The sequence below is a fragment of the Rhamphochromis longiceps genome, linkage group LG3 (genome assembly GCF_057381845.1).
Source record: "Rhamphochromis longiceps isolate RC_006_pf linkage group LG3, R_longiceps_female_GT1.1, whole genome shotgun sequence".
In the NCBI taxonomy this organism is placed as follows: Eukaryota; Metazoa; Chordata; class Actinopteri; order Cichliformes; family Cichlidae; genus Rhamphochromis; species Rhamphochromis longiceps.
The window spans coordinates 15,551,677-15,695,855 of NC_140559.1; the positions used below are offsets into that span (position 1 = coordinate 15,551,677).

The 144,179-nt window shown below is 42.6% G+C and overlaps 6 protein-coding genes and 1 long non-coding RNA gene across 9 annotated transcripts; 5 read left to right on the forward strand and 2 right to left on the reverse strand.

Annotated features, from left to right (window-relative positions):
* Nucleotides 1-11,233: 11,233 nt before the first annotated feature.
* LOC146673104 (NACHT, LRR and PYD domains-containing protein 12-like) lies at nt 11,234-37,007 on the reverse strand. 3 transcript variants are annotated; one of them, XM_085389741.1, is made up of 10 exons: nt 36,932-37,007; nt 35,380-35,616; nt 31,180-31,311; nt 30,822-30,923; nt 26,664-26,899; nt 24,571-26,554; nt 23,464-23,637; nt 15,037-15,210; nt 13,701-13,874; nt 11,234-12,868 (listed from the first exon to the last, which is right to left on the reverse strand). In XM_085389741.1, exons 2-10 carry the CDS (start codon nt 35,487-35,489, stop codon nt 12,859-12,861), a joined length of 3,096 nt encoding a protein of 1,031 aa, XP_085245867.1. In that variant the 5' UTR covers nt 35,490-35,616; nt 36,932-37,007; the 3' UTR covers nt 11,234-12,858. The 3 variants fall into 3 exon arrangements, with proteins under 3 accessions (XP_085245867.1, XP_085245858.1, XP_085245875.1); XM_085389732.1 differs by having other exon boundaries at nt 24,571-26,557; XM_085389749.1 differs by having other exon boundaries at nt 24,571-26,557; nt 35,297-35,616.
* Nucleotides 37,008-39,782: 2,775 nt separating this feature from the next.
* LOC146673105 (uncharacterized) lies at nt 39,783-47,368 on the forward strand. The gene is made up of 2 exons (XR_014908548.1): nt 39,783-46,326; nt 46,371-47,368. It is a non-coding gene; the product is annotated as an uncharacterized LOC146673105 (long non-coding RNA).
* Nucleotides 47,369-62,653: 15,285 nt separating this feature from the next.
* On the forward strand, nt 62,654-90,244 carry LOC146673106 (uncharacterized). Its single transcript, XM_085400928.1, has 5 exons — nt 62,654-62,747; nt 78,480-78,525; nt 83,777-85,257; nt 85,978-86,066; nt 86,718-90,244. Exons 2-5 carry the CDS (start codon nt 78,515-78,517, stop codon nt 88,620-88,622), a joined length of 3,486 nt encoding a protein of 1,161 aa, XP_085257054.1. The 5' UTR covers nt 62,654-62,747; nt 78,480-78,514; the 3' UTR covers nt 88,623-90,244.
* A 15,670-nt stretch (nt 90,245-105,914) lies between these two features.
* Nucleotides 105,915-107,305, forward strand: LOC146673107 (nuclear factor 7, ovary-like). Its single transcript, XM_085402248.1, has one exon. It carries the CDS (start codon nt 105,920-105,922, stop codon nt 107,303-107,305), a length of 1,386 nt encoding a protein of 461 aa, XP_085258374.1. The 5' UTR covers nt 105,915-105,919.
* Nucleotides 107,306-118,640: 11,335 nt separating this feature from the next.
* LOC146673108 (uncharacterized) lies at nt 118,641-119,624 on the reverse strand. The gene has a single exon (XM_085402249.1). The coding sequence runs from the start codon at nt 119,622-119,624 to the stop codon at nt 118,641-118,643; it is 984 nt and encodes a 327-aa protein (XP_085258375.1).
* An 8,608-nt stretch (nt 119,625-128,232) lies between these two features.
* On the forward strand, nt 128,233-130,300 carry LOC146673109 (nuclear factor 7, ovary-like). Its single transcript, XM_085402250.1, has one exon. It carries the CDS (start codon nt 128,233-128,235, stop codon nt 129,610-129,612), a length of 1,380 nt encoding a protein of 459 aa, XP_085258376.1. The 3' UTR covers nt 129,613-130,300.
* Nucleotides 130,301-138,962: 8,662 nt separating this feature from the next.
* LOC146673110 (nuclear factor 7, ovary-like) lies at nt 138,963-140,436 on the forward strand. The gene has a single exon (XM_085402251.1). The coding sequence runs from the start codon at nt 138,966-138,968 to the stop codon at nt 140,352-140,354; it is 1,389 nt and encodes a 462-aa protein (XP_085258377.1). The 5' UTR covers nt 138,963-138,965; the 3' UTR covers nt 140,355-140,436.
* The last annotated feature ends 3,743 nt before the right edge of the window (nt 140,437-144,179 follow it).

A 144,179-nucleotide genomic window follows, 5' to 3' on the forward strand; every position in this document is an offset into this window, starting at 1 on the left:
AAAAACGCTACAAAGAACCAAGGATAGAGGAGGATTAGATCTGCCTAATTTTCACCAATACTTCTTAGCCAACAGGCTTCAGTTCATCTCAGAATGGTTAAAACATACCTTCTTAGTTGAGCCCTGGCTAGATGTTGAACAGGCACTATGCAAGGATCTAGAGATTTCAGACCTACCATTTATTAGCTCAAACATCAAAAGACATGAATGCTTTAAAAGTATCAACATCAGCTTTTCTCTAACAGCATGGTGGGAGTTTCTAAAAATAACGGAGTCTTCATTAATCCCATGCAAACGTACACCTATCTGGAATAACCCTGACATATTACAAAACAATAATATGATTAATTTCCCAGAATGGAGTTGTAAAGGAATTAAATACTTAGAACATATATTAGAGGGAACAGAATTTATTCCATTTGACAGACTAGTTGCACAATATGGGATCAACAAGACAAGGTTTTTAGAATATCAACAAATTAAATCCATAGTAAAAAAGAAATTTAACCTCAGTCAAGTTGAATTACAAACACCACTAAGTGCGGCACATTTTCTTACTCTTAAATCCCCCAAATTATTATCTAAAATATACAGAACACTTTCTAAATTAGATGAATCAATATCCCTTCCTACTGCAAAGTGGGAAGCAGATTTATCAGTCAACCTAGACCAAAACTTCTGGTCTCAGATTTGCTTAAAAACTTTTAAATTAATTAAAAATCCCAGTCTGCAATTAATACAATACAAAATACTTCATAGAGTGCACTATACAGGTCATCGGATGTTCAAGATGGGCTTTACATCTTCCAACAACTGCTCACACTGTCAAGGCAATACACCAGACAATTACATCCACGCTCTTTGGTTCTGTCCACCAGTGCAAAAGTTTTGGCGCGAGATATGTGAAGACTTATCAAAATGTCTGAAATGTAACATTCCAACCTCCCCCTTAGTGTGTTTGTTGGGCAGCTTAGATAATGTCACTTCAGAAAAGAATATAGCCCATATGATCTTCACTGCCCTATGCATAGCCAAGAAAACAGTCCTCATGAACTGGAAAAATAAAAATAATCTTAATTCTAACCAATATAGAAATTATCTATTAGATTACATTAGTCTCGACACAGCCTCTGCCACCACATCAGATCAATTGCTCTGGGCCCCTTTTATCAGCTCCATCACCTAGTGGGGGTGGGGGGTCATAGTTTGGTCCCGCCTTCACTGTTGTGATTGGTGAGGGGGTAGGGACAGGCTTAGGGCGTCGGGGGGTTCCCCGGAGGCATCTTCCTTGGGGGGCTCAACCCGGGGTAGCGGTCACGTCCGGTTGAGGGCTCTGTTGGCTCTCAGGTGACTGTTTCCTCGCGGCTGCGTGCAGCGGGGCTAGGGGAGGGTCTGTGCTGACGGACGTGGGTTACTGACCTGGCAACCTGGCTGCCCCTGGGTGGGTCCGGGATGGGCGTGAGGTTCTGGGGGTGCTCCGTCTCTGGGCGGGGGCCCGGGCCGGGCCTCGGGGGCTCGGGTCCTGGTTGGTGTGTTGCCGGGGTTGTGGGCGGGTGGGTGCATGGGGGCCCGGCCCTGGAGCAGGGTGCAGCCGGTGCATCGAGCCGCCTGGGGGGCTCTTCAACTGGTGGGGGGGATGGTCACATCTGGCAGGAGCTTTCTTCTCTCAGGAACTCTCTGCAGGAGGGGGAGATACAGGAGAGGTGGAGGAAGATCTCAGCCTGGGCGTTTACCGTCTTATGTAGTCTGGAAGATGTGTGGTTGGTGGGGTGGGTGCAGTTTTCTCTGTGGTGGGGTTGGGTGGACTGTCCAGGGCTCTGTGGAGCCGGGGGGCGCTACTGCACTGGGCCCCGGTCTGATGGGCCTGGGCCCCCCTTCCCTGGCGGGTCGCGGAGGGTGGGAGTGCCTACTGGGGTCAGCGGGGGAGCTGGCCCCAGGGAGGGGTTACCTGCCCCTCCCTTCCTTCCCTCCCCATCTCCAGCTGCCTCCCTCTTCCCGCTCCTCCACAACCACCCACACATGCAGGGCCTTGGAGTGGGGGTATGTCACCAGGGTGCAGAGGAGGCTACCCCCCCCCCCTGTCCCCTTCTGGCTGCCTCTGCCTCAATTTTATCCCACAACTTAGACATTCACATTATTCACACTCTCATTACACATACATATAGGATCTTGGGGGTGGGCACAATCACGGAGTCCAAATCACCATCAGGGTGTAAACCTCACCCCTGACGTCGTTGCCCACCTCTCAATTTTAAATACACTTAGTCATTGAGGGTTAGCAGGAGGGACTATGCGCTTACCTGCTGCTCCTTGGCAGGTAGCTCCATGCCCTCCTGGGTTTTAATTGCACCTTAGAACACATATGCATCAACACTACAATGAGCGGGTGGAGGGAGGTTTGGAGTCTTCTCTGGGTGCAATTCCCCCCTCCAGGGGCAAGGGTACCTAGACCCGGTTTGTAGAGTACGCTTGGGGAGTGTGATTGTGTGTACAGCGTCTCTTTATGTCTGTCTCCACGTTGGTTGAGTGTGGAGTGAGTGCATATGAGAGCATGAGGGTGGGAATGGATGTTTGTGTCTGTGTGTGCCTGTATGTCTGTGTCTATATGTCAGGTTGGGTATCAGACGCCACCTCTCTGGGGACACCTCAGGCCCTCCAAGGTTTGGAGGCCTATCTCCACCCACCACCACTTCCCCTGCCGGTGGCGGACTCCCTCAGGTGTCGGTGTGTTGGTGGTTCTTTGTGTCTGGGGGTGGGCGTCCGGGTACACACCGGCTCACTCCTTGGCGGCCGCTTGTCGGGGCCTGGGGCCTGGGGCTCGCTCGGGCCCCTTTGGAGGTGGGGTGCCCCCGGCCTCTCGGCCTAGGGCTCGGTCACTCAGGCGCAGCTGGGGGCCGGCGGAGCTCACGGGCGCGTCACTGCAACCCCCCCTGGCTTCTGCTCCGCGGCTGCTGAGTGAGCCCTCATCTGGGACTCTCCTCAGCTCTTACTGGAACAGTGGCGCGGCTGCCCCTCTGTTGGTCTTCCATGGTCTCTTGTGTTCTGGGGGCCTCTGGATGTCTGGAGTTTTGATCTCCTCCATACCCGCTTCACACCCTGGAGGACGGGGCTGTGGCCCCCCCACACTCCCTAGCAGATCATTACATGGAGAAACCTTTGGAATGCAAGCATGCTGATCCACACAGGTATGCACACATGGGTATTCACAGACGCGGACTAAAGCTTTCTTGGCTGCTGCCTCAAAGCACACTGTGCGCTGTCTATCTTGCGTGCTGCACAATATCGTTTATTACTTAGTAAATACTGATATCTATGACTAGCTAGTTTATTGTGATGGTGCTTTGTTTTCTCTATTATTATGTTGCTCTTTGTTGTTTGCTGTCTCCTCTGTTTGTTTGTTTGTTTTGTTTTTTTTTTCTCCATACAGGTGACCCAGGAGTTTTTTTTTTTTTTTTTTTTTTTTTTTTTTTTTTTTGTCTCTCTTCCCCCCCCTTCTCACCGTCTCTTCTCCCCTTGGGTTTTCTTTCTTTCTCTCCCCCTCTCTCTCTCATTCATTCCCCCTGTCCTATTTATTAAAAAAAAAAAAAAAAAAAAAAATGACAAAGGATGAACTGAAGCTCTGCCATCACGTAATGTCGCATACTGCTGTTTCTGATGTCATTTAAAAAAAAAAAAAAAAAGAAAAAAAAAAAAAAAGAAAAAATTAACTTTGATTTATTTTCCTCCTGACCTCCACAACCAGAATTTGTCATAAAATGTCACAGGAAAGACCGAATAAAAAAAAACCTAAAAAAACTATAAGTGGGAATAAGAAAAGTAAACAAAAGTACAAACACAGAATAAGAAAATTAATTTAGCTGTAAAATATCAGGGAACAGAGAAAGAAAGGTTCAAGAAAGAAATAAGATAAGGATAAGGGAATTGTGGAAAAGAGATATTTTATTTTGTATTCCTATGATGACATTTTATAATCATAACCATCATTGATTAATCATTTATCATTGTTGAATCTGATGACAGCATAATCTCTGAAGTATATCTATGTTAATCTGAGTGAATATTGTTGTATGCCTATCATCATCTTCTAATCAGTCTCAACTGGACTACACAGCATAGTATCACCATCTGAGCGGAGGATCCTGTTGGACCTTGGACGTCTACATTCAGTTTTGCACGTACTCAGGCCCAAAACTAACATGCACAAGGCCTTACGTAAGACGCACGTTCACATACACACTTATTGATAAGAGGAGGTCGTGTCAGGACATCCTCTCTAGAAGGACACATAGCCTCACAAGATACACACCAATAATACACATAACACACTTGTTTTTCTCTAAAAGTCTCATCCTGATGTCTATATAAGGTAATCTTGTTCAGTGTGAAGAGCTGATATCATTTCCAGTAAGATCTAACTGTGTGACGTCATCAGGGTAATATAAAGGGAAAAAGGAGCCTCCGCCCGAAGAAGATTGTTTGCTGTATGTCTCTCTTCCCATGCTCCTGTTTTTAGAAGTATGTAATAAAGATCACTATTCTTGACACCTTTACCTGGACTCAGGCCTTGCTTTCTTCTCTGACTCAAAACCGAACCACAACAGAATGAATGAATTTACCTCTAAAATAAAAGGGAAGGGAAAAAAGGTTTAAGAAAGAAACAGGAAAAAGGGTTAAGGTTGGAAGGAAATAAGAAAAGATAAATACAAAAAGGTGGAGAAAGGGAAATGGCTGAGTTTAGAGAATAGTAAAGGAGAGTACTTGTTTAAAACTGTCATCTAAATTATTTAAAGGCACAGGATTCAATTTATTGCGTACCAGCATATCCTTTAGATTTCTACTTCTTCTATAAGCTGTAATCTTTTTCAATTGCTGTAAAGGAGGAAGGGCTTGTTGGGTCATCAATAAAGAAGTATTAAGAGCTCGATTCAAGACTCCGATGTGTCTAAAAAAAGGTGACTGCAAACAGAATCAAATGACTCTGATTATTGTTCCTGACTGATGGCTGATCCTTATTAAAGCGTGTTCTCACTTCACTTTTAATATGTGGTAAGAAGCAGGCTGAGTAACCTCAAGGTCTTAAAGCCTTAAACAACACTGAAGTAGCTTCTTCCATACGCTCCTTAAAGAGACAGATATGATGTACTCTAATCGACTGAGATTTAATAATGCCCCTGAAAACATGGTAGGATCAATGTTCCCTCTAATTTTTCATGTGTCTGAGCGAACACACAAACTCCCTGAGTGGACACTTGAACCGCTGTGAGCGACAGCAGACGTGTGCACTGTGGTCACGCCAGGATCTAATCCATCCAAGTTACATGGTTTCATTAAAATAATCTAATTACAGCGTTTACATTTATGTTAGACTACTTTTAATTAACTGCTTTAGCCCACTTACAATGAAAATTTAAAAAAAAATCTAGTTCATGACCTGTGTAGCATGTTAACACTATTGGAAGTAAAAATAACTTGAACTCCAATTTTGAAAACACAACTTTTTTCTTCTTCTTCTTCTTTTTTTTTTTATTTTTATTTTTTAATAAAGCTCTGACTTGAATTATGAGTCTGAGTCTGTGGTCTGGGAGAGAGTCTGTAACTCTCTGTCTGCAAATACCATATATAAAGACCAATGTTGGGCAATTAATTATATAGTTACTTCTTCAAAAAAGTTACTGAGTTATGCAAACAGCAAAGTTTTTGTAGCTGTTTACATAAAAATGCAGCCAAGTTTTTTTTAAATAAACATTTCAAACTATTTACAGAACAATCAGCTGTTCTGCATCAAATTTGATGCCACACAAATTATTTGTGCCACTCCAAAAAAATAATTTCTGTCCACTATGAGATAAAGGAGAACAACAGCCTGATACCTGCAGGCCTGAGAGCAGCAGGTGTATCACTGCTGTAACTCCTGTAACATTCAGCAGTCGCCTCATTGTTCTGACACACATAACAAAACTATTGACTACACTACACACTAACTACACAAGATTTGCGCTAAACGTCGCAAATCTGTCACATCACACGCTGTCACTCCTAAAACTTCTTGACTAGTCGACATGGTACATTTTTCCACCAATAGGAAAGGCTGGGGGCAGGGGTTTGCACAGGTGGAGAGTGCTTTCGAGCGTTTTCCTCAGCGTTTTGAGCGTTGTGACCCAGCCTCTAGTGGAGGAGATCCAACAGTCCCTGATATCAGGAAGTCTCTCCACAGATAAACTGTCTCCTGCTCAGTGGTCAGCTCTGGTCTTCATCTTACTGTTGTTAAGAAATAAATATATATTCTTAATGCTTATTTGCTGATTAGATTGTTTTATGAGAGGCCCAGACTTGACTAGGTCACAGGCTGACAGGAAACTGCATGTTTTTGCAGCATATGAGGAGTAGACAGAGAGTGAAACTAAGTTCAGACGAAGGGTGACAGGTTGCACTGCACAACAAACCTCAGAAAAGGGAAGTTATTGCAAGCTGCATAGTAAGTAAGACACAAAGAAAAGAGGAACGGAGTAAAAGGAGTTGTTTGTATCGAAACTATGTGACGTGTGAAGTACCAAAATAACACCTATATGAGACTCATGTTGACTTCTAATGTTAGAGATTCTGCAACTGGCTTTGGGCTGTGCAGGGCTCTCTCTTCCGGAAGATGATTGAATAAAAATATATAAATGTTTTGACCACTCTGAGTCAGGTTTTCTCTGTTCTATCATGGGGATCAAAGAATCTGGTTTAATATTTGGTGTTTTCCGCCCGGTTCCTTTGTAACAGAGAGAACAAATGTGGCTGAAGGTACGATATGATATGAGGCGGACAACATATCATATATTAAAAAAGATTTAAAGGTAAGCACAAGCCTGTTCAAAATTTGTGCATATTGGATGAATTCTAATTTATTTGTCTGTTGAGTTAATGATCGTGACCGTTAAATTGGCTCAGTGGTGGTGAAATTAAACTAAATTATAAAATCTGTTAAATAGATTTCAGGTGACATGTCCATGATAATTTTGGGTAATTTGGGATAAATAAAAGTAAAGTTTGGGGACATTTGACAAAATTTATTGTGATTAATCCTGGGGTGAATTTTAAGTTGATGTGTTATGTTGGTTGAGTGTGACGTCATCTAAGAAAAGAGATATTAGTTTAGGATATTTGGTTAAGGGAGCTTTTCCTGTATTGATCAGCGGAGTTAGCCTCGGGCACCAGATAATTTAGCTGTGGAATCCCCACAGTGGTGCTTTTAAATGTATTTAAATTAATCCAGGATAGGAGTTAGACTCCGAGGAGCGTGGTTGCTCAGCGTGTGAGGCTTTTAAATTAGTCCTTGGTGATTGCCTTTTCCTTTGCGCAATTGGATGGACATGCTGTTTGTAGCCATGTGTGTTTCTGTTACAAACTGTGCAAAGAATAGGTAGCTTTTCCTGTGCTATATCTGGTGGTTGCATACAGGTGTCTAGAACAAGACCAGGTTGAAGTTCCTCCTTTTCTTTCTCCATATCTTGTAATGGCTCTCCATTTTACTGTTCAGGCTCCATTAGTTCATTTACATCATGACATGACTCAAGCAGTCCAGCTGTTGTATCTTCAGTGGTTCTTCTTTCTGGTACAATTTGGTGGTCGAAGTTTCTGGGCAGTGCATCTTGAATATCTGCATCAGCAGTGTCATGTTCCGTCTCGATTATCTGATTATTTGTGGGATCAGCAAAAGTAGCTTCATCATCAATAGATACATCTTTGTATTCTAAATGCATCTCTTTTAGCTTTGATAATCCTGTTAACACATTCTTCATGTTCACAGTGTAGAAGTGTTGGTATCCTTTGAATCTGATGTGTCTTTTCAGTTGTACCTGCAGGAGCTGGGCTTCATTGCTAGGTCTGGGAAGACAGTTTACTGTGGTTTCCACATCTGATGGTACACAAACAACAGCCCCATGTATGGCTCTTTGATGTCCTTTTGGTAATGCAATAATTTTGGCAAACGGGAGAATTTTAGCAGTCAGTTGTCGTTCTAGTACATTTAATTCACTCAGTTCAATTGGAATGGGTGCTAGTGCTAAATTGTTTGCCACTGCGATGGATGGCATCTTTCCTCGTTGTAGGTCGCCGTCACAGTTGTAGCAAATCCACTCTTGCATTCTTTGTTTTGGAAAGGTACAATTAGCTGAGCATTCACTATTACAAACATGGACAAATTTTCCTGTCAAGCAAGTGGCAACAATGCAACTATTTTTAACATAATTTGATCTTTTGCAGTGTTTAACTTGATTAGGAAACAGAGTTCTGTGGCACACTGTACAGACATGGGTGGGTCCTAATTGAATTCTTTCACGGAAAGCTAATGTGGCTGCTTGCATGACACTGTTCGCTACAAGCTGGGGCTGTACTTCAGACTGTGGACCTTGCAGGAATTGTGTTACAAGTCGTCTGTATTTCTTCTTTATTCTCTGCCCACACAACTTTTTATAAAGGGTGAAATATGCATTGGTAGCCATTTTGTGTCTCTGGTACTGGGCACACCGCTGTATATGGTGCAGTCTGAATTGTGAGTCATTATGATATCTGGCATGAATTGATTTTTGTTGTTTGTGCCTGTAGTTTGGATCAGATGCATATTTTGTTCTTATGTATGCCCTCTTCCTTTGTCTGACATCATCCTCTCTGTATTTCTGGGCCATGTATTTTTTCTGTCTGCTTCGAAAGTCAGTATCTGTGTTGTATCTTCGGAACACATATTGTTTCTTTCTGGTTCGAAAGCTGACATCCGTAATTTACTTCTGAACCACATATTTTTTCTGTCTGATTTGAAAGTCAGGATCTGTGGTATATCTTCTGATAATGTAGTCTCTCTTTTTTTGTTGAAAATGAGGATCATTTTGGTATCTCTTCACATTGTGGGCTTTTATCTTCTCTTGAATATGAGGATTTGCATAATAATCTTTGGCTGATAACAGTTTTTGTTTATGGTGATGATAGTTTTCAGCATATTGAGTTTTCACAGTCTGTAATTTTTTAATTCGAAATTCATGACAGCAGGCATATTGTTCCTTTTTGTGTCTTTTTTTTATCTTCTTTGCCACTTCTTCAGATGAAGATTTTTCTTTATCTTTTACATGCTGCTTGTGACTTTTTTGAGCTTGACGAATAGCTTTCCCACGTTGTCGTTTATTTAATTTGCACACATTTCTTGCTTTTGGGGGGTTTTATCTATGACTTTATCTCTTTCATTATTGAATTCAAGATTTTCTTGTTGTTCTGTCCAGATGTTGCTTGTTAGATCAACAGATGTTTCAAATTGATGTTCACAAATTTGATTTGAAGCCATTTTGTCTTGTGGTGAGTTTAAAGCATTTTCTAACATTGTCATGTAGGTTTGGGCTGATTCTGGTTGAGGCACTTGCACAGTGACATTTGTGATTTGTGGTTCATCATTTTGTGGTGATGATGTAGCTGTTGCTCCTGGTGTTGCCCAAGTTGACTGTGCAGGCTGTTCATTGTGAGTGCTGACTCTTTGGAAAGAAACAGGCACAAACTCATATCTTGCATACTTGTCTTGATTTTGAAAAAGGTTATGCAGGTGGGTGATCAGGTCATTCACATGAGTGAAAGTGAGCATGACTGCTGTTCCATTTGGCTGGGGTAAACCTCCTGCACTTCTTGAATGTGAATCAAATAATCCATACCTCCCAGGTGAGACCATGAGCAAAGCATAGTTCACATCTGTTGACAGACATACAAGGCGACTAGCAAGAGGCAACCACCCCTTTTTTTTTTTGAGGACTGTTCTCTGCTACTTCCAGGTATCCATAACTTATGTCATCCATTTTCACACTGTAGACATTTATGTCAGTATGAAGTTCTTTGGGTAGGTCCTCCATGGTCAGATGATCCTGTGTATAATGCCTCTCCTGCAGAAGAATTGTTTTAATCCAACAGTATAGAAATATAACGTCATTTGGTTTGTTACATTTGCCTGAGTTTTGTTTTGTTTCTTTGAGCTCAACATTTATTACTTTTGTAAATCTAATTTTTGGGGGTTAAATAAATGAAAAACTATTTTTCTAATAATTCCTGGGACTCCTCCTGTTTTTTAACTTGGTCCATCACAATGGTCATATAAAGAGAACTTTACATTTTTCTATGAACAGAAAGTATCTGTTAATGAGACAGAAAATCTACTGTGAATAAATGCAAACATGTTTGTGATTTATATTGAATAGAAACTTGATGACTGATGTGAGATCATATTTAAATGGTTTGAGTGATGAACCAACATGTAACTGAGTCTGAGTCCCAGTTTAAAACCAGGGAAACCTGTTCCACCATAAACAGTCTGATAGAGCAGAGCTAACAGTTCATAATAGTGTGAAACAAAGTCACACATGTTTCATCTACTTTGGAACTCCATGTATGAAAACCGAGAAAATCCCTCATGTTCCTCTCTCTATCTCCAACTGTTTACATGAACATAAAGAACCAGTTAACTTTCTCTCCCAGCTCAAGACACACAGCTGATGCTAGCCAGGAAAACATTACACACTGACTTTAATACAAACACACACAGTGTGTTGTGTGAAGAAATCCAACATGAGCTGAACAAACAGTGAAGTTCCTAAAGACAAACTGTTAAAGGAGGAAACAAAGCAAACTTACAGTTTCTTCACACAGAGACACCAACAACAAGCTCCACTCCACAGCTGTGGACTTTTTTAAACACCATCCTGTCTTGACTTATGTTATTCTGCCTTTAAACGCTCTTTGCTGTGTTTCTTTCTCCTCCAATGAGAAATCAAATCAAACAAATGTTTGCAGGATTAAAATGGTACAATATCATATTTGTCATTTCCCAAACTGCACACGCTTGATTCGTCCCCTCAACAGCAGGATTCAACAAAATAAGACGTCCTTCAGACTTTAAAGTGCTGTCAATGAAATATCATAAACAGTTTGATTTCACCATAACTATTCCTTACTGATGATGTCACAGCTAACTGTTCATGACACTTTCATTAAATGGACAAAGTGGCCTCAGTAAAGGGCAGAAATGTTCATCATCCTAAATATCTGAAGCAAGTTGCATCATTTTGATGACTTAATTTCATAAACTGTCACTGTTTTTAAATCAATGCTGAATTCTTTCCAGCAGAGTTTCTTCAGTGGTTTGGATTTGAACTTTGAGTGGATCCCTGAGCAGGAGAAAATGACACAGATGATTTCATTGAATAAGTTAGATGGAGGAGCATCATCAGAGCAGTCCAGATTCCAGGACTGATCCCTGAATCCAAACGCTCAGTCATTACTGAATCCTTTCCTTCTGCTTCTGCTGGAACTCACTGATATAGTGACAACTTCACAGATCAGTGGAAGAAGATTTAAAATTTACAATTTACACTTTCATTACAGGAAACTTTATTAAAACAGTTTAGCAAAATCAAATGATAATAATCAGATGACTTAAACTCTACTGATGTAACTAAGCTACTCTGAGTTTGTTCTTCTCTTTAGTGAGGAGAGGTCAGCCAGGCCTAAAGATGCTCTTATCCCCGAGTTCTGTGTTCATGATAATCCCCCAGCAGGAGAGCAGCTGGGCCTCCAGTGGAAGTGTGATGTCATCCAAATCCTACTGAATGAACCATCTAACACAGCAACAATGAGCAGATGAAGCCAAAAATCACACAATCAGTTGACAGGTTCACAGGTTGGACTGAGGTTCCCCCTCTAGTGTCTCTGCTGGAGTCTTCAACATGAACCTTAGATCCAACCTGCTGACCTGCTCCTCTCACAAAGGACTCATTTATCTTTGATTAACAATAAAAATTCTTTATTATTAGGAAACAGAGAAAAGTTCTGTTTCAGCACTCTGATCATATTTAATCACATAAAGCTGGACATTAAGACCTTTGAACCTCTGAGCTGTGATGTAGACGCAGTCAGGGAGGACTTCTATATCTTTCTCCCCCAGGTCACATGACACTCCTACATTTGATTGTGCTATAAAATGATTGTAGGCCCATTTATTGACTAGTAATTATGAATAAAGCAGAGCTGTGTCTCTCTGTACTCACACAAATACCTGAGGAAGTCTCTGAATGAGGGATGTGAGGATCCACTGTTCTGAACCTCGGCTGACTCGACTCAGACTGAAGGTTGATTTAGACTTCTGTGAGTAATCTGAGTAACTTACGCCGTAACCTTCCACGTGACCTGACGTGCACCTCCTGACAAACGTAACTATGCGTTGGGTGGACACATGGTGACTTGAATGGCGTGGAAGGTTGCAGTGTCAATTCAAGTTAATCAATTCGACAATTTTGTTAGGTGCGCTTACCTGAAGTAAACTGCTATCTATGCTAAGAAAGAAATTTTCTCACCTACTGGTGGTTGAGGTGAGAAAACAGCACCCCAGGTGCATACCCAGTGGGGCTAAAATAGATAAGCACAAAAGAGTGCAGAGAAAAGAGGTCCCATACTTTAGCATTGGCAAGTTGAATTAACCCCATGTTTGGGCTAGTCACTGCTGGCCTTAAGACATTGTTTCAAACAGTATTGATCAACATGTGTTCACAAAGCAAATGGCATAAAGTTTTATTAATATAATTGTAGATAATATTTGACCTTTGGGTCAAATATTATTGTACTAGGACTTCCATATTTGACCTTTGGGTCTTGTGATTTCAGCATGTAGGTTAAATGCTCAGTGATTCCATCATATAAAACACTCAGGTGTATGTATATGTATGGTGTATACAAGTATATATGATTACATAGTATATATGAGAGTATATGTCATATATTTCATTAAAAAATACAAATAAAAAATCAAATCGGGACACAGCTCATCCTCTCTCACCGTCCTGTTTACCATCATCAGCTCCACCTGCAGAGAGAAGAAGGAAGAGCAGAGGAGATAAACGAGTGTTTTTAGAGACTCTTCATCAGCTGTCAGTCAGTGATGCAGCACATCCAGTATAAAGAGCAGCAGGGACTTCAGTGCTGGGACTGTACTAGGACTCATTGTTGCTTCACTTTTTCTAATCTTTGGATTTATATTGAAGTTAATGAAAATTTTTCTCACTTCTATGTTTTTTGGACTTTCATTCATTAGAATAAGATAAGACAAGATAAGATAAGATAACCTTTACTAGTCCTACAAGTTGAAAATTAATTTTGTTACAATAGAAAGTGGACAGTGCAAAATTATATAGCAAAAATTAGAGAACACTGGAATAGAATAAGAATAAGATAATGTACACAAATTTACATAATACAATAAAATAAAATACTATATACAATAAAACAAAATAAAATATTATATACAATAGGATAAAATAGAATACAAATGCTGTATGAAACATTTGTATTCTATGTTTTGTATAGCAGTCTGACCAAGGTTATTGTAAAAACACAATAACCTTGGTCTTTCAACTCTGAGCTCTTAAGGAACCCCAACAATCCAGATGGACGGTTCCAGCTGTTAACTGGAGGAATTCCATCCAAACATCTGCTCTCACTAAATTCTTCCTCACCTACAGACTGTGTTCTTCACTGCTTTAAACTTGGAAATGAATGCAGCCATTGGTCTGTGTGCGGCTTTTTTCAGAGAGCTGATTAGCTGTTGACAGTGTTTGATCAGAGTGTGTCAGCCGTTACTATAGTGACCATTAAGGCAGAAACAGGAAGTGTTTGTTTCCAATCAATAAGCTACTGACCTCAGAGTCTCCAGTCTGTAGTCTGGACTCTGCTGAAGGTCAGACAGCTGCTTCACATCTGGATCCTGCAGCTTGTTTAACCACAGGTTTAGCTCTCTCAGATGGGAGGGGTTGGACTTCAGCGCTGCTGCCAGATAATCACAGCTGATCTTCGACAAACCACAGCTTCTCAATCTGTACAAAGATTGAAAGATGTAAGTTTATTAGACAAAGTATGTGCTTGAAATCATTCAGTGTTTCATCATCTGTTCAGAGCTGAAGAAGGTTCAGAGTGTAGAAGTTTAGAAAATGGAAACTCCAAACAGCTGAAGCCAACAGGAAGCAGCTTCAAACAGGAAACTGTGCAGACTTTTCAGACTATATGCCCCGATGCCGCCAGTTTGAGTTTGGAGATTTAAATCTCTGTTCTGTGACTAAGTCCTTGAATCATTTCTTCCAGTTGATCCAATAAGACAGACTAAGTATTGGACGTGTGTAGTTGCTCCATTAGGGGAGCTTCTAAATGTGATGTGATGGCCCCTCTGGGTCTGTCAGATCACAGGACTGAAGAGAGCTCAAACTGGGCACACAGTTGTTCCAGTCTGGACCAAAGACTCTATACTGGGACTGAGGGACTGCTTTGACTGCACCCACTGGGACTTTTTAAAGGCTCATGTTCTCACTTAGATCATTGATTTCTACTTACATTTCTTTCTGGGGAAAAATGGGGATTACTTTGAAAACAGGAAGTATTTTCCCAATAAGCAGCCATGGATTAGTAAATCACTCCAACATGTTCTCAGGCAGAAGAAGCTGTCTTGTTATGAGGGAGAGAAGAAAAAGATTGAGGCACATAAACTTGTTCAAAGAGAGATAAAGCAGCTAAAAGGGGGGCAGGGATAGCTCAGTAGACAAGGTTATTGCTCCATTGTCGGAAGGTTGGTTGTTTGAATCCATTGAATGGCTACCCTGAGGTACCCATGAGCAAGGTACCGTCCGTACTCACTGCTCCCGCTGTGCCTACTTAGTGGCTCCCCACTGCTTCATACATATTTCCCCACAGGGATCACTAAAATTCACAAAATTATTATTTAAAAGTAAAGCAGAGGATGAGCTGAATAAAGGACACTCAAGGCTGGCTTGGAAAGGAATGAAGTCCATGGTGGGGATGCAGAACAAGGACCAAAGATGAATGTGACACTGAATCAGCATAAGACATGGGAGGAAAATGATTGAAGTGTGCTGTGAACTGACTGGGAGATTTTCACACATTTTCCAGTCCTCCTTAGAACAACAGGAAGTTCCTAGCATATGGAAACACAGGTTAAGTGTACTACATACAAACATGGTGACTGACCTCACAATTTCAAGTCTACATCCTGGACTCTCCAGAAAACCACACAGCTGCTTCACTCCTGAATCCTGCAAGTTGTTGTTTCTAAGGTCCAGCTCTCTCAGATGGGAGGGGTTAGACTTCAGCGCTGCTGCCAGATAATCACAGCTGATCTTTGACAAACCACAGCTCCCCAGTCTGTATGAAGAATAAATGTAAGTTTATTAGACAAAGTATGTGCTTGGAATCATTCAGTGTTTCATCATCTGTTCAGAGCTGAAGAAGGTTCAAAATGTAGAAGTTTAGAAAGTGGAAACTCAAAAAAGCTGAAGCCAACAAGAAGCATCTTCAAACAAACACAACAAAAGATAAATCTCTGCATTTTCAAATTAAAGTCCTAAATTTATCACAAAAAACATGAAAAAGTCGTGTTTTTCATTCCAGGAACCACATGGCTTCACCTTTAAAAGTAAAGTTAGGAAGAAATGGACATATTTTAAGTCCCACACCTTTTTCCAGTCACATCATTAAAGTAGACAAACTACAAGCTCCTTTTCATTCCAACAAGTCATCTTCTGACCTGGACTAACAACACTGTAGACGGTCCCTGAGCACTGGTCTCACAGCCAGCTGCACATAGAGACTGTGGAGATTAGAGAAATATTTTCCTGCTATTGTTCATAATCATTATCATTACCCTTCCATTAATAATATAATCTACAGCATTGATATTGTATTCAGATGTTTAAACATATTGGCACCCAATTAGCCTTTATTACAGGTGCAGTTATAACCACTTTAAACTGTTGAGTTGAATCTATAATCTTAAATGCTTTTGAATGCTTTTCATAATCTTAAATGTTTATATGCAGATTATATTGCACTATAAAATAAAGGCCCAACTCTGAGTATAGTCTGGGCCTAAAAATCTTGACAGGAAACTGTAGGTTTGCAGAGCATGCTTTGCATCCAGGAAGTGAAACTACGTTAACCCTGATGAATCAAAAGCAATCTGAAGTGTCTTTTTGGGCGGAGATCTACAGCTGATGTTATGCAGTGTACATCTCACCACATGTGTTCATTAAAATCAATTGTTTGACGAAGCTCTTCTGGACCATGGTTGTTTATACTCTCGTCCTCAATATCGAACCCTTAACAAGACCAAAGTGCAACAGTGAAAGAACATCAGACACAAATTTGTTTCTATTGCTTTCACATAAACATCTACTGTCATTATTTTTACTCAACGCTGTGGAGTCCTTTATTGGAAATTCAAATGTGATTTTTTTCAATCTGTTAGCATCTCCCAAACTCAGCTATGTGACTTCCAAATGAATAAAAGCAGCAGAAGTGGCTTTACAAATGAAAGAGGAAGAAGAAGAGAAGAGGAGAGGGAGAGGAGAGGGAGGCCACCCTCACCATCACTCCAGCTGAAAACATCAAACTTCCATTAAAGTTGGTGAGAAAATGTTGAGCAGGATCAGCTGCTGGCTAATCTGGAGGCTGTAGCAGCTCACAATCACAATGAATTTCCACTCATGAAAAAGCTCAAACTGCTTTATTTCATTACCATATTCCAGTGATGCCTCCATAATGATTTCAGCTTTTCTGTAGACACACTGTGTGTCCTGTATGACTAATTATTGAAGAAGGAAAAGAAGCTGATCATTCAAACTCAGGTGGCGAGGGTCCATCACAAATCTCACTGACAGCCAATAGAAATAAAGAAAAATTCAGACCGACAGTCTTTATGGGGTTAGGCAGTGAACTGCTCACGCTGCATTCAAATGCATCTCAAACTATTGGAATTGGATTCAACTTTTTGAAGAAGATTTCTTCTCAGCTGCTGTTTGGAACATTTCTAATTGATCATGAACTGTATTAAACTCTGTAAATGAACTGAGAACTATTTCTACATTTGAAACTAGGGATTCATTTTCCATTCACTTCTGTACGTTAGTGTATAAATGAATGTTAGACTGGGCGCCATGGAAACACTGGTCTCGGCTGCCTTCTTTCTGTAGTCATTCCAACAGAGTCCTTTCTCTTCTCCAGCTTCTGTTTGAAATCGTTTCGCAGAGCCTGAATCCTGCTTTGTTGTCATGTTTGGGCCTGTGTTAGGCTGCACTGTGTTCCTCTGCTTTAACACACACCTAACCTGGGTTGTCTTAAGCAGCCATATCAGCTTCTGATACCATGAACATCATCACAGCTCCAAACTTCACCTTTGTTAGCTTTGACATTCATGTCTTTCTTTTCTCTCTCTCTGCTTCCACAGAAGCTCAAAGTCTCTGCAGCCGGTTTTTATCTGCTATCATCAGATCTTCAGCAGCCTCACTCTCATCACTCACACACTCTACAGCCTCATCAGTACTGACCTGATCTTCACTGACTGATGGAGCACAACATGAACCTGTGGAGGCTGAAAAACTGTCCTGTCAAACATCTCTCTATCACCACCCCGCTTCTGTCAGCCTTTAAATGAACCCTGATCAAGTATGTCACTTCTATTTGGAGCAAAAAGGAAAAACTGTTGTTCAGTTATTTGGAAAGACACAACATTTCTGAAAGGACTCAAACTTCTTCACATTTATCTTCAGACACATTATTAACCCTATTCTTTAATCGCCATGATAGAACAGAGAAAACCCTACTCATAGTGGTCAAAACATTTATAATTCCATCCATCCTCATCCGCTTTATCCGGGGCCGGATCGTGGGGGCAGCAGCCTAAGCAGAGATGCCCAGACCTTCCTCTCACCAGCCACCTCCTCCAGCTTATCCGGGCGAACACCAAGGCATTCCCAGGCCAGCCGAGAGGTATAATCTCTCCAGTGTGTCAGGGGTCTGCCCCGGGGCCTCCTCCCGGTGGGACATGCCTCACCTCACCAACACCTCACCTAGGAGGCGCCCAGGAGGCATCTTTGTCAGATGTCAACTGGCTCCTGTCGATGTGGAGGAGCAGCGGCTCTACTCTGAGCCTCTCCCGAATGGCAGAACTTCTCACCCTATCTCTAAGGGAGAGGCCAGCCACCCTTTGGAGGAAGCTCATTTCCGCCACTTGTACCTGCAATCTTGTTCTTTCGGTCACTACACACAGCTCCTGAACATCGCTTTTACACTCAGCTCCCTCTTCCCCATGACAGACCGGTGCAGCGTCCACATTACTGCAGCCGCAGCCCCAATCCGTCTGTCAATCTCTGGCTCCCTTCTCCCATCACTCACGGAAAAGACCCCGAGATACTTGAACTCCTCCACTTGGGGCAGGAACTCATCCCCGACCCGGAGTGGGCACTCCACCCTTTTTCGGCTGAGAACCATGGCCTCAGATTTGGAGGTGCTGATCCTCATTCCCGCTGCTTCACATTCGGCTGCGAACCGCTCCAGTGCGAGCTGGAGGCCTTCACTTGATGAAGCCAACATAACCAAATCATTCGCAAAAAGTAGAGATGAGATTCTGAAGCCACCAAAGTGAAAGCCCTCCACCTAGAAATCCTGTCCATAAAAATTATGAACAGAATCGGTGACAAAGGGCAGCCTTGGGGGAGCACATCACCCACCGGGAATGACTCCGACTTATTACCGGCAATGCAAACCAAGCTCTTGCAACGGTTGTATAGGGATCGAATGGCCTGTAGCAATGGGCCAGACACCCCATACTCCCACAGTACCTCCCACAGGACACCCCAAGAGACACGGCCGAATGCCTTCTCCAAGTCCACAAAACACATGTAGACTGGTTGGGCAAACTCCCATGCACCCTGCAATCGTGGCACACACTGCAAACAATTCGGGTCTCAGCGCAGCTGGGAATCAGTGCTATGTATGGCCTGTGATCTGGGAGAAAAAGGGAAGTGGCACAAACAATTAAACAAAAAAAACAAAAGGGAGGTTAGTCCGCCCTTACACAACTTACTCTCAATCAATAACCGCCTTTACGGCTGGACGGACTAACCAAAACAAAATTACAAATCAATCAAAAGAACGAAAAAAGGACAGCAGAGACAGCACAGCTGAAAAACAAACAACATTATCAATTAAAATATTACCCAATAAAATAGCAATTTTATAAAACCATTCAAAATCATGAAGCTAAAACAAACACTCAATATACCTACAATATTGATCAGTTTCCCTGCGCGCAGTCGATCTAGGGCTTGATCAATTCTTCTATTAAAATTCGTGGTCACACTAAAAAAGTCCAATGACACATTAAAAATAGGCACATGCAATAGCAAACGATCCAAACAAAAATGGCAAAAGTCTCTTACCGACAGTATACCCACTCGCACCTGAGTGAATTAATTGCCTCTGGTTTTTTCTACAGAAGAGCGCTCACTTCACCCCACACACCCACTACCTTTTCACAGCTCTTCAGCCAATCACCTGGCAGAAAGCAACAAACTGCCAGGTGACACTTGTTACACTACAAACCTATTGTTAAGAAATTTATTCTAAAACACTTCTTCAGTAAAGACTCAGAGAAGAGAAACACACAGAACTTCTTGCTAGCAAGGGCAGCCTCCAGAACTGAGACTCGTGCTGAGGAACTGCCCCGGCCTTTATTTATACTTCAGTGAGCGTTTGTTCTTTACATTAAAATGTGGAGGTGTACGTTTGTGTGTGTGTGTGTGTGTGTGTGTGTGTGTGTGTGTGTGTGTGTGTGTGTGTGTGTGTGTGGTGCTGCTGATCAAAGGGTCATATAACATAAAAGCACAAAAGGAAACATCCTTGGTCAGGAAGAGGGTAGTCTCCCCCTCACCCTAGATGGTTTACCCTGGATAACACAGTGAAGAAGTCCAGCAGTTCATCTAAACAAAAGGCAGTTAGACTAAAACAGACATAGCTACGTTAAAACAATAAAACAATAAAACAAGGTACGACCTCTCCCCATGCTCCCAGGATGTGGGGGTGGACGCTAAAACACCTTGAAGTGTTACAGCCCCCCGAGGATGAGACATTCTTTCACTATGCCACCAACTAAACACTAATGATTACATGCAGTATTCTACCATATACAAACTTATATAATTAAAAGATTATACTGACTTTTATGTACAATTTCCTATTGACACCTATCATCCAGTGTTCCGCGACCAGGACGAAAACCGCATTGTTGTTCCTGTATTCGAGGTTCGACTAGCGGACGAACTCCTCTTTCCAGCACCCTGGAATAGACTTTCCCAGGGAGGCTGAGGAGTGTGATCCCCCTGTAGTTGGAACACACCCTCCAGTCCCCCTTCTTAAAGATGGGGACCACCACGCCGGGGTGCCCAGGGGTACTGCCCTTGATCTCCATGCAACATTGTAGAGGCGTGTCAACCAGAACAGCCCTGCAACATCCAGAGCCTTCAGGAACTCGGGGCGGACCTCATCAACACCAGGGGCTCTGCCACCAAGGAGTTGTTTAACTGCCTCAGTGACCTCGCCTCTGGAAATTGGCGGGTCATTCCCCTCATCCCCTGACTCTTAATTTCACTGACATGTCTTCCAGCTCCCCTCAGGTTGGGTTTAATAAATGCCAGATCGGTGGCGAATAAGACCTTCATCCTGAAGGATTTCTTTTCTTCCCATGCATTGGATTTCCTCTGTTTGACTGAAACCTAGAGTTCACCCGGTGAGTTAAGCGTTTTTTCTGAACTGCTGCCCGCTGGCTGTGCTTATTTTAGTGCTCCAAGAGCTTCTGGTCATGGCGGGGGGTTAGCTGTTTTTTTAAATCACACTTTGAGTTTAAGCAACTATCCTCATGGACACATCACACCAGCTTTGAACTTTGCCTGTGTGAACTGGGCCACTCGCCTTCATTGCTGTGTGCAATAGTTTATCGGCCTCCTAAATATAACAAGGAGTTTTTATCTGAGTTTTCAGAGTTTCTCGCTGACTGTGATTTGGAGTTATCATATGGATTATCTGTCTGTATCTTACATGTGGCGCATGCTGTATTCTCTGACCATATGCCCATTCTATTTGACGTTGTTCCTCTTAGTCCTGTTGTTAAACCGGCTGCACCTATGCGATGCTATCGTGCCTTCGGCTCAGATACTGCTGAGGATTTTCCAACACTATTTGAACAACTTGTGTCCAGTCCCTCTGAGTCGTCCTCCGTAAATGGATTACTATCTCACCTGGACTCTGTTTGTAAATCTGCCCTTGATGTTGTTGCACCTCTAAGACTCAGGCAGTGTAAACCCAAGTCCAGCCCTTGGCTAACCGATTTTACTCGAGCCATTAGAAGAGAATGTAGGAGATGTTAAAGACGATGGAAAAAGGACATGCTCTACGTTTCTCTGGAAGCTCTTAAGACGAGCTGGAAAGCTTATCAGAGGGCAGTAAAGACTGCCAAAAACTCCTATTTTTCACAACTTATTGCTGTTAATTCACATAACCCTCGTGTTCTGTATAATACCATTAATTCTGTACTGAATGCACAGGATCATGTTCTTTTGCAATCTTCTGAGGTGTAATAACTTTATCTTCTGTTGGCCCGGCTGTGCATGTTCCCTGTTTAAATTTTCTTATTGCTTTCCAACCAATTGTTCTACCTGAACTAGAGAAGCTTGTGTTAACTGCTAAACCATGCGGTTCTCCGAATGATGTCGTTCATCCCCGTTTTCTGAAAGAGGTGTTTCCTACTGTTGGACCACATATTCTGAACATAATCAATACCAGCCTCTTGTCATGTCAAGTACCAAGTGAGTTTAAGCATGCAATTATTTATCCCTTAAGCCAGGCTCAGATATTTCAGTAATGTCAAATTTTAGACCCATCTCTAAACTTCCTTTTCTGAGTAAGATCTTGGGAAAGGTTGTTCACACTCAGCTGATGGATTATCTAAACAACTCTCAAATGTTTGAATTTTTTTAGTCCGGCTTTAGGCCATTTGATAGCACAGAGACAGCTCTCATAAAGGTTATAAACGATATCCTGGTAGCGACGGACTGTGGTAAACACGTAGTGCTTATACTACTAGATATGACTGCTGCATTTGACACAGTGGATCACGACCTTCTGATCTCTTGATTACAGCATTGTGTGGGCCTTTCTGGCTTGGCACTCCTGTGAATAAAATCATATCTCTCAAACAGGAGCTTCTGTGTTAAGTTGGGCTCGTCATCGTCCTCTGTGGCCCCTCTGTCATGGGGTGTACCACAGGGATCTATTCTTGGGCCATTACTGTTTTCATTATATCTCCTGCCACTGGGTGCGATCTTTCGTAAACACAAAGTTGCATTTCATCTATATGCTTAGTGATGTTAAGTCATGGATGGCTCAAAACTTTTTAAATTTTAATGAACGTAGAACGGAAGCAATTCTGTTTGGCCCGAATCGTTTCTCTGACATCCCTGATGTTGACCTTGCTGCTCTGACCCCTTACCTGAAGAGCTCGATTACCAATCTTCGGTTAAAAATCGACTCTGCACTTACCTTTGATCGCCATGTGAATGGAGTGGTGAAATCGTCATTCTACCAACTCAGGCGTCTGTCGAAGGTTAAACCTTTTCTTTCAAGGAGACTGTTATCCACGCTTTTATAACCTCACGCTTGGATTATGGTAACTCCCTTTTAATAAGGGTTGGACCGGAAACTCTGACACGCCTGCAACTAGTACAAAATGCTGCGGCACGGTTTTTATCTAGTAAAAGGAAATTTGAGCACATTACTCCGGTCCTGGCCTCCTTGCACTGGCTTCCAATTCAATTTAGGATTCATCTTAAAGTTCTTTTATTGGTTTTTAAATCTTTAATTGGTCTGGCACCTGTGTATCTGTCTGATTTGCTGAAGCCCTATGTCCCCACTCGTTCACTCCGGTCAGCTGAGCAGCTGTTGCTCTCAGTCCCCAAATCACGGCTGAAACTGAGAGGAAACCAAGCGTTCTCCATTGTGGCTCCTACGCTTTCGAATAATCTTCCTCTTCACATTAGGCAATCGACATCAGTGATGGTTTTTAAATCCAGATTGAAAACACATTTGTATTCACTGGCTTTTGACTCTGTGGTTGACTAACTTGTATTTTATTGTTTTTGCTATATTCATTATTTTATCGTATTTATTATTCTTATGGTAACTATTATGTTTCTATTGTTCAGTACTTTGGTCATCCTTGCGTGTTTTTAAAGTACTATATAAATAAACAATGATGATGATGATGATGATACAAACACTGCTTATATGGTACAAGTTCCTCTTTTTTGTCTGGCTTCCTGTATTTATTAATATGCTAGTATAGCTCTATACTAACTTCCTGTTTTTCAGTCTGGCTGAGCACTTAGTTTGTGAGTCACAAGTGGCCTTGCTTTACAACCCTTCATTATTAAAGTACATAAAACAATATAATCAGAAAACAAGCACTAAGAGTATATTAATTACATGACAACATCCTGAACATTTATGAACATCAATCAAAGATCTGAAATATAGAAAAACAAGAACATCTGCTGTCAGTGAACTCACCTCAGAGTCTTGAGTCGACAGTTGGGACTCTCCAGTCCAGCACAGAGAAGCTTCACTGCTGAAAACGTCAGGTCATTTAAACTCATGTCCAGTTGTGTCAGATGGGAGGGGTTGGATTTCAGAGCAGAGGCCACAACTTCACACTGAGTCTCTGAGAGTCGACACTGAGTCAGTCTGTGATTAGAAAATATAAAATGTGTTATTATAAAAGAGGAAATTCTGCATTATAAACAGACTGAATGTACATGAAGACAAAACGGAGTGACGTCACAATCTGATGAACGTCTGCTCTTTACATCTGTGCTTCAGCTCCTCTTACTGTGTTTGACATGACACAATGACTCAGTCTCTCTCAGACCTGCAGACTTTTAATGAGCATTTTTGTTTGGCTTTAATGTGCAGATGAAGGAGGGAAGATGGCATCACTTTAAGGCTTCCATAATGTTCACGGTCTGTCAGTCAGATCTGATCCAAAGTCAGACATTTGGACTGTTTCCTGTTTTGAATCTGACTCCAGAACATTTTGAATGAGTTCAGCTCAGTGAAGAGTTCCAGCCGGAGAAAGCTGATCTTTGTTTGCTACCTGCTGCTGTCAGGTACGACTGTTCAATTTGACATGCAGGAAAAATGTGGTAACTGTTACCAAACGGAGCAGAAATCTCATCACTGGACAATAATGACAACTGAACTCAGAGCTGCTGATATCATATCTGATTTCAAGTGAACTAAAAAAAGAAATGATTAGCTCATTTTATCTTTCTTTTTTTTCCCTCTGTCACGATTTTTAACATTATAGTTCATTTCACTACAAAGATTCTTATTTCTGTCTTCTCTATAACAGGAGCGTCTGAATGACCAACAACAGCAGCCGCAGATTTAAAATACTGCCCCCAAATGACACAACACATGAACTACATGTAGAAGTGAGTCTACAATACACAGCATATGACTACCAATGCAGGATAATGCACATACACATTTCCTGATAAACAGAAAATATAATTTTATCTGAGAAACTCCAACTAATGAGAGTTACTGTGTACATCTGAAGAACTAAACTACTAATCTACACTAATAAAGTGTGTTAATGATCACATCTGGACTCACCGAGCCTTTTGGCAGTTCCTCACAGCTGGAATCAGTCTCAGTTGTCCCTGCTCTGATATGTTGTACCTCCGAAGGTCAAACTCATCCAGAACCACATCTGACATCTGCAGCATGAAGGCCAGAGCTGAGCACTGGATCTCAGAGAGTTTCTTCTCTGATCTGTTCTCTGACTTCAGGAACTCTTGTATCTCCAGATGTACTGAGAGGTCGTTCATCTCCATCAGACAGTGGAAGATGTTGATGCTTCTATCAGGATACATGTTATCACTGTTCATCATCTTCAGGTTGTTGATGACTCTCTGGATGATTTCTGTACTGATCACTGTTTGACCCAGCAGACCTCCTAAGAGTCTCTGGTTGGACTCCAGAGAGAGGCCATGAAGGAAGCGAACAAACAGGTCCAGGTGGCCATTTTTACTCTGGAGGAATTTCTCCATGACTCTGTTCAGAAATGCATCGTATGATCGGAGATCCCTTCCAAAAAGCTTCTTGGTCATAGAAGTTATCTTTTGGAAGTAAATCATCTGCGTTCTCATCATAGTGCTCTGGTCCCAGACCTCTCTTGGATCCACGTAATCATTCACCAATCCTTCATCATCACTATAATTATCAGTATCACTATCATCATCTTCATACTCTTCCTCCTCATCCCAGATGAAGTTTCCCACCTGGGGACATAAGAAGTTCTCCACCACCTCTGTCTTCCTGTTGGTGAAACAGTGGAACATGTAGACTGCAGCCAGAAACTCCTGAATGCTTAGATGAACAAAGCAGTAGATTGGTTTGTGGAAGATCACACACTCTCGTTTGAAGATCTCTGTACAAACTCTTGAGTACACCGAGCCCTCTGTGACACCCAGACCACACTGTTCCAGGTCTTCTTGGTAGAACATATTTCCTTTCTCCAGATGTTCAAACGCCAGCCTCCCCAGCTTCAGAAGAACTTCCCTGTCAGCCTCCGTCAGCTCCTGTGGACTTGTCTCATGTCCCTCATCGTACTTGTTCTTCTTCCTCTTTGTCTGAACCAGCAGGAAGTGTGAGTACAAGTCAGTCACGGTCTTGGGCAGCTCTCCTCTCTCCTCTGTAGTCAACATGTGCTCCAGAACTGTAGCAGTGATCCAGCAGAACACTGGGATTCTACACATGATGTGGAGGCTCCTGGATGTCTTCATATGGGACATAATTCTGCTGGACAGCTCTTCATCACTGAATCTCCTCCTGAAGTACTCCTCCTTCTGGGCGTCAGTGAAGCCTCGTAGTTCTGTTATCCTGTCAACACATGTAGGAGGGATCTGATTGGCTGCTGCAGGTCGGGAAGTTATCCAGACGAGAGCCGAGGGAAGCAGATTCCCCTGGATGAGGTTTGTCAGCAGCTGGCTGACTGATGACTTCTGTGTAACATCAGACAGCAGCTTCCTGTTGGTGAAATCCAATGAAAGTCTGCTTTCATCCAGGCCGTCAAAGATGAACAAAAGCTGACAGACAGCCAGCTTCTCTGCTGTGACCTTCTGTAATGTTGGATGGAAAACATGGATCAGCTCCAGAAGACTGTACTGCTCATCTCTGATCAGGTTCAGCTCCCTAAATGAAAGCAGAACCACCACACTGACATGTTGGTTCTCCAAGCCCTCTGCCCAGTCCAGAGTGAACTTCTGCACTGAGAAGGTTTTTCCAACACCAGCCACGCCGTTAGTCAGAACCACTCTGATGGGGATGGGTCTCTGTTGGTCAGGTAAGGCTTTAAAGATGTCCTGGCACCTGATTGGAGTGCCATGGAGGGCGTCCATCTTGGAAGCTGTCTCCAGCTGCCTCACCTCATGTTGGGTATGAACCTCTTCACTCTGTCCCTCTGTGATGTGGAACTCAGTATAGATCCTGTTGAGGAGGGTTCTACTTCCTGTTTCATCACATCCTTCTGCCACACGTTCACATCTCCTCCTCAGACTGATCTTATGTTCATCTAAAAGCTCCTGCAGACCAACAACTGCTGAAAGAAAGAAAAACAGAAAGAAAACTCTTCAATGTGTGAACAACACAACAAAAAGTCCAGTTTTCAGAAACGAGTCCATCAGCAGACAGATGTTTAGTCTTACTTTGGACACAGCTGCTTTGACTGGCTGTCTGCAGTCCAGCTCTGGTTCTGGATCTTTCTCCACACTGGGGACAGGAGGAGTCTCCTGATGAAGCAGACTGGTCCCAGTATGAGGAGATGCACTGTCTGCAGAACCAGTGTCCACAGCTGGTACAGACTGGATCCTTCAGGACGTCCTGGCACAAAGCACAGCAGGGCAGCTGCTCCTCCTCACAAACGCCACTGTTCTTCTTCTCTCTGTGAACACATTTCTTTATCACTAAAATCATTTACTGACTTTTGCACAAAATATCCAAATTTAAAAGATGGTGCAGAAGTCCTGTGGGTCAGAGCATTCAATCTGGAAACAAAGTGATGATTCATTGATTTCATCAACACTATTGAACTCATTTTCTGTCTGCCTTTCTCATTAAACATTCAGCATTCTGCTTGCAGTTTGCTGTGACTGCACATTTCCCGCAAAGACTTCACAGTAAAAGCCTTCCTTTGGAGGGTGCTGTTTATATCCTTCATGTTTTCCAGTCAGTGTATACAGATTATCTTTGTTTAGTTAATAATTGTGATTACTTTACAGAAGTAACTGATTAGTTACAGAAACATATCCAAGGTGAGCAGGTACCCCTCCAGCATAAACTCTAAGCAGCTAAAACATGAATGAATGTAAAAGGTGTCCCAGCTGTCAGTCAGACTGTACTCGGTGCCACATTAGAGATGTGGTTTCTGACAGCTGCTCCAGCTGCAGGATCAAACAGAAGTCCAAACATCTTTGCCTTTGTTGCTTCTTATTATTGAACAACACAGCTGAGCATTGGTTGAGCATCTGCAGCTCAACGTGGCAAAGACCAAGGAACTGATCGTGGACTTCAGGAAGACCAGGAAACACTTGACCCCTGTTTCAATCCAGGGGGTCAGTGTTGACATTGTGGAGGACTATAAATACCTTGGAGTACACATTGACAATAAACTGGACTGGGCTAAAAACACCACAGCACTTTACAGGAAGGGCCAGAGTCGTCTCTATTTTTTGAGGCGACTGAGGTCCTTCAACATCTGTCAGAAAATGCTGAGGATTTTCTATGAGTCTGTTGTGGCCAGTGCGATCCTCTATGCTGTTGCATGCTGGGGGAGCAGGCTGAGGGTCGCAGATGCCAACAGACTTAATAAACTGATCCGTAAGGCCAGCAATGTTGTGGGGATGGAGCTGGACTCCCTCAAGGTGGTGTCGGAGAGGCGGATGCTGTCCAAGATAAAGACAATGTTGGATAACACCTCCCACCCACTCCATGACATGTTGGTCAGTCACAGGAGCTCGTTCAGTGAGAGACTGAGATTACCGAAAAGCACCACTGAACGACACAGGAAATCATTCCTGCCTGTGGCCATCTCCCTGTACAACGCATCCACTTAACACACTGTTTGCTGCTACAGCTACACATGTTTCTTTTCCAACTATTTATTTATAAGTGACTTATGTATCTATGTATGTATATATATGTATATATTGTACTATTCTTAGTTAGCGTATTGTCTGTCTTGTCTTAATGTTGGTTTAAAATGGAGCACTGTAACAAAAAATAATTTCCCCCAGGGATCAATAAAGTATTCTGATTCTGATTCTGATTCTGATAATGCAGCCTTTAACATTAGCATTGTTAGCATATATGCAACAGAAATGTGGTCAGAAACTGGTATTGAGGGGCTGGCATAGCGAGAGGAGACGATCGCTGTTCCCACTCTCAAGTATTACAACCAACCCACAGCTGACTCGGTAAGAGTCAGGGGGTCATGCAGTGGGCCAACCCTCTCCCACTCAGTCTGAGGGAAACCCACACTGCACACTGGTCCTAATGTCAAACCACACAACAATTCCAAGGAAGGAGGAGAAGAAAGAAAGACTGAGGAAAGGAAACAATCAAAGGGAACATTAACAGATCAGCTTCTGTAGCGTCTCCAGGTTCTCCTGGTGACCAGCCGCTGTGTCCACACTGGCTCCAGTAGCTTCTCTTAATCTATTTAATCATTTATTAGTTAGGTGTGTAATTCTCATATTCTTTTCCCCCAACCTCATTTTGATCAGGACAAGTTTTTCTCTGAGTTAAACTAATAAGACTAGACATCTCTGTTCAGCAGCTGTGAGATGAAGGCTCCAGGACATCTTCAAGGATACTAAATATTTCAGAATAAGCTTCACCACAATCATTTTCAGAGCTCTGGTCTCTGCTATCAAACTACAACTGTTAAACTAGAACTACAGATTTCAAAATTTTATTTTAGAAACTTATTCTCAAAGGACAACATGAAAGATTATATCATTTTTTTTCAAAATTTTTTTCATAATTTTTAAACATTATTACATATATTTTGAATGAGTTGTATCCATGAAGTAAAGAAAAAAAAACATGTTTTAGAAGATCAGTCATTGCAGTACGAAACATCTATGAGATCAAAGACATTTATGAAACATTGCTGACAGTATCTCCTGTGACAACTTTGTGCAGCAACTCTAAACATTTTTGTAACTGTTGATTGTTCATGTCAGTTTGAGTTTGTTTGGTGCTTCTAAAACATTTTCTTACGTTACTTTGACGACAATTACTTGTTTGCTTTGTGTCTGTCTTGCTTTCTCCTGACATTTACTTCATATACACAATATCCTTCTGAGAACCAGCCTATACATTAATGTGATCTGTAATGGACATTTGTTTTTTTTATCTATATCTTTTGAGTTATTCAAGCTGCCATACTAGTCAAAGGAGTTTGCAAAGAAAAGCGTCTGGACTTCTTTAAGTTACTTGAAGACGTTTCACGTTTCACCTCTCGAGGTGAAACGTCTTCAAGTAACTTAAAGAAGTCCAGACGCTTTTCTTTGCAAGCTCCTTTGACTACGATGACCTGGATGACTGAGAACCTTCACAGACAAGCTGCCATACTAAATCCTGATGTACTAGATAGAGGATATCCTGGGCTTTCCATTGATATCTCATATGTTTGGTCGCCTCTTTTAGCTCCAAATAGGCAGGAAATCACAAGAAATGTTCAATGGAGAGATTATTTTTTTTGGAGTCAGTGGATACTGAAGTGCAAAGTTTCTGCAGAGCCTATCACTACTTCATTTGGCCATCAGATTAGTTCAAGAACAAAGCTTCATGAAATAGGTTTCCATGACAACCAGCTGCATTCAATCCTGACATCACCAAGCACAATGGTCCAGTGGTGTAGAGCACATGGCCACTGGACTCTGGAGCTGCGGAGATGTGTTCTCCGGAGTGACCAATCACACTTCTCCATCTAGCAATCTGATTCACAAGTATAGATTTGATGGTTGCCAGAGCAAACCATCCAGAAAATTTGATTATTTTTTCACAGCTGAAAAACAACATTTATTCTCTATTGGAATCTGCATCGTCCAATCCAAAGGTTACAATCTGAAGGAAACATCTGGTTTTGTTTCCTGTGATTAAATCTGAGCATCAGTATCGTGGGATTTATCCACAACATCCACACCACTGTTGTTCAGTGTTGTCATGATGGCAGTCTCATTAACAGCAGCAATTATGATCCAGGCTTTAGCTGCTTTGGTTGTCACATTCAAAAATATAACTTTTTGTATTCGTATTTAAGTTTTTTGTCTGATTCTAGATTCAAAATGAAAACATAACTGTAAATTCAGACACATGAGGTTGTGCTGAAAAGAATGATACCAAACAAGCCAAATAAAAAGTTTTTAAAGGTGAAATATAGATAAATAAAAATAAATAAATAAATATAACCACTCAAAAGTCATTAAAAATGTCCAATTACACCCTGGACCCCAGAGGGTTAAACGTTTTTTTAAAGTAACGCTATAGTTACTTTTCAAGTAATTACTTTTAGAATCTTGTAACTCAGTTATTAACTAAGTTAATTTTTTGATGAAGTAACTTGTAACTGTAAGTAATTACTTTTTCAAAGTAACTTGCCCAACACTACTCAGTACGCACTTTCCCCACAGACATGAGCATCACTGTCCTCAAACAGCAAATAACCAAGTATAATATTTTGATCTTTTCTCTTTCATTGTTTTCTTTTTAATGAATCTTTGTAACAATCTAAGGATGTTTCAGGTCATATTTATCCAGGAAAAGACAAACATGTAAAGGAGTCATCACAGCTCTCTGACCTCGTTGGTCCAGGTTCACCACTGACGTTTGGATTTTCAGGTTTGGACCAGTCACTCCTCACAGACGGACAGCTGGACCCTGCAGACTGTGACCTCTGACCTCTGCAGACACAAACATGATTGAAGCAGCTGTGATCACACAGACTGCAGATAATGCAGCTGTTTCCTGTCAGTAACAGTCCTCTTAGATTAGAGTTCAACTTTTTACAGGAAAACTGGACAAAACTGAGTTTTGTTAGAAATTCATTTTCATTTCCTCTCAGCTGACAAACACAGTCAGAAATTCAACCAGAATCAACACTAATTATAATGTCAGTGCAGAATTATTTCTGTTACTCAGTGAGTTCAGCTCTCTGACCTCGTTGGTCCAGGTTCAGTACTGAAGTCTGGAGAATTAACTCTGGAGTCGTCACTTTCACAGCTGAATCCTGCAGACTCTGCTCTGTCCTCCTCTTTCTCCATCATCATCTTCTTGTGGACTTTAGTCAGTCTGAAATCACAAACACTCCGTGAGTTCACATTAACAGAAGTAACTGAGTTACAGTCGCTGACCTCTGACCTATCATGTAACCTAGAAAAAAGGTCACATGATCCAGAGCAGCGATCACAGAAACATGATCTCACCTGCTGACTTAGAAATTTAAGTCATTCCGAAACACAAAACGCAAGACAATGACTGAACATTACGAACAGCTCTGAGTGTGATACAGTCAGCTCACTGCAAACTCTGACCTCAGTATGAATTAAAGCTCTTTTATGGCCACTAAGACACTTTAGGATCACATGATGTCCACACATGATATCTGTGACTGTCGTAGTTTAACATGTGAACTTCATACATGTAACATTCATGTTGATGCAGATCTCAGTCCCACATCAGCTCTGCTGAATAATCTAAAGTTTCTCTCTGACATCAGGATTCATGTCATGTCATGAACACACCTCCATGTTTCTGTTTCTCAGACACACTGAATTCAAACAGTCTAAGGAAAAACGATGAATTTAACCCTTTAAGACCTACCATAGAACCAAGTCCGCCAGAGCTTATATTATATTTTTACATGTTGTAGATAGGGTTGCCAACCGTCCCTTAAAATACGGAATCATCCCGTATTTAGAAACAAAAGTACACGTCCCATATTGAGCTAATAAGGGACGCACTTTGTCCCGTAATACAGTGAGAATCAAAAGTAGTCTATAACTTTTAATGGAATTAACGCTTTGTTTGAAAACATAATTCCCTGCTTTGTGACCAATGAGCAGACAGCACACTTATGACAATTCGATTATGACAATTCAGATTACTGCTCATCTCATTGGTCGAGGAAAGGTCGCTTACGGAGAAAATACCGACAACTAGACAAGACAACAAATGACCACAACAAGAAGCATGGCCAACAGGGAAACAAACGCCGAGACTGCGGTGCAAGTCTCGGACGACAGTACACCTAAAGCTGGGCAAACACTGTGCGATTTTTTTCAGTCGCATTATTCAGCTCCGGCTCACAATGCATGATTGACTCGCAGGGGTTAGAAGTTGGTAGGTCACGATGCAGGTCTCACACTATACTGCCTGATGCTCTGATGCAACCTGAGAGCTCACACTGTGCGTCCATAAAATTAAGGTTATAACAGAAAATCTGTCGCTCTCTCTCCCTCTGTCTTTCACTCACACAGACACACCACCACCATAAACTTTGCTAAATCACTGATCGGGCAGCTAAGTGCATATGAGAGCATGAGGGTGGGAATGGATGTTTGTATCTGTGTGTGCCTGTATGTCTGTGTCTATATGTCAGGTTGGGTATCAGACGCCACCTCTATGGGGACATCTCAGGCCCTCCAAGATTAGAAGGCCTATCTCCCCCCACCACCACCACCACTTCCCCTACCAGTGGCGGACTCCCTCAGACATCGGTGCGTTGGTGGTTCTTTGTGTCCGGGGATGGGCGTCCAGGTACACACCGGCTCACTCCTTGGCGGCCGCTTATCGGGGCCTGGAGCCTGGGGCTCGCTCGGGCCACTTCGGAGGTGGGGTGCCCCCGACCTCTCGGCCTGGGGCTCGGTCACTCAGGCACAGCTGGCTGCCGGCGGAGCTCACGGGCGCGTCACTGCAACTCCCCCTGGCTTCTGCTCCGCGGCTGCTGAGTGAGCCCTCATCTGGGACTCTCCTCAGCTCTTTCTGGGACAGTGGCGCAGCTGCCCCTCTGTTGGTCTTCCTTGGTCTCTTGTGTTCTGGGGGCCTCTGGATGTCTGGAGTTTTGATCTCCTCCATACCTTCTTCATGCCCTGGAGGACGGGGCTGTGGCCCCCCCACACCCTCTAGCAGATCATTACATGAAGGAACCTTTTAAATACAAGCGCGTCCATGCTCACAGGTGTACACACGGGTGATCACACCCACAAACTACACCCTTTTTGGCTCCTACCTCAAAGCACACTGTGTTCTGTTGATCTTATGTGCTGCACAATAATGTTTAATATTTAGTATTTACTGTCATATTCCCATATATCATTGTGATGTTGTTTATTCTATTACTCTTGTTTTCTTCTGCTTGTTCTCTTTTTTCTTTCTCAACAGGTGATCCAGGTGATCGATATATGCATTTTTTTTTCTCTGCCCGTTCTGTTGGTTTTTGTTTTTTGCCCTTCTCCCCTGTCCCTCTTCTTAGCTGTTTCTCTTTCCCTCTTTCTTTCTCCCCTTCTTTCCCCCAGTCAAGTCTGTCCCGTATTCAGCAAGTGAAAATAAAATAAACAATAAAAGGTGAATCAAATGGACCATTACGGCAAGGCTGGGATGGTAAAAAAAATAAATAAATAAAATCACTGATCGGGCAGATGTGATTGAGCAGCAATGTAAATCCAACTATTTTCACGGTTGTTGTGGTCGTGATAATTTTGTGATGCCACATCGAAAAGGCTCGGATGAGCTTTCCAAAGTTCTACAAGTTGTGCCTCCATCGCTTGTGTCCAGATCACACGCTGCACAGTCGTGCTGCTCCGTCTTTTTCCCCGACGTTTACGTGTTTGCGCGTGAGCAGTGTGAGCGGCTGTGGTGACACCCTCACGAGCGATTGATGATCGGGAGCTGGTCGTGAGGTGTTAATCGCTTCTCGTTACCCCACGTATACTACACGACGCACGATAGAGGACAAAATTGGTCCGATCACCAAATCGGTCGCACGACTCAAAAGTCAGCTCAAAATGGGCCTAAAACCGCACAGTGTAAGCCCAGCATTAGAGCAGCAATGTTTGTTCCCCTCAGAAAAAGGGAAGAATGGGAAAAGGAAAACACCTGGCTGGAAAAAGTTAATATGGACATGTGCAGTGAATATCAGCGCTATGTGGCCAGAAGTGTGATAATATAACTTATTTTGTGTAATAAACAACTGCAAGGATAGATGATTACAACAAATAGATGACTAATACATAAAAGTAATACATAGATGAATAATGATGATGAGTTAAGATGCGTAATCATGGGAACAAGTGGGTTTACAAACAGGAGCAGCTGATTAGCATTAGAAAAGCTGAAATAATACCTCAACTGAAGCCAATTGTACTAAATGCACTAAATGTGCACTGTTACAAGAATGTTTTTCTTTCTATTATATTCTATTATTTTAAGTTAAGCAGGACAGAGTTCTTTTAAAGAAAGATTTACTTATATTCTCAAAAGTTAAGCATGACAGGCTTCTGTTTAAGAAGGAGACCTGTTTTACTGTGTTAATATTGTCATTTTGAGCTAAAAATAAATGGCTAAATGATCATTTGTTTCACATGTGTTCATATCACAAAGAATAGAATATGCATCTACTTAAATCAACTTCAAGTCAAATGGTTAAAAAAAAATTTCACACACAAAAAAAGAGCTAGAAAATTCACCACACTGGGAAGGGTGAAGACAACTGGGTTGCCCGGCCCTGGCCACGAGGTGTCCCTTATTTATTTTTCAGGGAGTTGGCAACCCTAGTTGTAGAGCCATTTTTGGGAGCATTTCAAGTTGCTATACATCAATACAACCATTACAGCCTAAATTTTAATAATATGCATGCATGAAGTGCATAGTAATTACATAAATTGCAAAAAAAAGCAATAAACTACAAAAAAATTGAAAATCGTTTTTGTTTTTTAACATATATTTCTAGTTAGAGAAATTTAAGAGGCTTATCCCTCAAAACTGTAACTACAAAAAAAGTTGCACAAAATAGTTTCCCACCACAGGAAATTTATTTTGAGTGTCTTCATAGTTTTATTTTTGAAATACACTGTCATGGTCCTGCGACCATGACTCAGTGACTTTATGTTTGTGTTCTTTATTGTTATTACTTTCATTATTATTCGTGGCTGTTTTGGGATGGTTTGTGTTTTGGGATTTTAGGTACTGGGTTCTGGGTTTGTGCTCCCTCTATTGGTCCCTGGTGTTAGTGTTCCCCTGTCTCGTCAGGTTAATCAGGTCCAGCTGTATCCCCCACCTGTGTGTGATTTCCCAGTGTCTCTCTGTGTACTTATAGTGTGTGTTTTCCTCTGCTCCTCGTCGCGTCGTCTGTGTTCATACCCGGTGAATTCCCCTGCGTGCTCTCCCTGCTGTTCTTCCTTCATGTTCAGGTTTGCCACTCCTTTGTGTAGTTTCTCCCAGTTTAGGTCGTCCTTAGTTCTGTTTGCCATCTCCTCTTTATGTTCAGTATTGTCAATAAATCACCCTTCACGTCTGAAATAGTGCTGCGTTTGAGTCCTCCTTCCACTCTTCACACGGCCGCTGACCCGGACCGTGACATACACCAATTTCTATACACTGCAGGAAAAACGAAAATAAATATTATAGTGCAAATTTGCAAAAAAGCAGCATATGCGTCAAAATAAAATATTTCCAGCAGTGCAATATGAGTCCTAAGCATCCCAGAAACGACACAGAAACTCATAAAGTCAAACATAACTTTTAAAAAGACCAGTATAGGCCCTGAAGCCCTGATGGTAAAAAAGACTACATTTCCGCGAAAATGACATCACTTCCGGTTTCGGGCAGGTAATGGCGGAAATGCAAAAGTTCGCGCTGACGTCTATTCCAACGTAGGAAGTGTTTTGAACAGCTGATCGGATCGGCACAGCGTGTTTCTGGAATATTATGTTTTTGTTCCTGCAAGCGCTTTTTATGCAGTTTTTACAAAGCTTTATGTGGAAGGAAACCGTGACCTAGGACAAGCTGATGGCATAAGATGTAAGTACAACTCCTTTGGTTTCATATGCAAAAAAATTTTTTGCGCTAGCTTAGGTGGTTGCAGTGCTACTGGGATTTAAAAATAGTTACGCAAAACAGAGCGTGTCCGCTCCGATCGGCTCTAAAGGGTTAAAGTGTTTTACATCTTTGCACCTGAACATTTCCAACAAACTGGCTTCACTGACTGTCTGATGTAGAAGGACTTTATAACAAATTATTCTTAGTTTATTATAAATATTATGCTATTGCTATTAATGGTTAAAAATTGACTGATTCGTGTTCTTTTGTGTATCTGACTGCGTGTTTTGTGGTGATCTTAAACTTTATATGAGTAACTCGAATAACATCAAGTAGCGTCATTCAGACTGAAAACTCACAAGGAACAAATTTTCAAAGTCCTAGACAAAACAGCCCAAAGACAAGAAACTAGAAACACAAGAGACACACACTGACCAACTATTAATGGTTCAAAGCTTCAAATGCTAAAAGAAAATTGAGATCCACTGATTAAAAACACAAAAGCTGCAGAGTCCAAACACTTTGCTTCATATTATGACTCAAGTCAAATCCTCCACAGGCAGATATATGAACGCTGACATTTTTTAGAACAAACTGAGTTTATGTAATTTTTCCAGTTAAAAGAAGCGCAATGATCTATCAGACCAATGATTAGTGTTTGATGGCTCAAAAGTTTCATACAGATCTATTTAAACTGTTCATCACAGTAACCAATGTTTCAGTGCTAAGTTACTGACTGATAATCAGTGTGGATTCAATCAATCAATAATCTATAATACCGTGGATTTGTCTTCAAACACATAAATTTTGTCCTGGAATGAGAGTTGAACATCAGGTCCAAACATTACAGAGTAGAAACAAAAAGCAAACTTACAGTTTCTTCACACAGAGACAGCAACAACGAGCTCCACTCCACTCCACTAAACAGGGACACACAGTTGAGCTGCTTCTTGGAGGAGGCGGGACTCCATGTGAAGCTCAGGCGGAGCTCAGCAGGAACAGTCGAGTTCATTTAACTGGACACTGGAACATTTCTCTGATTTCATTCTCTTTCATTTCCATTAAATTTGCATTTGATGTGCCTGTGTGTGTCTCTGTGTTCAGATGTGACTGACTTCTTTTTGAATTTTTTGCTGCATGTTCATCTCCATTACGGAGATGTGTTTGTCACAAGATTTTATCTTTACTGATTTGGCTTTTAGACCCCAGAAAATGTTTCACTGCTCTTAAAAAACTTACTTAAAAACAGGAAAGTTTGAACAGAAGTCACTTTCACTTCTTTACAAGCTGATCTTTAAAATATCAACCTTTGCATTAAACTATAATTCATAATCACTTTCTTTAACTACAGTGAGTTTTAATGAATGATTTAAATATGTTCCTTTGGAGAAGACAAATCAAATCAGTCCATTAATTTCATTGATGTTGATCATTGTAGAAACTTTACTGAATGTCTAATAAAATGTATTTGTGTTTTTTTATTCAATGTAGCCTTCAAACTGGTCAGACTGGTTTAGATTAAAGTTTTGATATGAAACCTTGATGTAGCTGCAGTGTGAACACACTGATACCTGATCAGCTCTGACACAGTCACACTGTTTGCAGTATAAATATTTACACTGCAAACATTCAGAGTGAGTTTCTGTTTCTAGTCTATGGATCCAGTCACACTTTCTACCTTTCCCAGTGAAGTAAAGCCTGAGAGCAGAGTTGAAACCAACAGTGAGCATCATCAGCACCTGCGCTTCATTCAAATGTGGTGACAGGGTTTGGTTATTTGTTCAGCTGCAGGGGAAATTTCCTTTAACAGATGCAATCATTTAAATGTGAGTTTCCTAATTCTCAGTAATGTACTGGGACTGAGAGTCTGCGGGATAAAGGAAAGTGGGCAGTGATGTAAAAACAGAGCAGTTCAAACTCTGTAGTACAGAAATAAAGAATCAATCTGTGTATTGTTAGTGTTTTTGTTAGTGATTTTCAGATGAACCTTCACGAGGCTTTGAACCTTCCAGCTAACTGGTTCACAGAGTTTAATTTCTCAAGGGTCAGAATAAGAAAGACTTTATTTATCCCCAAAGCGCAATTAAGATACAACAGAGCAGCATGACGTTGAAGATAAAGACAGGGCATAAACTGGCAATAAGAGTAAGACAATAAATACACACAGAACATACAGTATATACACAGTTTTAAAATTAAACTGACTGAAAGGTGAATAAATAACTGTAAGTGACTAAAAGTGAATAAAGTGTCGGCAGTATAAAAAGACTGCAGAGTAGTTTATGTTTCTGGGTGTGGGAAATGTTCTTATCGGCTGGAGTTAAAAAGCAGAGTGGCTTTGGGGACAAAGGTGGCGCTCCTCCTCTTAGTCCTGCAGGAAATGCAGCGGAGGTGTCGCCCAGAGGGGAGCCATTGAAATGTGGGGTGAAGAATATGAGAGGGGTCGTTGATGATTTTGGCTGCCTGTCTAAGGGCCTGTTGGCTGAAAACCTGTGCCAGAGTTCTGACAGGCAGGCCGATGATTTTGATGCAGTGTGCTGCAGTCTGTTCCTGTTCTGAAGGCTGAGGGAGTGGAACCAGCAGGTGATGGAGAAGGTCATGATGCTTTCCAGGAAGGCATAGTAAAAAGTCATCATGACTCCAAAGGAGTTGAGTTTCCTAAGGAGGTATAGCCGTTGGTGGCACCTCCTGAGAATCTCCTCTGTGCTGCGGAGAATTTCAGGAGGTTGTCAAAGATGGTTCCCAGGTATTTGTACTCCTCAACTACCTCCACTGGCTTCCGGTGGATGGTGGTGGTGACTGAAGCAGCCACGGGAAGGTCACCACCATCTCTTTGGTTTTGCTCACGTTCAGTTCAAACTCCTGCAGAGTGGGCCCTTGGTGTTGCGAGGGGCCTGACAGCAGTGACAGGACAACTGTGTCGTCAGCATATTTTACCATGTGACGGTTGGGCTGTGTGGGTCTGCAGTCATCAGTGTTATAATATGTATATGTATGTACTAGGGGTGCAACGATACACAAAATTCACGGTTCGGTTCGGTTCGATACTTTGGTGTCACGGTTCGATATTTTTTCGATACAAAAAAAATGTTCATGCATTTTTAATTTGTCATTTATTAAAATTATAAATATATATTTTAACTCAAAAGTACAGTTTTTAAATTTAACCCTGACCCTTGTGCGTGTTTTTTATTTTGACAGCGAATGCGCACCTGCGGACCACTTATGTGCAGCCCTGGTTATTTAGCTCATCATATTGCAGCCACAGAAATTCTTTTGTCCATGAAACCATAAAGCTGCACTTTCTTTTTGCCTTATAGTCTGATTTGTCATAACTTCTCCGTTTTGTGGTAAGCTTTTCTTTGGCTGTCACTTCTTCACCCTGACCTGTCTTATTTGGCTCAGCAGAACTAAAATAATATATATATCATATATCCTGCTGCTTTTACACACGCACTCACATAAGCTCAGCGATTCTCTGCGCGATCAACCTCTCACATGTTTAAGCTGCGGGAGATTTCACTTGTCATGTTTGCATAGTAAGCTAACGATTAATAAGACGATGTCAGAGGAATTGGTGCACAAATTATCATCACTCACAGATCAGTGCTGTCGCTCTCTATACACAGTTCGCACGATTGCAAAGTGAAAGCAAAAAAACAAGCGCAAATTCAAACGCGACTTCAATATGTCACATATTGACAGTGGCTCACCGATGCCAATGACATAATTACCCAGCTACATTTCTGAAAGAATGCAAAAGCATTGACATATATTTTTCGTACAATAGCCCGACGGGCAGGGAAGAGATAGATTTTGGTAGCCCGACTGAAAAAATCGCTAGCTCCGGGACGTCGGGCTAGCGATATTGCAAGCCCTGTATCTGATTGAGGAATCACTCATCTTTGGGAAAGAGAGTTTATTACAGAGAAATGTCTCTTTCCAAAATAAAAGCTATACTATCCGCTTCTTCTGGGCTATATTCTCAGCAGCATATTAAACATATATAAGGAGAATCATGTGCTAACAGCTGTCTAAATGACTCGGCTAAAGTTAGTAGCATGCTTGTTGTTTTTGTCTTTGCACTAGGATGATGTCGGCGTAAATGTGCAGTCATATTCGTTGTGTTCCCACTAGTGCTTTCAGGTTAATCTCGTTGAAATGACCTTAACGCCACAACACGGCAAATCTCCGTTAACGAGCTACCGCCGATCGCCCCGTGCATGGGGCTAGACGGCCAACACGTTAACGAGCTAACTGCGCTAACACACTAGTTCCCACCAATGTAATTGAGCATTGCATGGCACATCCAACATACTGTTTTACTTTAGTCCATGACTCGCTTACCTTCAGGGTCATACGTCACATGAAAACCAAAATAATTCCAAACGCCAGATCTGAATGAGGTTCAATTTGCTTGTTGCAAGCAGAGCTTAACTTCTGTCTCGCTAGCTTGCCCTGCGCTCTTCCTTCTGACGATGCTGTCTGTGTTGAGCGCTCAGTGGATCTGCGCTCGACAGTGCAGCCTAGGCGGAGTAGTCGAACACAGATTCACTGAGCGCTCAACACAGACAGCATCGTCAGAAGGAAAATTGATAAAATAAATTACAAATGTTGTATTGTTCGATACATATGCGTACCGAACCGAAAGCACTGTATCGAACGGTTCAATATCGATACGAATATCGTTGCACCCCTAGTATGTACGTAAATATGTTATGATAAAGAGCAGGGGGGAGAGCACACAGCCCTGGGGGGAGCCAGTGGAGGTGGAACGGAGACTGGAAAGAGAGTAGTTGACACGTTGGTCAAAAAAGTCCAATATCCACTGGATCAGCTGATCATCCAGGTGATATCGGGAGGAAAGTTTAGTGGCCAGGATATGAGGCAGCAGAGTGATGAATGCTGTTGAGAAGTCTGGCGGTTGAGTCAGGGAGCTCCAGATGTTTGGGGATGGAGTTCAAGATGAAGATTTTTGCATCATCGACACCGGCATGGTAAGGAAACTGGAGTCAATCCATCAGGGCTCAGTTGCTCTTATGATGTGCTGTTTTATGATCTTCTCCATGACCTTCATCACCAGGGAGGTGAGGGCCACAGGACGAAGATCATTCAGAGACTTTGGGTTGTTTCTTTTGGGGATGGGGATGACTGTGGAGTGTTTCCACAGCTGGGGGACGGTGTGACTGTCAGTGTTGAAATAGAGTCCGGAACACATTTCCTAGTTGCCCTACACAGTGCCTCAAAACCTGATTGCTGATGTTGTCAGGGCCATGTGAGCTCCTTGCCCTGGTCCTCCTGAGAGCTCTCACCACGTCCTCAGTGCAGAGTGCAGAGCTGCCAGGTTTGAGTGAGGATCTGGACTCCTCAAGCTGGGCCATGTTGTCCGTTTCAAACCTGGTGTAGAAAGCGTTGAGGTCGTCAGGGAGGGAGGAAGGGTTGCTGCCCTCCACCTGGATGGTTCTGGGGTGAAGATCGCAGTATTCACAGAGGCCATGATTTTGAGGCCCTGCCAGGCTGAGTGGAGGTCCCCTGTGGTCAATTTCTTTTCAACTGTGTTTTTATACTTCAGTTTAGCAGTTTTTATGGCCCTCTTCACCTCTTTTTTTATCCAGAGCAGAGCCGGTGAAGAAAATCCTCTTTTTTTTATCAAGGATTTCCTTGAGCTCCTTGGTGACCCAGGGTTTGTTGTTGGAGACTGTTTTTGAGAGGATAATGTTGTCAACACAGAAGGAGATGTATGATGTCACCGTGTCGACTTGTTCGTCAATGTCATCAGAGGGAGAAAGAAGGCTGTCCCAGTCAGTGGCTTCGAAACCTTCTTGTAAGGTGAGGATACTTTCCTCTGTCCACTGCTTGATACTTTTGGTGACCTTTTTAATCCTCTTGATGACTGGGGTGTAAGCAGGGGCCAGCAGGATGGTGTGGTAGTTGCTAAGCTGAGAGGGGGGAGGGGTAGGGCTTTAAATGCATCTGGTACATAGCCATAGCATTTATCCAGAGATTCATGTGCACAGAAACCTCCCTGCTTGTTAAAAATAGGCACAGTTATTACAGGTCATTTTAAGAACAGGATTTGTGATACAGACCTTCTTTAGATTTCAGACTATCATCATTTAAAGAAACTGCTGCAGCTTTTTGGACCTCACCTTTGTGTACTTTGTGTATTTGTGTAAACCAGACTTCAGGTTTATGAATTTAGTGACTTTTATATTTCACATTTGTATATCACCATGGAAACCTATGTTAAAGTCTGTGAATAATCTGGACTCCACCTGATGAAGTCACATCATGTGACTTTCCCCCTCACCCTGATGACCTTCAACTGTGCTGTGTAAACAAACAAAATGAAACGAGCTCTCAGTTTGTTTCTGCTCCAAGATCCGACTGTAAACACTGAAACCATGAGTACCAATATTTACCATGAGTACTTGACAGGCTCGAAGAGTGTGAGAGTCAAGAAAAGATAAAAAAAAAACACATCTGTTCCACTCGACTAACTGTTCAAAAAGGGCCCTATAGCATTTCATGTGCCGACAGAGAAACTTGATGTGTTTTTGGTTTAATTCTGGATGAGCTTCAAAAAATATGACTTTTAGACATGTCACAGATTCTTTTGAATGAGGCAAATTGTAAAAAGGTCTTTGAGTGCTCAGGTAGAGAAAGGTCCTTTATAACCAGTGTATTTACCATGACTAGTGGACAGGCTCAAAGAGCGTGAGAGTAAAGAAAAGACAAAACACTCAGCACTGTTCCACTCGACTGATTGTTCAAAATAGGAAGACAGCATTTCATCTGCCAGCAAAAAACATGATGTGCTTAATTCTGGATGAAGTTAAAAAACTTTTAGACATTTCTCAAATTATTTTCTTGCTAACACACATAAGAAAAGAATTCAAAAGAAGTCGTATGTAAGCCACATCATGATTAAGAAACAACAAACACTGCATTTAGTTATGACTTATATTCAGTTTCTCCAACTAAGATTAGTCATCCTTTAATAAGATTTATGGAAATTATAAACATGTGATGAAGGCAAATGGAATCAGTCCAACATGTTTAATGGATCCTGATCATGTGCAGACTTTACTCTGTAGAAACAGATCTTTGGTTTTATAATTTAATGTTAATCTGACTACAGCTTCTGAGCTTCATCAGTGTGTTTGACTTCAGGCTGGTTCACAGTAAAGTTCACTTGTTAACATGAAACCTTGTTGTATCTGCCAGCGTGAACAGACATCTAATACAGCCACACCCAGACTGCTGGCTTTATTTACTGAATAAATATTTATACTGCAAACACTGACAGTCAGTTTCTCTGTTTCCAGTCTACAGATCCAGTCATCCTTTCTGTCTTCACTGTACATTAATCTGCTAACTTTGAACGATTTTCATTAAATATCTGATCACTGGTCACTGAACTGATTTCAGATCATTTCATTCTGTTTTAATGAAAATTTTCCACAAATTGTTCAGATTTTCTGCACATGCAGGTGGAGGAGCAGGGAAAGGTGTGCTGTTGGACGAGGGGTCAGGTGACTGGAAACAGTAGGAACACACTGCGGCCACCTACAGGGCAGGTGGGGAACAGCAGGGATCTGAAACCATATGAGAAGTTAGTGTGTGAGAAGTTAGAACAAACGGACTTAAGATGCTCTAAGCGATCAAAGTTGATCTGAAACAGAAGATAAATCCACTGATTCTTTGTAAAGTTCATCTGCTGCTCACATAAATCCTGTGATGAAAACTTTATTTCACTGAATGTTTCTTCAAAGCTCATTTCAACCTGTTGAAGTCATGAGTGAAAGTGCAGACTGAGAGTGGATCACATGATGTTTAAGGTGTGTCATGTGACATGCTCAGTATTGTCACACATGTCTAGATTGTCCCTGATATCACAACTGCTCAAACACTGATGATTATATTTGAAGGATTCTTACTGATGGCAGCAAAGTTTGAATGGAGCTCTCTGTCTGTGCTGATTTGTCGCCCTCTGGAGGTCAAAACACAAACTGCATGATGTCACTGTTGATAGGTTTGTAGCTTGAACCTATTCGCTGGAACGTTGAAGACAATATAATTACACAGCAAAAGCATTGAACACCAAGTAGGCAAAGTTCTTCGTGTTACTCGTGTGTGTGTGTGTGTGTGTGTGTGTGTGTGTGTGTGTGTGTGTGTGTGTGTGTGTGTGTGTGTGTGTGTGTGTGTGTGTGTGTGTGGTCAGAGTGTGACCCCATAAATGACTTCCCTAAACCTGCTGGTCTGGAAGTCCAACAGTTCATCTAAACAAAAGGCACTTAACCTAAAACAGATACGGCCACGTTTATCCTGCCATAAAACAATAAAACAAGGTACGACCTCTTCCCATGCTCCCAGAATGTAGGTGTGCATTCCAGTGTGGAATACACACCAAGCCTTTGCAGCCAGTTTCAATGCAAACATTGTTATACACAGCATATGTCAATCACCCTAAATTACTGTAAAAATACACAGTTTGACAAATGTATTAGCAGTTATCCCATTCCTCATTGATCTCATCCAATGGCAAACTGCATCCTACGAGCAAACAAATGAATTGTTAATTTAATAGTGAAAATAAGAAAGTAACATTTTCAAAACATTCCAGCTTGGTGGTGCTTCCTCCGGGTGTGCAAATCACATGTCTCTCTGCAGAGTGGTTTGCGTTCTGCAGGGCGTCACAAATGTCTCTTCCAGTTGTTTCCATCACTGTTCATAGGACCACAGTCCAAATGTATGTAGAATAAACATTCAAACATACCAGTTGGTTTTGTTGTTTGTCAACATGGGTCTCAGCTATCTCCAAAGCTGCAGACCTCTTTTCAGCACTCTAGTTTTATGGCCTCTACCAACCCCCATCACCTCACTTCAGGCCTTCGTCTTGTGAGGGGGATACTTATGACTCCTCCATTGTCCACGCTCTGCAGAAAAACCCCTCTGTGAAAAGGGTGCAGGGTTCAGTTATCTTACTGCTGTTATGATCCCAGCAGTCTTCAATGTGCCAGCGTATGCACAGTATAGTGACACAGCATTAGGTGATGTTCATAGGAAACTGCTGTCATCACCACCATAGCTTCTGGTTCCTGTGCTTTCACAGGATCATGATGTCATCCTTAGACTCCCTCTGGGCTGTCAATGGAGCTTGGCACGCTCCCCTCATCCTTCAGGTGCCCGTCTGTTGTCCAGAATCTCCTCTGTTGGCCTCTGGAAATCCCCTTTGGCACAGCTCTCATTCCAACGCAGTTTCATGGTCCTTGCTGTGGCTCCAAAGTCTGATCTCATGATGGGCCCCAAACAGCTCGACCTTTGACCTCAACCACTGCCTGGGCTGTCAGCTATGCCTGGAATGGTTCTTGCTTCTCACTGGGCCTCTGAAGATTTCTCAGGAGATCCCTTTCAGCAGACTGCTGCACCTGTATTTCCTTGCTAGGAAGAAAAACTTCTATTTGGAGAGCATGTCAACAATCATCAAGCCACATTCTTTAGTTCAGTGAACTTCACTTATAGGCCATCAAAGCCTCATCTGAACATGGATGCACCACTTGCATAGGTTTAATACCTGTAAATAAACGGTTAATCACACAAATCACTGCAACAATCATAAAAAACATTATTTCATGTTAATCCTGGACCCCTCCTCTTGACGCATGGACACTCCCATGAGTCAACTCATCAAACCTGGATTCCTGTCTTAAAGAAAAAGGTTAGCGAGATCATGTCCCAGGCAACATCAGGGCATCTCCGCTGGAGTAGCTCCGTAACCCTGCAATAAAATATGTTAGTGTGTTTTGCATATTAAATTTGCTTAACACCTGGCTCTGCCAAGAGCCTGCATACACACCATCATGGCCTGGAAAGCAAAATCTGGAAGTAAAATCAAACTTCACACTTGTAAACAATTGTATCATAAGAGTAATAAGCATTCAACATCAACAAGACAAGTGTCATGTGCAGGTTTTCTCAAATCAGTAAACTACAACTATTACCATAATTTGCCTCAGACATGGATCATCCCATGTGCTCAGTTAACATTAATGTAATCGGTGACTTCCCTTAAGCAAAGTCACTCCACTCATATATTACTAGGAGCTCAAAAGTGGCCACCAAATGAGCTCCATATTAAACTATTCCATAAACACTGCATCTCTTATTTGTTTTTCTCATGTCACTTGTCCGCTTCTGCTGAATCTTCTACATGCATTCTCAGAAAAACAAACATTAGCAATACACATTGACCGTGGTCAGACGGTGGTCAGACGGTGGTCAGACGGTGGTCAGACGCAGGTCAGATGCAGGTCAGACGCAGGTCGACAGGTTCCAGAGGTGCCATAAAAACACCATAAAGTTAGCCATCCATAGCTGTGGAAAGAAGTGACACTAGTTTTCAACACAGGAAATTTCTCACATGTTATTCACATTATCAAAGTAACCTTCACATTTTCCCAAAAACACAGTGTAACAGCATCACCCACTCATAACCTATAAACACAGTTTCTTCACACATAAACCCAGAAATCCTGTAGTAGGAAAAAACATCAACCAGTTGTCCTGGTATAAATCGCATCATCAAATCACATGAAGAACTGTAATGCTGTAGAAAAGAAATGCAAATGTTAGCACTGCACAGGTGTGTACACACTTTCTCACAGTTTCCTCTGTGAGCAACACAGGATAGTGAATAACACCCCTGGTAGATGCACAGACACAGAAAGTGGCATTTAAAAGGTTAAATCGTCATGCAACCTCGAATGTTGCTGTCATCTTTCTGCTCCTGTAAAAGGAAACACACAAAGATTCATCTGCACCTTTGTCAGGTGGGGGTTAACTTCGCACAGTAGTGTTACATCAGTAAAGTCTATCTTGCTGATAGTGGAACCTATCGTCGCATTTAGTTTCCACTCTCAGCAAAATGACGTCATTTGAAAAAGAAAAAGAAGAACTTTAGATCGGATTACCTCGCTGAATCCTTTTTAGGCAGGGACTCTCATTTTCTAATTGTCCCAGATAAGTGGCTTTCTCCAGAACCCATTTTAATGTGGAGAAACTCACTTGCAACAATTTTCCCGACGACGTGTAGTACAGCGCTTTCTGTTCTAATCGTGCAGATCTGCTCAAACGACAGAGATTATCAAACAAAACTTTCAGTGCACTGTGAAAGTATTAAAATAAAAAGGCCTTGTTAAGTCATGACACAAGCTCCTCATCTCAGGAGGGTAAATCATACCATTAGCATGGTTCATCATACCATCATACTAATTGGCAGGCTCAACTTCACAACAAAAAAAAATCATCAGCTAAATTCACTCCAAACCAACCATCAGCTGCACAACACACAACATAACCCTAATGTCTTATTAGCTATGAGTTTAATCACCAGGTCTGTGCTCTTCACTCATTTAGGCCACAGATTTTATTCAGTTTTCCTTTTTTCCCTTCATCATAAAACATGTGACATGTTGTCATGCACTTCACAAAAGAAGTTTGTTCTTATGTATTCAAAGTTGTGTATCTAAATACAGGATTCACTCGCACATCAAAACAGGAAACTCAGTGTTTTAGAGTCTCCACTCAACACACAACAAACTCCAACACATCTCATTCACTCGTGCTAGAATTCAGTCACCTTTCATTAATCTAAGAACGATCAACTAATTTGCATATCAGCTATTAACCCACTAAGATGACAGGACAACAGAAAAGCATGTTCAAAATAATATCACAAAAATAGAATTTCCCTCATACAGTAAATTACTTGTGCTGCATCAATCAAGCAGGAAGCTTCACCCAATTTACTATATCAACGACTAAATTTATTGTCTGATCACTGGTTGGTCAAACCAGAATCTTTTTTCCCACGAAAGTTAAACTGTTGTCCTGCAACCTAGAGAGTCAATTTTTGCATTGGATAAATTCAGTATTTGATAACAAGTGTCTGTTAAATTGACACTATTTTAACACTGATGAAAGATAACAAGCTAATTTTCATTACATGGGTGTTTGTGTTATTAGACAGGTTTAATCAATGTCTGTGGAGCTGCATCTCCAGCAGGGCATGTTCTTAAAGCTGCCTTTCATTCACACTTCTCTGCTATTATTTAATCATTTCTTAACTAATGTGCTATGAGTCCACTGGTCTTTGCATCACACGAGGTGACTTGGACAAGATGATAAACAGACTCACATGCTTAAGATGTTGTCTAATCTTCATAAGCTCTCTTGTGTTTGTGTTAGTAGGGTTAATGCATGTTCTGCTTGTGTGTGTGATTTTGTATATGTTTCTTTTTTCGCAGTGTTTCAGACTCCTTCACAATTTTCCCACTTAAGCAGTCAGTTTTTTTTCCCCAGGTTTGCTAACCCAAATTTTGATTTCCCACATTAAATAACAAAATTCCTATGTGTTCTCACCACTCCTCTCACTCTGTTGTCCTCTCACTCTTCAACAGTCCAACAGCCGGCAGTTCTCCTTCAGCTTTGTCCTGTGTTCCACTGTCTCTTCTTGCCATTTTCTCCAAAGGTGGCAAATGTCAAACTCCAACAGTCTCCTCAGTTCTCCTCAAACGTTCTTGTCACATGCACAGTGAATTTGCAGCTTGTTGGAAACACAGTGCCATTCATCCAATCAGGCAGGATGATGGGTTTGCTCTTCTTCTCTGATGCTGTTTGTCCACACTGCTGCTGCTTGCTGGGACTCTTTGCTCAGGACTTTGCTGCTGTCTCTTTATCTGCCATGTTATTGCTCTTTGGAGCTGCATTGCTTGTCTTCAGGGAGGAGTGAGAGCTTGCTTGTGAGGTTGAGAGACACATGGTGCTGTAAATAAGTTAGCCAGAAACTTGGCCTGAATGTTTCCAATGATGTTAAACTATAACTTTCTTCCGACCGCTGCATGTGGAAAATTGATTCAGGTCTGCTTTTCACCTGAAAGTGACAAACTAAGACATGTTCATTATTATTATCACTGCTTAATCAACACACATCTCTCTCTCTCTGTTTTTGTGAACAGTCCTTTCTTAAAAGCAGAAAATTAGATTGTAGTTGTTCTTGGCTGATCAACACAAAACCTTTTTCCTATGATTTTTTTTTATCTACAATATAAATTCTTTCTCTTTTTCACTCTTTTTTTTTTTTACAATAGCTGGTGACCTGCAGAATCACCGCTCTCACAATCAGAGGCAATTACTTTTACACAGCGCACAAAAACACTGTGACATCAAACACATTCACACTCACTTTGTCATCTGCATAAATAAATCATATGGCTGATGATATGTGCCATGGTGATCCATATGTATGATCACAAGTTTATTTAATTATTTTTAACCCAACAAAACAAATAAACAGAAACATGATGCGGATGCTATGAACACTCTACACACGTGAGTCAAGATGCAGAAAAACTGCTCACGGAAACGCTGCACACTCCAGTTATCACAGTTATAGTTCTGTTTCCCTCTCTTCGAGGAGTTCTCAGACAGCTCTCGATCTGATAATGTGTAGCTTGCTCATCAGCTCAGAAAAAACCGCAACGCAACCTCACACAGTGGTTGCGTGCTTTTCCCACAGTGGCAAAGACTTACACTTTCATATTCAATTCAGCTTCTCCATCATGTACTTTTAGATGTTTCATACAGGGTTCAGCATATTAGTTGTTTTCACAGGTGTGCTCTATATCTCAACAATGGCTCATAATAAGACGACAGTCTTTCACACAGGTCAAGTGCCTCTATGCACTTCATTATTTTAAATATTTGCCTATTTTACTACATCTCATATGTCATTGTACTGAATTTGAGCAACCACAAGCTTAATGTAGATTACTTTTAGCAATTATCCACCTCAATTAAATCTATGGTCTGGAACACAGGCTGTTGTCGATCAGGGAAAGCTAAAGAATAAACATTTTGTGTCAGCAAGGGGGTGGGGGAAGCCATTCACCAGAGCATATCTTAAGTGCTACTGATGTGGGCTGGCCTTCTCCACATGCTCTTCAAGGCTGGTGTGTTTTCTGAAAACTTCTAACATTTGAATCTCTTTCATTTATAAGCCTGCGATTAACCGCACGGCTCAGGACCATGTGAAACCCGCGCGACCATGCTCACGTGAACCCGCGCAGCTAAGGAGCCGTTGCTCTCTTTTTTTTAAAAAATTTAAATACTTTGTGCTGCCAGGAGCAAAGTCCAGCATAAACGTCTGTTACCCTCCGACACACTCTTGGTTGCTTAGGAATCCATGATAACGACAACAGCTGGTGTCACGGACCACGTGTTCCGCTCTGCACGCACTCACACAACAACAACAACGAAAACAACAACGACAACAACACAAAATAGGCCTATCGTCCAGCACAGTCTGGACCCCGCGGAACTTCTCAACACCCCACAAAGTGGCGGAGAACTCACCTCTCGCTCCACAAAGTAGCGAGGAGCCTCTCACTCCACAAAGTAGCGAGGAAGCCAGATAACCGAATTTCCCAGAGGAACCCACCCGAGGGATTAATAAAGTTCTATCTTATCTGATCTCTTATCTTATCTCTCCACAAAGTAGCGAACTTCTCAACGCCTCACAAAGTGGCGGAGAACCCACCTCTCGCTCCACAAAGTAGCGAAGAACTCACTTATCGCTCCACAAAGTAGCGAACTTCTCAACGTCTCACAAAGTGGCGGAGACTGCACAACCACACGGTTATAGAGTCGGGCTCTAGGGACTTACTTGGTGTTGCTTAGTGTGTAATATCAGCCTCGGATCCCGCCGATTGTCATTCATCGAGGAGAAAAGACAGACAGTTAATCCACAGGAACTTCCTGGCTGACGTCAGTCTTTCAGCGTGTCTCTTCTCCCCTCGGTGAATGTCGACTCCAGGGCTCCAGCTCTCGAAGGACCAATTAATGATAGCTTTCTAGCTTGAACCTATTCGCTGGAACGTTGAAGACAATATAATTAAACAGCAAAGCAAGACACGAGTAGGCAAAGTTCTTCATGTTTCTCGTGCACGGGAGAGAACCGGACAAACGCCGTTCCTTCGCTTGACCCCAGTTGCTCTCGTCCGTTCTCCCGTAACACTGCTCTTTTATTGAGGTTACATGAATATGCATAGGTTCATTAACATATGACGTCTACATACACACAAAGAGTACCGTGTGTGTGTGTGTGTGTGTGTGGTACTGCTGATCAAAGGGTCCTATAACATGAAAGCACAAAAGCAAACATCCTTGGTCAGGAAGAGGGTAGTCTCCCCCTCACCCTAAATGGTTCACCCTAGATAACACGGTGAGGAAGTCCAGCAGTTCATCAAACCAAAAGCACTTAGACTAGAACAGACGTAGCTACGTTAATCCTACCGTAAAACAATAAGACAAGGTACGACCTCTCTCATGCTCCCAAAGTGCTCTCTAATGCACACAAAGTTTGCAGACTATCAAGGATCAAAACCTCTACCAATCTACAACTAATTACAAAACTCTAAGCATATATAAGTAGATATTGCTAAGCATAAATGGAAATCAACAATACAAAACCTAACACCTGCTCCATGGTTTTTCACAACATTTTGCACATCACTATTTAATACAGGAAGTAGGTGAACTAAAACAAGTCATCGTTCTTTGTGAGAGGACCATATTAATGAAACAAACCTCAATGACATCATAGGGATCCCTAAAGATGCTCCTGCTGCTTCTCTTCCTCCTCATCCTAAGCTTCCTTCTCCTTGTCCTCGCCTTCCATCCAATTGTAATTCAACCTAATTGTGTTGCTCCCCCTCCTCTTCCTCATTTTGTTGGAGCTGTGAACACAATTAAAGTGAATCTGGATTAATTTGTGCAAACAAGAAAAATCTACAGCTTTTTGGTCAGAGGTGCTCTTGTGATTTAAGCCGGGTAGAGTAGATTTATCTGTTGATGCTACCTGCTTCAGCTCTGGCTGCTGAGTGATATTTATACCCTGGCTGGATTACAAACTTTAACTATGTGCTGAACTTTGGCCCACCGTTGATACCTCTTGTTAGTATAACGACCTCTTCTTAGCTTGTATGTATGATGTATGATGGTGGATAAATGAAATATACTAAAAAATAACTATATTACAAAAGAACATGTCACGGTTCTGGGCCCGTTGGACCCAGTATTTTGAGTTTATTATGTTTTGGTTTATTTTTGCATTATGGATTGTTTTCTGATGTTCTGGTCCTTTGTTTATTATTATCATTATGGATCTGTTTCTGTTATTCTTGGTGAGGGATCAGTTCTTAGGTTTTGGGTTCTCATGTGTATTGCAGTTTCTGTTCAGTGTCATGTCTGCATCTGGTTTAGTACTTCTTGTTTCCTGTCTTATTGTGAAAGTCTTTGTCTTATGTTAGTGTGTGCAGCTTAGCTCCACCGTCTCGTTAGCCCTGATCTCCCCCAGCTGTGTCTCCCTTCTGTGGTCCATTCCCTCATTACTACCCTGTGTATTTAAGCCCTGTGTTTTCCCATGCTTGGTGTCGTGTCGTACCTTCAGATTATGCCTGTGTGTTCCTGTTCTCTGGTTTCAGTGGTCACTTCATGTTTTGTTTTCGTACCAGCAATAAAGCTGAGGTTTTTGAGTTTCACGTTAGTGTCTGAGTCCTGCGTTTGGATCCTCCTCTCCGCCTGCCCACACACAGAGCCCTGACAGAACATCTATCTTGGAAACATCAAATGACCGGAGCATAACTTGTCAACTAGTCCGAAAATAAGTTATGCAGGAACAGTCAAAGACACACCTTCTCATGTCACATTTCTATTCATTTCTATATAATTAGATTAGACAATAAAGAGTTATCTAATCTAATTATTCATTCAAAACACTTATGCATAGCTGTATTTTATACAGCTCATACAGAATTCAAAGTACAGGTTCATGTGAGTATTTAATGTACGGCTCAGATTGTAACAGCAGTCTGGCGAGGAAGGAGCGGCTAGCCGGTCCAGCGGGCATGTGGTGTGGAGGTTAGCCGGATAACACGGAGCCGGTCAGTTAAATTAAACAACAGACCTTTATTCCTTGTCAGCAACATAAGACCATACAAGCCAGGTCTCCACGGCTCTACACTGTCCGTACATACATGTGCGGGGATTGGTAGTCGCCGGTGCCAGGCCGTTACGATGGTGAGGTCTATCCTGAGAACAGAACACGAGCAGCATGTAATGGCTGCCACGCTATACTCACACACCCCCTAGGAGACTCCCCCCCTAGTGGTGCTATAACCCAAAAGGTTTGTTACATCACCCCCCCGGCAATTCGCAGGCTGTCCTCAGCCGGACCCAGGTGACCCTCCTCCCGCTACCCTTCTTCACTATACATAGTTACATTAGGTACTAAGCAGGTTGTGGAGGAATTGTTAGACACCCTTACCTTATGCATTGGTACAGTCAATAAACAAAATTAGTGCTTGAAGCAAACAATACAGAACATGCAGTATTACTGCCAATCCATCTTCCAGAGATGGTCATAGACAAGGGAAACAGTCAGACATACAACACAACCGGTCACACAAATCAGTACAACCGAAAACCAAACAAAGGCTCTCACGGGCCACGATGACGAGGGCTCAGTGGAACAGAACAAGTAATCACCCCTTATGAACAGAACATGTATGAAACCAACCCTCAGTCAACATTGAGTCTGTCCGTATGATGACGGTTAGTCCACCTGGTAGCAGTCCAACCCTCAGTGATTCTGGGGCACCGGCGGGGTCTCAAATGATAGTGTTCCCCCTCGGCCGGTGGCGACTCAGAGGCGCCCTCGGCGGGGTGCCCGCCTGTTTCGATATCCCCTGAACTCGGGAATGAGGGCTGTTCCCCCGTTTCAGTCTCATCCAGGCTCTCCTGGGCCGAAGTCCGGTGCCCTGAAGGAGATGTGGAGTCCCAGGAGTAAAATGGCTGAACGTTCACGACGTGGAAGACTCCTGCGTCTTCACCAGTGTCAATCTTGGCTAATCTGTAGTTGACCTCCCCAAGCTTCTGAGTAACCTGGAGGGGCCCTGTAAACAAGGGTGCCAGCTTGGCCGTGAAGCAAGATTGAGCGTCCGATCGATGATGAGCTTTGACTTTCACCAAGTCTCCGACTGCGTAGGTCATCGGCCGGCGTCTCAGGTCGTAGTAGCGTTTCTGCCTAGCATGGCTGCGAGCCAGTGTCTCCCTGGCCCGATCGTGGGCCTCCTGAAGCGACGCTTTAAGGGTCTCCGGATAGGGCATGGATGACTCCTCGCTCTCCCCGGACGGCTTAGTAAGCAAGTCAAGGGGTGTCTCCAGCTCCCTACCATACAACATCATAGCAGGGCTGAGTCCTGTACTTTCATGGGGGGCCGAGCGCAGCGCGAAACAGATTTGGGACATGAACTTATCCCACGACGCGTGCTTATCGCCCACGTATGCGCGGATGGCCGTTTTGAGAGTTCTGTTCACTCTTTCGGTCGCATTAGTTTGCGGATGATACGCCGTCGTGAGGCGGTGGGTGGACCCAAGAGTGGAGAGAACAGAATCAAACAGCTCACTGACAAAAGGTGAGCCCCTGTCCGAAATAAGGTACCTAGGGGCCCCATGCCTAGCAAATACCTCGTTAATGAACTTACTGGCTGCCACTCGAGCCGTCGCATCCCGAACCGCACACACTTCGATCCACTTGGAGAAATAGTCTACGAAGACCAGTATGTACGAGTTCCCCGAAGCGGTGCGAGGTAGTGGTCCGACAAAATCGACCCCTGCGTATTCCCAGGGTCGCTGGGGCGAAATGGGGACCATGAAGCCCGCTGGCTTTCTTTGACTGGGTTTTGTGAGTTGACATACTGGGCACGACAAGACGTAGCGTTTAACTTCCGATGCCATCTTGGGCCAGTAAAACCTAGACTGCATTCTTGCTAGTGTCTTAGCAATCCCCAGGTGACCTGCTGTAGGGTGGTCATGATAATAACCGCACAGGGTACCCCGGAGAGCCGTAGGAGCATACAGCTTCAGCTCCTCCTGGGGGCGAAGATTGCGCTTATGTTTCGGACCTCGGTAATAGAGTAGGCCGTCATTGACCACCAAGGACGGTGAAGGACTGGCATCCGAACCCAGGTTGGGGGAACACTCCAGGTCTCGGAGCTTTGGACCTGCACCTGGGTCATCTAACTGCAGCTGCCTTAGTTGTGTTCGGTCCTCTAACAAAAGGGGAGGCTGGGCGCGAAGATCCATGCCCCACATGACAGCATGCTCCGGCAAGATTTCAATAGGAGGACCCTCTGGTGCAGGTAGTGGGTTGCGAGACAGAGCGTCTGGCACCCTGTTGTGCACCCCCGCCTTATGTACGATGGTAAAGTCAAAGTCCTGCAAGCGCAGGGACCACCGCGCCAACCAGCCAGTAGGGTTTGGGCGTGACATCAGCCACTTAAGGCTGTTGTGGTCAGTCAAGACCGTCACATGAAGCCCTTCCACATAGGGACGAAAGTGTTCTAAAGCCCAAATCACGGCCAGACACTCCTTTTCTGGCGTAGAGTATGGTTTCTCTGCCTTGTGAAGAGCTCGACTCGCGTAAGCGACCGCTACTTCCCTACCCTCTGCATCCTTCTGCATTAAGGCCGCCCCCAAGCCAAGGTCACATGCGTCCGTATGGATGAAGAAAGGCCGGGAAAAGTCAGGGAGTGACAGGACAGGCGCTGTCGCAATGCTCTGTTTCAGGAAGTCCATGGACTCCTGACACCTGTCATCCCACTGAAAGGTAACATCCTTCCTTGTCAGGGCGTGCAGAGGTTCTGCATGGCGAGCGTATTCCTTTACGAATCTGTGGTAGTATCCCGTCAGACCGAGAAACTGCCGCACCTGTTTCATTGAGGACGGAGTTCTGAACTGCATCACAGCCTTGATTTTGTCATCGTCCGGTTTAATGCCATCCGGGGTAACCCGGTAGCCCAGGAAGGTGAGCTCCTTCAGGCAGAACTGGCATTTCTTAAGCTTCAACGAGAGACCCGCAGACCTAAGTCTCTCAAGGACCTCCCGCAGGTCCAACAAATGCTGTTCGAAGGTAGGGGACACAACCACGATGTCATCCAGATATACAGCACATGTCTTGTAAACAAGGCCGCTGAGGACGTTGTGCATCAGCCTCTGAAAGGTGGCTGGTGCGTTGCAGAGGCCGAAATGGAGCACGCGAAACTGAAACAGCCCACAATGGGAAACAAAGGCTGTTTTAGGACGTGAGTCCCCTGAAACCGGCACCTGCCAGTAACCCCTCGCCAGGTCCAATGTTGAAATGAATCGACCTCTCGCTAGGAAGTCGAGAGACTCATCGACCCGCGGTAAGGGGTATGAGTCCTTCCGAGTCACCTGGTTCAGCCCCCTAAAGTCCACACAGAACCGTGGGTCAGCGCCCAACCTGTTAACAATCACGACAGGTGCGGCCCAGGGGCTCATGGACGGTTCAATTATGCCATCCTCCAGCATTTTCTGGACCTGCTCTTCAATGAGTTGTTTCTTTGCAGGGGAGGTGCGGTATGGGGGGAGGAGGTTAGCCGGATAACACGGAGCCGGTCAGTTAAATTAAACAACAGACCTTTATTCCTTGTCAGCAACATAAGACCATACAAGCCAGGTCTCCACGGCTCTACACTGTCCGTACATACATGTGCGGGGATCGGTAGTCGCCGGTGCCAGGCCGTTACGATGGTGAGGTCTATCCTGAGAACAGAACACGAGCAGCATGTAATGGCTGCCACGCTATACTCACACACCCCCTAGGAGACTCCCCCCCTAGTGGTGCTATAACCCAAAAGGTTTGTTACAAGATCTACAGACTTTCAGAGTTTCTAGAGCAGACACAGAGCTCACGTCACAACAGGCTTCAGGCGCCATTTTAGTGACTTTAACAATATATTACATTTTAATTTCGGTCTAGCTGACATTAGGTTATGTACGCAGCACGCAATTGAACCACATATTTTAGAAGCCAAAGGTTCAAATTAGCTGGGAGCACCTTCACTCAATTATAACAGTGGTTTTGTTAGGAAAACAGTTTTTGTATACCAGATACTAAATTGCGCTGACCTCAACGGCTAACGTATCTAGCTAATCGCTACTGTTAGCACAACATTAACAGCAAGCTACAATGACGAGTAACAAAAACAAAACAGTAATAAGGTTTCAATGAAAATGTTTTACCTTTTCCAACAGTCCCAGAATCCAGAGCTTCAAAGTCCAGCAGGTACTGAAGACTGTTATCCGTTTCGCTGTCACCGTCCGTGAGTTTTTTCCCCCGAAAGGTCAAGGCCCGCCGCTCGCACACTCTGTCTGCGCATGCGCATACCAACGACTGACCCCCTCCGTCCGCTCCCGGGAGGTTATAGTATGACGTGTTCTGACATTACTCTCTCCCTGTCATTTATTTGGCTCAAAACACATATTAACAAATTGCTCAGTGATGAACAACTACTCAGATCATTTACCAAAGCAGTGCGCTTTGTCAAAACAAAGTGTGTGTTCATTACACTGACATTCTGTTCTGCAATTGTTATTTACTTGTATTTTATAATTTGACTTTACATACTGCTGGGTGGTTTGTAAAGTTTACAATAACTAGTATTATCATTATGCTATATTTTCAAAAATACATAATAATCTTAAAGGAATGCCTTGGAGTAGAAAATAGTAATGCTTTATTAAAATTTAAAACTAAAGTACAGTATTTGAATGTGTGTATTGTGTCTACTGTTTGTTAACTCACCATATTCATAGTGTGTTTGTGGGGTTAGGTGTGTGTGTGTGTGTGTGGGGGGGGGGGGGGGGGGGGGGGGGTTAGGGTCTTTAGGCTTTGGCCCTATGTTAGTTTGGTACTACGTAGGCACACAAATTTGAATAAATTTTACTCAATTTTAAATACATCAATCTTTACTGATGCCATTGCCTCTAGGATTTATAAAAATTTATTAAAATGTTGAATGTCAGTTTGTTTGTTGTTTTTTATAGTTCCTTTTTAGGACTTTTGTGGAATGTCTGAGTAGGATTTTCCTTTTGAGTGTGTTGTTTTAATACAAACAAATGTCACTGGTATACCAAACCATTCATTATATTTTTTGAAGCAGTTGTGCATCACATGAGAAAAATGTGTAGGTGACAATGTTTTTCTTTGTTTGTTTGTGACTGTAATTTAATATTTGAGTATAAAGTCCCACCCACAAAAAAAAAGTATATCACTGACCACGAAACACCTTCAGAACCATTCAATTTTAGTTTCAGAATATATTTTAAAAGCCATGTACCTTTGCTTTCTGAACAAAGACCACCAACTTTCAATCCGTTGATTTGTAGTTGAGGTACCATACATATGACTGTGGGCTCCTGCAAGTTCATCTCCATGGTCTGATCTTAAAGCACAGTGAATGGCTGCCATTGTGCCATTTTCTGTGCCACAGTCTGTACGAAGGCATGCTGGAAGTTGACCAAACCGTGACAAGAACTCCATATAATATTTTGCAATGATACCTGGGTCATTATTTGAGCTGCCACAGCTGAGCCACATAACTTTCCTTGAAAATGCACATGCACTAATAGCAACACCAAAGGGCTTCAGCTTATCATAACCCATCCACATGCCACACTTGATTTGGTCCTTCTGAAAAATATCCTCTTCGAACAAACCTGCGTTTACAGCGACGCTTAACACCATATGGATCTAGTCTTGAGAGTATGTGCATTACATAATTTCTTTTAACTTTCAGATTATGCTTTTGTCGCAGTGTCTGACACATGGATCTGTAACCCAGAAGCTGACCTGAGCCTCTCAGTTCTTGTGTAACAGTGGAAATGACAATGTCAGTGGGAGTAAAGTCAGTCCTTCTAGTCATTCCAGCATCTTTTACCTTCCTCTTTAATGTTCTCAGACTCATACAAATATTATGCTTGTTTTCAAGAAAATCCAGGATCACTTCATATGTATGGCCCTCACAGAAATACTTATTGATGATGTCTGTGACTGAGACTGGGCCTAAGGTTGAAGAGAAAACATGAAAAGATAATTACGACCGCAGGAATCAAATGCACTTAATAAGTGTTTTTTTTTAAAAAAATACCACATCTGAAACAAGTCTCAATAAACATGACTCAAGTATTTAATCTTCTTGATGTGTGCTTAAATAAAGGCCAGCAAAAGCTCAAAGAACATGGACCAGGATTTAGGACTTATCACTCTCATTAAGACCTCTATGCTGACAACTCAAAATGAGCAAAATTGGAGAAGTTAGAAGAATTTCGTCACTGTGTACATATGCCCTATTAAGTCATAAACTACTTTTTAAAATTATGCTGTAGAACCGGTGGCAGGCTTAAACCAGAATACAGTTCTTAGTACCTAGCAGTTCATGCCTTTGCGTTTTTGGAATTCTGATTTATCTTGGCATACAGAGTCTTTATCAATACAAAAACCTTAGAATAAGGAAATGAATATAGTACTTTGGAATGGCACATGAATAATAATCCCCCCCCCCCCCCCAAAAAAAAGTTTAACACTCACTACTGAAGCTACTGTGGTGTATATAAGTCATTATGAAGCAATTAAAAGGTGAGCAATAAATACTAGAACTTAGGAAAGTGAAGTGCTTACCATTCTCTATAAAAGGTGCTAAAACTTGAATGTTAGTTCCACAGGACCCACAAAAAAACTCCAATTTGCCCCACTAGCTGGATTCCACAATATGGACAATACATTGCCTGATGAAGACACAATGCCAAATTAAAACCTGAACACATTAACTGCAATATTCCTTAATGACTTTGACTTATTAGTACCGGTATTTGTTCTCGAGTTTAAAAAAGCTTCATTTCTAAGGCTACATTAAACATTATCTTTGTTAGAATTATCTTTGAATGTATATTCCAGATATCTGTAGTATTATTAGAATCATGAGATTACAACACATTTACCTCTCCTCCACTTCTTTGAAGTGTGTCCCAGTCCTAGCGCACTGGTTAGCATGTTTTGGTTCGTGCAACTGGTCCGTCGGGTTATTGTCTCCCCGGGAACATTTCCGTTGTCTTTTTTCCTATTTCCGTTGTGCTTTGTGTGGTTTTGCAGCGCTTTTCTTTTTGTAGCATTTTTCTTTTTGCAGTGCAGCATTTTTCTTGAAGTTGCAGTGCAGCGTCTTTCTTTTGTAGCATTTTTCTTTTTGCAGTGCAGCGTTTTTCTTGAAGTTGCAGTGCAGCGTCTTTCTTTTTGCAGCGTTTTCCTTTTTGCAGCATTTTTCTTTTTGCAAGTATTTTCTGAAGTTGCAGTCCGTTTGGCCTCTCAGGGCCACCGTATCTTTGCCATCTATTCGAGGTGTCCCACAAAACACTGTCTTCCATCTTCGCCCAATACCATTGATGTTTTGTATGCCCGCTTAGGAGCATTGGTGCATTGGCCTGAGAGGCACTGTCTGCAGGCCTCCTCAGTTTAGTGAAACTTTTGGAAATCGAGTAGCCATCATTGTTGACTGTTTTGAGATTCGAACAGAATCTTTAAAGGCACGTGCACAAACATACTCTCATTATAAGGGTACACACACTATAAAATACCTCATCGAGATTACACTCCACAGATCTATGTCAGCAAAAGGCAGCAATGCAAAGGCAGGAGGGACAGTCTGCACAGTCTATTCAAATCAAGTCCCCCACGAATAAAGGATCCTCAGCCTTTTATACTCTCAGGCAGGCAGCCGTGCCATTGGTCCGCTGTGTTCAAGGATCCTGCAGCAGCCAATGGTGGGTGTGGACTGCCACACTCCGATCTGCATGAAGTTGGGCGGGCATAGGTCCCTGGCCAGCCAATCACCTGTGAGTCCTGGAATGCTTGGATTTCCATAGAGGAAGGTGGGGCTATATGAGGCCAGGGGCTGTAACACAATAAAACAGAAAAGAAAAGTATGTTTTTTTTAAATTCAAGATCTGTTCACATGTACTTAGCAAGTATATAAACATGAAATGCAAACTATTTACATGGCAACGCACAGCTGGCATCAATCGTAAACCACAAAATGAAACACTAGGTTATTTAGAGCAGCACTTTGTTAGGAGAAGTATTTGCCAACAAGTTCAGGAAGGCACACTTTTTGGAAGAAGTCTTGTGCTTGCTTTAAACGCGGTTCCCAGAAATCCACATTAGGGATGATGGGGATCACAGCAAAGTCTCTTTGTGTCCATACGACGAGGTCACAGTGGTTGGCGCTGGTAACAAAGATTTGTGTTTGTACCTGACAGTAGTATGGGTGCGCCCGCTTCAACTGAAGACCATTAGCAGCTACCTGCAAGAAAAAGTCTTTGTCCTGTGCAGCCAATGCCTGCTTAATGCTGGCCGTTCATTGTTTAAAAGGACACTTTATGTCCCGACACTCCTTACCACAACAGTCACATATTGTGAGTCCATCTGCTCAGTTCACGGATCCTCCGACTTGGTGTTCACACAGGAATCACATAAACGAACCTGCAGTCTGTGGTGATGTGCTGCCATTATCTCGGTGTAAGCCTTTCGTGAGTCCTCTTCATGCTCGACGCCCCATCTTGTTTGCACAGTAGAGAAGGTCCTTTCAGGGTAACACACACGATTCACAACACTTTGGGCTGGAGTGTCCAAACTTCTAGCCAAAACAGCATGCATCACCGAAGCTGTGATTCTCCCTGCACGCCAGCGAAACCATGCAGGGGTCATGTGCTGTGATCTAGTCCGTGCTTCAATTTCTTCCGCCTGCGCCTCAGTAAGAGTTGCTGCCGTAAGAAACTTTGCACAGTGCACCTGAAGATCTGGAAGACCAAGGGACTCAGCGTCTCTGTTGTGTAAACACGCCAGGGATTGGGGTAATGTGGGTGACTGTGTAGTGTAATTGGTGTAATAGTTTTCCATTCCACACAAACCTGCAGCTTTACTGCGTTCCTGCAGTGTTCCCAGTAACGGTGAAAAATCTTCCAGCATAGCAGTTGGAACTAGCAGACGGTGTGTTTATGTTGTCATCAAGAGCAAGTTTTTGGGCAGTTGCTGAAGAGAAGTCAATGTTATGTGCAACCTCGGGCTGTATCTTGGTCATATTTCTGGGCAACACCCAATATGCAGGCTCGTCTGTTACAGTTCTGGTGCCTCTGATACGCACTGTAGTCTCAACTTTAAACCAAAGAGCAGCGACATGGGTGCAGGTCTCTGCGACTCTGGCCATGCATCCACGCACCAATCGCAGCAGGGCCCTGGCACAGCTGAATTAACATAAACAGATGCGTTGATTGAACAAAACAAACACATACAATGAAGATTTGTAACATCATCTGTTTCATTTTAGCGTTCATTCAAGATGTTTTTGATATCAAATCTCCTCAATAATCTGGAAGACCAATAATAAATAGTATTCAATATCAAACTTGAGTTTTTGAGACTCAGAAGACATTTAAACTCTTCAGAAATATTGTTGCTAAAACCAGTCTGTCCTTTTTTCATAGTATGCAGTGTTGTTTTTACTCATGCTTTACTTTTCTTCTCTCTATGCTTGTTATGTGACATGTCTGTGCTTGTGTGGTATTTTATGCTCCCAGTGCACCCTGGATCAAATGGGTGGGGACAAAAACAGTCAAAGAGCATTTTAAGTCACACCACCACTAGTTGAGGCAAGAAGACACTGAGGAATCCCCGGGTGTGAAGATGAGATACTTTTTACTCGGCAGAGTTTGAAACTGTAAGTTTTCCTTTTTTCTTCATTTAACTTATTATAGATCATTGATAGGCTGGAGTCAAACGCTTTGATGAAAATAATCACCAAATAATGATTTGACTGATTTCTTCACACAACAATCTGTGTGTGTTTTTATTTCCAGTCTCTGCATTAAAGTCATGACTAATACAGAGACACTTTAAAGGTTTTTCATAGATATCATTCAGGACCCACAGAGGGCCCACAGACTGTGAAGCTTTTGATTTATTATTTATTGCTGCAGTCAGTGGAACATTTAGAGACTAATGATGAATTTCATGGAAACACGTTTGAACTGATTATATCTAAATGAATTTGCAAAATAAGCTCCAAACTAATCATTAAAGAAGAGCAGTTATTCACTGTACTGAGACAGGAAGTCAAAGTTATCCAGTTAAAACCAGTAGAAGGAGAAACATGGAGCTGATAAAGTGTAACATTAGTTTTTCATGAAAAGGCTTCCTGCTCTGCAGCAAACTGTTCACTTCAGATTGGATTAAGGACACAGTGAGTGTTTCAGCGATCTGCAGTGGAACCAGTTTAAAGTGTCACTACAATAGAAACTACAATAGAAACATCATTTTAATGCTGCGCTCAGTAACAGGACAGAAAGCCTCCAACAAACATTTCTACATGTTTCTAAAATCCAGAATCATTTCTGCTTTTGTTTAATCCAAACTTCCTCACAAGGTTTCACTTCTCTGTCCTGACCTCAGCATCACATGACCACATGATCACATGATCACCTCCAGTAGAAACATCAGAAATCTGCTGCTCCATAGTTCCCAGTAACAGACTCAAAGCTGTACCAACAAATAGAGGTTAGATTTAAAGGTGAAGAGCTCAGTGGTGTTCGATAGATTGCAGATTTAAAGCTCAGTCCTTATGTTTTTAATCAGATATCAGGTCTGTATATGTGATCTCATGTTGTTTTCATACTGTGAAACCTGCTGCTAAACAAACTGAGGCAGACTAACTGTGTTATTCACACAGAGAGCAAAGAGCTGCATGCTTCTGCTTCAGACACTTTTGTTCTGAAAGAGTTATTGAGTCGTGTTACAAACACTTGTTCTTCTCCGGCTGGATTCACTCTGTGATCTCTTCTCTTTATGGGAGAAGAGTTGGGTAATGATCCTCTCCCTCTTGGAGAGTCTTCCTCACATGGCTGGTGTTGTGATGAAAGCTTTTTCTTTACCATTAAGGATCCTGGATCATCCACACCTGTCATCTGTGGATGTCCAGGCCTTTCTCTGGTCTTTTCTTCTGTGAATGGACCAAACTGTTCATGTGCCCTCTCTCTGATGTTCTCTCTGATGGATCTGATTGGCTGTTTCATTCAAAGCTGCTTTCACAGGAGATCAGGGCCTCACACAAACAGCTTTAACTGCACAATAACACACTTTAAATCATCTCCACCCCTCTTTATGAGCTTCATTTATATAAAGAAGTGTCCTACATCTGTCTGTGAAACAGCTGTGATAGAAATGTCAGATTACCTCGAGTCTGTTGAAAAGGTGGGAGGAGAAAACAGCTGAAGAATTAAAAACTGCTTCATAGTCTAAAAATATATGAACTGAACTGAATTTGATTCTTTTAAAATCCACTAAATGTTTCTTTCAGCTGTGAAAACTTTATTTATGCTCAATTAGAGTCCTGTACAAGTGATAAACACCTTAATAATTTTGTTGATAATTGTCACTGATAAAAAGTCATTTTATTATTTTAATAATTCCTGAATCTGCTGAGAGAGAAATAAAAACATGGTGAAATGAGACCAAGTTACTTATGGCTTCTGACAAAGTCACCTTGCCGACCGTACATACAATACACAAACATCACATTGGGGAGACCGGTCAGGCTAGGTAGCGAGGGAAAAAAAAATCAAAATTTGTACCACAGAAGGATAATACAGGAATGCACAGATATCAACACACCATAGCACAATAAACGCAGACAAGCAACATGGGAAAGTGTTCCAGTGTGTACATCTGATCTGGGACCGCTGCAATCTTTCGACTGAGCCTCCAACTGACCCGATGTCCACATCAGAGGGGAGGTAAGCGTTGGAGGTGGCGTTGGGTCCGGCGTAGGGAGGGTGATGCGTCGGTGAGTGCTTATCAGTATCAGTATATGTACAATGGGGCAAAAAATTATTTAGTCAGCCACCGATTGTGCAAGTTCCTCCACCTAAAATGATGACAGAGGTCAGTAATTTGCACCAGAGGTACACTTCAACTGTGAGAGACAGAATGTGAAAAAAAAATCCATGAATTCACATGGTAGGATTTGTAAAGAATTTATTCGTAAATCAGGGTGGAAAATAAGTATTTGGTCAATAACAAAAATACAACTCAATACTTTGTAACATAACCTTTGTTGGCAATAACAGAGGTCAAACGTTTACTATAGGTCTTTACCAGGTTTGCACACACAGTAGCTGGTATTTTGGCCCATTCCTCCATGCAGATCTTCTCGAGAGCAGTGATGTTTTGGGGCTGTCGCCGAGCAACACGGACTTTCAACTCCCGCCACAGATTTTCTATGCGGTTGAGGTCTGGAGACTGGCTAGGCCACTCCAGGACTTTCAAATGCTTCTTATGGAGCCACTCCTTTGTTGCCCGGGCGGTGTGTTTTGGATCATTGTCATGTTGGAAGACCCAGCCTCGTTTCATCTTCAAAGTTCTCACTGATGGAAGGAGGTTTTGGCTCAAAATCTCACGATACATGGCCCCATTCATTCTGTCCTTAACACGGATCAGTCGTCCTGTCCCCTTGGCAGAAAAAAAGCCCCATAGCATGATGTTTCCACCCCTATGCTTCACAGTAGGTATGGTGTTCTTGGGATGCAACTCAGTATTCTTCTTCCTCCAAACACGACGAGTTGAGTTTATACCAAAAAGTTCTACTTTGGTTTCATCTGACCACATGACATTCTCCCAATCCTCTGCTGTATCATCCACGTGCTCTCTGGCAAACTTCAGACGGGCCTGGACATGCACTGGCTTCAGCAGCGGAACACGTCTGGCACTGCGGGATTTGATTCCCTGCCGTTGTAGTGTGTTACTGATGGTGACCTTTGTTACTTTGGTCCCAGCTCTCTGCAGGTCATTCACCAGGTCCCCCCGTGTGGTTCTGGGATCTTTGCTCACCGTTCTCATGATCATTTTGACCCCACGGAATGAGATCTTGCGTGGAGCCCCAGATCGTGGGAGATTATCAGTGGTCTTGTATGTCTTCCATTTTCTGATGATTGCTCCCACAGTTGATTTTTTCACACCAAGCTGCTTGCCTATTGTAGATTCCCTCTTCCCAGTCTGGTGCAGGTCTACAATACTTTTCCTGGTGTCCTTCGAAAGCTCTTTGGTCTTGGCAATGGCGGAGTTTGGAGTCTGACTGTTTGAGGCTGTGGACAGGTGTCTTTTATACAGATGATGAGTTCAAACAGGTGCCATTCATACAGGTAACGAGGGGGGGACAGAAAAGCTTCTTACAGAAGATGTTACAGGTCTGTGAAAGCCAGAGATTTTCCATGTTTGAGGTGACCAAATACTTATTTTCCACCCTGAATTACAAATAAATTCCTTACAACTCCTACCATGTGAATTCATGGATTTTTTTTTCACATTCTGTCTCTCACAGTTGAAGTGTACCTCTGGTGCAAATTACTGACCTCTGTCATCATTTTAAGTGGGGGAACTTGCACAATCGGTGGCTGACTAAATACTTTTTTGCCCCACTGTATGTGTGTGCGTGTCCATAGTTCAGCTGAGACAGTATCCTTCGCCCTGCCAGGCTAAGTAAACAGTCTTCCAGCCAGCCCTGGTGGCCTTGCATGGAATGGGAAGGAACAGACTAAACACAGTCGTTATCAGGGTGTTTTGTTCAGCTCCGGCCTTGCAGCTGGCACCGAGAGGGTATCCGCATGAAGTGATGGTATTTTTTACTTTAGTGCGAACAGCTCATATGAATTTCAAAGCAGTTCTACAGTCCAACACTGGTCTCTCAATCTCCCGTTGGAGAGCCGCGAGCTTCGCCATACTTGCGTTCTATGATGTTGTCATTTCTTGTGCTCAAGGAGCCAAATTCTGAAACTCACGGCAGTGTGCCTTCCCGAGATGTGATCCAATTTTGCGCCCAGAGATGCTATTCTGGGCTAGCCCTTCCGAGATGTATCCAGTCTGCAGTCAGAGATCTTATTCTGAGTATTCACAGCAGCCGTAGCCTTTCCAAGATCTTATCCGTACTGACTCAATGAGCCCATTTTGAGAAGCTCACGCCTCTCCCATTGTTCCAATCCCAGCGGGCAGCTTTGTGGGGGTTTGAACAGCTGGTTCCGCTTTCTTAATTCTACGATAAGTCAGGGCCAAGCCAGCTCCAATCAGCCAGAACCTTGTTACCATGGTTCCGAATAGGTAGATATCTTCAGCACTCAGGCTCACCCAAGCCCAAACTTCTCATTGAGAAAAGGGTGTCAATTGCATTTAGGGACCAGTTGATCCAATCCATAATTCCTCTTTTAGGTTTTAGAGAACAGACTGTGAGAGAATGTTCCAGGGAGAATACAAAAAAAAGCACGAGACTAGACAAGGACATAAGCAGGGAAGATAAGGGAGAGGAGAAAAAGTGCGTCTGCCTCCTCCGAGAGCCAAAGAAGAAAAAAAAAATACAGCATAGAAAAGTACTCCAGCAACCACTGACTGGTAAAACATCCTCAGGAGCTTCCTGCAGATGTTAAAAGACCTCAGCCTCCTGAGGAAGTACAGTCGGCTTTGGGCTTTTTTATACAGGTGCTCTGTGTTGCATGACCAGTCCAGTTTGTTGTCCACCCACAGCCCGAGGTACTTGTACTTGTTGACCACCTCCACCTCCTCCCCCTCTATCTGAACTGGCAGTGGACCTTCTCTGGACCTCCCGAAGTCCACAACCAGTTCCTTAGTCTTTGAGGTGTTGAGTTGCAGGTGGTTTGTGTGACTCCATGAGACAAAGTTCCTCACCAGACTTCTGTACTCCTCTTCCTGATCATTCCAGATACACCCCATGATGGCTATGTCATCTGCAAACTTCTGAATGTGGCATAATTCAGAGTTGTAGCAGAAGTCAGAGGTGTACAGGGTGAAGAGAAGAGGGGACAGCACAGTTCCCTGTGGTGCTCCTGTGCTGCTGACCACAGTGTCAGACGTGATGTCCTTCAGCCTGACGTACTGTGGTCTGTCAGTGAGGTAGTCGGAGATCCAAGCCACCAGGTAGGGGTCCACCTCCATCCTGTTCAGTTTTTCCTGAAGCATACAGGGCCGGATGGTATTAAAGGCACTGGAAAAGTCAAGAAACACGATCCTGACCATGCCTTTTCCCCCATCCGGGTGTTAGTGGGCTCTATGTAGGAGGTACAGGATGGCATCCTCCACTCCGACGTCCGCCTTGTATGCAAACTGTAGTGGGTCCTGGGCATGTTGTACCTGTGGTCAGAGGAGGTTGAGGAAAAGCCACTCTAGAGTCTTGATAAGATGTGACATCAGTGCCACCGGTCGGAAGTCATTCAGCTCATTGGGTCGGTTCCTTTTGGGGACCGGGACGATGCAGGATGTCTTCCATATGGCGGGCATTCTCCCCAGTCGCAGACTGAGATTGAAGACTCCTTGTAGCGGCTCCCCAAGTTCAGCAGCACACACCTTTAGCATCCACGGACGCACCTTGTCTGGGCCAGCTGCCTTTCTGGGGCGAAGCTTCCTCAGTTGTCTCCTGACCTGATCCACTGTGACACTGGGAGATGATTGGAAGGAGGGGGTGGAAGATGTCCTGCTGTTGAGAGAGGGGTTGGAGGAGGTGGGTGTCATAGTGTCAGGAAGGGGGGGAAGCGATGGAGGTAGGAGAGTGGGGAGAGTGCTCTGTAGTAAAGGTGAGGGTGAGGGTGGGGGGGTTGTGGGCTGGTCAAACCTGTTGAAGAAGTTGTTGAGTTCGTTTGCCTTCTCCACAGTCCCCCCCACTGTGCTTTTCTTGGTGTTGTGGCCTGTGATGGTTTCCACACCATTCCAGACCTCCCTCATATTGTTCCTCTCCAACTTCTGCTCCACCTTCCTCCTGTAGGTGTCCTTTGCTTCCCTCAGGCAGCGTTTCACCTCCCGCTGTGCTGCTTTCATCTCCTCCTTCACTTTGCTCCTGAAAGTCTTCTTCTTCACGTTGAGGACAGCTTTGACTTCCTGTGTTAGCCACGGTTTGTTATTAGGTTAACACCGTACCATCTTAGCAGGGGCGACCGTGTCCACACAAAAGTTGAGGTAGTCCGTCAGACAGTGTGTCGCCCCCTCTATGTCCTCACCATGTGGGCTCAGAAGCACATCCCACATGACACTCGTTCAAAAATAAAGTGCTCTTATTGTGAAAGTTCACCTCCTCCCTCATACCTGTCCCATCTCAATTTCAGGAAGCAGCTCACCTGTGTGTCCGCGTTTAGTGTCCAGGTGTAGAGTGAAGCTTGTTATTGGTGTATTTGAAGAAACTGTAAGTTTGCTTTGTTTCCTCCTTTAAGAGTTTGTCTTTAGGAACTTTACTGTTTGTTCAACTCATGTTTGATTTCTTCACACAACAAATTGTGTGTGTTTTTATTTCCGGTCTCTCCATTAAAGTCAGCGTGTAATGTTCTCTGATGAGGCTGAGTTTGTCCGTCATTTTCTGTTAGTGATCAGTCAGGGAATCAGACTAAAAACACTGAATGTGGCTGGAGCCCGCCTGGAGAACCGCTGAGCTCTGGGTTTTTATATTTACAGCGACAGCAGGAGATGGAGAGCAGACTTTGTAAACAAATTTTTTGTATAGATGTGTGTTAGACGCAGATTCAACAAGTCAGTCCGAAAAATACTGCGCCACAAACTCTTTTGTCTGCTCTTACAGACTTGTAGAGGCTAAGCCTACTCTGAGGTGTTTGTTAACGGGGGTGACGCAATGTCACTGGTATGCATGGAGTAGTTAAACAGTCCAATAACTCCAGCAGTACTTATCCTGTCCGTTTTGGTCTATATTCCAACATCATTTTAACATAACAATGGAGCGGTCGCAAACTTCTTATGATTAACAAAACACCTGGCGCCAATTACGTGCGTCTACCTTAAAAACCTTTACATAAACCTACCATACTCTAGCGGCAACATGAGGTATCAACCCAAAAATGGCTCCAACAAGACTGTTCACACTGAAACAAAGATGGAGGACAAAACAGGTTCTACATTGCTTAGATGGAATAAAAGTTATTCTATTGAATTTAAAATGGTCTGTTAAGAAATCAGAACATTTAAAAATGCTTCAGTCTCCCATTTTGACCTTGGCACTTATAGGTTATACTCGCCACAGATGTTCCTGTATACCGGGGGTCCCCAATCCCAGTCCACGAGGGCCGGTGTCCCTGCAGGTTTTAGATGTGTCCTTGATCCATCACAGCTGATTTAAATGGATAAATTACTTGGTTATGCCGTTCCATGTATGCCCTGCCTGCTAGCATCTTGCACCCTGCTGTTATGTGCTGGATTGTCTCTGGGGCATCTTTACACAGCCTGCACCTGGGGTCTTGCCTGGTGTCTGTCTTTCAATCCAGCTTTGTCCAGCCACTGGTAGGATTTCTGGATATCAGCCACCTCCGCTATCTGCCGGTGGAACATACCGTGCAGGGGCCTGTCCTTCCATGATGGTTCCTCGCCTTCCTCCTCTTTCTTGGGTTTCTGCAGCCTGAGGTATTCACTGAGCACGCTGTCAGTTGGGGCCATCTTCGTGATGTATTCATGGATATTCGTTGTCTCATCCTGGACTGTGGTGCTGACACTCACCAGTCCACGGCCCCCTTCCTTCCGCTTAGCGTACAGCCTCAAGGTGCTGGACTTCGGGTGAAACCCTCCATGCATGGTAAGGAGCTTTCATGTCTTGATGTCAGTGGCCTCTATCTCCTCCTTTGGTCAGCTTATTATCCCAGCCGGGTAGTTGATCACGGGCAGGGCGTAGGTGTTGATAGCCCAGATCTTGATCCTCATAATTTCATTTAATTTTATTTAATTTAATAATGGTACAGTACTCTGTTTTTGGTAACAATTGTCCTTGATGTAAATATGTAAAAAATAGTATGTGTTTCTGTTCTGTGTCTTGTGTACTGTTTGTTTGTATGTGTCTTTCTTGCTGCTGTTACACCCAAATTTCCCCTTGTGGGACAATTAAAGGATTATTCTATTCTATGTCTACAATGTTGCCTTCTGGTAGTTTGATCCCCTCAGTTCTGACTACCTTCCCTCTCTTTGTAACCATCCGACTCCACTTCTCCAGTCCGAACGACATTCCGATGTCATTGCTGTATATCCTGGTGGTGTGGATCAGTGAATCAATGTCACCATCACTCTTGACATACAGCTTGATGTCATCCATGTACAGGAGGTGGCTGATGACTGTTCCATTCCGTAGTCGGTATCCGTAGCCAGTCTTGTTAATGATCTCACTGAGAGGGTTCAGGCTTATGCAGAACAGCAGTAGAGACAGAGCATCTCCTTGGTAGATCCTGCACTTGATGCTGACTTGTGCTATGGGCTTGGAGTTGTCTCTAGTGTTGTACGCCACATCCCCATTGAGTTCCCGATGAAGGCTCTCAGGGTCCTGTTGATCTTGTACAGTTCTAAGCATTCCAGGATCCATGTGTGGGGCATTGAGTCATAGGCCTTCCCGTAATCAATCCAGGCAGTGCACAGGTTGGTCAGTCTGGTCTTGCAGTCTCAGCTGATTGTTTGGTCTACCAGTAGCTGGTGTTTTGCACCTCTGGTATTCTTGCCCATCCCTTTCTGTGCCCCACTCATGTATTGAGCCATGTGCCTGTTCATCTTAGCTGTTATGATGCCTGACAGGCGCTTCCACGTGGTGCAGATGCAGGTTATTGTTCAGTAGTTGGAGGGGACCGTTCCCTTCTGGGGGTCTTTGAGGATCAGGACTATCAGGCTTTCGGTTTGCCATTCTGGGTGTCTCTTGTCAACTAGCAGCTGGTTCATTTGTGCTGCCAGATGCTCATGGACCACAGTAAGCTTCTTTAGCCAGTAGGCATGGACCATGTCGGGGCCTGATGCTGTCCAACTCTTCGTAGTGGAGACCCTTTCTTGGATGTCTACCACTGTAATGGTTACTGGACCCTGTTCATTTGCCATTAAGGGTTGCATCCTTCTCCCATATGCTCTTCCAGTATTGTTCTGTCTCCAGCCTTGGTGGTGCTGTTGTTCCCTTGCCACTGAGAGTACACCTTGGCTGGTTCTGTGGAGAACAGCTGGTTTATTCTCCTGCCTTCAATCTCTCTGGTGTACCTCTTCAAGTGGCTGGCCAAGGCTGTGAGTCGTTGCTTGGCAGTTTCCAAGGCCTCAGGTATGGACAGCATGCTGTACTTCTTAGGCACCTTGTTGATCGCACCTTTCTGCAACTCCAATAGTTGGCTAACATCGCACTTGGGGCTAGGTACCCAATCTCGAGTGGGGGTGATGATATCTCCCCCCTGACCTGGGGTCCCGCCTCCCCCTTGCCGTAGCATTTATGTTGTACCTCGTCAATCTCTAGCTTCTTTCGAATGTTGGAACACTGAGCTACTGGTTGTTTCGCTGTCACTGTGGATGTTGGGTATCGAAGCATCCATACGTCCCTCATCCTATTCATATAACGCCTATTCCAACAACGCCACATTTTCTTGCCCAGTAGCCCACTTCTCGTCAGGGTGCCCTGGTTCCTCAACACCTGAGGTGGTCCTTGTTGATCTTGCCTCTGTGTGTTCTCTCCTGTTAGTTCAGTCTTGTCCAGCGATGGGAATAACGGTGTTAAAAGTGACGACCTTACTAAGGGCGTTACTTTTGTCAGTAACAAATAATCTAACTAATTACTATTTCTATCGTTATAACGCCGTTGCCGTTACTAACAAGAAAATGCTGTGCGGTCGCATTACTATTTTTTCAACAAACAGATGGTTGAAGCTGTGTTCAGCTTATCACACCTTATATCAGTTGCACAGAAGTATCTGTTTACGTAAGCAATCTGGGCGCCACAAGTTTAAGCAGCTGCACGCGCTTCCGCAGGCGGCTATCACTTACTGGCAGACGATCAATTTTTGGCACAACACCTCGAGCTAAGGGGGCAAAACAATTGCATGAGTGCTGCTGTTTGACTGAGGAAGAAAAAAGTAGAGGTGGTAAGCCAATCACATGACCACTTTAAGATGACAAAGCAACAAGGTGATACATACCAGTTTTTAAATTGTGTCGATAGCCCACGTAAAACCAGTGTCATGATAAAAAACATATACGCGGCATTTTTTCCTGAATAGTTTAGCCACGTTTACTGTCTAAGGACAGCGCTAGCAAGCACTCTCTGCTTATGAGCAAAAAAACCAAAACAAAACAAAAAACAGCCCGTTCGTATTCGTGGAAAAATGTACCATGTCGACCAATCAAAAAATGATATGGCAACATGACATTTGGTTGTGTAGGAAGAGGGGGAAGTTTTAGGAGTGACGGTGAGAGAGAGAGAGAGAGAGAGAGAGAGAGAGAGACAGCAGCTGCTGTCAGACCTGCAGGTATCAGGCTGTGATGTTCTCCTTTATAGTGGACAGAAATATGGCACAAATATTTGTGTGGCATCTTAATGAATGCAGAACAACTGATCGTTATGTAAATAGTTTGAAGTGGTTATCTAAAAAAGTGGTTGTTACAATAAAAAATGTAATTTTCTACTCGGATTTTATGTTTTTTGTCTGATTTTAGATCGATTGTGTTAATACTGTATGTCAAAATGAAAACATAACTGTAATTTCAGACACATGAGGTTGTGCTGAAAAAGATGATACCAAACAAGGCAAAGTAAATAGTTTGTAAAGGTGAAATGTAGAGGTAAAATCAAAAGAAGTCAAAAATGGCCAATTATAACCTGGACCCCAGAGGGTTTAACATTTATTTTTAAAATAACGCAATAGTTACTTTTCAAGAAATGAATTACTTTTAGAATCTTGTAACCCAGTTACTAACTCAGTTACTTTTTTGAAGAAGTAACTAGTAACTATAATTAATTACTTTTTCAAAGTAATTTGCTCAACACTGGTATTGTCTTCATGTTTATTTGCCTTGCTCTCTCGTCCTCTCTCATCTCTCTGTTTATGCTGTTAGGTCATCTCAAGTTTCTCGGTTTCTCGGTTTTGCCTCCCTGCTGTTTCATGCCCTGTGTGTCTCTTTTTATTCCCTTGTTCCTCAGTCATGTTTCTGTCACTCCCGCTGTTGCCTGTACCCAGTCAGTCTGTGTCTTTTTTCTGTACTTCCTGTTTTACTTTGATAGTCCCCTGTCGGTGTGTGTTGTGTTCTGTTTTGCTTCTTATCCATCTCATCTGTCTGATTAGTTACCAGCTGTGTTTCCCAGGTGTTTCCTCTTTGCTCTGTTTCCCTCTTGTAATTAGTGTTGGCGTCTTCCTCTGTTCAGCATGGCATTCTTCCTAATTCCCTGCTTTGTAGTTCTGCCTGCCTGCTTGTTAAGATCCGTAGGTGAGTTTGTATTTTCAGTCCAGTATCCCGCCTGCTGCAATAAGCGCATGACAGTAGGCTCTTTACAGTATAAGTAGTTGTACACCTGAAGTGTTAAGTAGTACAGTTGATGATTTGGTGCTATATTAATAAACCTGAATTAAATTGATGGATAGCGTCTGTGTGTTTGGCATGCCGTCTATCGCTCTCTTCCATTTTTATTTTATTTTATTGTTTTTAGTCAATTTTGTGCAACATGTCAGCCCTACATTGTTTTATGATCGCCAGACATTATTGGAAATAGGCTTATCTACCCAAGCTTTAGCTCGGTTTGGAAATGACAACCAAGGCTTTCTGCCTCCCGATTTGGAAGTAACACCACCTCACTGGCGCTCCTTACCATTGCCACTGGATGTGCGGAAGCGACGCAGGAGACGGCCCTCAATTTGTCGATCCTGCCCGCGACTCTTGGTGCCGTTGCGTGCTTTGTTTCCTGCTGTGGGATCTCTCGAGAAGGGTTCTGCAAAACCCTCTCCAACATCTGCGTTGGCGTGGAGTGGACCAAACAAACCTCCGACCTGTGGATCTGGTTGTTACCGCCTCGGAAGCTCCCGAGCAAATTCCTCTCAGGTTGGGATTAATTAACGCCAGATCGGTGGCAAATAAGACATTCATTTTGAAGGAATTTTTCGCTTCCCATGCGCTGGATTTTCTTTGCTTGACTGAAACTTGGATTCCACCTGGTGAGTTAAGTGCCTTTTCTGAATTACTGCCAGCTGGCTGTGCCTTTTTTAGTGTTCCGAGAGTTTCTGGTCGCGGAGGAGGGCTAGCTGTTGTTTTTAAGGCACATTTTGACTTTAAGCAGCTATCCCCATCAACACACCACACCAGTTTTGAACTCTGTTTGTGCTAACTGGGCCACTCGTCTTCGCTGTTGTGTGCGATTATTTATCGCCCCTGTTATGAGTTCAAAATATTGGGGATGGAGACAAGAGAAAAAACCACAATAACAACACTGGTCCGGTCGGGTTGAGTCAAACGATGATTTTAATGATCACACACGTGGGAGATGGAAACTGTATGCAGACAGCATCAGATCTCAAAATGGTGGAGCATTGCTCAAACTTTTATAGCCTCTGGTGCCTCCACCTTATCATAAAAGCCTAAACATTCACATGCTTTCTCTCACACAGCGCCTAAGCTACGACCTTGGCTCCCTGTTTATCTGCTCCTGCTGAGATGGGGCAGAAAACTCCAGCATATTCTGTTCTCTTCTAATCAGACAAATAAGGCAATGACTTTTCTGCAAACAGTATTTCTTATAACTCAGCAGTATAATGCATCATAAAACAATATCATTCAAGATCAGCAGTCTACTTTAATGCAAATCAGTTTAACTAATGCAATAGTTGTCAGCTTCTTCTAATTCAGGAGAATAATGCAAACTAAAACTACATAATAATTCACAATCTTTAATTAGGGGTATAACATGGCATAAAATAATATTATAATTTAACACCCCCCAAAATATAATAAGGAGTTTTTATCCGAGTTCTCCGAGTTTCTTGCTGACTGTGCATCACGGTATGACCAGATCCTTTTACTTGGTGATTTTAATATACACGTCTGCTGCCCGGGGAAGCCCCTGGCTAAGGACTTTCTGGACTTAGTGAACTCTTTTAACTTTGTTCAGTCTGTTAAAGGTGCCATTCAAGAACGTGGTCACACACTGGACTTGGTTTTATCACATGGTTTATCTGTCCATATCTGTCGACGATGCGGTGTTCTCTGACCATATGCCTATTTTATGTGATATTGTTCTTTTTAATCCTGTTCTTAAGCGTGCTGTACCTGCTCGATGTTATCATGCTTTTGGCTCAGATACCGCCAAGCGGTTTTCCATATTGTTTGACCAATTTATTTCTTATCCTCCTGAGTTGTCCACCTCAGATGGATTAGTTTCTTGTTTGGATTCTGCTTGTAAATCTGTCCTCGACGCTGTCGCTCCTTTCATATTCAGACAATACAAGCCAAAGGCTAGTCCTTGGCTAACTGATTTTACCAGAGCAGCTAGAAAAGAATGTAGAAGATGTGAAAGACGGTGGAAAAAAGATAGGATAGAAAGGCTGTATGTCTCTATGGAAGCTGTTAAGACTAGCTGGAAAGTCTATCAGAGAGCAGTAAAGGCTGCCAAGCACTCCTATTTTTCTCAACATATTGCTGTCAGCTCGCATAACCCTCGTGTTCTATATAACACTATAAATTCTGTACTTAATCCGGAAGGCTATATTCTTTTGCACTCTTCTGCGGTTATGTGCAATAAGTTTCTTAATTATTTTGTGGAAAAGGTTGCTAGTTTGAGACCTCCGACTCTACCTATTGCTGACCCAGCCATGCATGGTGCTTGCTCAAGTCTGTTCTCTGCTTTTCTACCAATTGTTTTATCTGATTTAGAGAAACTTGTGTTGAATGCTAAACCGTGTGGCTCTCCAAATGACGTTGTTCCTCCCCGCTTTCTTACAAAGGTATTTCCTATCATCGGACCACACATTCTGAACATTATTTATACTAGTCTTTTGTCTGGTCAAGTACCTAGGGAATTTAAACATGCAGTCATACACCCTTTACTTAAGAAACCAGGCTTAGACAGTTCAGTCATAACAAATTTTAGACCCATCTCTAAGCTTCCCTTTCTTAGTAAGATTCTGGAAAGGATTGTTTATACTCAGTTGATGGACTACTTCAATGACTCTAAATTGTCAGAAATCTTTCAGTCCGGCTTTAAGCCATTCCACAGTTCGGAGACAGCCCTCGTAAAAGTTATGAATGACATCCTGATAGCGACAGACCGTGGTAAATATGCAGTGCTGGTCTTGTTGTACATGACCGCTGCATTTGACACTGTGGATCACGATTTGCTGTTCTCCCGCTTACAGCACTGTGTGGGAATTTCTGGTTCGGCACTTTTGTGGTTAAAGTCCTATCTCTTAAATAGGACCTTTTGTGTTAAGTTGGGGTCGGCTTCATCCTCTGTGGCCCCTCTGCTTTGGGGTGTGCCAAAGGGATCTATTCTTTGGCCGTTATTGTTTTCGTTGTACCTTTTGCCTCTTGCCGCGATTTTCCGGAAACATAAAGTGCCATTCCATCTATACGCAGATGACTGCCAGCTCTACTTACCTTTTAGTCATGCTGATAGTCTCCCAACTGGACCTCTGCTTGACTGCCTTACTGATGTTAAAGCATGGATGGTAAAAAACTTTTTAAATTTTAATGATCGGAAGACAGAAGCAATTTTATTTGGCCCAAATCGTTCTTCTCATACTCCGGATGTTGATCTTGCAGCTTTGACTTCCCAACTAAAGAGTTTGATCACAAATCTCGGAGTCAATATTGATTCTGCACTCACCTTTGACGACCATGTATACAGGGTGGTAAAATCAGCATTTTATCACCTCAGAAGTTTATCAAAGGTTAAGCCCTTTCTTTCCAAGCGTGACTTGGAAAGTGTTATTCATGCCTTTATTACCTCACGTTTAGATTATTGCAATTCTCTTTTAATAGGGGTTGGGCAGGGCACTTTGTCACGCTTGCAATTAGTGCAAAATGCTGCGGCATGATTTTTAACTGGCAGAAGAAAATTTGATCACAACACTCCGATTTTCGCCTCTTTACACTGGCTTCCAATTGAATTCAGGATCCGTTTTAAAGTCCTTTTATTGGTTTTTAAATCTCTAAATGGTCTGGCACCTTTATTTGTCTGACTTGTTGAAGCCCCACATCCCCACTCGTTCCCTTCGGTCAGCTGAGCAGTTGCTGCTTTCCGTCCCAAAGTCACGGCTGAAACTTAGAGGAGACCGAGTGTTCTCTGTTGCCGCGCCGATGCTTTGGAATAACCTTCCTCTCCATATTAGACAGGCTACATCAGTGCCAGTTTTTAAGTCTTTATTAAAAACCTATTTTTAATCCCTGGCTTTTAACTCTGTGGGTAACTGATATTTTTATTTATTTTTTTTAATTTTATTGCTATGTCTGGTTTTATTACTATGTGCATATTAGTATTGTACAGCACTTTGGTCTACCAGGTGTGTTTTTAAAGTGCTACATAAATAAATAAATGATGATGATGATGATGATGATGATGATGATGATGATGAAATTGAATTATTTGTCTAGGACGGCTGCTTAGATTAATTTTCTCTCATATTTTTTCCAGGTAGCATCACATCTATTTGATCTTCACAGCTCATTATGGCAGCACAGTGAGTACTATTAAAACAAGTGAACTAATCATGAGGTATATATGTCACGGGGTGGAAAGGTACAAGTTACCTAGGGTTTTTTATTGTGCATGAGTTGCTGTGTTTTACTATTTATTTTTTTTTTTTTTGCCTGTCCCGTTTGGCTCTTTTGCCATCAGAATTATTGTCTAAAGGCAAAGAAAGATGCCCAACGGATTTACTTTACCAAATTGACCATCCCAGCCTTGCCATAATGGTCCATTTGATTCACCTTTTATTGTTTATTTTATTTTCACTTGCTGAATACGGGACAGACTTGACTGGGGGAAAGAAGGGGAGAAAGAAAGAGAAACAGCTGAGAAGAGGGACAGGGGAGAAGGGCAAAAAACAAAAACCAACAGAATAAGCAGAAAAAAAAAAGAAAATGCATATATCGATCACCTGGATCACCTGTTGAGAAAGAAAAAGAAAACAAGCAGAAGAGAACAAGAGTAATAGAATAAACAACATCACAATGATATATGGGAATATGACAGTAAATATTAAACATTATTGTGCAGCACATAAGATCAACAGAACACAGTGTGCTTTGAGGTATGAGCCAAAAAGGGTGTAGTTTGTGGGTGTGATCACCCATGTGTACACCTGTGAACCGGGTCTAGGTACCCTTGCCCCTGGAGGGGGGAACTGCACCCAGACCCAGGTGGTGTTACCCTTTTCCCTGCGGTGGGGAGAGGCAGACCGCCCCGACTCCGCAGCAGCAGGGAGGCCCCACACTCCAGACCGCAGTCGGACGGCCAACTCCTCCTAGCCCCCCCGCTCCAGCAGGTCGCAGAGAACGGGGGTGAGAAAAGACTCCAAACCTCCCTCCACCCGCTCATTGTAGTGTTGATGCATGTGTGTTCTAAGGTGCATTTAAAACCCAGGAGGGCATGGAGCTACCTGCCAGAGAGCAGCAGGTAAGCGCATAGTCCCTCCTGCTAGCCCTCAATGTCTACGTGTATTTAAAATTGAGAGGTGGGCAACCACGCGAGGGGTGAGGTGTACACCCTGATGGTAATTTGGACTCCGTGTATCGTGCCCACCCCCAAGATCCTATATGTATGTGTAATGAGAGTGTGAGTAATGTGAATGTCTAAGTTGTGGGATAAAATTGAGGCAGAGGCAGCCAGAAGGGGACAGAGGGGGGGGGGGGGGGGTAGCCTCCTCTGCACCCTGGTGACATACCCCTACTCCAAGGCCCTGCATGTGTGGGTGGTTGTGGTGGAGCGGGAAGAGGGAGGCAGCTGGAGATGGGGAGGGAAGGAAGGGAGGGGCAAGTAACCCCTCTCTGGGGTCAGCTCCCCCGCTGACCCCAGTAGGCACCCCCATACTCCGCGACCCGCCAGGGAAAGGGGGCCCAGGCCCATCCAGACCGGGTCCCAGTGCAGCAGCGCCTCCCGGCCCCACAGAGCAGGCTCTGTGGCTCTGTGTTTTACTATTTTTAATATTGTACAGTGTTTTATTTTTATGTGTGTTATTGCATGTTTTTACGGTATTCATTGGTGACTTGTCCTGGAAAGACTCCACCCCTCCCTGATTATGAACCTGACACTCCTGGGAGGTCCCAGAGGCCAATAAGAGGGCCTGGCAGACCACATAGAAGGAGTTTTGAGAGACAGGCTTGAGAGACACGCTGGATCTTTAACTTTTAGTGACTTTTACGCCATGGTGGACACCACTGGACTTTTAATGTTTACGTTTTATTGATTTTTATTGTGAGTTTTCCCTGGCCTTGTTTTAATTCCTTTTACATTTTTAACTGTTTTTGTATAATAAATTATGTTTTAGTGATATAGTTTGGCTGCTCCACTGCTCCGTCCGTTTTTGAGGAGGGTTTCCGTTCTAGAATAACACCTGTTAAATCACTGTCAAAGGAGTTTGCAAAGAAAAGCGTCTGGACTTCTTTAAGTTACTTGAAGACGTTTCACCTCTCATCCGAGAAGCTTCTTCAGTTCTAAGGTCAAATGGTGGAGAGTCCCAGATATAAACCTAGTGGGAGTAACCCCCCACAGAGGGACAAAAGGACCCCCTGATGATCCTCTAATCGCCTGAACCAAGGTGTGAAACTGGGTGTGGGCTCCAATCAGCCAGAGTTTCGGGTGAGTTCATTGTGAAACCTGGCCCCACCTTATCATGCGAATTCCTGAGATCAGATGGCGAATTCCTGAGATCAGATGGCCCACATTCCACCGTTACATAACTGGCGTTGTCGACAGGATACGGAGGAGCAGTTGGTGGTAGCTGGGGGAATAGTAATTTTGATGATGCTTGTGTATTCCAGTGCCCCAGTGTTGCTGTAGTTTAAAGGGTTAGGCAAAATAAGAAGTTGGAGGATAGACTGTTGGAGCCAAAGCCAAGGACCCCTGAGCAGATGGGTATGGACAGTGTGCACAGGGGTTTGGCCACAAGAAGAGTAAATGAGGAACTTCCGACCTAGGTTGTCATGGGAGGTCAGCTGCAGGGTTGCGGGATGTGGGGTAATGGGTTGCTGCTAGGCAGCAGTGCTTGGGATTAAGCACGAAGCCCAGGTTAAGCCTGGAAGCATCCCCAGAGTAGCAGCTAGGTGCAGTTTAGGACCTAATGGCTTCCGGGTAGCTATGCTATGGGGACGTGGATTGCTTGTTGTGGCATTTGACTGTATGGCGCACTTTGTTATACTTTTCCTTGGGGGCCGAAAAAAAGGAACAGACTCCAAGAAGGTTGCATGACCAGAAGCTGGTCCTTAGCAGGGACTGCTAATCTTTCAGTGTGGGGGGATGTCACTGGGTGGAAAGGGACAAGTTACCTAGGGTTTTTTATTGTGCATGTTTTGATGTGTTTTACTTTTTTAATATTTTAATATTGTACAGCGTTTTATTTTTATGGGTTTTATTGCATTTTTTAGCAAGCATTATGACATAAAAAACCTCTCTCAAAGAATCAGTGAAAGCCTATTCACAAAGAATAAAGACCTACACATTGACCATTTCCTGTTCAAAAAGGATGAGGCAGATGCTGATTAGTTCCTATCCATGTGCAGCTCAACCCCACCAAACCCTATTATTAGTAATAATATAATGGTACTTTTTTTTGCCCCCACCCCTCACACCCCCACTTCCCCTTTCCCCCTCACAACTTCCCCTTTGCCTAATACAATGGCACTTTTTTTGCCCCCCCCCCCCAGTTCAGTTCAGGGGTCATATGAGTTCACAAGTGTTTAATAGCGTTTTATTTAATGAAACCATTATGTGTTTTAATTAAACTCTTTTTAAAGGATTGTATAGATCTCAGAGCTCTAGTTAGGAGCATTTAGCTTTTTCTTTAGTGCTCTTAAACACACAGAGGCTAATAGTTTCAAACAGAGTGCCACAAATAACATGTATCCCTTTAGAAATAAACTGTGATACTTCTAAAAGCACATATTCACACCTAGCCACACTAGCACTGTATCAACCCCCAATGTTCCTTTAACGCAACTAGACCTATAATTATCTACTAGTCACAAACACACTGCAACAGTAAGACTTGTTGATTTTCTTTAGCTCTCTGAAAAGACAAAGAGGCTAATAGCTTTAAATAGAGCACCACAAACAACAGGTATTCCTTTAGAAATAAACTTTTCTTGTGTTACTTCTAAAAACTACAGATTCTTAACTCTGCAACAGTTAGACATAGTGGGTTACAGTTAGGTCCCCAACAGTCAGCAAAACAACTCATAAAACAATAAAAGAGGCTCCCTTGATCAAGAGCATCCCAGCACACATCCCAACCGTAGTTCCATTACAAACAGTTCCTTTATCTTATCTTATCATGTCAGAGGCCAACTGAAAACAAGTACACCTATATAAAAACACCCCATCAGACTCACAGTATTTTCTTCAGCACTTCACAACTGTCGCAAGGTATATCGTTTTAACTTTTTATTTTTTCAGATCCCAGACACAGCGGTGGGAGGTAGTTAGCACACAATTTTGCCATGTAGAAAACATCGTTTGTTTGTTTGGAACACAGCAGAGATGTAGAATTCATAGCTGTTCATAAGAGTTTCATTTAATCAAACCTCATTTTACGGATCTCAGTGGCTCCTCATTACTAGCCAATTCACCATTTTATTTAAATATCTGAATTTTTGGAATGAGGATCCAAGCGGGACACCGAGGCTGCTAGTTTTAACACACCAGAATGCAAATATAAATAAAAGCCTGACTATCCTGAGAGCTGCAGCGACACCTTTCTTTCACACGGATTCCTGGATGTGCGTTGGAGCCGACTTTGCTACCCGCACAGAGCGTTTCTGACAGTCGGGCGCTGCTTATACAATAGAGAAAAGCAACAATACAGAGTGTTTCTCTGCTCCAAGAAATCCGAGGGCCTTTCACACAGTAAGCATGTCTGTTATAAACAGGGCATAAATGTCTGTATGTCAGTGCTGATTATTCAAACCCTGTTTAAAATGTGACACATTTGTTATCCAAAAACAATTCCTCTAAATTTGCAAAGTTACTGATTTAAAAATATATTTTTGAATTTTTAATTGCATGACAAACATACAATAGACTCTTGAGCATATTTATATAGCTAAATTCACAATGGTATAACCGTGCTAAATAAAAGAGGCCCAAGCACCAATGCACTCTAATGCAAGCCGCTAAACTGTATGTTGATAAGTACATGAAGTGTACCTCTACCTCTACAGCTGAAAACAGTCTGTATCCACACTCTGAGGGTCTGCTGAATTGTTTTTAATACGGCACTTTTTGATGAACTGCAGGGCCCTATTTCAGGAAGCCGGTTTAGAAAACTCAGAGTGAAAAACGATACTCAGGGTTGAGTAACCCCGAACTGTCCAACTCGGAATATTCGGTTTCAGAAAGGCTGATAACAAGAAGGCATAGCATAGCATACATTTTCACTGCTATGCCTGTGATACCCACTTTTATTTTAAAGAAAAAACAAAATTAATACAAATTATGATTCATAAAAATGGCCACAACATATTGGTAACATACACGTCATTGAGTGTTCATACGTAGGCATACTGAAACAACATTATACTAGACTGAACAGCAGCATGAGTTGAGACTTTAAGTGATGTTATGAGGGAAAAGGTGAAAAACCATTCTCCATGTTTGAGAATAAACATTCAAAGCCAATAAACGCTGAACAGTCATCAGAAACATTCTGACAAAACAGAAACACAGAGCAGTTACACAAATTATATAATTGTGTATTTTTTCTGTTTGATCTAAAGGAAATATGAGAGCACCATCTCCAACAGTGATCAGAAATCTGATGGACCTCCTGCTGTCTACCAGCTGAGACCAAAGAAAGAGAACATTGGAACTCTGACAAGAATGACTGTTGGAGAAAAAAATCAATACAAGACAAACAGAACCATCTTACTTGTGGGAGAAACAGGAGCAGGAAAATCTACTCTGATCAACGCTCTGCTCAACTACACCATGGGAGTGAAGTGGGAGGATAGAGTCTGGTTTCAGATCGTAGAGGAGAAGAAGAAGAGAGGTCAAACAGGAGGTCAGACAGAAAGTCAGACATCAGATGTGATCGTGTACGAAATCTTTGGTTTTGAAGATAAAACTCTGCCCTACTCTCTGACCATCATCAATACTCCTGGATATGGAGACACCAGAGGGATTGAACATGATGACATCATCAGTCACAGATTATTGGACTTGTTTCGATCAGATGACGGAGTTCATGAAATTAGTGCAGTGGGTCTGGTGATGAAGGCGAGTGATAATCGACTGAGTGACCGACTGAAGTACATCTTTGATTCAGTGATGTCTCTGTTTGGAAAAAACTTGGAGAAAAATATCATAGCTCTGATCACACACTCAGATGGAAGAATACCTGAAAACCCTCTTAAAGCTCTTGAAGCTGCAAAAATTAAATGGGCTAAAAATGAGAGCAATGAACCTGTTTACTTCCTGTTTAATAACTGCCAGCATGAAAAACAGAAAGAAAAATACCTGAAACAAAATTATGAAAACTCAGAGGAAGGAATGACAGATTTCACAGCCTTCCTGAGAGAAACTACACCTCTAAAGCCAGAGGCGACACCTGAAGTAAAAGAAAGTATCAGACTGACAGCCTGCATCCAAAACCTGCAAGAAAGAATCAAATTCACTGAAGTGAAACAAAAAGAGATGAAACTGAGTCAGGAAGCTCTTGAGAAACCTGAGAACACAGAAAATGAAGAGGTCCCTCCATTTGTTGCTCAAGTTTTTAAACATAAAGAAGCTATCAGGGCAGAGATGTGTGGGCCGGGTTTTAAAGCAGCTGTCAGCTGTACAGTCTGTGAGGAGAATTGTCACTATCCTGGATGCACGGTGCCCTTAAATCACTGTGAGGTCTTTCAAGGTGGTCTCTGCACGTCATGTACCAACAAGTGTCCTGCATCAGACCATGTGAAAGAAAAGTGGAGATATATGACCAGGATAAGGAGAGGTCAGAAGAACGAACCACAAACTAAAGAGAACAATGTTCATTCACTTGGAAATGAAATGAACCAGCTGACAGTAGAAAAGTCACAGTTTCTGGATGAGTCCTACCAACATGTTGTCAGACTGGAGCAGATCGCTCTGAAAGCTGATTCAGCATCCACTATTGTCCACTTGGACTTCCTGATTGAGAAGATGAAGGAGGAAAGAGACACAGAGAAGGTCCAGAAACTGGAGGAGATGAGGATGAAGGAACCAAAGAAGCACAGCGGTATGTTAAACTGACAGCACTTACAGAAGAGTGTCTGACTTTTATAATTATTATTAATGTATACATTTTAATTGTAATAATTATAATTAATTACTTCTTGATGCATTCTCAATCATCCAGGAAAGTAAATCTCCAAAAGTTGATTCTGTTCATCTGGACGCAGCGTTTTGTGGGAGAAACATTTCGTCACTCATCCAAGTGACTTCTTCAGTCTCAGCAGACTGCAGGTTTCCCCAAATCTTATAATCTAAATATAAATCTTATTACGCTACGTCCAGATGAACAGAATCAATTTTTGGAGATAATTAATTACTATTTTCTTTTCAAAGGTATATGATAATTAAAAGTGTACAGATTAATATCACTGCTGAAAAACATCAGTGAAAGTATGTCCTGGGTTTATTTCTCAGCATTCAAACTGTTTCTTCTCTCAGCATGACACAACACTAATGAACTTGATTACAGAAACTACATTTCTGTAATCAATGAAGAGCATGAGAAAAAACTGATTCCCATGGCTGGATTTGAATGTTAGGTATAGCAATCTATTTTTTCTCATAAAGAAACTGGAATCCATCAGTGTTTTGTGTGAGAACATGAAAAAACTATAAAGACAAAACATCTGGTTTAAAGGAGGGAGAATTACACCAACCTTCTTATACTGAACTGAAACTACAACAGTGTGCAAAAAAACAAATTAGTCCAGCATTTTATTCCCAGACGATGATGGGCACTTCAACCATTTCCAGCTGGGAACTATGGCCTCAGACTTGGCAGTGCTGATTTTTATCCTTATCACTATAGAGAGGGTTACAGCTGGAGGTCATTGTTCAGTCATGGACTAACTATTTCAGTCAATGGAAAAGAAATTTTAAATCGCTTTATATATAGTGTAACCGAATCAGTAATGACAATTTCTGAATCAAAATAAAAATTAAAATGAACTGAAATCATTTTGTGATCTTAACTTGTTTGTTAACTGTTGCTAAGTGCTTTCTAAAAGCACTTAGCACCTCTGTCACCTCTGTACAGTGATACCCACTCTTGAAATGTTCAAAACTGCCAGAAAATCAGCCCAATTTTCTAATACCATCACAAGTAATGGCAATGAAAACTACAAATGAAACTGAAACTGTAGGAATCCAGGCCAGCAACAGCTATGACCCACTTAGATGGTGTCATGCCAGCCCAATTAAAGGTTGAGGGAGAAAGTAAATGTATTCAGCCTGTGAATTAGAAATTTAAAAAAAGCTGTCTTCTGATCATGTGTGCAGTGTACACTCAACCTCCAGAGTCACTTTTGTCTCAGAAATATATAAAGTATCAGTGTGACCACTAATGTGACCACTAATCTAAAAAGGTTTAATTTTATGTGACTTCTGATTCTGAGCAGAATGAAAAGTCAATTTTAAATGTTAAACAGTAGTAACATGTTCATAATGTTTACATGTGTACTGAAGACATTTTGTTCTTTTCTCTGCATGATCAGTTTGAACTCATCACCACACGAAGACATCATTTTAAATAGTTTTATCATCAGTTCAGGACCTCCTGCTGTCTACCAGCTGAGACCAAAGAAAGAGAACATTGGAACTCTGACAAGAATGACTGTTGGAGAAAAAAATCAATACAAGACAAACAGAACCATCTTACTTGTGGGAGAAACAGGAGCAGGAAAATCTACTCTGATCAACGCTCTGCTCAACTACACCATGGGAGTGAAGTGGGAGGATAGAGTCTGGTTTCAGATCGTAGAGGAGAAGAAGAAGAGAGGTCAAACAGGAGGTCAGACAGAAAGTCAGACATCAGATGTGATCGTGTACGAAATCTTTGGTTTTGAAGATAAAACCCTGCCCTACTCTCTGACCATCATCGATACTCCTGGATATGGAGACACCAGAGGGATTGAACATGATGACATCATCAGTCACAGATTATTGGACTTGTTTTCATCAGATGACGGAGTTCATGAAGTTAGTGCAGTGGGTCTGGTGATGAAGGCGAGTGATAATCGACTGAGTGACCGACTGATGTACGTCTTTGATTCAGTGACATCTCTGTTTGGAAAAAACATGGAGAAAAAAATGGTATCTCTGATCACACACTCAGATGGAAGCATACCTAAAAACCCTCTTGAAGCTCTTGAAGTTGCAGCAATGAAATGTTCCAGAAAGAAGAATAAGCCTGTTTTCTTCCTGTTTAATAACTCACAGTATGAAGACCGAACAGAAGAAAATAACTCCTCAAAGCATTCATGGGAACTCACACAGGAAAACATGAATCAGTTGACAGACTTCATGGGAAAATCTAATCCTCAAAAACTGATGAAAACAGGTGAAGTGCTAAATGAACGAATCAGACTGAAAGCCTGCATCCAAAACCTGAAAGAGAGAATCGAGCTGGGTGAACTGAAACAGACAGAAATCAGACAGAAGAGAGAAGCTCTGAAGAAACATGAAGAAAAACAGAGAGAAGAAAAGAAAAAGCTTGAAGAAGCTAAAAAAAACTACGAAACTCTAAAGAGCCAAGGAGAAGAGAAACGTGAAGAAGCTCAAAAAATCCAACAAAGTATAAAGGAACATGAAGAAGAGATGAAGAGGAATGAGATGTTCACTGTAGAAGTTGATGAGCCCTACAAAGTGAAATATCCTATTGATGGTGGGATGAGATTGTTGTTTTATGCAGCAGCTGTCTGCTGTACAGACTGTGAGGAGAACTGTCACTATCCTGGATGCACAATGGCTTGGAAACCTGAACACTGTGAGGTCATGAAAGGAGGTCACTGCACTGTTTGTACCAAGAAGTGTCCTGCATCAAAACATGTGAAAGAAAAGTGGACATATATGACCAAGACAAGGAGGGTAATGAAGACTGATGAACAAATGAAAAAGAAGTATGAAAAAAATGAATTAGAATGTGAGTTAAGGAGGCATGAGTTAGAAACTCTTACAGAGGAAGTGAACGAAACAATGAAAACAGTAGCTGTTTCATCACTGAACAAAGAAGAAATGGAGCAGAAATATGAAGACCATCAAAAAGAAAGTGAGAAGGATCATACCCTGTTAAAAAATCTTGAAAATGAAATGAAACAGCTGATAGCCGAGAAGTCCCAGTTCCTGAATGAGTCCTACCAACATGTTGTCAGACTGGAGCAGATCGCTCTGAAAGCTGAATCAGCGTCCACTATTGTCCACTTGGACTTCCTGATTGAGAAGATGAAGGAGGAAAGAGACACAGAGAAGGTCCAGAAACTGGAGGAGATGAGAAGCAGGGTGGATGAAAAAACCGAAAAAGCAGCATATTGGTACATGCAAATACCATCAGCTATCAAAAACATTGGGAGATCCTTCCCTTGGCATAAGTGAAACATGTAAAGAAGCATCAGGCAGCTGTGTAGATGGCTTTTTTCCTGATACTTTCTATACTACATGTTCAGATGTACCCCACAGGTTTTCTGGTTTAGCTAACAGATGGCATATTACTACTAAAAACGCATATTAGAAATTACTTACTTGTTGATTAGCACTGACATCTCTACTTAGAGCAGTCAGTTTGTTTAGCAGTTTTGTAGTCCTAAGGAGAAGTTACTGTGGCTCAGTGTTTGTTTTATGCATCTGACATCAAATCAGTACCAAACACAACATGTGGCTCTATCTGCTTTGGTGCTGCCTTCAGAAAAAAGTTAATTACTTCTAAAATAAGTTTCGTCTCAAGAAGAAATTGTTATATAAAAATTCCCCAAATTTTTAAGAGTTGAATTTATAGCATTTAAACAACGTGAAAATGACTGATCAGTGAAACATGGTGACCTTTTCTTCAAAGGTCTCATGTACAGAGCTATAAATCATGTGATAATGATATTTTGTATTTTTATAGTGGCTGATAGTTAATTGAATGTGAGGAATTGATTTTTGATGCGGACATAAGGGTCTCCTTCTAAGACGGGAACATCATTTGTGCTTTCATATTTTATCCAGTTGATAAAACAAATATATAATTTCTCATTTATAGAAAATCATTTGAGTTATTGCTTTTTCTTTATTAACATACATGTATTTCACACAGGTATTTGTACTTATGTAACATCTTGTGACAAATATTACGACATAGACCCCACAGTGAGTTATTATGCAGAGCAGAGCAGGTCTGAGCTGCCAGCTGTGCTGTAAATGCAGTGAGGACGCCCCCTGCTGTTCAATGATTAGTAAAACAGAACAGCTCCTTGGCCCTCTGATGTCACAAACTAAACTCTGTGTTCTCCACAAATACAGTATTGAAGTTTTTGACCTTACATTACCCTTTGTATTACAGTGATTGTTATAACTTTAGATTAATCTTTTACTTACAGGTACCAGAATAATAATATGATCTTTCATTGCAGGTGTAACCATGATCATCTCATACATATTGCAGTTTGTTGCTCATTATAGAGTTGCGCTCAAGTTAATAAAGGGTTAAAAGCTACAGTCAGCGCGAATGTCTGGCTGATCTATGGAGGGGAAAGGCTTCGAGCATAGAAGGCCGCACGCGCTTACATAACACTGATATGATGTTATTCTTGGTGATCTTGTGTTTAGTTATATCTTTTGTTATGTTTTAAGTAGTGGTAATTGATTAAACAATATTCATTTAATCAACATTCATTTAAACAATATTCATTTAATATTACACACTTGTTTCAGAGCAGTACACACTCATCATCTTAATCAATGTGGAAGTCCTTGTAGCTGCAATGTTGTGTCTCAGCAGGGGACAGTTGCTTCCAGGAGACGGGTCGCAGTCAGCGTCTGTCCTCGGGAAGGAGACAATGTTATTTTCTGTGTTAAATAAAACTGTCAACATTGATTGTATTACACCTGTCATTACGCATTTAGGGGCGTTCTAATACCCTGATTTCATAAAACTATGGAGATGTGTTTTTTGAGGTGAGATCTGAGGCTGTCTGCGTACAGTGTCCATCTCCCACGCGTGTGATCATTAAAATCATCGTTTGACTTAACCCGGCCGGACCAGTGTTGTTATTGTGGTTTTTCCTCTTGTCTCCATCCCCAATTTTTGAACCCATAACAACTCCACACAGCTGGGGGGCACAGGTCTTGAGGACGAGGGGACTCACTCCGCCTGGTCCAGCAGACTTGCCTGAGTGAAGTCTCCTCATTTGCATCTCAACCTGGTATTGAGTGAAGGTGATGGGTGGGGGAGGGGTGTCAGGAATCTCATAGGAGGCAACAGCGCCATGTGAAGAGAGAGACTGGCATAGTGGTGTGGCTCTGGGTTCCAGGCTGACTACAGGTGAGGTTGTGGAGGTGGGAGCAGACACTGTGGTGTCGAATCTATTGAAAAACAGATTCAACTCGTTGGCTCTATTCTCACCTCCCTCAGCTCCCCTGCTGTTGGTTGGCCTGAATCCAGTGATGGTCTTCATGCCCCTCCACACCTCTCTCATGCTGTTCTGCTGGAGTTTCCACTCCAGCTTCCTCCTGTAATTGTCCTTAGCCTCTCTGATCTTGTCCTTTAGTAACACCTGGACCTTCCTCACCTCCTCTTTGTTGCCCCCTCTGAAAGCCCTCTTCTTGTCGTTGAGGATAGCTTTGATGTCCTTAGTCACCCACGGCTTGTTATTTGGGTAACAATGAACAGTCTGAGCTGGAACAATGGAGTCGGTGCAGAAAGTTATGTAGTCTGTGATACACTCAGTAAGCCCATTGATGTCCTCGGCGTGAGGCTGACAGAGTGTTTCCCAGTTGGTCACCTCGAAACAGCCCTGTAGTTCTGCTAAGGCCTCCTCTGACCACCTCCTGACAGTCCTGGTGGTCACAGGTTCCCTCCTCACAATTGGCACATAGCGGGGAGTGAGGTGAATCAGGTTATGATCTGACCTACCAAGTGGGGGGAGGGAGGAGGAGCTGTATGCATCCTTGACGTTAGCATACAGTAAGTCTGAAATTTTCTCTCCCCTGGTGGGACAGTCCACATATTGTCTGAATGTTGGTAGTGAACTGAATGTTTTTCTGCTCCTCCCCCTTTGCGAGTGTGGACGCTTCATCTCTTTGCTCCTTAAATGCTTTTCTTCTTTTATTGATTTTTATGCTGATTTTTTCCCTTTTTTCTGTATGAGCTTACCTGCGAGAGCTTCTGGACACTTATAGATCATTAGGACTAAAGTGTCCTTAACAGAAACAGCAACATTTTTATAGTTACCTTATCCTCAGCGCTCCGTGTGTCTGTGGCCTAAACACAGCTGAAGCCTGATTACAGCATCTGGGCACCGAACAGCCTCAATAGCCTGGAAAGGTGCTAACCGCTAGGCTAACTAGCAACAAGATGCCTTCCCTCTTCACAGATGACTACCACAGCCTCCTGCAGAAGATTGCAGTACTGGAGACAAAAATTCATCGCTTAGAAGTAAACGTGGAGGTAAATGGACTGTGTGGAAATGAAACAACCTTGCCTTTGATTCAAAACAATGGCGATGAGCAAGCTAGTACACAGCTAAGGAGCACAGATAACATGACCAAGAAAGTAGACTCTGTGCATTATTATAAATCCTCAAGTGATAACCCCCCCTTGGACTGTCGTGGTGCAAAACCAAGACATAAATCATGTCTCCTGGAAGGGGGAGGACACATCACGGGCAGAGCACAGCGAGCTGAAATCTCTGAAACCGACTGGCCTTCACTTCCTACGAGACAGAGAAGCTCTTCTACCCCTGTATACGAGAGGAAACAGGACTGGACAACCGTAAATAGGAAGATTAACAACACTGAATAAATGGCTTATATCAGCATGTACTGACCACTCGGTGCATTTTATCAACAACTTTAATATTTTTGGGGAACGCAGGCATCTGTTCAAAGCAAATGGATTTAATTTTAACAAGTCAGGGATAAAACTGTTCACCTCCAATTTGTTTTATTCCATACGTCATCCATCTGTGCTTGGTGCCAAGGCTGAGATAAACGAGGAGTTATCTCATAAAAAGGAACAAACAGTACTCCAAGAACAGACAAAGCACAGCAGAAACCTTGAGGAGGAATTCCATTTGCCCCCACCTGGGAAGAGCCTCAGAAAGGAGAGACATCTGAGGCAAGAAGAGGGGTCCCTATTTGCCTCCAACTCTCTCAACAACACCAATGACCAGGACCAGGGACCATGATCTTCCCCAGTCCCCCAAACCCCTGACAGGCCATCACTCTCCTCCCCCTCCCTTTCTCCCTCCTCCCCACACCTGAAATTCACTGAGGAGATGATGGAGCGGGTCAATGCTGGGCTCAGATCTACCCCCCGGCCCAATCCCTTTTTGTCCCCCATAAACCCCCCACCAGAGCGGCCAAAGGTTCGCCATCGAGCCCCACCCTCAACAGAGCAATCGAAGTCACACTGCCCAGCCTCGCCCCCCTTAGTTCCTCCTTACCACCTTCATGCTCTGTCTCCGCAGTCTGATGTGTGATGTGTGGAGGGTCCGGGCTGCAAGGATTATGGCAGTAGTGACTTTTCCCAGGAGAAGCTGGGACCCTGTTCACTAGAAGGTTTTAAAATCTCTGTACTTTTAGGTGACAGAAGGAGACATGTGGCCTGGTCAAAACACAGAGAGCTGCACTCTAAAAGATCTTTAAACATAGTAAACATACCTTGTGTGCCACAGACTGCTCCCAAACACGAGGGGACAAGTAATGCCTCTAAAACACTTAAGTTGGCTTTATTAAACGTTAGATCTTTAGCTGGGAAAACATTTTTAATTAATGATTTAATCACTGAGCACAATCTTGATTTTATGTTTTTAACTGAAACTTGGTTGGACCAAAGTAACAGTGGAGCTGTTCTCATCGAGACGACCCCTCCTAACTACAGTTTTATCAGTGAGGCCAGGGTGAGCAGGAGAGGAGGAGGGGTTGCTGTCTTATTTAATGAATCATTTCAATGTAAGCAGCTATCTCCTGGAAGTTTTCAGTCTTTTGAATATGTGGCTTTACAGCTGAAGGCCCCATCCAAAGTTGTGTTTCTTAATGTTTACAGGCCTCCCAAATACTGCACAGACTTTTTTAATGACCTCAGTGAACTGCTGTCTGTGATCTGTGTTGATTTCGACTGTGTAATTATTGTTGGGGATTTTAACATCCATGTGGACAACCCTCAGGACAAAGGGACCAAAGACCTGAGTAACACTCTGGGCAACTTTGGGCTGACTCAGCATGTAACAGAGGCCACACATAATAGAGGACACACTCTTGACCTACTGATCTCCAAGGGCCTGAGCATTTCAAAGGTTACTGTGTCTGATGTGGGCGTGTCTGATCATTACTGTGTTTTCTTTGAAAGTAAAATCTCAGCCCACATAAATATATCAACAACAGTGATCACAAAACAGTGTATAACTGAACACAGTAGTGCAATTTTTAACCAGGTCTTCCCATTAACACCTGACCTGTCCAGAGGGTCAGTCAATGAGCTCGTCAATAGCTTCAATGCTAACATGTTAAATGTAATGGACACTATTGCTCCCATTAAGCTGAAGGTTATCTCTGGAAGGAAAAAGTCTCCATGGAGAAACTCCACACTGGTGAAAAATGAAAAAAGAGAGTGTAGGAAAGCTGAGCGCAGATGGAGAAAAACAAACCTCCAGGTTCACTATGACATCTATAAAGAGAAACTTCACAATTATAATTTACAACTGAGGAGTGCAAGGAGGTCCTACTTCTCTGACATCATCACTAAAAACAGCCATAATGCTCGGGTCTTATTTTCTACAGTTGACAGGCTAACAAACCCTCCTGTGTCAGTGGCAGCTGAACTTCATTCGACCATGGCCTGGAATAACTTTGCCAAATTCTTCACTGAAAAAATCCAAAAAATTAGACAAACAATTGGTACATCGACAGCAGATCCAGGATATGTACTGTGTCCACCAAAAAACTGTTTAAACACCATGAAACAGTTTCACCCGATTAACAGCAAAGACCTGGAGGACATCTTAGGTCAACTGAACTCCTCCTCCTGCTGTTTAGATGTCCTGCCAACAAGTTTTTTCAAAAAGGTCTCAAAGACTTTAGAGTCAGACCTGTTACAGATCGTCAACTTTTCTTTATTATCAGGTGTGTTTCCAGAATCACTAAAAACTGCTGTATTAAAACCTATACTGAAAAAAGACAATCTTGACAAGACACAAATGAACAACTACAGGCCGATCTCAAATCTCCCATTTTTAAGTAAGATCATTGAAAAAGCAGTTTCTCAACAGCTCAGTTACTTCTTAAAACAGAATAACTGCTACGATGCCTTCCAGTCAGGTTTTAGACAGAACCACAGCACTGAAACCGCTCTGACCAAAGTGTTTAATGACATATGTCTGAATACAGACAGTGGAAAAATGTCAGTCTTAGTTTTACTGGATCTCAGTGCAGCATTTGATACAGTTGACCACAACATATTACTCAAACGACTGGAGAACTGGACAGGTCTTTCAGGAAATGCACTAAACTGGTTCAAGACATACTTAGAAAACAGGAAATACTTTGTATCAATAGGTAACTTCACATCTGAGCAGACAAGTATCACATGTGGAGTCCCCCAAGGTTCCATCTTGGGACCCCTTCTGTTTAACATTTACATGCTCCCACTGGCACAGGTTATAAAGAACAACAAAATAAACTATCATAGCTATGCAGATGACACACAAATATATATCACAATGTCACCAGGAGACCAAGGTCCTATACAGGCTCTTGGTAAATGCATTGAGGAAATTAATGACTGGTTATGCCACAATTTTCTCCAGCTAAACAAAAACAAAACTGAGGTAATAGTCTTTGGCGCTAAAGAAAAACGACTACAGGTCACCAGAGAACTTCAATCTATACATCTAAAAACCACAAACCAGGCGAGAAATTTGGGTGTAGTGATGGATGCAGACCTAAACTTAGAGAAACACATTAAGACAATAACAAAGTCAGCTTACTATCACCTCAAGAATATTTCAAGGATAAAAGATCTGATGTCTCATCAGGACATGGAAAAACTAGTCCATGCATTCATCTTTAGTAGTTTTGATTACTGTAACAGCATCTTTACAGGTCTACCTAAAAAATCAGTCAGACAACTACAGCTTATTCAGAACTCTGCTGCTCGAGTCCTCACTAAGACCAAAAAAGTGGACCACATCAGTCCAGCTCTGAGGTCTTTACACTGGCTCCCTGTCCGTCAGAGGATAGACTTTAAAGTTCTAATGCTGGTCTATAAAGCTCTGAATGGTTTAGGACCAAAATACATCAGTGACCTCCTGACCCAGTATGAACCTTCCAGATCCCTCAGGTCATCTGGATCAGGTCTTTTATCAGTTCCCAGAGTCAGAACCAGATACGGAGAAGCTGCATTCAGCTTTTATGCTCCTTATATCTGGAACAAACTCCCAGAAAACCTCAGATCAGCTGAAACACTCAGTTTATTTAAATCCAGGTTGAAGACTCACCTATTCTCAGCTGCGTTTGAATAAAGCACCAAATCCACACTTTTAAGCTTTGTTTGTTTGCTTGTTTTAATCAATTTTAAACCATGCTTTTTATTTGTTTTTGTTTCTCTGTAAAGCACTTCGACTGTTCTGATTTTATCTATTTTGATTTTATATACTGTTTTGTTTGTTTGTTTGTAGAGCTCTGGGTAGCTCCCCAGCTGGGTCTAGACTGGGTCTAGAGAGTATTTTAAATTCAGGGAATTTAAAATAGAAAGTAGCTCGTCCGCAGAAGGACTGGTAGCTCCCCTTTCGTGGGTTTAGAGCTCTGGGTAGCTCCCCAGCTGGGTCTAGACTGGGTCTAGAGAGTATTTTAAATTCAGGGAATTTGAAATAGAAAATAGCTCGTCCGCAGAGGGACTGGTAGCTCCCCTTACGATAAGGGTTCGGATTGCGCGAACAGGTGTGAATAACACAACCTAGACTGGGTCTAGAGAGTATTTTAAATTCAGGGAATTTAAAATAGAAAGTAGCTCGTCCGCAGAGGGACTGGTAGCTCCCCTTACGATAAGGGTTCGGATCGTGCGAACAGGTGTGAATAACACAACCTGTGCAAAACAGTTTTGAGGCAGCCACCTAAGAACTTCTGGTGGCAGTTTGTTTGTTAATTAGTTAGTTTGTTTGCTTGCTTGTTTTAATCAATTTTAAATCATGCCTTTTATCTGTTTTTGTTTCTAATGTCTCTGTAAAGCACTTTGAATCACCTTGTTGTTGAATTGTGCTATACAAATAAATTTGCCTTGCCTAGTGTATTGTCCAGTGATACATGGTTGAAGTCACCCGAGATCACAATAAAGGCACTCGGATGCTGAGTCTGTAACCGAGCTATGGCAGAGTGGATAGTGTCACATGCAGCTGTGGGGTTAGCAGAGGGAGGAACATAAACAGCCACCAAGATGACGTGAGAGAATTCCCTGGGTAAATAATACAGCCTGGGTCCTACAGCACACAGTTCAGTGTCCGGGCAACAAATCTTTTCTTTGATTGTTATGTTGGCAGGGTTACACCACCGGTTGTTAACTAAAACAGCAAGCCCACCTCCTTTACGCTTACCGCTAGCGATGCTGTTCCTGTCCACCCGAACAGTGTGGAAGCCTTCCATGGAAGCATTCTCATCGGGAATGTCCTGGTGCATCCATGATTCGGTGAAACACATCAGGCTACACTCTCGGTATTCCCTCTGACTCCGTACCAGTGCTGAGAGCTCGTCGATTTTAATTGCCAACGATCGCACATTTCCCATCACGATAGACGGCAGACACGGTTTATACCTCCTCCTCACTTCGAGCCTCCGCTGTCTCACCGTCTCCTTCTTTCTTCTCTTCTGTCCTTGACCTCTGCATCCCCGATGTGTTTTCCTCCAAATTTCAGCTGGTACCTCTGCGGGCCTGGCCAGCGAGCTGGCCGGCATCAGGGCAATCAGCTGATCTCTGGAGTAAACAGTCCGTGAGTGTAGGAGATGTGCCGCGGTCTCGTTCCTTGATAAAAGTAACAGTTCCACGGCCACCAGAAGAACAAAAACTCTCTCAATTCACATGATTGAGTAAGAGATAATAAACGGATGAAAATACAAGTCAGAAAAAAAAATACGTAAGAAAAAAGAGCTAAACTAAGAGAAAAGCAGGAGCGACTGTAACAGGCTGCACGCTGGTTGGCGCATGCGCACTTTTCAGGGTTTGTATTGTTTTCAGCGTTATTTTGTTATCGTTTTTATCATTTACTCGGTTTTCCTGGGTCTTTTCACATGTGTTATGAATAAATTTTCTTTTTTTCGGTACCGGTACTAGTTTTATTTTGTTGTATTTATCCGCGACACCTTAAAGGAAGGTCCATGAAAATATTGTCGGCCATAAACCGGTCCGTGGCGCAAAAAAGGTTGGGGGACCGCTGCTCTAGAATACCCTCTGTTCAGGCCAGCAGCTCCTCCAGCAGGTGCTTCACCTGTGACCCTCTTCAGTGACATCACAGAATCTCATTCCCAGGTGGTCATGAAACACTGAAACTGCATGATAAAATATTCATATTAAATCTAAACTTTAGAACATGTTTTTCTCTTGAACCCAAAATCATCTGGGTATATCAAAATATATTTAAAAAAATCTCAGAAAACATTTCATCTTGACATACTTTTTCACTCAGAGGATGTTTCCCAACACTGCAGACGAGGATGACGTAGAGATAAGATTGACCCTTGTAAAAACAGGGTGGGACATGTTCAGGAGCAGAAACTCCTAAACCCTTCATCCAGTTTAAATGTGGATACCCTCAAATGCAGCTGTGAGTCTAGATGTCTATGTCCATTATATAACTATAATTTAAATGTGTTTCAGTAAGCAGGTAAAAAAAACGAAACCTCACAGTGTCAAAATAAATATGGACCCAACTTTACATTATTGAGCTTACAGCGCCATAAAAGCACGTCAATAATTAATGTGGACCTCTGTATGTCACGCATTCCCATCTGTTTATGAGCCGAAGGAGAGCTGTTCAGACTTTGTCCTTTTTGAAAGGAAACGGTCAGCATTAGCCACCACGCCAGCGACGCCACAAACAGCTGAGGATCTTCACACCAGCCAGTGAGTACAAACTGGGAGACCTGGTGGGTGGGAAGACAGTTCTCACATTTACTGCCAGTTTCTCTTTATTGACCTGGCTCTGTTCACTCTGAGCAGATATCTGTCTCCGGCCTCACCTGTGAACAAGAATTTTATGATTTATCAATGTTAATGGAAATGTTTCATCGTTAGTGTGATCTGCTCCAGCTGTGTCTACTCTGCTGGACTGTTAAAATCACTCCAGGAAGTATTCAGAACTGCTGGTATGATGTTACAAGCTGTATCCCAATTCAGGGTCTGTATCCTTCAAGGCCCCATTTGAAGGCCTTTCAGAAACAAGTTTAATATTCAGAAACCTAAAGTATGTATCAGCAGCAGAATGGAGCTAAACATAAATGTTTGTTTCAGTTCTATGAAGCTTTGAGTATTTTGGATTAGTAGCACTGCTCTGAAGAGGTAACGCGTTACTGTAATCCGATTACTTTTTTCGAGTAACGAGTAAAGTAAGGGATTACTATTGCAAAAACCGTAATTAGATTACCGTTACTTTCCCGTAGGAACGCTGCGTTACTGCGTTACTAAAACCGTGATTTTTTTTGCGAGAATGTCTCATGACAGTGACGTAAGCAAGGGCGACGTTTGTGACAACAGCTGTGTGCAGATCAACAATGGATCATATATCGATTGTGGGAGAGAGTATGAGCGTGCAGCATTTAAAGCGTGGAAGTACTGACCTTACTTTGAGTTTGATTCCATAAAAAGTGACAAAAACATTAGTGTCCGTTGTGCGTGGGAAGAAAACTTCTTTTTACAGCGAAAAAAACCCCTAAACTTCCAAGCAAGCAACGACGTTATGGGAAATTCACAGAGCTGCCATATCCTTCCACTGACCGCTGCGGCACACCTGCACCAGGGTAAACCTCCACCTACCCTGCTCCTGCTTTACAGGTGAAAATAGAGCAAAAGGACCGCTAGACCAAAGGACTTTATTTATTTTCTGCTGTGTTCTACTTGCATCTATTTGAAAGACTGAGTGTAAACACAAAAAAAAAAAAAATTGTGTTGGAATGTGCAGAAAATAGGTTTAAATATTAAACAAATTTCTTCCAGTCAGTGAATGTTGCATATAATTACATTTTTGCTTGATGCATAAAGTTAAAAGATTAAAACTAATAAAACAAGTTTTAAAAAGAGACTTTTCCATTTGATTACATTTTGTATGATGGATTATGTAGAAAAAGTAGAATTGGGCTGAGAGATCTATCACTTTATCACCTCTTCAGGTTGTAAATCGTGTTTTTAAAAAGTAACTAAGTAATTAATTACTTTTGAAAATAAGTAATCAGTAAAAGTAATCAGTAATTAGTTACTGATTACTTTTTTCAAGTAACTTGACCAGCACTGCTGCTCTGTTTGTTGCATCATGTTGTTGTAATTGTTTATATGCTTTATATATTCTGAGGTAAGTTGATCTATAGTGTTACATCATATTCTATAAGGATGTTATGTGTTTGTGTACTTTCTGCCCAGTTTGACCCATTTAGCAGAAGTCAGCCTGTTTAAGGCTCTGATATCTATTCTGTGTGACTTAAAGCAGTTATGATTTTCACACCCATTAAAGGGATATTTAAGATATCCGTCTACTCTTCATTTTATCAGAAACAATTATCACAGCTCGCACATTTTCTTTTTACACATATATGTAAGCATTCAGACAGATTTAGTAATGCCAACATTACGTAGACCGCAAAGGCTGGGTCCTCTGAAGGAAGCAGACCCTGAATTGGGATACAGCCACAGTCCTCACTGAGGTTTTTATGTAGGTCATTTGTGGCAGAGGCCGCCCAGCATTTCCTGATTTTGTTTACTGATGATGTCATGTCTGACATCAGCAGGTAAAACCAAAAGGAGTTTTTCTCCCCCACAGGAAGGATTCCAGCGTTGCTGCCTCTTTCTGTTGTTACTGTTTATATAATTATTGGGTTAATTGATTATAATAAAGATTTATTTTGTGTTAAACACCTGTGCCTGGCATCCGTTTCATTCCAATCCGGATCCAGTTGTTACTGTCCCCCACCCTCTTCGCCTAGCCTTCATGTGGGGACGTGGTGGCGACCTGCAGCAGGCGTTTATTGGTGTTTTGCTTTTTTTTTGCTTTTGTTTTTAACTCTGTTCTTAACCATGTTAACTTTTAAGTGAATGGTTTCCTTGATTCATTTCTTATGTGGTTTTTGCTGAGATGGAGATCTTTTACACCTTATTTTTATTGTTGGTGGCAATGCTCACCTGGAGTCATTCACTCTCAATTACTTACATGCGCGAGGAACTACGTGGATTACGGTGATCCTATTTTTCTTACGTACGATTCTTCTAATGTGTTAAAGATGGTGAGTTAGCGAACCCAGACGTGGACCTCTCATAAAAGTTTAACAGTGTCTTTATTTACAGTGAAGAAAAACCAGTCCACAGTTATCCACGGTGCAAGTCCTTTCCATGATCCTCTCCCGTTCTCCCCTTGTGATACGAGCTAGTGCATTGGTGTCCATAAAACTCCCAAAAATCAGCAAAGTCGCTCCTTCCATCTCTCCATCTCGTTCGCTCCTGGGAACAGGCAAAAACAAACACAATTAGCCTCCCTCCGCTATCTACACTGTTTTTACCACTCTCTGCGCTAGAGTCACTACCCAGCTTGGTGCAATACTCCAGCGCTGTTTTCCACTCAGCCACACCATTAAATAGTCCTGCCAACGATGGTGGATAATTGACAGCAGCTGGCGAGGAATCGGTCACAGGTGAGGCAGCTGAGAGCGGCAGCGCTTCCGGGTCGGAGGTCTCTCGTTGCTACACGACCGCGTAACAATTGCAGCGGAGCCGGAGAAAAAACAGAGTGAGAGAGAGGAGAACACACACAGGCAGGTCGACCGGTCAGGGCACCGTCCGACCCTGACATAATACTTGGATGGATATTACTCTTGGAGGATTTATTTGCCCAGTTAAAGACTAACTTTGAAAAGCCCCTGGGCTTGAGAAAATGCGGAAAGAAAGACAGCGTGCATCAGTGTGTAAGGAAAATTTTGAGGAAGATTCGTGCTCCTCTGCACTTTAAGATCCTGGCTAATGCCCAATTTTTTAGGAACAAGATTGATGCACTAAAAGGGAATGTGCTTTATCTATGGGAATACAGTGATGCTCATCTGATGGTGACACTTCACTGCAAATCAGTGGCTTTGGGACCCCTGTCAGATTGGATTGGAACTGTGGAGTAATACATGTAGATAACCAGCTGTTAGTTTGGTATTTTGTCCTAATCCGCTTGCCGTACCTCCGTGTAGGTCTGTGTATATTTTGAGTGGTATAGGCGGCAATCCGTTATTGAATCCAAGCATGTAAATTCTCTGCTGGTTAATAAAACCACGTTAACTGAGTTTACTGCTTCATCATTATCATACTGGTGAACATACAACATGGTGTCAGAAACGACGGAACACGTACTTCGTAGTTGACGATGTTTTTAATTTTTTTTTCTGTCTCAAGTCTGTTTTCTGGGTGCATTTTTTTGTATCCGGACTGCAGCCGACATGGCGGAAGGATTTAGGAGGCCTGACCCGCTTGTTTTCAATGGTAATGTTGCTGAAAATCAGCGCATTTTTGAGCAAGAGTATGACATTTTTATAGCGGTGGCACACTTTGACAAGCCAGCGTGCACACAAGCCTACATATTGCTCAACTTAGCAGGTCCCGAAGCCATAGAACGGGAGCGGCCTTTTGTTTACGCACCAGAAGCGAGAGAGCCCGGCGATGGAGGACGAGTCCTCATTCCTGCAAAATCGAAGGAGGATCCTGAGTGCCTCAAGAGAAAATTCAGAGAAATGTGCAGCCCACAAACCAATGTCAGGATGGAAAGACACAAGTTCAACACACGGAATCAGAGGACTGGCGAGACTGTTGAATCCAATGTAAGTGATTTACGGATTGAAGCAAATCCATGCGACTGATGTGCATGTGGAACACAAAGAGGAAGTTTTTGTCACCGTGCAGATTAATGGGATTCCTGTTGAGATGAAAGTAGACACAGATGCTAAATGTAATGTGCTTCCCAAGAAAATGGTTAACATTATAAGAGCAGATTAACAAATGAAAGCACACCCCAAGTCCATTAACCTAGTAGCATTTGGAGGCAGCAAGATTCAAACCTCAAGTGTAATTAGGCTGCAGTGTTTTCTGCATGGACAGTCACGTGTGCTATCATTCTTTGTTATTAATGAAGATGTTCAGCCAATATTTGGACTATGTGCATGCAGAGAAATGGGACTTGCATCATTCAGCAATGAATGAATGAAAACCAAAAGGAATGCCTTTTGGTTTTAATGCAAGGTGTTTCAGCGAGCCATGGAGCAGATATTCGCTGGGTATCCATGTGCCATCATTGTTGATGATGTACTCATCGGCGGAAGAACCATGACAGAACATGACGACAACCTGAGAAAAGTCCTTGATCGTGCCAGAGAAGTAAACCTGCGACTAAACCCATTAAAGTGCAAATTCAGGTCAGTTATGTCGGACACATTTTCACAAGCGAGGGACTTAAAGCAGACCCTTCTAAAACAGCCGCAATCAAAGAGATGCCAGTTCCAACGGATGTCCAAGCCCTGCAGAGGTTCCTGGGGATGATCAATTATCTTGGAAAATTCATTCCAAACTTCAGCCATCTGACAGCTCCTCTGCGACAGCTCACACACAAGGACACCGAGTGGATGTGGGACACACAGCATCAGACTGCGTTTGAAGCACTTAAAGAGCACATGTCTAATCCACCTGTTCTGTCATATTATGATGTCAGCAAACCTGTGACACTAACATGCGATGCATCACAGTATAGTCTTGGTGCAGCTTGCTTACAGAAAGGGCAACCTGTGGCATATGCTTCACGTACTCTGACAGGCACTGAAACCAGATATGCTCAGATGGAAAAAGAGCTGCTGGCTGTTGTTTTCTCATGTACAAAGTTTCATGGCTACATTTATGGCAAGCTTGTGGTCGTAAAAAACAGACCATCTGCCACTGGTCACCATACTAAAGAAACCTATTCACCCCTCACCAGCCAGATTACAGAGGATGTTGTTAAGGCTCCAAAAATAAAACATCACCCTCACATATAAATGTGGAAAACACATGTATCTGGCTGACATGCTGGAGCTCCCAGCAGATCCACTTTCCAGCAGTCTGAAGAAGAGGACAACTTTGATGTCATGACGGTGAGCTGCATCTCTTCTTCACGCCTGGAGGAACTTAAAGGACACACAGCTGAGGATGAGACACTGCAAGTGCTCAGCTCGTTCATCAAACATGGTTGGCCACAACAACTCCACAACCTTCCCACGGCAGTTCATCCATATTTTCCTTTCAGGGATGAGCTGACTGTGGATAATGGCATCATTCGTAAAGGTTCCAAAGCCGTGATCCCAAAATCCCTGCAAGGAGACTACACCACCATCATGCACAGAGGACATTCCGGCGTAGAAGCTACCAAGCGGAGAGCACGGGGGATCGTCTTCTGGCCGTTCATGTCAAGAGATATTGAAAAAACAGTTACTTCCTGCTCGGTGTGTAACAGCACTAAATCTCATCAACAAAAAGAGCCCCTTCATCTGCATGAAGTTCCTTGGTCAACTGTGGCTACAGATATCTTTGAGTGGCACTGCTATTTAGAAGTAGTCAACTTATACTCAGGCTGGTTTGAGATTGACCTGCTAAAGGATTTGACATCAGCGACAGTCATCAAGAAGCTAAAAAGACACTTCTCAGTTTATGGTGCTCCACACACTCTGATCTCAGACAATGGAAGGAAGTTTACAAGCCAGCGTTTCAAAGACTTCGCTTCACAGTGGGACTTTAAACATGTCACCAGCTGTCCAGAGTATCCTCAATCCAATGGGCTTGCTGAGAGAGCAGTGTGCAGTGCTAAACAGCTGATGGAGAAATCTCACAGAGATGGCACTGATGTATTTCTCAACCTGCTGAATCTCAGTAATGTTCCACGTGATGTGAACCTGGGTTCTCCTGCAGAACGACTTCTATCCAGACAGACTCGAACTACGCTCCCAATCACAACCAAACTGCTTGAACCACAACACCGTGAATCTGAGAGAATGAAAGCCCAACTACTCAACAAGAGACTGACTCAGAAGGTCTGTTATGACAGATCCAGCCGACCACTTCCACCTCTTGACGAAGGACACGTAGTGAGGTTACAGACCCCACAGGGTTATGACCGCACAGGTATGGTGAAGGAACTTCGAAAAGAACCTAGATCCTACCTGGTACAGTCAGATGGAAACACTTACAGGAGAAATCGCAGACACATATTGCCTGAGCCTGTTACTGTTCAGAAAGACACTAATCATGATCATGTATGTACTGGAGAACATACAACAACACACAAATCTCATGGAGGACGGGTATGTTTGTATATCAACCAGGGCTGGTGTAATAATTTTACTCTGCGGGAAGGGTTGTCTTCCTCACATTGAGCTCTTGTCAGTATCTTTCAGGCCGTTTTTCTTACCGAGAGAATTCCCTAAAATTTTTGTCACTGTTGTTTACACTCATCTCAAAGCTAATGTTAGAATTGCTGCTGATGCCGTTTTTAAAGTGGTACACAATCTGCAGTCCCTCTCTCCGGATGCTCCTAATTTTGTTCTTGGTGATTTTAACAACTGTAATCTTAAGAAATCACTGAACAATTTCTTTCAATGTGTCCCCTGTCCTACAAGGCGTAATGGAACTCTGGATTTGTGTTATGGACCAATTAAGGGGGCAAAAAAGTCTTGTGGCTGGACCTGCACTAGGTTCTTCAGATCACAATGATGTTCATCTCCTCCCTGCTTATGTACCTGTGACGGGAGGGAGAAGACCTGTGTGAAGCGGGCTAATGTCTAGACAAAAGACAGTTGTGTTGCCCTTCAGGGGTGTTTTGATTGCACTGAGTGGTCCCCATTTCAAGAGAGCACTTCCGATGTGGATGAACGTAGCGATGTGGTGTGTAGCTACATCTCTAAAGAGTTAAAGCTAAAGTGATTCCATCTAGAGAATTTAAGACTTTCCCCAATAACAAACTGTGGCTCTCTAAAGACATCAACGATTTCATTCTTTAAAGGCCAATTGCTTTTAACGAGGGAGCCATTTCCACTGTTAGAACATTGAGGAAGGAGGTGAGGGCTGCAATAAAGAACGTTAAGATGAGGTATAAAAATAAGATTGAGGTAGAACTCAGTAGAAACAACCTCAAGAGAGCTTGGCATTACATGAAAATTTACTCAGTTAACGTATTAAAATATAAAAGTGGAATCTAGAATACATAATAGTAGAGCTATGTAATTACACAATGTGATTACAATGACAAAAATCTAATTTTCCTTTACACTAGAGTACAGTTAAGTTGTGACTTAAATGAATAATGTTATGGTAAAATATGGAAGTATAAGTTGTGTCCTCTTTCTTTCAATATTTCTTATTCCTTTCTTTTACTTTTCTCTAATTTCAGGTGTATCTGATAAACAACACAACAGTCTGCTTTGAACATCAATCTTCACTCACAGACTCAATGGCTTCCAGATCAGAGGAGGATCTCTGCTGTCCGGTCTGTAAGGAGGTCTTCAGAGATCCTGTTATTCTGTCATGTAGCCACAGCTTCTGTAAAGACTGTATGAAGAGATGGTGGAGAGAGAGACCAACATGCGAGTGTCCACTTTGTAAGAAAATATCAGAGTATGATCCACCTTTAAACCTGGACTTACAGAACCTGTGTGAGTCGTTCTTACAGGAGAGAGATCAGAGAGCTTCAGAGGCTCTCTGCAGTCTGCACTCTGAGAAACTCAAACTCTTCTGTCTGGACCATCAGCAGCCAGTGTGTGTCATCTGCAGAGACTCAGAAAAACATGCCAACCACAGATGCAGACCCATCGATGAAGCTGCACAACAACACAAGAAGGAACTTCAGGAAACTCTGGAGCCCTTAAAGAAGAAGTTAAAGGTTTGTGAAAAGGATGAACTGAAGTTTTATCAAACAGTAAAACACATTAAGGTCCAGGCCCGACACACAGAGAGGCAGATTAAGGAGCAGTTTAAGAAGCTTCACCAGTTTCTAGCAGAGGAAGAGGAGGCCAGGCTTGCTGCACTGAGGGAGGAAGAGGAGCAGAAGAGTGGGATGATGAAGGAGAAGATGGAGGCTCTGAGCAGAGAGATAGCAGCTCTTTCAGACACAGTCAGAGCCACAGAGGAGGAGCTGAGAGCTGAAGACGTCTCATTCCTGCACAACTACAAGGCTGCAGTGGAAAGAGTCCAGCGCTGCCCCCTGCTGGATGATCCACAGCTGCCCTCAGGAGCTCTGATAGACCAGGCCAAACACCTGGGCAACCTGACCTTCAACATCTGGAACAACATGAAGGCCATGGTCTCCTACACTCCTCTCATTCTGGACCCAAACACTGCTGATCCAAACCTCATCCTGTCTGAAGATCTGACCAGTGTGAGATATGGAGGAGAGAGGCAGCAGCTTCCTGATAATCCAGAGAGGATTGATTATTCCTGTTGTGTCCTGGGCTCTGAGGGCTTTAACTCAGGGACTCACAGCTGGGATGTCGAAGTTGGTGATAATACAGGGTGGGGACTGGGGGTGTTGGCAGAGTCTGTGCAGAGAAAGGGAAGTGTACGGTCTGGATTATGGGGAATAGGGTTCTATGAAGGTAAATACTCATCATTTTCACCATCAGCTCCACCCACTGTTCTCTCAGTAGAGAAGAAGCTCCAGAGGATCAGAGTGAATCTGGACTGGAACAGAGAAAAGCTGTCGTTCTCTGATCCTGATACTAACACACACATACACACCTTCATACACACATTCACTCACAGGATGTTTCCATATATTTGGTCATGTAAATTGAACGTGTGTCCGTTGAAGGTGTCAGTGTCAGTGGAGCAGATCAGTTGAGGATGATTATATTTCTAATGTTGTTTCCTGTCAGTGAATTAAAGTTTTTAAACTGAAACTTGGTTTCTTTCTGTTCCCAAAGCTTCACAGACAAGTGTAATAATCACAAAAAAAAGTGTCATAATTCAGCCACATGATGTGTCAGATGACATGGAGTAGAGAGTTTGAAGTTCTCTTTGGTCACCCTTGTTATTACACCTGAGACGGAGTAATAGCCTCAACATCCAGTGTTATAAGAGATTTATAGTGCTAAAGCTAAAGCACTCTTTTCTTTGTATACTTTGGCTAATAGTAGCCTTACTTAAAAATTTATAAATACAATATGAGAATATAATGGTAAATTATATAATGGTAAGTCTAATAATAACCCTTTCACTATAATGCCTGGGTAGTGTTAAATCCCCCCAATTCTTTCGATCTTTGGGCTGAAGGAAGGACAATACTCGGTGTATAAATGTCATGGTCCTGGGTCGTGTGACCCAGTGTTATGTTTAGCCTATTTTGATGTTTATTGTTTGTTTAGGTTCTTTAAGGTAGTCCAGTCCTTTTGTAATTATGTTACCCTTGTATCAAGCCTCCCTTGCCCTTCGTGTGTTTATGTCTGTGTGTCTTGTATTGTCAAGTTCATGCTGTCGCGTCTGTCACCTCCCCCTGTACTACGTCTCCCCGGTTCATGTCTTGTTTCCTGTTTTACTCTGAAGGCTCATGTTCCCGTCTTATGTCTGTGTTTCTAGCTTTGTTCCTCCTGTCTCATCAGGTCTTATTCCTCCCAGCTGTGTTCCCCTTCTGTCTCTAATTTCTTGATGACTGCCTCAGTGTATTTAAGCCCAGTGTGTCTTTGTGTCAGTGTCAGATCGTCTGTTATCCTCACCTCATATTTTCTCTTATTGTGACACTGTGTTTCATAGCCTGCTGAGTTACTCTGTGTTTATAGTTTTTTCCATAGTTCCTTCACAGAGTGCCTTAGCCTTTTAGTTTACACAGTGTTCTCTGTCTTCTTAGTTTTCCCAGTTTCAGTGTCCCCTAGTGTTTTTGTTATGCCTGCAGCCACAATAAAGGCTTGCCTTATTTTTGAAACCTAGTTCTGTCTGCTCTTGGGTCTACCTCATTCTTCACGCCGGCGCGCCCCGCCGTGACAATAAACGCTCAATCAACAATTACTTTATTACATACAATTCAACACTTTTGAGCATGAACCATCTGGATGGGGAGACATGCATGAAGAGGGTCACAGCAAATCTCAAAATGGTGGAGGGTTACTCAAACTCTTATAGCCTCTGATGGCCCCCACCTAGTCGTAAAAACCTAAACATTCACATTATTTCTAACTCCTAGCGAGCCTGACTTATGGCCTTGGCTCCTTTTGTCTACCTTCAACAATGGTGGGAGTGAAGCTCCCGTGGAATGTGCTCTGTGTCCTCTACTATCAGAAAAAGCAAAGTCCTGACTCTCTGAAAACAGTATTTCTTATGACTCAGCAGTATAATGCAGCATAAACAATATCATTCATTCACACTGCATCAGCAGTCTAATGTAATACAAATCAGTTTAATAACTGTAATAGTTATCACCTTCTTCTAATTCAAGAGAATACTGCAAACTAAAACTACATAATAATTTCACAATCATTAATCAGGGGTATAACATGGTATAAGATAATATTATAATCCCACAATTCCCCCTTTGATCTCTTTCTTAAAGAGATCACTAACACCTTGCAATTTAACATTACAATCCAGTTTTACAAGGTCCATCTCTTGTTGCCCTTGAGGCCCTCTGTCCCCCTTTAACGGGTGGACCATATGTGGGATGACCTCTGTGTTTGCACAGTTCAGATGCAAGAAAAACTATGATTACAACAACAACAGTAGTTACAGATGACACTCCCATCACTCTCCAGTTCGACTATAGCAGAGTTGTCAGAGAACTTCTGTAGGTGGCAGTGTGGGGAGTTGATGGAGAAGTCTGCAGTGTAGAGGGTGAAGAGGAACGGTGTCCGCACAGTTCCCTGTGGCTGCAGACCAGCCCATCAGCCCTGTGTCCTCATACAAAGTGGGCATCCTATGAGGTAGTCCAGTATCCACTGGGACATGGGACACTGGGCGCAGATGAAGAACCAACCTCTCGAGGGTCTTTATCAGATGTGATGTCAGGGCTATTGGCCTGTAGCTGCTGAGGTCCTTGGGATGGGAGGTCTTTGGTACTGGTACCAGTAGCAGTAGCCCAGATCAGCTAAAACTAAGAAAATCGACTTGAACCTTAAGTTATGATTCTTTTCCCCATGCCTAGCCATCATAGCCAAGCTTAGGGTTTCCCCACCTACCAAATCCCACTTTAACCCCTAACTGTAGTAATTTTTACTGTGTAGATGTGAAGGTAAACCCACATTCTACAATATAGGCAACAGAAAATAGAGCTAATTTTAAAATATGTCTTCTTCTGATCATGTTCTATGAAACTGAAGCTGTGTACATTCATTGGAGTGTAAATTTAGACTGAAACAAAGTTTATATTCCCATGAACTCACTGTATTATATTAACATACCATGAGGGTCATTTGGCTTTGTACAAGAATTGCTGGTAGAATTGTCCTGCAAGCTACTTTCTTATTTTAAGTAAATTTTGGAGTCTGGACTTTTTGATATTTGCTTGATCAAAGAATTTCAATATGTAAAAGATTTTTTTTAATATCTGCAATTCTACTTAAGCACAGAATGTCTGTACTTTTACCACCTTTGCCTATAAGAGATGTGTGCTCACAAGGTGGAGCTTGTTCCTATTTAAACAGCAAAACCCTTTATCCCTTCATCTTACATTAATAATAAATTTAAAAAACAGAAACAGCTGTGTGATCTGCAGTGTTGGGTAAGTTACTTTAAAATAGTAACTTAGTTACATTACTAGTTACTTCTCTCAAAAGTAACTCAGTTACTTCAAGTTACTCGTTACTTTCAAAGTAACTAGTTACTAGGGAAAGTAACTTTGGTTTTACTCAGAATTCTCTTGTTAATGTGTTGCTTCCATAACTTTGCCAGTCTTCTAGCTTGCTTACTTGCCACAAGTGCACTGTGCCACCTACCAATAGAAAGGAAAAGATAATGTGCATATTTCCACGAGAGAAATCCCACGCCTGGACCGTCATTGACTACTGCCATGATTCTAGCCTACGTCACAGTGTCATGTGCGCCTTTTACATCCAACACAAAAACTGCAGTCGTGGTGCTTTCGATTGTACTCAGAACTCGGAAATTCTGCCTTCTAAATAGGAAGATGTAGGCAACACCAGACTGCAGACGAGCTGCATACAGGGCTGGACTGGGACAAATAAATCGTCCCGGGCATTTTGACTAGAGACCGGCCCATCATTATAGGAAAAATCATCTTTGAATGAAAACAAACGCTGTTGTGACAGTGATGTACACTGTTTTGATGGTATATATGCATCAATCTATCAATCGTTTGTTGTAAGATTCAGATAATAATTTATTAAAAGCTAGACATTTTAAATGAGAATAAGAAAGAAAAGTATTTCTTTGTGCCCCCCTTTCCCTGTTAATGCCCTACCTGGCCCCCTGGCAACACTTTGCTAGATCCGCACCTGCACAGTTACCAGCTGTCAGCTACCTGAAAAAGGATCCTGGGGTTATTTGTCTCTCAGAAACAGTTCATAACTTCCCTTCAACTCATTCATGTCACCTAAAAGGTTAAACCTGTTTCTCCATCACAGCTCTGATGATTCAGTAAGGACATCTCCTGGTTTCATCTTCATGTTTCCCTCTCACCAGATAACCAAACCAACATCATGACCAGCAGCTTTTTTGCAGCTGTGGCTCCAGCAAACATCAGCTGATACTAGAAATTAATATTAAATAAATTCTAACAGCTGATCAAGCTTAAACGTGCTGCTGTTATTTAGCGCGACATCCGCTGGTTTCCTCTTTCGGCGCAAAGTGAGCGATAAACAAACAAGAGAGCCGATCAGCTGATCACTGATCAGTTTTCATGATTGAAGTAGAAACGGGAAAGGGAGGGGGGAGAGGATGAGAGAAGAAGAGGCAGCTGTGCAGCAAAGACACAGAATAATTCCAGCTTTGTGCCTTTTTCATTGTAGCTGAATTACAGGACAAACTGTTCCTTTTCACCTCAATAAGAAACGCGTAATATTTTCTCTGAATACCAGACGGGACGGTTGGCAACTCTAATAACTTATGAACAAAATAAAGTTCAACATCATTAACTTCATAGCACCCACCCAGCTGTATAGAAACTCCGTCATGCTAGCTAGTACGCAGTACGGAAAAAGTCAGAATAAAGAAAATAAACTCCACCTAAACTTGGTTCATATCTGACCCAGATAGACTGCAGGTCATAACTTCTTACCTGAAGTTCAGTTCACACTTGGACCGGCGGCCGCCTCGGGTCTCTTTTCCTTCTGCGTCCCCTTTCTCCAGCCCGAGAACGTGTTGCTTTCTCTCATCCACCTGCTGGCCTCCACCACTTGATAATGTTACTGAAACTGTGGAAGCTCTGCGATAGCCACCACACGAAGTAACGAGTAACGACTAGGGATGGGTATCGTTTAGGTTTTATCCGATACCGGTGCCAAACTGGTACTTTTGAAACGGTGCCGGTGCTTAAACGGTGCTCAAACCGGTGCTTAAAGAATGGAGAACACAAAATTGGTCCAAAAACCTCCCATGTTCAGCTGTTTTTTTGTAAAAAGATAACAATGTTAGCCTTTTCTGCAGCTATGGGGCATATATGGTATCACTCTTGGCTGGAAGCAGTGCTTAAACAATGGAAAAAACACCAACTTTGTCCAAAAACCTCTCATGTTTAGTGGTCTTCCACTTTTTCTTTGGTCATTTTAGCCTTTTTGGCCAGGGTGAAGGGAGTATCTGCCATCAAACAAGAAGACAGCCGCATGTAGCTATGATGATGTTTGCTAGTTCACCTTACATGCATTAATGTAATAACGTGGTTAGCCTACTCAACGTAAATTACACACGAACAACATTAAGCTGCTCACGCAGAGAAGAACGGCTGCTGCTGCATCATCATCATCCGTCATCATTTCTGCTACACTGGCAGGGCTAGGGGCCAGGACTCTCCTCTTCGGGTTTTTGGGGGATATTGCTCCGGGTGCGATAACAGGCAACCCACCCGCAGTAAATGTGCTCGGTGCCAAGCTATCAAATACGGCACATTTCTCGGCTTTTTAAAAAAAAAAAAAAACTCTATGAGTCGCCAGGTGTTTCATCGGATTTGAGGTGTTACCTCCTTTGACAGTATCACAGTATCAGCTTAAAGCACTTGTTGCAGGCTGCTGAGTTTACATATTTTGCTGTGAAGTACAGCCAGACTTTCGACTGCTTCGCCTTGGGCATTTTTAATCTGTAGCTCTGCTCTAAAAGAACGTACGTACCTGGACCCGCCTACTATCCTCGGAAACATAAAATGATTGGCTAGAATCTAAAGTGTATCACAGCTCAGGAAAAAAAATCACCGAAATAAAGCACCGAAATGTGCGCTGCTTTTCGGTCTGGTTACTACCGTTTATGTCAGAACCGGTGCCATCAGGGCACCGGACACCGGTACCCATCCCTAGTACCGACCCTATCTAAATCCCAGTAACGACTAACGCGTTCCTGATTTTGGCATAATAACTAGTTACCGTGCTCGTTACCACAATAATAACGTAGTTACTGTAACGCGTTACTTAATAATGCGTTAGTCCCAACACTGGTGATCTGTACATTACAGCTGTCTTTCAAACTGCTCCCAGACTATCTATAAATTAGTTTTCGTAACCTCTTTGAATTATCATGTTTATACCTCTGCATGATTTAGAGTCACCAGTTAATCTAACAAAAATGTCTTTTCAAACTGAACAAAGAAATCCTTCCTTTGAAAAGGAAGTCCCCAAATCTTCTTCCAGTAAGGCAACAGCGCAAACCACCAAACCACCCTGATCTCAGCCCAAATACTTTTTTTTCTGGTGTCCTACAACAAGGGAGGCTACACTAGTACTGCCAGCTAGGGCTGAAATATATCAAATGGAGCACATTTGAATTAAAAAAGCTACTCTGTACTAGTTTTAGGTCTTGGCCGTTGGCTGAACACTGAGCCCCTTCGCCTACAGGAAGTTGATGCAGTAGATGAGTGGACCAAGTAAATAACTGACTGAACTTGAAGACCAACACAAAGACTGTACAACAACAAAGGAGATGAGCGGACTTTCCCAAGGAATCTGAGGTTCTTCAATATGTCCAGCTTAAAGATTGAGAGTTAATATCAATTAATGTACTGTGCTTTGGTCTGCTGGCTGAGCAGCATCACAGCTGGAGACAGCAACAGACTGAATAAAGCATTCAGGAAAGCTGGCTTTGTGACTGGCTGCTAACTGGACACTCGAAGCAGCACTCCACCCTTAAGAGACATGCTCCATCTGATCTGATCTTTGTGGTGAAGGATTCATACAGCAGCAGGAGGATGAGACCAAAAAACACCTCAAAGCTCTGAAGAACTATCTGAAGACTAAGGTTTCAGGGTACGCTGAGAAGACCCAAATGCAGGACTCATAAACCCAAAGGGATAAACTAAAAGAGGCAGCTGTATTGTGCTGTACAATTCAAACACCAAATACAAGGGGAAAAAACTAGAAACAAGGAAATAAATCTGGGAAACAGTGAAGCTAAGACTTGAACCGAGAACTAGGAGTAACATGCAGCACAGAGGAAACACATAGTAATATGGGACAACATGACAGAGGTTTTAAATACACAAAGGATAACGAGGGGATGGGAAACAGGAGGGAACACAGCTCGAATTAATAAAGTACAATGAGACAGGAAGGAAGCAAAACTGAACACACTGAACACAGGACTTGGAACTGTCACAATAAAACAGGAAACATGAGACAAACACTAATATGTGGACTTGACGACACGGAGACATGACTGACTGGGGGAGACAGAGGGAACATGGATCAAAGAAACAGAAGTAACTAAACAAGAAATGTAAAGCACAGGAAAGGCACAGAGACAGAAACCTAGAGACTTGTAACAAGAAAAATAAAATAAGCAAAAACCAATAAAGAGAACCAAAACCACGAAAAACAAAAAAATCTAATAATATAAAATTAAACTACAATTTACACACACTGGGTCACAGACCCACTACCATGATATAAGGAGTGCTGACTGCCCTCCATGGTCACCTGACCTCAACCCCACTGAAAATTTGTGAAGAACTCTGTGGCACTTGTGGGTATTTTCACTGATTCAAGTTTTCATTCAAACTAGAGATCCAGTGAGCCACCTAGTGAGGAACTGGGTATAAAAATTTTGTAATTCACAAACAATGAATACCACACTTTTGCTAATGCCCTTGAATTAAAGGCAAAGGTAAGGCAAGGCAAATTTATTTGTATAGCACAATTCAACAACAAGGTGATTCAAAGTGCTTTACAGAGACATTAGAAACAAAAACAAATAAAAAGCATGATTTAAAATTGATTAAAACAAGCAAAAAAACAAACTAACTAATTAACAAACCAACAAACAAACAAAACAGTATATAAAATCAAAACAGATAAAATCAGAACAGTAGATAAAATCAGTAGTTAATGTAAGTTTTGAAATTTAAGCTTAAAAGTTTGTGATAGGTTTGTAGCTTGAACCCATCCGCTGGAACGTTGAAGACAATATAATTACACAGCAAAGCAAGACACGAGTAGGCAAAGTTCTTCATGTTTCTCGTGCACGGGAGAGAACAGGACAAACGCCGTTCCTTCACTTGACTGCAGTTGCTCTCTCCGTTCTCCCGTACCACTGTTCTTTTATTGAGGTTACATGAATATGCATAGGTTCATTAACATATGACGTCCACATACAAACAAAGAGTACCTTGCCTGTGTGTGTGTGTGTGTGTGTGTGTGTGTGTGTATGTGTATGTGTTTGTGTTTGTGTTTGTGTGTGTGTATGTGTATGTGTGTGTGTGTGTGTGTGTGTATTTGTATGTGTGTGTGTGTGTGTGTGTGTGTGTGTGTGGTGTGATTTGTGTGAGGTCAAGATGTGACCCTGTGAAGACTCCCCAAAGCTGGTGCCAGGAGTCTAGCGGGTCCATCTAAACAAAAGGCTCTTATACTTAAAGAGATATACGTGTGTTTGCTATACCATATATATCAATAAGGAGAAGAAAGGATCTCTCCCATGTTCCCAGGCTGTGGGTGTGCATTCTAGTATGGAATACACACCAAGCCTTTGTAGCCTGTTAAAGTTCACACAGCCTACCACTACACAATTGATTATATACCTCTAAGCATGTGTGGTTAAATATTTCTAAGCATAAATGACAATCAACAATACAAAATCTAACAGTGTGGATTTGGTGCTTTATTCAAATGCAGCTGAGAACAGGTGAGTCTTCAACCTGGATTTAAATAAACTGAGTGTTTCAGCTGATCTGAGGCTTTCTGGGAGTTTGTTCCAGATATAAGGAGCATAAAAGCTGAATGCAGCTTCTCCGTATCTGGTTCTGACTCTGGGAACTGATAAAAGACCGGATCCAGATGACCTGAGGGATCTGGAAGGTTCATACTGGGTCAGGAGGTCACAGATGTATTTTGGTCCTAAACCATTCAGAGCTTTATAGACCAGCATCAGAACTTTAAAGTCTATCCTCTGACGGAAGGGCAGCCAGTGTAAAGACCTCAGAGCTGGACTGATGTGGTCCACTTTTTTGGTCTTAGTGAGGACTCGAGCAGCAGAGTTCTGAATGAGCTGTAGTTGTCTGACTGATTTTTTAGGTAGACCTGTAAAGATGCTGTTACAGTAATCAAGCCTACTAAAGATGAATGCATGGACTAGTTTTTCCAGGTCCTGTTGAGACATCAGATCTTTTATCCTTGAAATATTCTTGAGGTGATAGTAAGCTGACTTTGTTATTGTCTTAATGTGTTTTTCTAAGTTTAGGTCTGCATCCACCACTACACCCAAATTTCTCGCCTGGTTTGTGGTTTTTAGATGTATAGATTGAAGTTCTCTGGTGACCTGTAATCGTTTTTCTTTGGCGCCAAAGACTATTACCTCAGTTTTGTTTTTGTTTAGCTGGAGAAAATTGTGGCACAACCAGTCATTAATTTCCTCAATGCATTTACCAAGAGCCTGTACAGGGCCTTGGTCTCCTGGTGACATTGTGATATATATTTGTGTGTCATCTGCATAGCTATGATAGTTTATTTTGTTGTTGTTGGGGGAAAACTCTGTAAAAGACCCAGGAGAAATAAAGACACAATGAGACAAGGTTACTTTCTGTATCAAACGTGTACACGGGTGAGCTGCGAAGAACAACTCACCCCATGCACAGTGGCTTGGTAATTTTTATAGGCACAGAGCACAGAGACAGTGAGAACAGGATAACAAATAATAAACAGATAAAATAAAACAACTCCATATACGGTGCTAGTCTCGTCAGCAGAGAGCTAGGGAAGATAAAACAATCTAAAACAATATGTCCCAGAAACAAGATGTCTTTGCTGGGAAAGTCAAAAGGATAATTCTAAACTAATCTAAACACAGACAAAGGGTATCTTTGCACATTTAAAAGAAGGTAAAGAAACATAGAAACATTTTTCCTCTAACAGTTGTTCTTTATAATCTGTGCCAGTGGGAGCATGTAAATGTTAAACAGAAGGGGTCCCAAGATGGAACCTTGGGGAACTCCACATGTGATACTTGTCTGCTCAGATGTGAAGTTACCTATTGATACAAAGTATTTCCTGTTTTCTAAGTATGTCTTGAACCAGTTTAGTACAGTTCCTGAAAGACCTGTCCAGTTCTCCAGTCGTTTGAGTAATATGTTGTGGTCAACTGTATCAAATGCTGCACTGAGATCCAGTAAAACTAAGACTGACATTTTTCCACTGTCTGTATTCAGACATATGTCATTAAACACTTTGGTCAGAGCGGTTTCAGTGCTGTGGTTCTGTCTAAAACCTGACTGGAAGGCATCGTAGCAGTTATTCTGTTTTAAGAAGTAACTGAGCTGTTGAGAAACTGCTTTTTCAATGATCTTACTTAAAAACGGGAGATTTGAGATCGGCCTGTAGTTGTTCATTTGTGTCTTGTCAAGATTGTCCTTTTTCAGTATAGGTTTTATTACAGCAGTTTTTAGTGATTCTGGAAACACACCTGATAATAAAGAAAAGTTGACGATCTGTAACAGGTCTGACTCTAAAGTCTTTGAGACCTTTTTGAAAAAAACTTGTTGGCAGGACATCTAAAAAGCAGGAGGAGGAGTTCAGTTGACCTAAGATGTCCTCCAGGTCTTTGCTGTTAATCGGGTGAAACTGTTTCATGGTGTTTAAACAGTTTTTTGGTGGACACAGTACATATCCTGGATCTGCTGTTGATGTACCAATTGCTTGTCTAATTTTTTGGATTTTTTCTGTGAAGAATTTGGCAAAGTCATTGCAGGCCATGGTCGAATGAAGTTCAGCTGCCACTGACACAGGAGGGTTTGTTAGCCTGTCAACTGTAGAAAATAAGACCCAAGCATTATGGCAGTTTTTAGTGATGATGGCCTCTGTTACATGCTGAGTCAGCCCAACGTTGCCCAGAGTGTTACTCAGGTCTTTAGTCCCTTTGTCCTGAGGGTTGTCCACATGGATGTTAAAATCCCCAACAATAATTACACAGTCAAAATCAACACAGATCACAGACAGCAGTTCACTGAGGTCATTAAAAAAGTCTGTGCAGTATTTGGGAGGCCTGTAAACATTAAGAAACACAACTTTGGATGGGGCCTTCAGCTGTAAAGCCATATATTCAAAAGACTGAAAATTTCCAGGAGATAGCTGCTTACATTGAAATGATTCATTAAATAAGACAGCAACCCCTCCTCCTCTCCTGCTCACCCTGGCCTCACTGATAAAACTGTAGTTAGGAGGGGTCGTCGCGATGAGAACAGCTCCACTGTTACTTTGGTCCAACCAAGTTTCAGTTAAAAACATAAAATCAAGGCTGTGCTCAGTGATTAAATCATTAATTAAAAATGTTTTCCCAGCTAAATATCTAACGTTTAATAAAGCCAACTTAAGTGTTTTAGAGGCATTACTTGTCCCCTCGTGTTTGGGAGCAGTCTGTGACACACAAGGTATGTTTACTATGTTTAAAGATCTTTTAGAGTGCAGCTCTCTGTGTTTTGACCAGGCCACATGTCTCCTGTCACCTAAAAGTACAGAGATTTTAAAACCTTCTTGTAAACAGGGTCCCAGCTTCTCCTGGGAAAAGTCACCACTGCCATAATCCTCGCAGCCCGGACCCTTCACACATCACACATCAGACTGCGGAGACAGAGCATGAAGGTGGTAAGGAGGAACTACGGGGGGCGAGGCTGGGCAATGTGACTTCGATTGCTCTGTTGAGGGTGGGGCTCGATGGCGAACCTTTGGCCGCTCTGGTGGGGGATTTATGGGGGACAAAAAGGGATTGGGCCGGGGGGTAGATCTGAGCCCAGCATTGACCATCATCTCCTCAGTGAATTTCAGGTGTGGGGAGGAGGGAGAAAGGGAGGGGGAGGAGGGTAATGGCCTGTCAGGGGTTTGGGGGACTGGGGAAGATCGTGGTCCCTGGTCCTGGTCGTTGGTGTTGTTGAGAGAGTTGGAGGCAAATAGGGACCCCTCTTCTTGCCTCAGATGTCTCTCCTTTCTGAGGCTCTTCCCAGGTGGGGGCAAATGGAGCTCCTCCTCAAGGTTTCTGCTGGGCTTTGTCTGTTCTTGGAGTACTGTTTGTTCCTCTTTATGAGATAACTCCTCGTTTATCTCAGCCTTGGCACCAAGCACAGATGGATGACGTATGGAATAAAACAAGTTGGAGGTGAACAGTTTCACCCCTGACTTGTTAAAATTAAATCCATTTGCTTTAAACAGATGCCTGCGTTCCCAAAAAATATTAAAGCTGTTGATAAAATGCACCGAGTGGTCAGTACATATATAAGCATATATACATATACATATATAATGTATAAGCCATTTATTCAGTGTAAACAACCTGCTGAATCTCTCGTCTCCTCCTCTGACCGGCGGTACAGGTCCACTGATGAATACAGCTGCCTTCAGAGAATTTACAGTATTTAGTAATCCAGTAAAGTCCCGTTTCAGAACCTCCGACTGTTGTTTGGACACATCGTTTGACCCTGTATGCAGAACAATGTTTGTCACAGTTGGATATTCATCTGCAATTTGAAGAATTCTCTCCTTCAGGTTGTTGACCATATCGTTAGGAAAGCAGAGGACTTTAGTGTTCTTACCGCACATCCTTTGTACATCCTTTACAGCAGGGTCACCCACAATCAGAGTTTCAGGCCTAGCCTTTAGCTTTCCCTGTGGTCTTTTACTTTTCAACAGATTTTCAGACCTTACTTCGCTGCTTTTAGATGGATGGTTGTCAGATATAGATCCAGGGTCCTTTGATAGTGGAGCAAATCTGTTGTGCAGTTTCACATTCAGTTGTTTTGAAGGTTTGTTGTTAACCTTCCTAATCACGGTTGTCCAGTCCTGTTTCCTCTCGTATACAGGGGTAGAAGAGCTTCTCTGTCTCGTAGGAAGTGAAGGCCAGTTGGTTTCAGAGATTTCAGCTCGCTGTGCTCTGCCCGTGATACGTCCTCCCCCTTCCAGGAGACATGATTTATGTCTTGGTTTTGCACCAAGACAGTCCAAGGGGGGATTATCGCTTGAGGATTTATAATAATGCACAGAGTCTACTTTCTTGGTCATGTTATCTGTGCTCCTTAGCTGTGTACTAGCTTGCTCATCGCCATTGTTTTGAATCAAAGGCAAGGTTGTTTCATTTCCACACAATCCATTTACCTCCACGTTTTCTTCTAAGCGATGAATTTTTGTCTCCAGTACTGCAATCTTCTGCAGGAGGCTGTGGTAGTCATCTGTGGAGAGGGAAGGCATCTTGTTGCTAGTTAGCCTAGCGGTTAGCACCTTTCCAGGCTATTGAGGCTGTTTGGTGCCCAGATGCTGTAATCAGGCTTCAGCTGTGTCTAGGCCACAGACACACGGAGCGCTGAGGATAAGGTAACTATAAAAATGTTGCTGTTTCTGTTAAGAACACTTTAGTCCTAATGATCTATAAGTGTCCAGAAGCTATCGCAGGTAAGCTCATACGGAAAAAAGGGAAAAAATCAGCATAAAAATCAATAAAAGAAGAAAAGCATTTAAGGAGCAAAGAGATGAAGCGTCCACACTCGCAAAAGGGAGGAGCCAAGCCTGGTAGGTAGTGTTTGATCTTAAAGCCACTGAAAAATATTTAACATTCACCAGGATATTTTGGTGTGTATGCACTGAAACACACCCTGTGTGGTATTTAGAATTGGCATTTATCAGGTTCATAAACGCTGGTTTATGAGCATGATGCGGTAAGCTGAGCACAGCTTCAACCTGCTGTTTGTTGAAAAATAGTAACGCAACCACACCACATTTTTTTGTGGTTAACGGTAATGGAGTTGTAATAATAGGAATAGTAATTAGTTAGATTACTCGTCACTGAAAAAAGTAACACCGTTACTTGTAAAGCCATTATTCCCATTACTTAGTACAAGGCAACGAAATGTAGTGTGCAAGATATAAATATGAAAACTACAGAAATATCAGGTGGTTCTTCCTCAGAGTCCTCAGGAAGAGGTGCACTTTCTTGACCAGCTTGGAGCAGTTGGTCGTCCAGATGAGATCCTCGGTGATGTGGACTCTCAGGAACTTGAAGCTGCTCACACGATCCACAGCCGTCCCTTTGATGTAGATGGGTGGATGTGGGTCAGCATTCTTCCTGTAGTCCACGATGAGCTCCTGGGTCTTCTCTGTGTTGAGTAGCAGGTTGTTTGTGTCGCACCACTCAGCCAGACGATCCACCTCCTCCCTGTAGGCGGCCTCATTGTTGTCATTGATGAGGCCAATTACCATGGTGTCATCTGCAAACTTAATGATGGTGTTGGAACCATCGGCAGGTCTGGGCTCATCACACAGTTTTGTGGTACACAGGTGTTCATTGTGATGTATATATACATACACATGTGTATTAGGGGTGGAGCTGAGCCCGAATACGGTATTTGGAAAGGCATGAATATCGCGTTTTTTACCAATACTTATTTCGAACAAATACTTGTTCCCAAATACAAAAATATTTGTATTCGGGGACAAGAAAAACTTTTAAATCAAAATGCTGGGTTTCCTTATGAGACCATAGTGCATGCCGGGAGAGTGAGTAAGTGATGTGTAAAAAGTGAGTGACACAGGCTGCTCCACACAGTAACAGAGAAGGCTCGGCTGAGCTATAAAAAACTGAACTGCATTACTATTTTTGTTGAATAGACAACACCTGGCCATGGACCGGTACCGGTCTGTGAGTCGTTTGGTACTGGGCCACGAGTGTTGAGATTCGGATGTGAAATTTGCGGTTTTCAGGGGTTTTATTTCTTTTTATTGTTAATATTTATTGTTTTTATCGTTATCATATATTCAATGATGTTCCTTGTTACATGTTCATTGCTGGATTTATGCAAAAACATCAACTAATATTGCATATTCATAATTATTATAATGGGTATAATTGAAGAATACTTACACTATAACATTAATTAGAAGTGTAATGCAAAAAACTTAATTTTGAATTTTACTCGAATACAAATACAAATAATTTTCCCCCTCAACAAATACAAATACAGATACAAATACCAGCTGCTTTGCACTCTAATGCATCTCTAATATATATTCTATCCCTTTGAAGAGGTGAGGCTTCATAAATGCTAAAGGGGTAAGTGTTATTTCTCAGTTGCAGTGAATAGATAGGAGAAAATAAACTGTAGGAAAGTAAACAGAAGAAAGAAGAAGATAAATAACAATTTAACATAAACCAGTGACACACTCCAGGGCCTGATCACATCTGGCAAGGCCTCCTTGGATGAGGGTGTCTAGTGATAATGGCCGAAACACCCTATAGAGCCAAGATCCACTACTGATGATGCGTCCCAAATCTTAATATGATAATCTAGATCAGATCTTTAATCCCCCCAAAAAAGGCAGATTAGCTTGGGTGAAAGACCGAAAGTTGTGGCCCGCTACAATCTGTGCTGATGGTAAGGTTTCTGGGCTGCCTTTGCTCATAACAGCCAAGATTCTCACCATTAAAAGCAATGCATTGTCAAGGAAAGCCTGGAAAGACTGCTAGCAGGAGGGAATAGACCCTAATGGGGCTGGTGTGGTTTAGCGCCTGATACCAGCAGGACATAGCGCTTTTTAGAGTACTTGGGTACACCCAATATTGCTACAGAAATCTCAAAAGAGAAGATACCCCTAGGGTCTGTGAGAGCAGGGGTGGAAGAAGAACCTTTCCGGACGGATTTAATGGCAACGAACCACGGAACAGCACCAACGATGAATAGATCAACCACCACTGCAAATAATGGACCATCAATGACGGTAGGAAAGAAGCTGCAGAACTGCATTTGTGGCTGGTCAAAACTAACAACTGACATGGGTCTTAAAATCCACGAAGGAAGGAAGAAGTGCCTCAGCGAGAAAGGGGCCTCGCATTGACACATACTTTTTGAGAAGTAAGTCAAATCAGTCGATTGAAGATCAGAGGCAGGTGAATCCCCACAGTCCTCAGGGTATCAGCACCCCAATCAAAGTGTCAAACAGACTCCCCCATAGTCTCCAGACTAGAACTCAGTCAAACCCAGCCATAGCAGTTCCCAGTCTAGAGCTTAGCCAGCCACACCCAATATTAGATTCTAGCCCAGGGCCCAGCCATTTAAAATTAGCCCCTAGCTTGGAGTTTAACCACCAACAGCTAGCAACACATTTATGTACAGATTTATTTGTTTTGTGGACTTGGAGAAGGCATCCTACGGAGTGTCCTCTGGCGCCACCGGGCCCTCTGACCACCACCAGTAGAACCAGTAGTACAACACGCCCTCATGCCTGAATGACTACCGGCGAGTTGCACTGACCTCAGTGGTTATGAAGGTGTTCAAGAGGCTGTTGAAGAATATCATCTTCTCCACCATTGCAAACACAACAGATTGGCTCCAGTTTGCTTACCATCCCAACAGAACCACAGAGGATGCCATTGCCCATGTCCTGCACACCACCTTAAGTCACATGGACAAGAAATAGGGTAACTATGTGAGATTGGTGTTTGTTGATTACACTTCAGCGTTCAACACAATAGTGCCCGGCAGACTGTTCACAAAGCTGAAGTATCTAGGACTCAACAGTCACCTGTGTGCATGGGTGTTGGACTTCCTCACTGGCAGAACTCAGGTGATGCAACAGCTTTGTAAAAGGAAGGTGAATGAAACTCCGCCCCTTATGTCACTCACCTAAGAGAAACGAGAAAACAGGTTGTTCAACTTCCTGGGTAAGGAAGGAAGGAAGGTAAAATGAAGGTGAATGAAGCTCCGCCCCTTATGTCACTCACCTAAGAGAAATGAGAAAACAGGTTGTTCAACTTCCTGGGTAAGGAAGGAAGGAAGGTAAAATGAAGGTGAATGAAGCCCCGCCCCTTATGTCACTCACCTTACGAGAAATGAGAAAACAGGTTGTTCAACTTCCTGGGTAAAGAGAAACACACACACAATCAGACTGAGTTCAGAGCAAACTAGCAGCTTCCACTGAGTGAGACCAGCTACAGGAGAGAAAAGTGGAAAACTCCAACACTGCTGTTTCAAGCTACTGACGCTCCACACACTGAATGTGAGTTTGAGCAAAAACACAATTTAAAGGAAGTTTCAGTGAAGGTAGTAGAGGAGCGAGGGGATCCAGGACTGACTGTACTTCCTGTCTGCTGTTTTCAGCTTCACTCACAGACTCAATGGCTTCCAGATCAGAGGAGGATCTCTGCTGTCCGGTCTGTCAGCAGGTCTTCAGAGATCCTGTTATTCTGTCATGTAGCCACAGCTTCTGTAAAGACTGTCTGAATAGATGGTGGAGAGAGAGACCAACACAACACTGTCCAATTTGTAAGAGAAGATCTTCAAGGGAAGAACCACCTTTAAACCGAGCTTTAAAGAACCTGTGTGAGTCGTTCTTACAGGAGAGAGATCAGAGAGCTTCAGAGGCTCTCTGCAGTCTGCACTCTGAGAAACTCAAACTCTTCTGTCTGGACCATCAGCAGCCAGTGTGTCACATCTGCAGAGACTCAGAAAAACACACCAATCACAGATTCAGACCCATCGATGAAGCTGCACAACAACACAAGAAGGAACTTCAGGAAACTCTGGAGCCCTTAAAGAAGAAGTTAAAGGTTTGTGAAGAAGTTCAAGTGAAGTTTGATCAAACAGCAGAACACATTAAGGTCCAGGCCCGACACACAGAGAGGCAGATTAAGGAGCAGTTTAAGAAGCTTCACCAGTTTCTAGCAGAGGAAGAGGAGGCCAGGCTGGCTGCACTGAGGGAGGAAGAGGAGCAGAAGAGTGGGATGATGAAGGAGAAGATGGAGGCTCTGAGCAGAGAGATAGCAGCTCTTTCAGACACAGTCAGAGCCACAGAGGAGGAGCTGAGAGCTGAAGACGTCTCATTCCTGCACAACTACAAGGCTGCAGTGGAAAGAGTCCAGCGCTGCCCCCTGCTGGATGATCCACAGCTGCCCTCAGGAGCTCTGATAGACCAGGCCAAACACCTGGGCAACCTGACCTTCAACATCTGGAACAACATGAAGGACATGGTCTCCTACGATAGCGCATGTTGATGATGTCATCAAGCTGCGCCTGTTTTTGTCGAAAGCATCGCAGCGGCTACAACCATTATCATCTGCAAATTATGCCGGGCAACAATCATAGCAAATGACTGGATGAATAATCTCAGTTGCTTTCCTAACTGAAGTTTGCCCCGTGTATAGCATCCTGCTATGCGATTGCATTTGTCCCTGACCACAAGAATCCCTCACGTTAACTTTTATCGAGTGGATAAAAAAGTTGGCGTTCATCCTCCAGCTTCACTGTGCTAATGTTATGCTAACATAGCTGTGTCACTAGCAATCACGTAGTACAACATTATTTTACATTAAATTACATTAATAACATTAAATTAACGGTTTTAGTAACGCAGTAAAGCAGTAACTATCAGTTTTGTTTTTTCTTTTCATGGTGGAGATTTGGGGTGTACCAATTTAATCTAATGACCTTTTTTGCAATAGTAATCCCTTACTTTACTCGTTGCTTGAAAAAAGTAATTGCATTACAGTAACGCGTTACTTGTAACACGTTACTGCCCATCTCTGGTGACTAGTTAATGGATTTCATGCATACAAAAGAACATGGAACAACCTTTTTATTATTTGTACTGATAGGCAAAAGCACCGTTGTCTCCAATGAACAGGTTGTTCCATGATGACAAAAGATATAAACAGAAAAAAAGGCTGAACACACAGAGACATTCTGCAACATACTCACTACTGAGAAAAAATATGCTTATTACAAATCAAATTGTAGGACAAAGTATTAACTTCGAGTTATGTTTCTTTTAATAGTCTCAAATAAAAAAATAAAATAAGGCACTCTGACTGGTACTGACAATGGGCAAACGGCTTAAGAATGAAAGTACATTGTGCGCTGTCTGTCCTGCGTGCTGCACAACAACATTGAATATTTAGTATTTACTGCTGTTTACACTTAGCTAGATTAATGCGATGGTGTTGTGTCTAGTATGTTGGTTTAGTTTTTTGTTTTTTTTTGCTTGTTTTCTATTCTTCTTCTCTCAACAGGTGATCCAGGAGATTTTTTTTCTCCCCCCCTTTCTCACTGTCCCTCTCCCCTTCTGTTTTTCTTTTCCTTCCTCTTTCTCTCTCCCTTTCCTATCCCTCACTCATGTCTGTCCCGTCTGTAACATCTGAAAATAAAATATAATAAATAATAAAAACAAAGGTCGATCAAATGGACCAATACAGCAATGCCACAATGATCCATTTGGCAAAGTAAATCCATTGGGTATCCTTGTTGGTCTTCAGACAACAATTCTGACGGCTAAAGAACCAAATGGGACAGGCAAAAAAAAAGAAAAAAAAAGAATGAAAGTTCAGGTACTATGGAACTTTAGTTCTTGAGAAAGTTACAGAGTGGGTGACACATGGTTAACATTACATTAACAGTTTGCTCTCAGTCCACTTACCAGCAAATGTTCCAGGTGGCTCCGCTGTGAGTTTGTGTCCATTAACCGCAGAAATGTGCAGAAATGAAAGCTTTCCTGTGAGGCTGTACGCTCTTCACGCACACTAATAGTAAATTACTACTATCATGTTTTACTTAAACTTTGAAGTTGTAGTTGCTGGATATAAATAATATGAGCAATTAACAATTTTACTCCAAGATACTGATAAGTATACATATGTAAGGACAAGAGAGGCATTAAGGACAAAAACAAGACACCCCCACCCCCACAATCTTTTAGTTACAATATAATATTTGGTTGAAATGTTCATATTGTTCAAATATGTTATTTTCTTTGGTTGTTGTAAAATAATGTGTGCCCCAGTCTCCAATAAGACAAAGTGCTGGAAAGGTAGTTATCCCTCCTTTACACCACAAGAAGGAGTCTCTCAATAAAAGAGCAGCTCTAGCAGGAGTAAACAAGCTCGGCCCCTAACCATAATGCAGTGCGCCTATCAAGAGCTGTGTGAGACTGTACAAATGTGTAACAATATACTATGTCTATACATTTGCAGACCCAGTAAAGGGAAACTGGGTCTGTGAGAGTTAAAGGTTGTTACGGATTCAAATATTGGGGATGGATACAGGAGGAAACACCACAATAACAACACTGGTCCGGCCGGGTTGAGTCAAACAATGATTTTAATGATCACACGCGTGGGAGATGGACACCGTACGCAGACAGCATCAGATCTCAAAATGGTGGAGCATTGATCAAATTCTTATAGCCTCTAGTGGCCCCCACCTTATCATAAAAGCCTAAACATTCACATTCTTTCTCTCACACGGCGCCTAAGCTACGACCTTGGCTCCCTGTTTATCTGCTCCTGCTGAGATGGGGCAGAAAACTCCAGTATATTCTGTTCTCTTCTAATCAGACAAATAAGGCGATGACTTTCTGCAAACAGTATTTCTTATAACTCAGCAGTATATTGCATCATAAAACAATATCATTCATTCACAATAAATCAGCAGTCTAATGTAATGCAAATCAGTTTAACAAATGCAATAGTTATCAGCTTCTTCTAATTCAGGAGAATAATGCAAACTAAAACTACATAATAATTCACAATCTTTAATTAGGGGTCTAACATGGCATAAAATAATATTATAATCCCACAAGGTAGAAGAAGAACTTGCATCCCAGTAAACACATGAAATCCCCTGTGTTTGTATTACACACCAGCAGCTAGAGAATCTGCCAAATATTGAGGCAGGATAAAGCACTTTCAAAATAAAGCCTCCCAAACAACTACATGAAGTGACACATTATTTTCTGAGCTTAATGCTTTGAACTGTTTTACAGCTGCTGTTAGGTAAACAAGTGAACTCTGTGATGAAACACACCTTTATTTATGGCTGAAGCAAAACTCTTGACAGCCAAGGGAGGTGAAAAGAGCTCCGCCCCTGACATCAGTAAACTGCGACAAACCAGGAAACAAGCTGTTCTTTTTCATCGGTAAAGAGAGACGCACAGACGATCAGACTGAGCTCAGACCAAACTAGCAGCTTCCTCTGAGTGAGTCCAACTACAGGAGAGAAAAGTGGAAAACTCCAACACTGCTGCTTCAAGCTGCTGACGCTCCACACACTGAATGTGAGTTTGAGCAAAAACACGACTCAAAGGAAGTTTCAGTGAAGGTGGTAGAGGAGGGAGGGGAGCCAGGACTGACTGTACTTCCTGTCTGCTGTTTTCAGCTTCACTCACAGACTCAATGGCTTCCAGATCAGAGGAGGATCTCTGCTGTCCGGTCTGTCAGGAGGTCTTCAGAGATCCTGTTCTTCTGTCATGTAGCCACAGCTTCTGTAAAGACTGTCTGAAGAGATGGTGGAGAGAGAGACCAACACACGAGTGTCCAGTTTGTAAGGAAATATCAGTGAATGATCCACCTTTAAACCGAGCTTTAAAGAACCTGTGTGAGTCGTTCTTACAGGAGAGAGCTTCAGAGGCTCTCTGCAGTCTGCACTCTGAGAAACTCAAACTCTTCTGTCTGGACCATCAGCAGCCAGTGTGTGTCGTCTGCTGTGCCTCAGAAAAACACACCAATCACAGATTCAGACCCATCGATGAAGCTGCACAACAACACAAGAAGGAACTTCAGGAAACTCTGGAGCCCTTAAAGAAGAAGTTAAAGGTTTGTGAAGAAGTTCAAGTGAAGTTTGATCAAACAGCAGAACACATTAAGGTCCAGGCCCGACACACAGAGAGGCAGATTAAGGAGCAGTTTAAGAAGCTTCAGCAGTTTCTAGCAGAGGAAGAGGAGGCCAGGCTGGCTGCACTGAGGGAGGAAGAGGAGCAGAAGAGTGGGATGATGAAGGAGAAGATGGAGGCTCTGAGCAGAGAGATAGCAGCTCTTTCAGACACAGTCAGAGCCACAGAGGAGGAGCTGAGAGCTGAAGACGTCTCATTCCTGCACAACTACAAGGCTGCAGTGGAAAGAGTCCAGCGCTGCCCCCTGCTGGATGATCCACAGCTGCCCTCAGGAGCTCTGATAGACCAGGCCAAACACCTGGGCAACCTGACCTTCAACATCTGGAATAATAAGAAGGACATGGTCTCCTACACTCCTCTCATTCTGGACCCAAACACTGCTCATCCACAACTCATCCTGTCTGAAGATCTGACCAGTGTGAGACGAGGAGGAGAGAGGCAGCAGCTTCCTGATAATCCAGAGAGGATTGATTCATACAGCTCTATCCTGGGCTCTGAGGGCTTTAACTCAGGGACTCACAGCTGGGATGTTGAAGTTGGAGACAGTACATGGTGGGAACTGGGTGTGTTAGCAGAGTCTGTGCAGAGGAAGGGACTGATAAGATCTGGAATATGGAAAATCGGTTTCAGTTTAGGCAAATACTCAGCACGCTCACCATCAGCTCCTGTTACTGCTCTCTCTGTTCTGAAGAAGCTCCAGAGGATCAGAGTGAATCTAGACTGGAACAGAGGAAAGCTGTCGTTCTCTGATCCTGATACTAACACACACATACACACCTTCACACACACTTTCACTCACAGGATGTTTCCATACATTTATACATGGGATAAAGTGAAGGTGTGTCCGTTGAAGGTGTCAGTGTCAGTGCAGCAGATGAGTTGAGGATGATGATGTTTCTAATGTTGTTTCCTGTCAGTGAATTGAAGCTGTTAAACTGCAGCTGTTCTCCTGCTGCCTCGTTGTTCATCATGAAATGTTGACAGTTTTAACTTATTAATATAAGGACAACAACGATTTGTTCCTCCCACCATCCAAAGACATGCAGTCTGTGGAGATAGGTTAATTGGTTAATCCAAATTGCCCATAAGTGTGAATGCAGGAGTGAATATGAGCGAGAATGGTTGTCTGTCCCTGTGTGTTAGCCCTGTGACAGACTGGCGACCTGTCCAGGGTGTACCCTGCCTCTCACCCTATGACAGCTGGGATAGGCTCCAGCGCCCCCGCGACCCTGAAAAGGATAAGCAGAAGCAAATGGATGGATTGATTCCACATACAATCCTGTAAATTTTAATCAACATGAACACTGAAAAAGTTGCACTGAGTAAAACATTAGTTTTATTTTGTTCACTAACATCATAATACTACTGTAATGCAGGATTGCTCCATGTCAATATGCTATCTTTGTTGTTAAAAATATTTAAAAATAAAAATTTTAACTAATCTTGCTGTAAGGCAGTTGTTGCAGGGCATGTATCAAAATTAAAGGTGTGAATGTTAAAGGCAACGCATGTATTTACTAATAAAGGCAATGATTCCATCCTGTATCTGCGGCTCACATTATAGTCAGCTATCCATGGTCATTGTTACACATATCTTTTCTGGTATTTGTAAATGTTGATCTACCTAAAAATCATAAGCTTAAATACTGTAATCATTATTCATTATGGAGTAATTATGGTCAAATCTATCAAATAAAACATTTTGCACTTTAATAATGAATTGGGCAATAATGGACGCATTAGTAAATTGAATTTATTTTTAATTGTTTTAGTCATTTAGACATTACTAAAGTATTTCATTATTTGAATGCAAATATATATATATATATTAGTATATTAGTATATAAAAAGTATAATAAATTATATTGATTGTATTTTAATCACTGGGACATAGAGAGATTGAAATTTCATTACGTCCAAAATAGGGTAAAAAGGCACAACCTCCAGTCTTATATGTTAGTGGTCTCCAACCTTTTTTGCGCCACGGACCGGTTTATGCCCGACAATATTTTCACGGACCGGCTTTTAATGTGTCGCGGATAAATACAACAAAATAAAACTAGTACCGGTACCTAAAAAAAGAAGATTTATTCATAACACACGTGAAAAGTCCCGGGAAAACCGAGTTAACAATCAAAACGATAACAAAATAACGCTGAAAACTGATAAAAACCCTGAAAACTATACATTTCACACCTGAGCCTCAACTCTCGCGGCCCGGTACCAAACGACTCACGGACCGGTACCGGTCCGAGGCCCGGGGGTTGGGGACCACTGTTATATGTGATTATAGTGTGCTATAATAGAGTTTCTTTGTGTGCTTTTAATAACAGTAACTTTATTCTTTGTTCTTGAACAAAAGAGATAAGGTAAGGTAGAGATAAGATAAAGGTGTGTGTGTGTGCATGTAAGGAAGTGCATGAGAGAGAGCAGACACACACACTGATTTCTGAGTCTCTGACTTTTAAGGTGTACAATTTAGTAAAAAGAAATTGTTTTGAGTAAATTGTGATTGACAAACACAGAGTTTTAAAGATATGAAAGTATTTGGTTTAAAAGGGATACTGTTGAACTGAATGAGTACACAAGAATGTACTAATGAAATTGAAGTAAAATAGCATAAAATGGATGACACATGAAGTGAAGCCTACCCATATGTGACTGAATGTTCATATGTAATGGAATTTTCTATATTAAGAATGAGACTGAAAAGAAGAAAATGCAATGGCATGATTTTTAAGTTTAAACTATTTTAAAATCACTACTCAGGCCCCCAGCTCTTATCAGAGAAGGCAAGGAAAAAACCCAGACTTTGATGGAGCCAGAACTGGGCAAGTCCCCTCACCCACATCAGCGCCATTTAAACTCTGCACTGCTTGCTGAGTAATACACATAGAATCAGAGATAAGACTTTTTTAAACAGAGTGTCATTTGGTGGTGTGAAGCAGGCAGGATTGAGGGCCCAAAATGCAGACTCATACACAGGACTTAACTCGAAAACAGCTTTTTTGGTGTTTTGCCTAAACTAGAATGCGTAGGAAAACTATATAAACAGGTGGAACACACAGCCAGGGAATGAGGGAGACTGTGATTGAAGACAGAGGTAGATGCAGACATAAATACACACAAGGGCAAACGAGGGAATCATGGCTAAGAGGAGACACCTGGGAAGCACAGCTGGACACAATCTCACAAACAAGACAGGGGACATAAAAACTGAATATGATGCACACCAGGCAAGAGACTATTAAAGGGATAAAGGAAATACAGGAACACACAAACTGAGAAAGGATCTGACATAACCCGGGGAACATAGAGAGCGAGGGATGTCAGAGAGGGCAAGAGAGCAGGACGAAAGAGCATGATGAGAGAGGGTGAAAGAGCAAGGGAGGAGGGAGGGCAAGGGGTGAGAGAGACAAACAGAGACATGACCGGGGAAACATTCAACAACACCAAGGCTACGTCCACACGTACATGGGTATTTTTGAAAACGGAGATTTGAAAAATGAAATAAATGTGTCTGTAACATTGGACCCGTTAATCATAGGCAGGACACGAACGTACTGACAGCACTACTTTATTTTCAACTGTGATTATAATGTGGTTTTCGTTATACTGGGACACAGACACTCCCGCTCTGCTGTCACGTCTGCTCTCTCCCTCCGACTGTCACTGTGAACATATAAAGAGACATCATCACACTCACATCCCAGCACACCTGTTCAACCCCACCCCTGCGCCGCCTTGGGAGCTCATTGCATCACCCCTCATCTGCAGCCGGCCAGAGACCACACCAACGCCACACATCCCCACCGCCCGACTGGGGCCGCGGCCATCTGGCCAAACCTTATTGCCCCCCCCCCGCTCGAGCGGGACAGGAAATTGACCACGACCATCTGCGTGCCCGGCCTATGGATCACGTTGTACTTAAAGGGCTGCAGAGTCAGATACCACCAAGTGATCCGGGCATTGACATCCTTTATATGGTGGAGCCACTGCAGCGGGACATGGTCTGAGCAGGGGGTGAGTGGGCATCCCAGGAGGTAGTAGCGAAGGGAGTCGACCGCCCACCGGATCGCCAGGCACTCCTTCTCCATGGTAATATACCTTGACTTGCGCTAGCTTCCGGCTGATGTAGACGACCGGCCGGTCAGCTCCCCCTACCTGCTGGGACAAAACGGCCCCCAGCCCTCTGTTTGATGCGTCAGTCTGCAGACAAAAAGGGAGGGAGAAGTTAGGCGTGAACAGCAGCAGCTCTCCACAGAGAGCCCATTTCACCTGCACAAACGCCGCCTGGCACAACTGGACCAGATCCAGGGCACCCTTGTGGGTGAGATCAGTTAAATGGCTGGTCAGGTCCGCGAACCCTGGTACGAACCGCCGGCCAGCCCCAGAAACTGACTCACCTCCTTTTTTGTCTTGGGGCGCGGGCATGATGCAATCACCGCCGTCTTCTCCACTTGAGGCTGCACCTGCCTGCCCCCGAAGTGGTACCCCAAATACTGTACCTCCCTCCGCCCAACCGCACACTTCTTCAGGTTGGCCGTGAGCCTGCCTCAGAGACTCCAATACCGCAGCCCCACGCCACACATGCTCCGCCCACGTGTCACTGTAGATGATGACATCATCTAGATAGGCAGCAGCATAGGCAGCGTGGGGCCGCACCACCTGGTCCATGAGGCGCTGAAAGGTGGCAGGGGCCCCGAACAAGCCGAATGGAAGCGTAACGAATTGGTATAAACCGTACGGGGTGGAGAAGGCTGTCTTTTCCTTGGACTCTGCTGACAAGGGAATCTGCCAGTAGCCCTTGGTTAATCCAGTGTTGTGAAAAAGCGAGCGGTACCCAACCGGTCCAGGAGCTTGTTGACCTGGGGCATGGGATAAGCATCGAAATGTGACACCTAATTCACCCTGTGATAATCAACACAGAACCGTATAGACCCATCTTTCTTCACCACAAGAACAATGGGGCTACACCAAGCACTGTGTGACTCTTCTGTTACTCCCAACCTCAGCATTTCCTTCAGTTCCCGGAGCACAATTTGTCTTTTATGTTCCGGCAGCCTGTAGGGCCGTGAACGCACCGTCACGCCAGGCTGCATCTCAAAATGGTGCTCTATGAGAGAAGTACGGCTGAGTAAGGGGGAGAACACGTCGTCAAAGCGCTGTTGCAATGCAGCAACATCCGCCCTCTGGGCCTGTGAAAGATGGTCACTACAATGGAGGGAAGTGGGGATGTTAGATTTTGGCACTTCCGGCCCCAACTCAGCTCTCTCCCTTACCAGGCTCTCCAGAGAAGCAGTCTCCGCCTCCCTCCGGGCTTTGAAGAGGTTGAGGTGGTAAATCTGCGTGGCTCCGTCCCTGTCCCATCGTACTACCTCATAATCAACGTCCCCCACTCGTTGTGTGACCACAAAGGGCTCTTGCCACTTGGGGAGTAATTTAGAGCTGGAATAAGGAAGTAACGCAAGCACTTTATCTCCCGGTGAAAATTGCCTGAGTTCTGTTGTACAGGTGTTGCTGCCGCTACTGGGCCTGGAGCAAATTCTCCTGTGAGAGTGTGTGTAGCTTTGCTCTCAGGTCCAGCACGTACTGAACTTCACTTTTCGCAGGGCTTGGACCCTCCTCCCAGTTTTCCTTAATCAGGTCGAGCACCCCCCGCAGCTTTCTGCCGTACAACAGTTCAAAGGGAGAAAATCCCGTGGAGGCCTGGGGCACCTCCCGCACTGCGAACAACAGAGGGTCTAACCAGCGATCCCAATTGCGTTCATCCTCGTGAATGAACTTACAGATCATGGACTTCAGGGTTTTATTCAGCCGCTCCACCAACCCGTCGGTCTGAGAGTGGTAGATGCTGGTCCGAACAGCTTTAATACCTGTACAGTTCCCTCAGTGTGCGAGACATGAACGATGTGCCCTGGTCGATCAGTATTTCTTTCGGAATACCAACCCGGGAGACAACCTGAAACAGTGCCTGTGCCACACTTCTCGCGGAAATGATGCTCAGTGGCATTGCTTCCGGGTATCGTGTTGCATAATCCACCAGGACTAATACGAAGCGATACCCGCGTGCACTCCAGTGAAATGGCCCAATGAGGTCCATACCGATACGGTCAAACAGGACCTCAATGAGGGGTAACAGGTGCAAAGGCGCCTTCAGGATGGCCGGCTGGCTAACCAGCTGACACTCCAGACGCAACGAGCATCGGCGGCGCACGTCCAGATGCCAGGCCAATAGAATCGGGCCATTATCCGCTCCAGAGTTTTTTCGCATCACCATGTGTCTGCCCATGGGCTTTGAATGAGTTGCCTGAAAAATCATTTCCCGGCCATAGCTTACACCTACACATGATATACCATGTTTTGACTGAGAGATTTCTGAAAAAAATTAAAACGTACGGCTTTGCTATCACTTCCAACATAAATAAATACAGAAAACTAAATAGCATTGATGTTTGTAGGGTTACTGAAGTTGGGCTAGCTGATATATAATGATGTGCTACGTGATTGCTAGCTACACAGCCATAACACAGTGAAGCTGGAGGATGAATGCTAACTTTTTTCCACTTGATAAAAGTTAATGGGAGGTTTTCCGATGGTTAGGGACAAATGCAATCGCATGGCAGGATGCTGTAAACGGACCAAACTTCAGTCAGGAGAACAATAGGAAGTTAGTCATTAATGAAGCAATGGTAGAAGAAGCAAGAAGAATGAGTAAAGTTTGACTTATTGTATCTGACTCTTTTGTTTCGCTTAATGCGCCTTATAATCCAGTGCGCCTTATGTATAAATACAGACCCATTCATCCACAGTGTGCCTTATAGTCTGGTAGCCCTTTAAAAATACTTTAATCTTCATAATTAATAGAAAATTATCAGGTCAGCACATTCACAAACTTAGGTTTCCCCATTTCCCAATACCCCATTAGCCTTTTATGGCTGAGGGGAAAAAACTTTTCGCATTTCAAATCAAAATTTATTTCTATAGCACATTTTGAAAACAACAGTGTTGATCAAAGTGCTTCACAATCAGCTAAACAGAGAATAAAAAGTTACATTCAAAACATTAGTAAACAAACAGACCAACAAACAGCACAGGTGACGAATATAAATTTATTTGATTCAAAAGCCAAAGTAGAAAGGGGAGTTTTAAGACATGATTTAAAAAACTGAATAGACTCGGAAGTACGAATATCAACAGGAAGGTTATTCCAGAGTCTAGGTGCTGCAGTTGCAAAGGCATGATCACCTCTGAACTTCAGCCGAGACCTTGGATGAACTAAGAACATCTGACTAGAAGATTTTAGTGCTCATTTAAACATTGTGAAAAACACATTTAACTTGTCCAATTACATCTCCAAATTGCATATAAAACTGTGTTGAAATCTTCTGTTTTTTGTGTCAAACACCATATAAATCTGAAGAATAATCCATGGTGACATGAACAAACATGAAAAATAAAGTGACCACTTGAGTGGCTGATCAACAGTAATGAGTCTCTGAAAGGGACCAGTCTCACATGGACATTATGTTCAAGAAACTAGATCTTAAACCCTGCATTGTCATCAGTTCTGCTTGAGAACCCCCCGTGTTAGCCATCAGATTTTTTACTGTGGATTAGAATGATGATGATGATGATGATGATGATGACGATGATGATGAACCTCTCTGCAGCTAGAAAACAAAAACAAAAAAAACCCCCAAAAGTTAGATTTACCCAGTGCCTAAACATGATGTCTAAAAAGATACTCTTTCAGTTTTAAAGTTTTATATATCAGGACATAATAAAAAACAAAACAAAAGAACACAACATATTATACTGTGTCATTATTTATTCAACAAAAAATAAGGTAAAATGCAGTTTGAAAAATGAAGTACATAGTTATTTTTTCCATGGTAATTCGATCCCACAAGGGAAATTTTTGTGTTACAGCAGAACGATCAAGACTAAGAATAGCAGTCTACAATACATAACAAATAAACGACACAGTTAAAACAAAAAAGCACTAAAGGTCATGGGTAATGCCTTACAGAGAGTGCAGGAATTTATATATTTACAATAGTAATAATAAAAAAGTGAAGATAGCCACAAACACACTCCCACCACATACTCCCATTGCCCGACTTAGGCCAGGAGCCATCCGGCCTAGCCTACTCAGCCCCCTCCCTCACTCACGAGTTTGAGAGGAAATTAGAAAGTGCTTGGGCAATAATATAGATATATTACAAAAATTGGTCTATTAAAGGTATAAGGGTACAAAATATGGGTCTATTATGGATATGTTATAATGTACACAATATGAAGGTATGTTATGAATATGCTACAACTATAAGTATGCACAGGCTGTAGTGTGCATACTTGTATTTTATGCTCAGCTAAACAATTGGGACATAAATACACTGTCATGCCAGGTCTTGCTTCAAAGCAGAGGGGGATGGGTGTGCAATTTGGACACATAAGTTAGTGAATGCGATAACTTCAGATAAGGCAATGCGATACCATAGATCGTTCTACTAAAAACCTTGGACAAGGTTTAATGCCAGTGATGTCAACCTCAAGGTCAACGGGAAATGTAACAATGCTGTAACCTTGTGTGGGGTGGTACTGTTTCTTATTAGGTACTTCAGGCTAATATCAACCACGACTCCGCAACAAGCGAGTCCAGGGTGTTAAAAGTTTTTAACATGAAATTTAAATTTTGCTCCTTTGATCATGTCAGACAACATGACCAAACTATCAGTGGGATCAGTGGTGGAGGGATTATAGTAAAGTCAAAAAGCTATTCCTAACAATTCTCTCAGTTTTTCACATATGTTAAAGCACTTTTTAAGGCTTAATGAAAATTCAGACTATACTAGTTCCTCTTCCTTTTCAAGAGGAATTATCATCATAAACAGAAAACAGACAGAAGGAGCCAGCAGGAACTGTTCGCTTTGTGAGAATCTTTACATTTATTTAATAATTTATCAGTTTCGCAATGATTTAATTAAAGTGTTCATTACATGCAAAAAAAGACACTTCACTTTCCAATGCTCTGATTATTTTGATCTTATATACTTACTGAAAAGGTATTCTTTCTGTTCATTAAATAAAAAGTTTCAATTTTTATTAAGTTGACTGAACGCATTGAATCTCTTCCCCTTTGTAGATGCTTGAACATTCTCATACTTCAGGATTCAGAATGACATCTGAACATCTAAAGCATCTTCTTTTGTCTTTAATGTCTTTCTTCTCTTGAGCTTTGTTCTGAAAATTCAAAACAGTACCTTTACATGAATCATTTGTAAATCTTTTTCTATCCAGGTCAGAGTTTACTCACTGAATTCATCCTCTCTCTGAAACAAACAGACTCTGTTAATGTGCTATAATGTAGCACAACCTGAATCAGTAATGTGTGATTAATATGTAAAGAGAAATATCACTCATCTTGACTTTAAAATACAGTAATAAACTGAAAATTTTTTTGGTATAATTAGTCTTCTTTCCTTGAAAGTATTGAAAAAGGGTGGAATTATTTCAATATGGACATACTTTGTTTTCCAGCACCCTAGTATAGACACTATAAACAGTGCAACCTTACTGAGAAACAAGTTCACAAGATTTATTACTAATGAGCTGAAAACTGTTGTTTTTACCAATAAACACACAAAATTCCCTGTGTATATGTTCCTGCATTACACTCCTGAGGTATGTGGAAAAGAAAGAACAAACTCGATTGTTTTTTAAACTTGAAGACCCTCAAGCACTTTCAAAATGAAACCTCACAAACACCTCCACGACTGAATCACACTTTCTTTTCTGAGCTTCATGCTGTGACCTGTTTTACAGCTGCCGGCAGGTAAACGGCTGAACTTTGGAATGAAACACACCTTCGTTTCTCTGTAAAGCGAGAGTATTTGAGAAAGGAAAGTGAATTAACCTCCCCTCCTCATCCTGACTCATTTGAAACTAACCAGGAAACAAGCTGTTCTTTTTCATCGGTAAAGAGAGACGCACAGACGATCAGACTGAGCTCAGACCAAACTAGCAGCTTCCTCTGAGTGAGTCCAGCTACAGGAGAGAAACGTGGAAAACTCCAACACTGCTGCTTCAAGCTGCTGACGCTCCACACACTGAATGTGAGTTTGAGCAAAAACACGACTCAAAGGATGTTTCAGTGAAGGTGGTAGAGGAGGGAGGGGAGCCAGGACTGACTGTACTTCCTGTCTGCTGTTTTCAGCTTCACTCACAGACTCAATGGCTTCCAGATCACAGAAGGATCTCTGCTGTCCGGTCTGTCAGGAGGTCTTCAGAGATCCTGTTATTCTGTCATGTAGCCACAGCTTCTGTAAAGACTGTCTGAAGAGATGGTGGAGAGAGAGAATAATACACGAGTGTCCAGTTTGTAAGGAAATATCAGAGTATGATCCACCTTCAAACCTGGCTTTAAAGAATCTGTGTGAGTCGTTCTTACAGGAGAGAGATCAGAGAGCTTCAGAGACTCTCTGCAGTCTGCACTCTGAGAAACTCAAACTCTTCTGTCTGGACCATCAGCAGCCAGCGTGTGTCGTCTGTTGCATCTCACAAAATCACACCAATCACAGATTCAGACCCATCGATGAAGCTGCACAACAACACAAGAAGGAACTTCAGGAAACTCTGGAGCCCTTAAAGGAGAAGTTAAAGGTTTGTGAAGAAGTTCAAGTGAAGTTTGATCAAACAGCAGAACACATTAAGGTCCAGGCCCGACACACAGAGAGGCAGATTAAGGAGCAGTTTAAGAAGCTTCACCAGTTTCTAGCAGAGGAAGAGGAGGCCAGGCTGGCTGCACTGAGGGAGGAAGAGGAGCAGAAGAGTGGGATGATGAAGGAGAAGATGAAGGCTCTGAGCAGAGAGATAGCAGCTCTTTCAGACACAGTCAGAGCCACAGAGGAGGAGCTGAGAGCTGAAGACGTCTCATTCCTGCACAACTACAAGGCTGCAGTGGAAAGAGTCCAGCGCTGCCCCCTGCTGGATAATCCACAGCTGCCCTCAGGAGCTCTGATAGACCAGGCCAAACACCTGGGCAACCTGACCTTCAACATCTGGAACAACATGAAGGACATGGTCTCCTACACTTCTCTCATTCTGGACCCAAACACTGCTCATCCAAACCTCATCCTGTCTGAAGATCTGACCAGTGTGAGACGAGGAGGAGAGAGGCAGCAGCTTCCTGATAATCCAGAGAGGTTTGATTTATACAACTCTGTCCTGGGCTCTGAGGGCTTTAACTCAGGGACTCACAGCTGGGATGTCGAGGTTGGATACAGTACATTATGGGTAGTGGGTGTGTCACCAGAGTCTGTCCAGAGAAAGGGACACATACAGTCTGGATTATGGGGAATAGGGTTTCATGAAAGTCAATACTCATTATGTTCACCATCAGCTGGATCTAGTGTTCTCCCAGTCCAGAAGAAGCTCCAGAGGATCAGAGTGAATCTGGACTGGAACAGAGGAAAGCTGTCGTTCTCTGATCCTGATACTAACACACACATACACACCTTCACACACACTTTCACTCACAGGATGTTTCCATTCATTAACACTTATGATAAACTGAAGGTGTGTCCGTTGAAGGTGTCAGTGTCAGTGCAGCAGATGAGTTGAGGATGATGATGTTTCTAATGTTGTTTCCTGTCAGTGAGTTGAAGCTGTTAAACTGCAGCTGTCCTCCTGCTGCCTCGTTGTTCCAAAGCTCTTTGTTTCTCTTTTAGTTTCACTGTTTCTTTCTGTTTCTGCTGTCCACCTTTTCACATGGAAAATCATTTCACTGTTTCTCACTGAATGACTCCCCAAACTAGATTTGAAATTCTATCAAGTTTCTAATCATTACAAGTGATTCATGTTTCTATTTGATGTGTAAATGGAGATGATTTGTTGCTGTAGTTATAAAACTTTAGATAAAACAAGTTTAAACAGGAAATGTTGGCATATTCACATAACAGATATTTTAAAAAGTGTTTTTATTCTTTCTTAATCAACACAACCAGCCTGGTATAACTGTCTGTCACACATTAATATCTACATGATAAGTAGTGCTTATTTCCTGTATCTGAACTTCTTAAAACTTATTGCTAGACAAATACCATTTTTTCCATCACTGTTTAAAAAGGACTGGAAAAATAATGTAAATTTGCCATCTGTTGTGTTTTTACAAAAAATGTTGTAGTTAAAATTTAAGTTTTTATATTAAATAAAATCTATTCACATGTAAGAACAATGGAATTCCTTGATAATATGGTCAAACACCATTGTGATACAATTCAATGGGGTCTAAAATTGTCAAAAAGTTCTGTTATTACTAGGTTTTTAAACTGTGATATATTTACTTGTATTTAATTTAATAAAATTGTATATTATCCAGGTTACCAGCAGGTTAAACTGTAATCTAACTTTCAGTTAGATAGTATCTGGAAATCCATTGACGGAAAAGTAAAAAGCAAATCCAAAATTCTTCAGAGAACAAGGAGCACATGAGGGAACTTAACCAAAGTATCTGAGAAAGAACAAAGGAAATAGATTATAAATGCTAGATAGTTAGTGGAAGTGGACACAACTGCAGAAAAGGGCACAGCTGAAACTATTCAAGACAATGAAACAAAATAATAAAGGCTAAATGCATAACAGAGCAGACAATTGACTAACAAGTTTACAGAACAAATTACACCAAAGGATAATAGAGAGAGAACACTGAGGGATCACCTTAAAGTTAATAATAGGGACAACAGTGTTCTTGTCCTTTTTATGTGACTATAAAGAGTAACTTCAAACATTTGTGATTGTTGTGGCTCATGATGATGATAAACAAGACACTTAAAAGCACTGTAATTTCTCAAGTGAGACTTGCAACCTACTTCACGACATGGGCACTCCGATTGTGCTTCATTGTTGCGTAGGCCTTCTTTATGTGTCAGTAACTTTTTAGCGTTTTCACTGAGACACCACATCTATGACAATGAACATCCTTAAAATGCTTTTGTTGGAATGTCACTTTCACAGTGCTCCATGGACACTTGAATAGATACATTTCTTTAAATCCAAAGAAGCATGTGTACTGAACACTACTGTGTTCACTCACTACTGCCCACTCTCAACATCATGAGAGAAAAGCACTGGGTTAATAGTGTAATATTTAGGTGACTCCTCTGTTAACCAGATGCAATATGACTGGTCACATTAAACTTTTGTTTAATATTAATGGTAACGTTTCTAAAGGTGTGTGGCAATGTGCACCACTGCTGTGCCTGCTGTTGATTATGAATGGTCCTTTTTCCAACTTCAAAAAGTAAACACTCATTGTTCTTGTCCTTGTAAGGTCCATTTGTTCACCTGATTCAAACTAGAAATGGTCCATTTTTATCCCCCAGATTTTTCTTATTGCTGGCTATTTGATTAACGCCTTTTCCTTCTCTATCAAAAGGTTAAAAATTCAACACTGTCTGCTTGTAAGTACACAGAAATCACAATGGCCTCTTTATGGAAAGTGTGTTTTGTTGATTTGAAAGTTAGCTGATGTTAACGTTGCAGAGTGTCTACCCTACACTCAGGCATTAATGTTTATTGTTCAAATTAATTAAATATGTAGATAGCTTCAAAATTATGTCTGCGAATGTTCTCAGTCATCCAGGTCATCGTAGTCAAAGGAGCTTGCAAAGAAAGGCGTCTGGACTTCTTTAAGTTGCTTGATGACGTTTCACCTCTCATTCGAGAAGTTTCTTCAGTTCTAAGGTCAAATGGTGGAGAGTCCCAGATTTAGTCCCAGATCCTAGTGGGAGTTTCCCCCCAAAGAGGGACAAAGGACCCCCTGATGATCCTCTAATCGCCTGAGCCAAGGTGTGAAAGCGGGTGTGTGTCCCAATCAGCCAGGGTTTGGGGTGAGCCCATTGTGAAACCTGGCCCCACCTTATCATGCGACGCCTGTGGCCGACGAGGTAAGGCTATTGTGAGCGTACTCCACCCACGTCAGTTGCTCGCTCCAGGTGGTCTGATTAGTGGACGTCAAGCAACGGAGAGCTGCTTTGAGTTCTTGGTTGGCCCGTTCCGCTTGACCGTTGGTCTGTGGATGAAAACCTGACGAGAGACTGACCTGGGCCCCTAAGGAGGTGCAGAACTCCCTCCAAACACGTGACGTGAACTGTGGGCCTCGGTCCGAGACCACTTCAGCGGGGATCCCGTGGAGGCGAAACACATGAGTTGACAGAAGAGGGGGGTCTCCAGGGCGGTGGGGAGCTTGGGGAGAGCAACAAAGTGGGCAGCTTTAGAAAAACGGTCGACAATGGTGAGAATGACTGTGTTACCTGATGACGGCGGAAGACCAGTGACAAAGTCAACCGCAATGTGGGACCAGGGGCGGCTTGGCGTAGGTAAGGGATGAAGTAGGCCAGCAGCGGGCTGGTTGACAGGTTTATTCTGGGCACAGGTTGGACAGGCGGCGATGAATTCTTGGATGTCTTTGGCTAGTGTAGGCCACCAGGCGAACCGCTTGATGAAGGTGACAGTGCAATGAATGCCCGGATGACAGGTGAGTTTTCCGCCGTGGGCCCATTATAGCACTCGTGAGCGAACGGACGTGGGAACAAAGAGCAATCCTGGGGGACCAGTCCCCGGATCCGGTTCTGCCCGCTGGGCCTCCTGTATGGCGGACTCGATCTCCCACAACAGGGCTCCGATAATGCATGTGGGAGGGAGAATGGGAGCCTCACGGTTGGGGTCCTCTGCAGTAGTGAATAGGCGGGAAAGGGCATCTGGTTTCACGTTCCGAGAGCTGGGCCTGTAGGTGATGGTGAAGCAGAATCTGGTAAAGAACAGAGCCCACCTGGCTTGTCGGGCATTTAGTCGTTTAGCCGACCGGATGTATTCGAGGTTCTTGTGGTCAGTTCATACCACAAAGGGTTCTGTTGCGCCCTCTAGCCAGTGGCGCCACTCCTCCAGGGCGAGTTTGATTGCCAACAGCTCCCTGTCCCCGATGTCGTAGTTCTGCTCTGCAGGAGAGAGACGACGGGAGAAGTAAGCACAAGGGTGGAGCTTACCCTCTAGTTGCTGGGAGAGAACGGCTCCGACCCCTACATCCGAGGCGTCCACTTCCACGATAAACTGCCGCTTGAGATTCGGTTGCCGGAGGATGGGCGCTGACGCGAAGCGTTTCTTTAGCCGGGAGAAAGCCTCCTGAACCTGATCATCCCAGCAGAAAGGTACCTTAGGTTAAGTTAAACGGGTTAGTGGTAAGGCAATCTTGCTGTAATCACGAATGAACCTCCGATAAAAGTTTGCAAAACCAAGGAACCGTTGAAGCTGCTTACGGTTAGGTGGAGTGGGCCAGTGCAAGACTGCTTGTACCTTAGCTGGATCGGTTCTTAAATCGCCCTGTTCGATGATGTAGCCCAAAAATGACACAGTACTCACATGAAACTCGCACTTCTCCCCTTTAACAAA

Excerpts from the sequence above, each read along its gene's own strand:
- LOC146673104 (XM_085389732.1), bottom strand. The coding sequence starts at position 35,489 with ATGGCAAACAGAACTAAGGACGACCTAAACTGGGAGAAACTACACAAA. Across the intron at positions 26,900-30,821 it reads GGTGAACCTGGACCAACGAG|AGAGAAGAAGAACAGTGGCG; the intron begins GTCAGAGAGCTG and ends ATGTGTTCACAG. Across the intron at positions 13,875-15,036 it reads TGTAGACTTGAAATTGTGAG|ATTGAGAAGCTGTGGTTTGT; the intron begins GTCAGTCACCAT and ends ATCTTTGTACAG.
- LOC146673106 (XM_085400928.1), top strand. Across the intron at positions 85,258-85,977 it reads GGAACCAAAGAAGCACAGCG|ACGATGATGGGCACTTCAAC; the intron begins GTATGTTAAACT and ends TTTTATTCCCAG. Across the intron at positions 86,067-86,717 it reads TCCTTATCACTATAGAGAGG|ACATTTTGTTCTTTTCTCTG; the intron begins GTTACAGCTGGA and ends TGTGTACTGAAG.
- LOC146673107 (XM_085402248.1), top strand. The coding sequence starts at position 105,920 with ATGGCTTCCAGATCAGAGGAGGATCTCTGCTGTCCGGTCTGTAAGGAG.
- LOC146673108 (XM_085402249.1), bottom strand. The coding sequence starts at position 119,624 with ATGTGCGGTAAGAACACTAAAGTCCTCTGCTTTCCTAACGATATGGTC.
- LOC146673109 (XM_085402250.1), top strand. The coding sequence starts at position 128,233 with ATGGCTTCCAGATCAGAGGAGGATCTCTGCTGTCCGGTCTGTCAGGAG.
- LOC146673110 (XM_085402251.1), top strand. The coding sequence starts at position 138,966 with ATGGCTTCCAGATCACAGAAGGATCTCTGCTGTCCGGTCTGTCAGGAG.